Source organism: Salmo trutta, chromosome 14 (assembly GCF_901001165.1).
Source record: "Salmo trutta chromosome 14, fSalTru1.1, whole genome shotgun sequence".
Lineage (NCBI taxonomy): Eukaryota > Metazoa > Chordata > Actinopteri > Salmoniformes > Salmonidae > Salmo > Salmo trutta.
In genome coordinates this window covers 34,062,274-34,195,826 of record NC_042970.1, presented here as the reverse complement: position 1 = coordinate 34,195,826, position 133,553 = coordinate 34,062,274, and the positions used below count along the sequence as shown (strand labels likewise).

At 41.7% G+C, this 133,553-nt stretch overlaps 1 protein-coding gene across 3 annotated transcripts; it reads left to right on the top strand.

Annotated features, from left to right (window-relative positions):
- The first annotated feature begins 44,158 nt into the window (after positions 1 to 44,158).
- rad18 (RAD18 E3 ubiquitin protein ligase) lies at positions 44,159 to 127,294 on the top strand. Of its 3 annotated transcripts, XM_029775432.1 has the most exons (14): positions 44,159 to 44,405; positions 44,715 to 44,793; positions 44,946 to 45,007; positions 45,135 to 45,205; positions 50,571 to 50,947; positions 55,168 to 55,267; positions 56,689 to 56,876; positions 66,303 to 66,373; positions 66,568 to 66,628; positions 84,040 to 84,180; positions 89,795 to 89,963; positions 115,872 to 115,907; positions 119,280 to 119,341; positions 126,950 to 127,294. In XM_029775432.1, the coding sequence occupies exons 1-14, from the start codon at positions 44,355 to 44,357 to the stop codon at positions 127,087 to 127,089; spliced, it is 1,608 nt and encodes a 535-aa protein (XP_029631292.1). In that variant the 5' UTR covers positions 44,159 to 44,354; the 3' UTR covers positions 127,090 to 127,294. The 3 variants fall into 3 exon arrangements, with proteins under 3 accessions (XP_029631292.1, XP_029631294.1, XP_029631293.1); XM_029775433.1 differs by lacking the exon at positions 119,280 to 119,341 and having other exon boundaries at positions 44,161 to 44,405; XM_029775434.1 differs by lacking the exons at positions 115,872 to 115,907; positions 119,280 to 119,341 and having other exon boundaries at positions 44,160 to 44,405.
- The last annotated feature ends 6,259 nt before the right edge of the window (positions 127,295 to 133,553 follow it).

Sequence of the window (133,553 nt, the reverse complement as noted above, 5' to 3'; positions counted from 1 at the left end):
CAATCAGGAGCTCTCTCTGGGAAGACCCAGCAGTTGTCTTATATACGGCTATACACAGACAAGTTATATTTGCATGATTTAGCATAATTCATTAATCATTACCATTTTGTTTTATTCATGTGACTGACCAATACTGTTTCATAACATGTGACAGACCAACACCTCACGAGGCTTCTCCTCTCTAAGCTGAGACCTCAAAACTAAGATATCTTCAGTTTGTTCTCAAAACAAGGTCTGGGCTTACTGCCAAATTGCGTCTACTGTTAAGAGGAAGATTCATTCAGTCAACCACTTGCATGAACACGAAATTTGTTTATAGAACAGCACATGAATAGAACACGGAAAATAGTTATAAGAAAAGCACAAACATTAAAATTCCCATTACAGTATGTCTATAATGTTTTTTATCCCTTTCAGAGGAGCTCTAAATGGAACCTATTGGTTGTGTGGAAAAAAGGCTTACTATAGCATTCCCTCGAACTGGGGAGGTGCATGTACTGTAGGGTTTGTGGTGACAGCTATGAGAACCGTTCCGAATACTGAGAGGCATCTGAAGACTTTGTTTAAAGACTACATACCTCCTGGAATGAGTATAGATAAGAGATCACTGGCTGACATCACTCACACTCAGGCACCTGCCTCCAGGTTCCTTGGGGTGTTTTTTCTTGGGTATGGAGTTGCATGTGCGTTAGACCAAATTCGTGACATCTCTAGACACAGAGACAATTGGCAATGCTACTCGAAATGCCCTGGAACAATTGTATAGGGAAATGAAAGAATTGCGTAAGTTAGCGCTGCAAAACAGAGAGGCTCTTGACTATCTTTTGGCAGGTCATGGGGGCACTTGTGCAATCATGGGTGATGAATGTTGTACTTTTGTCCCAGATCACTCTTCTAATGTGACCTATCTTGCCTAATTCACTGCCACTGTTGATAAGAATAGTTATTGAAAACCAGATTGGATGCTTGCAAATTGGTTGGAATCCCTGTTTGGAAGTTGGGGATCCCAAATTGCCCAATGGGCTGCAGCATGTGTTTTTTTTGTTTAGTTTGCTTAATTGTGTTATTAACATGCTGTGAGGCGATCTGTGCCTCTCTGGCTGGTAAGATTTCAGCAGCTATCATATTTTCTGCTCCTCCAGAGGACGGTGAAACAAATGAGCTGCCAAATCTGGATGAGCTCCTATTTCCCCCTGTAGATATGGATGATGAGTAATGATTGAAGGTCACTTTCTCTCAACAAGTTGAGGGTAAGGTCACCTAAACCCTCAATCTGTTTTCTATGATGTGGAACAATGAGCTGATGAGCCAGCACCAAACTTTTGAAGGTCTTAGCAGAATTGTTAAACAACAGGGTTTTATGCACTTAAGTTTGACTGTGACGTCTCCAGCTTTCTGACAATAAAGAGTGATTTTTTTAAATATTGACTTTGAGTGTCCCGTGTAAGAATTTCCACAACATTCCATTGCTGGGTCTCGAGTTAAACTTCGGCATAAATCTCGCTTTTCTATCCCTGGAAAGGGGTCGGGGTTCCAGCTCTATTCCAGCACAGTAATTTCTAGCCAGTTCCTGTACCTACTTGGGATAATGGCTTCTATGATATTGGTCATTCCCCTCGGACTATTATTGATGTGGCCTTTCCAGCGCTGGGTGCTATTTCCTTTTCGCCTCCTCCTGTTGCTTCTGAAGAGAAAAAGAGGTTACTGTGTCCTCTGCCAGCTTTACACATGTATATTGAACAGACCCGGGATATCCAGTTATGTGACCATCTTTTTGTCTGTTTTGCTAATCCAGCTCACGGCAGGGCACTCTCTAAGCAGCATCTCTCCCACTGGATTGTGGAGTCTATCTCCCTGGCATATAGCAGCAAGGGTTACCTAGCGGTGTATGCACCCACTCCACCAGGGGTCTGACAGCGTCTTGAGCATTGTTTAAATGGTTGACTATAAGAGATATTTGTTCTGCAGCGAGTTGGGCATCACTATACACGTTTGTGAGGTTTTATCCCTTGGATGTCACTGCTCCCAGTGTAGCACACAGGTTGCGGGGCCTGTGCTTTGGCAAAGTGGGTGGGGTTATATCATGCCTGGTCGGCCCTGTCCAGGGGTATCGTCGGACGGGGACATAGTGTCCCACCCTCCTCCGTCTCAGCCTTCAGTATCTATGCTGCAATAGTCTATGTGCCGGGGGGCTAGGGTCAGTCTGTTATATCTGGTGTCCTGTGTGAATTTAAGTATGCTCACTCTAATTCTCTCTCTCTCTCCCCTCCCGGACGACATAAGACCTAACTGGACTGACCACCCCTCAGAGACTGGTTCCTCTCTAGGTTTCTTCCTAGGCTCCTGCCTTTCTAGGGTGTATTTCCTGGCCACCGTGCTTCTACAGCTACATTGGTTACTGTTTGGGGTTTTAGGCTAGGTTTACGTATATCACTTTGTGACATCTGCTGATTTAAAAAAGGCTTTATAAATAAATGTTATTTGATTTGTTCTCTGTTCTGCTGTGCGGTGTTGTGCCGTGGTGTGCTGTGTGGTGTCGTACCGTGCTGTTCTGTTCTGTTGTGCGATGCTGTGTCATGTTGTGTGTTGTTCTGTGTTGTGACAGTGGCAGATACAGCATGTGCAATCAGCCCACATAATCCAACCTGGCAGACGGTTGTCTGGGCAGTGCCCTTCACACACTCACTCTCCAGATCAATACAGACAGCTGATAAAGTCCCCTGAGGACAGCCACACACATCACAAATTAAAGATGTGTGTATTATCTCCTGCCTGGTTATTATAATGATGTTATTAACATTTAGAAAAATGTGGCCTAGCGGTTAACAAGATGGACCTTTGATGTAGAGTGGTTGAGTAGCAATGATGCCAAGCTTTAGTGAGAGGGCTGAGGGCATCCAGAGGGACCAGGAGACAGGTTCTCTCATCAAAACTGTTAAACAGGTTTGGACCTGAGAAGTGTTACTCTAGTTACGGATATACTAACATTTCTCCTTCCTCTATATGTCTTTAAGCTTGATTTCTTATTTAATGTCCCTACTAGGAAATTATGTTTGACGTTGGAAACAAACTCAATTCACTTCATCTTTAGTCTGGGGATTATTTGTTGATATGGACATTGCTGTATTTTCCCTCATGTTTATTGCTACTGCAGTAGTTTCTAGAAAGCAGATAACCCAAGTGTTGGTGTAATGAAGCAGTGCAGGTAAACGAGGTCCCATTTTTCTAATACAATAATCTCCTTACGTATGAGACCGTTTTCTGCCTGAGTGGACCCACCTAATATTGCAGAAATGTTCTCTATGTTTTTATTCAAGTAATGGATTGGGTTTGTGACGTGAAAAACAAACATATTAACACAGCCCTATCAGTTGTTTTGTCCAGGGTTAATTTAGGGTAAAGATAATATTGCTTGAAAATGAAAGAACGCTGAGCAATTATCTACAAATACACCATTTCCCCCACTGAAGTACTTGCAGTTTAATTCCACAGTAAATTACCTTCCCTGCTAAGTAGAGAAAGCGAGTCCTGCTTACGTAATACCCTTACAAATAATAACAAAGCATTTGGCTCCCTATTCTGATTATTCTTGGAAACACAAAGGGACAACTCCTTTGGAACATTAAGTTGTTTACTTGAGGGCAAGCGCTGGAATATTTTTGGAGTCTAGGAGATAGCATGCCTTTTAAGCTGTAAATACGATCTCAGCAAGCAGACAGCAGCTTCTGCAGGCTGGGGAAATGGCCAGCCGATGGCTGCTGGAGTGTTTCTGTGGAGGGTACCGTGCTCCAAGGCTAGCCAGGCAACTTTGGACCACACCCTACACACCCTACACCCTCCTCAATCAGTCTCTCAATCTGGGCCAGTGGGTAATGGACTGACTGAGAGTGAAATGCACTGGCAAGATGGCGCAGCAGGGGATAGCACCCACCTTATGGACTATTTACCAATTCTACTATTTAAAGTGTTTTTTACGCTGATCTTAATTTTTTTCCTATGACAATTAAAAAGGTTCTGGACATCAGAACAGTGATCACTAACCTTGATTTGGATGAAAATGTCTACTTCAATGAGTCAGCAGCTCTGGACGTTTTGTTTACTCCGGATCGTGCCTTAATTCCCAGCACTTGAAAGAGGTTAGGTTTTTTTGTTAGGTTACAGCCTTATTCTAACATGTATTAAGTCGTTTTTTTCCCTCATCAATCTACACACAATACTCCATAATGACAAAGCAAAAAGAGGATTTGAAGGTAGGCCTTGAAATACATCCACAGGTTTTTAATTTTTTTATTTCACCTTTATTTAACCAGGTAAGCTAGTTGAGAACAAGTTCTCATTTACAACTGCGACCTGGCCAAGATAAAGCAAAGCAGTGCGACAGAAACAACAACACAGAGTTACACATGGAATAAACAAACGTACAGTCAATAACACAATAGAAAAAAAGAAACTCTATATACAGTGTGTACAAATGGCATGAGGAGGTAAGGCAATAAACAGGCCATAGTAGCAAAGTAATTACAATTTAGCAGATTAACACTGGAGTGATAGATGAGCAGATGATGATGAGCAGATGATGGTGTGTAAGTAGTGATACTGGTGTGCAAAAGAGCAGCAAAGTAAATAAAAACAATATGGGGACGAGGTAGGTAGATTGGGTGGGCAATTTACGGATGGACTATGTACAGCTGCAGCGATCGGTTAGCTGCTCAGATAGCTGATGTTTAAAGTTAGTGAGGGAAATGTAAGTCTCCACCCACGGGTGGGTGTTGTTATCGTGACCAGTGAGCTGAGATAAGGCGGAGCTTTACCTAGCATAGACTTATAGATGACCTGGAGCCAGTGGGTCTGGCGACGAATATGTAGCGAGGGCCAGCCGACTAGAGCATACAGGTTGCAGTGGTGGGTGGTATAAGGCGCTTTGGTAATAAAACTGATGGCACTATGATAGACTGCATCCAATTTGCTGAGTAGAGTATTGGAAGCTATTTTGTAGATGACATCGCCGAAGTCGAGGATTGGTAGGATAGTCAGTTTTACTAAGGTAAGTTTGGCGGCGTGAGTGAAGGGGGCTTTGTTGAGAAATAGAAAGCCGATTCTAGATTTGATTTTGGATTGGAGATGTTTGATATGAGTCTGGAAGAAGAGTTTACAGTCTAGCCAGACACCTAGGTATTTGTAGTTGTCCACGTATTCTAGGTCAGAACCGTCCAGAGTAGTGATGTTAGTCGGGCGGGTGGGTGCAGGCAGCGAACGGTTGAAAGCATGCATTTGGTTTTACTAGCGTTTAAGAGCAGTTGGAGGCCACGGAAGGAGTGTTGTATGGCACTGAAGCTCTTTTGGAGGTTAGTTAACACAGTGTCCAAAGAAGGGCCAGATGTATACAGAATGGTGACGTCTGCATAAAGGTGGATCAGGGAATCACCCGCAGCAAGAGCGACATCGTTGATATATACACCTCCAATGGAGGTACACCTCCAATTGACTCTGATTATGTCAATTAGCCTATCAGAAGCTTCTAAAGCCATGACATCATTTTCTGGAATTTTACGAGCTGTGTACAGGCACAGTCAACTTAGTGTATGTAAACTTCTGACCCACTGCAATTGTGATACAGTGAATTATGAGTGAAATAATCTGTCTGTAAACAATTGTTGGAAAAATTACTTGTGTCATGCACAAAGTAAATGTCCTAACCAACTTGCCAAAAATATAGTTTGTTAACAAGAAATGTGTGTAGTGGTTGAAAAACAAGTTTTAATGACTCTAACCTAAGTGTATGTAAACTTCCGACTTCAACTGTAAGTATTCAGACCCTTTACTCAGTACTTTTTTGAAGCACCTTTTAAAGCAATTACAATCTTGGCACACCTGTATTTGGGGAGTATCTCCCATTCTTCTCTGCAGATCCTCTCAAGCTCTGTCAGGTTGGATGGGGATCGTTGCTGCACCGCTATTTTCAGGTCTCTCCAGAGATGTTTGATCGGGTTCAAGTCCGGGCTCTGACTGGAGCACACAAGGACATTCAGAGACTTGTCCCGAAGCCACTCCTGCGTTGTCTTGGTTGTGTGCTTAGGGTCATTGTCCTGTTGGAAGCTGAACCTTCGCCCCAGCCTGAGGTCCTGAGCACTCTGGAGCAGGTGTTCATCAAGGATCTCTCTGTACATTGCCCTGTTCATCTTTGCCTCGATCCTGACTAATTTCTCAATTCCTGCTGCTGAAAAACATACCCACAGCATGCTGAAACCACCATGCTTCACCGTAGGATTGGTGCCAGGTTTGCTCCAGAAGTGATGCTTGGCATTCAGGCCAAAGAGTTCAATCTTGCTTTCATCAGACCAGAGAATCTTGTTTAGGTGCTTTTTGGCAAACTCCAAACGGGCCTTCTTGTGCATTTTACTGAGGAGTGGCTTCCGTCTCTCCACTCCAACAAAAAGGCATGATTGGTGGAGTGCTGCAGAGATGGTTGTCCTTTTTTGAAGGTTCTCCCATCTCCACAGATGAACTCTTGAGCTCTGTCAGAGTGACCATCGGGTTCTTGGTCACCTCCCTGACCAAGGCCCTTCTCCTTCGATTGCTCAGTTTGGACAGGCGGCCAGCTCTAGGAGGTGTCTTGGTGGTTCCAATCTTCTTCCATTTAAGATTGATGGAGGCCACTGTGTTCTTGGGGACCTTCAATGCTGCAGAAATGTTTTGTCACCCTTCCCCAGATTTGTGCCTCGACACAATCCTGTCTCATTTTAAAGACAAGACTCTCCTTTATCTAACCACACTGTCCGATTTCAAAAAGGCTTTACAGTGAAAGCAAAACATTAGATTATGTCAGCAGAGTACCCAGCCAGAAATAATCAGACACCCATTTTTCAAGCTAGCATATAATGTCACAAAAAACAAAACCACAGCTAAATGCAGCACTAACCCTATTTTAAGAATTATAGATACAGAACTCCTTTATGCAATCGCTATGTCTGATTTTAAAATAGCTTTTCGGTGAAAGAACATTTTGCAATATTCTGAGTAGATAGCCTGGCCATCATGGCTAGCTATTTTAACACCCACCAAGTTTAGCCCTCACCAAACTCCGATTTACTATAATAAAAATTGGATTACCTTTGCTGTTCTTCGTCAGAATACACTCCCGGGACTTCTACTTCAATAACAAATGTTGGTTTGGTTCCAAATAATCCATAGTTATATCCAAATAGCGGCGTTTTGTTGTGCGTTCAAGACACTATCCGAAGGGTTACGCGCCCGACGCGTTTCGTGACAAAAAAATTCAAAATATTCCATTACCGTACTTCGAAGCATGTCAAACACTGTTTAAAATCAATTTTTATGCGATTTTTCTCGTAAAAAAAGCGATAATATTCCGACCGGGAGTCGTTGTTTTCGTTCAAAGACTGAAAATAAAAACATGGAATCTTCTCGTGCACGCGCCCCCAGTCTCATTGTTCTCTGATCGACCACTATCCAAATGCGCTACTGTTTTTCAGCCATGGCCTGCAAAGTCATCATTCAACATTCTGCCGCCTTCTGAGAGCCTATGGGAGCCGTAGGAAGTGTCACGTTACAGCAGAGATCCTCAGTTTTCAATAAAGAGAGTGTAGAATGCCAAGAAATGGTCAGAGAGGGCACTTCCTGTAAGGAATCTTCTCAGGTTTTGGCCTGCCAAATGAGTTCTGTTATACTCACAGACACCATTCAAACAGTTTTAGAAACTTTGGAGTGTTTTCTATATGCATATTCTAGTTTCTGGGCAGGAGTAATAATCAGATTAAATCGGGTACGTTTTTTATCCGGCCGTGAAAATACTGCCCCCTATCCATAACAGGTTAAACAGCGTTTGACATGCTTCTAAGTACGGTAATGGAACATTTTGACTTTTCGTCTCTTGTTCCGCGCTCGCGCGTTACCCTTTGGATAGTGACCTGAACGCACTAACAAAAGGGAGGTATTTGTACATAAATATGGATTATTTCGAACAAAAACAACATTTCTTGTGGAAGTAGCAGTCCTGGGAGTGCATTCTGATGAAGATCAGCAAAGGTAAGAGAATATTTCTAATACTAATTCTGAGTTTAGGTTGCCCGAACTTGGCGGGTGTCTGAATAGCTCACCGTGATGGCTGAGCTATGTACTCAGAATATTGAAAATTGTGCTTTCTCCGTAAAGCTATTTTAAAATCTGACACAGCGGTTGCATCCAGGGGTAGTCTATCTATAATTCTTTAAATAATTGTTACATATTTTGTCAACGTTTATGATGAGTATTTTTGTAAATTGATGTGCACATTCACCGGGAGTTTTGGTGGGAATTCATTTTCTGAACATCACGCGCCAATGTAAAATGCTGTTTTTGGATATAAATATGAACTTTATCGAACAAAACATACATGTATTGTGTAACATAATGTCCTAGGAGTGTCATCTGATGAAGCTCGTCAAAGGTTAGTGCTTCATTTAGCTGTGTTTTGGGTTTTATTGACACATGTCCTTGCTTGGAAAATGGCTGTTTGATTATTTTTGTCTATGTACTCTCCTAACATAATCTAATGTTTTGCTTTCGCTGTAAAGCCTTTTTGAAATCGGACAATGTGGTTAGATTAACGAGAAGTTTATCTTTAAAATGGTGTAAAAATAGTTGTATGTTTGAGAAAGTTGAATTATGACATTTTGTTGTTTTTGAATTTTCCGCCCTGATATTTCACTAGCTGTGTTCCGCAGGTGGGACGCTAGCATCCCACCTGGCCCATAGAAGTTAATTGACTACAGCTCAGCATTCAACAACATAGTCCCCTCCAAGCTCATCACCTGTAACGCCCTGGCCATAGAGAGGGTTTTTTTCTTCTCTATTTTGGTTAGGGCAGGGTGTTACATGGGTGGGCGTTCTATGTTTATTTTTCTATGTTGGTTTGTTTCTTTGGTTTGGCCGTGTGTGGCTCTCAATCAGGAACAGCTGTCGATCATTGTTGCTGATTGAGAGTCATACATAGGCAGCCTGTTTTTCCTTTGGGGTTTGTGGATGATTGTTTTCTGTTTAGTGTGTAACCGGACAGAACTGTTGCTGGTCGTTTTGTTTATTTTGTAGTGTTCATGCGTTCCATTAAATATCTTGAAAGATGAACACATCCTCCGCTGCACCTTGGTCTCATTTTAACGACGGCCGTTACATCACCAAGCTCAGGACCCTGGGAATGAACACATCCTTCTTCAACTGGATCCTGGACTTCCTGGCAGTCCGCCCCAGGCGGTGAGGGTACACTCTTAGAAAAAAAGCTGCTATTTAGAACCTTAAAGGGTTCTTCAGCTGTCCCTGTAGGAGAACCTTTGAAGAATCCTTTTTGGTTCCAGGTAGAACCCTTTTGGCTTCAGGTAGAACCCTTTTGAGTTCTATGTAGAACCCTTTACACAGATTGTTCTATATGGAACGCAAATGAGTTGTACCTGGAATCAAAAATGGTTCTACCTGTAACCAAAAAAGGGTTATCCTATGAGGACAGCTGAAGAACACTTTTGGAACCCTTTTTTCTAAGGATGTAGGCAACAACACATCTGCCACGCTGGCCATCAACACGGGGGCCCCTCAGGCGTGTGTGCCTAGTCCCCTTCTGTACTCCCTGTTCACCCACAACTGCATGGCTGCGCACGACTCCAGCACCACCATCAAGTTTGCTGGCCAAACGACGGTGGTAGGACTGATCACCGACGACAATGAGGCCGTGTCACGACTTCCGCCGAAGTCAGTCCCTCTCCTTGTTCGGGCGGCGTTCGGCGTCACCGGCCTTCTAGCCATCGCCGATCCACTTTTCATTTTCCATTTGTTTTGTCTTTGTCTTACACACTTGGCTTCAATTCCCCAATTACTTGTTAATTATTTAACCCTCTGTTCCCCCATGTTTGTTTGTGAGTAATTGTTCATTGTAAATCGGTCCGTTATTGTGAGCTCGCTATATTGCTTTGTATTTGTGTATTTTGAGTAAAATAGTTGATTACTCATATCTGCTGTCCTGCACCTGACTCTCTACACCAGCTACACACAGGACCTTTACAGGCAGCCTATAGGGAGAAGGTTAGAGACCTGGCAGTGTGGTGCCAGGACGACAACCTCTCCCTCAACGTCAGCAAGACAAAGGAGCTGATCAAGGACTACAGGAAACGGAGGGGAGAGCACACCTCTAACCACATCGATGGGGCTGTGGTGGGGTGGGTCGAGTGCCTCAGGTTCCTCGGTGTCCACATCACTAAGGATTTAACATGGTCCAAACCAATGTTTCCTAAAAAAAATTCCGGCACTGAGCAAAATTCAAGTAGGCTACTGTGGCTATTTGATCCAAATGTAGAGATGTATACAAAGGTACATGATTTGTGCTGTTATAGGAAGCAATCACTCCCCCATTGCTGACTTCAAATGATATATAACTGGGCTAATAACTCACTAACTAGCAAAGGATATGAACAAATGTGCACACGTGGCTTCATGCAGCTCTTGCTCTGACCTCTAATGCTGTAAACACATTCCAGTTCAAGGTGAATGGCACAGATCCATATATGGCAATTGTTTATTTGCATATAGACTTACTACAGCTCTGATTGGTTATGACGCACCAGTCTCTGTAGAGTACAGGATAAGTCATGCTTGTCAATGCAATAGAATCCTACTCTGATGTCCTCTGCCTACAACAAAATCTCTTGCATAGTTAAAAAATAAAAATAGTTATCATCTCTTTTTCAACAGTGTCCTTGCCAAGATAGGCAGCACCAAGTCATTACACAATTACAGACAGACAACATGAAAAACTATAGGTAATCAAGTAAAAAAAATCATAGAATTTACAAGAGTATAACAAAATCATAAAACAGCTAATTAAAAACATTAACAGGTCAGGGAATCAGCCTCAAAATTCTTCATCAATGATTTAAAAACACCAATCGGGATAAGTTCTTTCAGTTTAAAAGTATTTTGTTAGGTGTTCCAAGCCAATGGTGCAGAGTACATAAAAGCCCTTTTACCAAATACATTTTGGACATTTGGAACAGTTAGCAAGATTAAATCCTGCGAACGAAGGGAGTACCCACCACATTTCTGAACAATAGAAATGCTCAAATAAAATGGTAGTAAACCCAAAATGGCATTGTAAATAAAAGTATACCAGTGACTGAGCCTACGATTGACTAGAGAAGGCCAGCCAACCCTTATATACAAAGTGCAAGGTGCGTAAGGGTTTTGCGGTTTAAAATAAATCTCAACTCTCCATAGAAAGGGTGTCAATTGATCTCAAACACTGAGCGGAAGCATTCATATATCCCCATAGTCTAGTAAAGACATAAATGTATCTGATGCTAGCCTCCTTCTGGCTTCAAAAGAAAAACAGGCCTTATTCCTAAAATAAAATCAACTTCAGCTTAAATTTTTTTGTAAGTTGTTGAATAAGCAATTTAAAAGAGAGTCCGTCATCAATTAAAATTCCAAGATATTTATATGAGGTTTCAGTCTCAATCTCATTGCCCTGACAGGTAGTAATAGGTGAAAGGTTCAGAGGTCTATTTCTTGCTTTAGAAAACATTAGTTTAGTTTTGTCAGTATTGAGGATAAGCTTCAATTGACACAAGGTATGTTGAACAGTATAAAAAGCAGTTTGCAAGTTCTGGAAAGCTTTTGTGAGAGCCTAGGCACAACAATAAATAACAGCATAAAAGTGATGTTGCGCATTTTGCACATTTTTGTCTTAATTATTTATATAAATAGTGAATAAGAGGGGACCAAGTACAGAGCCCTGGGCACACCATTACAGACAGACAATTTAACAGACATGAGCCCATCAAATTGAGTGCACTGAGTTCTATCAGACAGATAGTTAGCAAACCATGCAACTAACTGCATGCTCCAAAAGACCTATGCTCGACAATCTCTGCCTCAGTATAGCATGATCAACTGTATCAAAAGCCTTTAAAAAAATTACAAAAATGTAAAAAAAAGGGAGACACAGTGCTGTTTTTTGTCAAGGGCTTCAGTGATATCATTTAAAACCTTCATGGCTGCTGTAATTGTGCAATGCTTCTTCCTGAAGCCCAATTGGTACATTGATAAAATAGAGTTCGTTTTTATATACTATTTTAGCTGTTCACTTACAAGGGTTTCAAGTATTTTCGCCAGGGGTGACAGCTTTGAGATTGGCCTATAATAATTTCAAAGAGTTGGATCCCCCCTTTTAAAAGTGGTAGGACAAATGCTGATTTCCAGATCTTTGGAATTTCATTACATTCCAGGGTTATATTGAACAGATATGTAAGTGGTTCAGCTATGAAATCAACTGCCAGTTTTAAAAAGCAGGGATCAAGAAGATCAGGACCTGCAGGCTTTCTCTGATCTAAGGATTTCAGGGCTTTATGTACCTCCTGCACTGAGAATGGCAAAAAGTTAAACGTTTGACCAGCTCTCACTGGTTCATCAACACAAGGTTGTACAGAGCCAGAGGATACTGAATCAAACAGCCTACCAGATGATACAAAGTGCTCATTGAAACAATTCAGCATTTCAGTTTTGTCATATACAGCAACAGAGTCCTTCAATACACATGATGGTAATTCTTTAACATTACTGTTACCAGACAGATTTAATAGCCTTCCAAAACGTTCTAGGGTCATTCAGGTTATCAGTGGTAACAGACATAAAATATTCTGACATGGCCTTCCTGAGAAGAAAATAACACTTGTTTCGTAGCTGCCTAAGAAGATGCCAATCAGCATCAGAACAGGATTTCCTTGCTTTAGCCCAGGCTAGACTACGTTTGTGAATAATACAAGACAGCTCAGAAGAAAACCATTGATTATCCCGCCCTTTAACTCCGAACCTGCGGAATGGGGCATGTTTGTTTACTATTTGGCAGTTTCCACATCAGGAATGAGCTTAATGTTGCTCCGGTCAAAATAAAACAAATCATGAAAGGAAGCTTGCTCTTTAAAACTTTCTCTTACGAATAAGGCGTGGGTTTGTTTTAGGAACCTTAGTATTTCTAACAGCAACAACTGCACAATGGTCACTTAAATCATAACAAAAAACACCAACTGCATAATATTCATGTGGAACATTTGTCAATTTCAAATCAATCAGGGTAGATTTCTCTGGACATTTGAGATTTGGGCAGGTGGGTGAGTTAATCAACTGGGTAAGATTCATAGAATTACAAAACATTTTAAAATGATCAGACACTGGCTTTAACCAACACCAGTTGATTAACTCATAGTTAGTTTTGCATACTAAGTCTTGCATAGTTTGTTTTGTTTTGGTATGTTGCATTGAAAATGACTAGTATTGCGTTGATTCAATCACAATTCCCATAGTAAAGGGAAACGTTGATAGTGTTAACTAATGGGGAAAACTCGAGAATATTGAGTGAAGTTCAACCTCGTGTTTCTCTACGCAGGCTGACATTTCTTCTGCGCGGCAGTCCTGGGGGAGCTGCTTGCCCGAGCACAGCTCTCTGGTAACAGCTGTGGTGGACATTCCTGCAGTCAGCATGCCAATTGCAACTCTCCCTCAAAACATGAGACATCTGTATCATTGTGTTGTGTGACAAAACTGCACATTTTAGAGTGGCCTTTTATTGTCCCCAGCACAAGGTGCTCCTGTGTGATGAACATGCTGTTCAATCAGCTTCTTGATATGCCACACCTGTCAGGTGGGTGGATTTTCTTGGCAAAGGAGAATTGCTCACTAACAGGAATGTAAACATTTTATTTCAGCTCATGAAACATGGGACCAACACTGTAAATGTTTATATTTTTATTCAGTGTAGTAAGAAAGTAGTAACAATATTTTTTTATTATTAATAAATAAGAAGGTAGTAACTATCCCAACTTTGGGATTTGCATAGGCTCTTAGTCAACTCATACACATCCGTTAGACTCATTGAAGCTACAAAACTTATCAACATGAAATCTTATTAAAATATGTTCACATACACCCCCAGGAAGAATATCACACCTTAAAAAAACAAAAAACAATTGAGCACTGGAGACTTTCAAGTTTTCATACATTCATAGACTTTTTGGGAAGGACGTAGAGTAAGGCATTTGCGAAAGTTCCATAGCAATATAGAATGAGAACGTGGCCGTGAGTTTGGACAAATAATAGACACTGCAGTAAATAAAACCTAATAAAAACATCTGTCTTGTCCAGGACCAGACTCTACACAGACATATATCCATTCAGAGCTACAGTAGGCCTATATGCAAATAAGCCATTTGCCACACAGGGCCTGCCATTATTCACTTTGAACTGGACTGTGTGTTTACAGACAGTAGCAAATGATAAAGGAATTTATATGTTTAAAGTAATGACTAAAGAATTCCACCCTGAAACGTAATTAACAATGTGAACTGTATTAGAATTATACGACTATGTGAAATGTATTCGAATTATAAGACTATGTGAAATGTATTAGAATTATAAGACTATAATCCAATAATGTATGTGTGAGACAGGTTAAGGGTGAGAAATGTATGACTGAGAAAACAAAGGACAATTGACACATGACCTGGTTGGAACTCTGAAAAACTTATGACATGAAAGTCAAGGCCCCTCTAATCTAGGAAGGAGAGGAACGGCCAGAAAACTGCCAGGCGGGCAGAAAACTGATAAACGGTGTGTGTGTGTGTGTGTGTATGTGTGTGTGTGTGTGTGTGTGTGTGTGTGTGTGTGTGTGTGTGTGTGTGTGTGTGCGTAGGTGGGGGTGGGGGTGAGAGTTATAAAATGTGAATAAACTACTACAAACCTTTTGCAGAATCTGAGACTTTGCCTAATTATTATCAAACCCAGGGTCTTACAAATCTCGGGGAATTAGTCAAAGCTTAAATGATTGTTTAGTTATCATCATTGGGATTGAAAATTCTCGTGAAAGCAATAGAGCGACTTTAGATCATTAGAAAGCATTCACCAAAAGCCACAAAATACAACTGAATGGATTTCTGCAAATATGTAAATACCACTGGAGTCCTTTTAGATTTTGGAACTTTACAGTCCTATTGATCAAACAACCATGAACAGGCAGGCTATATCTCTGTTTCCGATGCACATCAACAACAAGATCAACAACTAAAGTTAACAAAAGCGAGATGAGCTAAAATCTAACGAGAGAACAGTAGATAAACCCTCTCAAACCTTTTCAGCTTACAGTTGACCATAAAAAATGCATTGATAAACGATGGAAACTTGCCTGCCTGCCCACCCATTTGATTGATGTCAAATACATTTGATTGACAACTAAGAAATATGCTAACCGTGGATAACAGTCATTCAACTTCAGCATTGCTACCTAGCTAGCGAAGTGATTCTCATTTCTTGCCAGCTAACAAAATGACACCTGCATCTCTAGCTGTAGCCACAAAAAAATAAGGTGGAAAAAATCGTCCACTCACCCATTCTTCCAATGACATGACATCCTCCCAGCAGCATCCTGCCTGTAAACACACAGCTAACGTTATGCTACATGTTTCTTGGGGATAGAGGTTAACCTAATCCCTGTGACGGGATTGCTAGCATGGCGGGAAATTCAAAACATCAAAAATCTAATAATTTAAATTTCTCAAACAATCAACTATTTTACACCATTTAAAAGATAGACATCTCCTTAACTTGTTATGGATAGGGGGCAGTATTTTCACGGCCGGATAGAAAACGTACCCGATTTAATCTGATTATTACTCCTGCCCAGAAACTAGAATATGCATCTAATTATTAGCTTTGGATAGAAAACACTCCAAAGTTTCTAAAACTGTTTGAATGGTGTCTGTGAGTATAACAGAACTCATTTGGCAGGCCAAAACCTGAGAAGATTCCTTACAGGAAGTGCCCTCTCTGACCATTTCTTGGCCTTCTACACTCTCTTTATTGAAAACTGAGGATCTCTGCTGTAACGTGAATGATGACTTTGCAGGCCATGGCTGAAAAACAGTAGCGCATTTGGATAGTGGTCGATCAGAGAACAATGAGACTGGGGGCGCGTGCACGAGAAGACTCCATATTTTTATTTTCAGTCTTTGAACGAAAACAACGACTCCCGGTCGGAATATTATTGCTTTTTTACGAGAAAAATCGCATAAAAATAGATTTTAAACAGCGTTTGACATGCTTCGAAGTACGGTAATGGAATATTTTGATATTTTTTTCACGAAACGCGCCACCCTTCGTCACCCTTTTGATAGTGTCTTGAACGCACAACAAAACGCCACTATTTGGATATAACTATGGATTATTTGGAACCAAACCAACATTTGTTATTGAAGTAGAAGTCCTGGGAGTGCATTCTGACGAAAAACAGCAAAGGTAATCCAATTTTTATTATAGTAAATCTGACTTTGGTGAGGGCCAAACTTGGTGGGTGTCAAAATAGCTAGCCTGGCGAGCTATCTACTCAGAATATTGCAAAATGTGCTTTCACCGAAAAGCTATTTTAAAATCGGACATAGCGATTGCATAAAGGAGTTCTGTATCTATAATTCTTAAAATAATTGTTATGTTGTTTGTGAACGTTTATCGTGAGTAATTTAGTAAATTCACCGGAAGTTTCGGTGGGTATGCTAGTTCTGAACGTCACATGCTAATGTAAAAAGCGTTTTTTTGATATAAATATGAACTTGATTGAACAAAACATGCATATATTGTATAACATAATGTCCTAGGAGTGTCATCTGATGAAGATCATCAAAGGTTAGTGCTGCATTTAGCTGTGGTTTTGTTTTTTGTGACATTATATGCTAGCGTGAAAAATGGGTGTCTGATTATTTCTGGCTGGGTACTCTGCTGACATAATCTAATGTTTTGCTTTCGCCGTAAAGCCTTTTTGAAATCGGACAGTGTGGTTAGATAAAGGAGAGTCTTGTCTTTAAAATGGTGTAAAATAGTCATATGTTTGAAAAATTGAAGTTTTCGGATTTTCGAGGACTTTGTATTTCGCGCCACGCCCATCATTGGATATTGGAGCAGGTGTTCCACTAGCGGAACGTCTAGATGTAAGAGGTTATTAATCGAACCACATTGTCCGATTTCAAAGAGGCTTTAGGGCGAAAGCATAAAGTTAGATTATGTTAGGAGAGTACATAGCCAAAAAAGAACACACATCCATTTTCAATTCAAGGACAGGCGTCAGCAAAAGCAGAAAACCAGCTAAAATTATGCACTACCCTTTGACAATCTTCATCAGATGACACTCCTAGGACATTATGTTAGACAATACATGCATTTTTGTTCTATCAAGTTCATATTTATATCCAAAAACAGCTTTTTACATCAGCGCGTGTCGTTGAGAAAATGTGTCTCCCCCAAAACTGCCAGTGAATTTACAAAAAATACTAATTATAAAACGTGGTTAAAGTATTAAACTGTTATTCAAAGAATTATAGATTAACATCTCCTGAATGCAACCGCATTGACAGATTTCAAAATAACTTTACTGAGAAAGCATACTTTGCAATAATCTGAGTACTCTGGTCAGAAAAATACACTACGCAATACAGATAGCCGCCATGTTGGAATCATCTAAAATCATAAATAACATTCAAAATATTCCCTTACCTTTAATAATCTTCATCAGAAGGCACTTCCAGGAATCTCAGGTCCACAACAAATGTTGTTTTTTTTCGATGAAGTTCATAATTTATGTCCAAATAACTCCATGTTGTTCCGTGTTGTTAGCGTGTTTGGTAGGCTACTCAAAATGTAGGGCGCGGGAAGGAAAAGTCACGACGAAAACAAAAACAAAAAATCTATTTACGTTCGTTCAAACATGTCAAACGTTGTTTAGCATCAATCTTTTGGGCCATTTTTAACGTGAAACATCAGTAATATTTCAACCGGACCTCTCCTGTGTCTTGAAAGACGTTTTGAAAAAGGTCTCACCTCACATGAACGCGCATGTGCGTGCAATAATGAAGTGACGGCATCCCAGGGACATCAACTTCCCTTCCTTCTCATCCGGTCTCTGTTCATCATAGACGCTTCAAACAACTTTATAAAGATTGTTGACATCTAGTGGAAGCCATAGGAAGTGCAAAATGAATCATTTGTCACTGTGTGTTTTATTGGCAATGACTTGAAAACAGTACAGCCACAAAATTTTCATTTCCTGCTTGTATTTTTTCAGGTTTTTGCCTGCCATATGAGTTCTGTTATACTTAGAGACACCATTCAAACAGTTTTAGAAACTTCAGAGTGTTTTCTATCCAGATCTACTAATAATATGCATATTCTATTTTCTGGGCCGGAGTAGTAACCTGTTTAAATTGGGTACGTTTTTCATCCGGCCGAGAAAATACTGCCCCCTAGCCCCAACAGGATTTATTAACTTGCTAAATATATAGTTACATAAATAGATTAGCTAGCCCATTAGCCCCATTATGACTGACGTGATCATTGCCCTTGCTAGTTTGATTCGGTTGACATTCCCAGCCTTTGTTAAATTTTGTCAGTTTTTGTTCAAAATATTGAGCAATTGAAACTGAAACGGTGCATCCTGAATGTCTGGAGAAAGCAAACAATGTACCAGGTCAGCTGTGACTTACGACCTGATAGCAATATTTGTTGGACTACTAACAAATGTATTGGTGAATTATATTAATCATGCATTGAACTGCATCCATCTATTCTGCCAACAATGCCTTACTCTACGCCATGGAATTTTGAGTCAAATATAACCTATTTTATAGATTTTATATATACAATTTTATATTTTAGACTGATATTATAATTGTCTGGTTGTTGTATATCTGCAAAGTAATTAAAATGCTGTCAGTTTCACTTTAAAATGCCAATACAACAGAACAGATTAACAGGAATGTACTCTAACAGTAGGCCATGCCTCTGCTAAACCATGCCTCGAGTCCAGGGTTCCGCCCTTTGCCACATTGAAACATTAAATGTTACTCCAGGAAACCCACAACTAACCAAATGTACAAATATGAACCATTGACTAGCAATGGTTCCAATGGTTCCTTGAGGAATTCTTCAATATTAATCAGGGTAACTTCACTCAGGAGACCCTGGCAGGAACAGTACAGGACATTGGACTTGATTTGACTTTTTTTACTTTGTTCATATAGTGGGATTCAAATTACGGGTTTGTCTGTGGGGGTAAACACTCTCCATCTGTCCTGTCAGGAAGGGGAGCTTCTCTGTGCTGCTCCAGAACAGGCAGAGGATGTATGTATCCCTTGGCTGGCCTTTGTGTGTGTGTGTGTGTGTGTGTGTGTGTGTGTGTGTGTGTGTGTGTGTCTGTCTGTCTGTCTGTCTGTCTGTCTGTCTGTCTGTCTGTCTGTCTGTCTGTCTGTCTGTCTGTCTGTCTGTCTGTCTGTCTGTCTGTCTGTCTGTCTGTCTGTCTGTCTGTCTGTGTAAAAGAGTGAGTGTGTGTAAGGGTGAATGCATGTGCTTGCGTGGGTTTGTGTGTGAAAAGAATATTGAAGAGGGAGCTGCACTATACGAAAAAGATCTCCACCGTGCCGCAGAGGACAAGCGGCAGCTACGCAAGAAGAGACAACACCAGGAAGGCCCAACCACCAACCAACCCCACCACTCACCCCTGTCCAGACAGCACCAAACTATGTGGCTCCCACCTCCGGCCTCTACAGCCATCTGAAGACCCACAACTAGAAGACCGAATGGAGGACAATCATACTTGACTCAGGTGATCGCTGATGGTGTGTGTGTGTGTGTGATGGTAATATGATTTCCCTCTACCCTGAGGAAGAACAACTCCTACATGTGATTATTATTGCTGGGTCATGCCAATTACATAGCAGTGTTGGAAAACACTGATCACTCACATACTGCACATACGGTACACATAGTCCAATAGAGCTACTTTATTCATTATACAGCACAGAAGCGGCTATATGCTGACTACCATAGTCTATTACCACCTAGGTTTATCACCCTAAGCACATGTAATACAGTGCACTGGTGCAATGCTGCATATAAAAGGTGCAGAGAGTCTTTCCACTCCGTCATTGGGTGTGCAGTGTTGTTGTCCTTAGAGAACCTACAGTATGGTATTTGATATAAATCTATATTGGATTATTATTTTATTTGTTTAATCACAGTAGGCAAATGTTCATTATTTATGGATGTGGGTTTGAATCCCCTCTTCAAACTGAAAGGAGATGAGTCATCTTGCTGTAAGGTACAAATGTCTCTATGAATGATTAAAACGGCATTCTATTCTGCATTGAAAACTGAACACTGACACGGGCATCTTTCCTGTTAAAGCCTTTTGTTTCACAGCAGACCAAACACTGACTCTAATGATATGACTGTGTTTGCACCTTGCCTCAGCGACTAGGCAGAGATCAGCGGAAAATCTCTGGCAGTGAGAGCAGACAGACCGACCGACCGACCGACCGACTGACCGACAGACAGAGATGACTCACCTGCTGAGGGCCTCATTAAGATCAGGCACAGACAAGAGGCAGAGATGAGACAAACCAGAGTGGCTCCTCCGATATAATAGAAACACTAGCTGCTCTCTCTCAGCCTGTACTGTGGCTGGCTGCTGATAAGCTCCATCACAGATCACAGTGTGACGCATACACAGCCATTTCATCATACAAACAGGCAGAATGTCAAAAGACTAAGCTTCCCTTTATAAACGTCCCTTCTTGCAGAGGATCAGAAATGCTGATACAGTGAGGGAAAAAAGTATTTGATCCCCTGCTGATTTTGTACGTTTGCCCACTGACAAAGAAATGATCAGTCTATAATTTTAATTGCAGGTTTATTTGAACAGTGAGAGACAAAATAACAACAACAAAAAAATCCAGAAAAACACATGTCAAAAATTTTATAAAATGATTTGCATTTTAATGAGGGAAATAAGTATTTGACCCCTCTGCAAAACATGACTTAGTACTTGGTGGCAAAACCCTTGTTGGCAATCACAGAGGTCAGACGTTTCTTGTAGTTGGCCACCAGGTTTGCACACATCTCAGGAGGGATTTTGTCCCACTCCTCTTTGCAGATCTTCTCCAAGTCATTAAGGTTTCGAGGCTGACGTTTGGCAACTCGAACGTTCAGCTCCCTCCACAGATTTTCTATGGGATTAAGGTCTGAAGACTGGCTAGGCCACTCCAGGACCTTAATGTGCTTCTTCTTGAGCCACTCCTTTGTTGCCTTGGCTGTGTGTTTTGGGTCATTGTCATGCTGGAATACCCACGACCCATTTTTAATGCCCTGGTTGGGGGTAGGAGGTTCTCACCCAAGATTTGACGGCACATGGCCTCGTCCATCGTCCTTTTGATGCGGTGAAGTTGTCCTGTCCCCTTAGCAGAAAAACACCCCCAAAGCATAATGTTTCCACCTCCATGTTTGACGGTGGGGATGGTGTTCTTGGGGTCATAGGCAGCATTCCTCCTCCTGCAAACACGGCGAGTTAAGTTGATGCCAAAGAGCTCAATTTTGGTCTCATCTGACCACAACACTTTCACCCAGTTGTCCTCTGAATCATTCAGATATTCATTGGTAAACTTCAGACGGGCATGTATATGTGCTTTCTAGAGCAGGGGGACCTTGCGGGCGCTGCAGGATTTCAGTCCTTCACGGCGTAGTGTGTTACCAATTGTTTTCTTAGTGACTATGGTCCCAGCTGCCTTGAGATCATTGACAACATCCTCTCGTGTAGTTCTGGGCTGATTCCTCACCGTTCTCATGATCATTGCAACTCCACGAGGTGAGATCTTGCATGGAGCCCCAGGCAGAGGGAGATTGACAGTTCTTTTGTGTTTCTTCCATTTGCGAATAATCGCACCAACTGTTGTCACCTTCTCACCAAGCTGCTTGGCGATGGTCTTGTAGCCCATTCCAGCCTTGTGTAGGTCTACAATCTTGTCCCTGACATCCTTGGAGAGCTCTTTGGTCTTGGCCATGGTGGAGAGTTTGGAATCTGATTGATTGATTGCTTCTGTGGACATGTGTCTTTTATACAGGTAACAAACTGAGATTAGGAGCACTCCCTTTAAGAGTGTGCTCCTAATCTCAGCTCGTTACCTGTATAAAAGACACCTGGGAGCCAGAAATCTTTCTGATTGAGAGGGGGTCAAATACTTTTTTCCCTCATTAAAATGCAAATCAATTTCTAACATTTTTTACATGCGTTTTTCTGGATTTTTGTTGTTGTTATTCTGTCTCTCACTGTTCAAATAAACCTGCAATTAAAATTATAGACTGATCATTTCTTTGTCAGTAAGCAAACGTACAAAATCAACAGGGGATCAAATACTTTTTTCCCTCACTGTATTACCAACTGTATGTTGTAAAAAAAGATTGTCAACAAATACACTATTGAAGATGATGGAGTGTGTGTGCGTTCATGAATGAGTAGAATGTAGCAGATTGCATACCAACTACTTGAACCAAACGACAGTGCCACAGTATGCCACCTATTAAAAATGTAACTTATTCAAAGAGAGATCTTGAATCTGACAGGCCTCTCCTCAGCTGGCACTCCCTCAACACACTCCCACTTGAAAACACAGCATAACAAGAACCCAATAACAACATCCCGTCCTAACCCCTGCTCTTAGATCACTGCTGAGATTTCTCAGACTTGGGCAGGAATAAGCCTGAATCCAATTGGCACGTAGTAATGTTGTTGTGCCACAACGCTTACACCAATTTCAATACAATTCAATCCAGGACAGTTCAGGCTGTGAATACAGCTCAGGTTTAAAATGAATTGAGTTTTTATCTATCCTCCTCTCTTATATCCACTGCAATACAGTTGGTTACAGTGGTGTTTAACCACTTTGGCATTCCTTACAGTTCACCTGAAACTAGCGTTAGTCATTGTTCATGATGTCTTCTGAATGTTCCATATTTTGTGAATGTAAATGCTTTCTGTTTCCTGAATTCTCTGTGTGTGTGTGTTTGTGTGCAGCCATGTGCAATATGCATCAACTCCAAAATGGTTCAGACAGGGTTTATGTGAATGTGGTTTTATTTTGTACCGTGTGTCTCCTGAGCTTAACTCTATAATAGTGATGGGCGAGAGTGAGAGGGAAAATAACATTCACTGATTTCATGGCTATCATTTGTCATTATGTTGCATATTAGACACAACTGAGAAATGAGTTTCCCATGATTGTTAGTTCTTGTCCTACATGTGGGTTGAAGAGAAGATGTTGGTTTGTTTGCTCGGTCCACATTAACATGCCTCTCTTGACTATTTGGTGAATATAGATTTGAGTTATGCAACGATACCATAAAGCACATTTTATCATGCATTCAATCTGAATAAAGTTGGTGGTGTCCTGTAAGATAATAGTAAGAACAGTATGTAGTCTAGGAGGAGAGAGGGTTGCAAATGAATGGTTAGAGAGTATAAGGGGGGGGGGGGAGAAGTAGATATGTCCTCTAAGGAGAAGTAAGGTGTGACGGTCGTTGTATGGAGTAGACCAAGGCGCAGCGGGTTGAGTGCTCATATTTACTTTTATTGAACACTTAAACAACAAAACAAACAGTCTTGCAGGCTACACACAGCAATGCAAAAACAACTTCCCACAAAAGACAGGTGAAAAAAGGGCTACCTAAGTATGACTCCCAATCAGCAACAACGATGTACAGCTGTTCCTGATTGAGAGCCATACCAGGCCAACAAAGAAATACACAACATAGAAAAACCATAGAAATACCAAACATAGAACAATACCCAAAAACCCCGGAACACATAAAACCAACACCCCTCTTACATAAAACCAACACCCCTCTTACATAAATACATATCCCAACAAACCCCGAACCACATAAAACAAATACTCCCTGCCACGTCCTGACCAAACTACAATAACAAATAACCCCTTTACTGGTCAGGACGTGACAGAAGGGGAAGGTGGCGCAGGAGGAGGGTGAGGTGAATGGGATGAAAATGAGGATGTGACAGTTTTAGAATAATCCAGCTGGTCTCTTATTTGATTTAAATTCTTTATTGTGATGAAGTGTGTCTATTGAGAGAGAAAATAAAAAAAGCAATCACCTGCGTGTGTTTTAGGGCAGTATTCTGCTGGCAATAAGAACATATGGATCATGTGTTTTTGACATGCTAAGGTGTGGTAGAGAGAAAGAGCCCAGCAGAATTAACCATCACTGTTTGTAAAGTCATTTGACAAGATGCATTTTGTTAAGACTTTAGAGACACATTATGGAGACACGATGCATCTTAACAACATAGTGTGTCTCGCTCAGACAATGAACTCAAAATGGGATTAACAATGCGCTGAACTTGATTCTTCATAAATGTTCTAACTTTCATACCCAAGGTGGCCCACTATGCTGTATGCAGAAAAGAAACAGACACATATCAACCTCACTGACATCATCTCTCCTTATATACTACACATCCATCCACATCTTTATGGACTATTACATGTGCAAATCAGAAATCCTCTGAACTTTAAGGTACATTTCTAGCAATAGTGGCTGTGGTAACCACCATTGTATATAATCTGTATGCATGAGTTATTTCAGTATTTGAAGTGTGGATGACAACAGAAAATAAATGACCTGTGCTAATTGAAAAGATTGTTATGCAAAAGAAAGAAAACAACAAAGTCAAACAGCGTCCAACCAAAGTCGTTTGTGTCACATTTCATAATTTGAATTGTTTTCTTTCTCTGCTCTCCTAGTGGCCAGGCATGTGTTGGTCAACTCACATTGCACACATGTTAGGGAAAACTCTAATGGGTTCTTCAGGATGGGTGGAAATCCAGATCCCAGTCCCTAAGCGTTCATTAGTTTGACATAGAATGAGTCGTGACAATGCTGTCTTCCATCTAGGTGAGTTCTGGGGCGGGGAGAGTTTGATGGTAAAAAAGGCACACGGATGCAATGTCTACTCTTTTTCTAGGCCATTATATTTCCCACAACACTGGGGGATGGGGCACCGTGTCCTTTACTAATGCCCATAAATAATTTTACCATCTTGTCCCCCATGCTGGGAACAGTGACACATCACCTAGTCCTCCTAGGTGTATGTTTTCCTCAACAGCAATGTTGACTGAGGCTTCCTCCTGATAACTTTCAATGACATTCCAAGTCTGAATAATCCACAGAACGGAGTTAACCAATTTGTTCCCACATTTTTCTCAGACATCCCACAATGCAAATCTTATGCCATTAGTAACCCTAACATGTAATCCATATGTTTCAATCTATCTGACTGATGGGAACATACAGTGCTCTGCCTATAATAAAATTAAGAGACATTTACCCCTATTCCCCAGCCCCTAAACGCAATTACCCACCCACCCTACCTGTTACCTCCATGCCTAACCCTAACAACCACATGCCAATATCATAATATTGATACAATCAAGTACTGATACACCCATATCCTAGCCCTAAATGCCCTATTTGTTACTCATAGACCCCAGTTCCTTTGCCAATACATCTCACCCCTGTTACCCACTTTCCTTAACCAACAGTAACCTATATCCAGCTATTCACTGCACACCCCAACATTGTTATTTGCATATCTTAGTCCTGTGACCGCTGACCTTTATACGCTAATAATTTCATAGATAAACTCATAGTACAGTGGTATAATATGAGCCCCAGCCCCATTCACTTTTTTTCTACCACAAACTTGTGCCAGAAAGAATTTACTGTAAACGGACAATAGACGTCCATCCAGACCCATTACGTGTAGGAGTCTTGTGTATCCCTAATATTACTCATATACTGTAAACCATGTAAGTCTATGGGCATACACATATAAAACTGGTCTACCCTAATGCCCAAGCCTCAACATTCATACAAACCATGTCTAAACTTTTACTTCAGCACCAATATTCTTACAACCAAGTGTACACCTGATTTCCATAGGGGAGCACGTTTTTTCACAGGATCTCCGATGTGTGCAAGTGCTACTGCTACACATACTGTCTCAAAAACATTTTATATTTTGAATACCCTCAAACACCAAGTTATGTATACCTAATTTCAAAATAGGCCGTCATCACTATCAATTGCACAATTAAACATCAGACATACATCATTTTTATAACATTTTTGAGATGCCTTTTTCTGGATTGTTTTGTTGTTATTCTGTCTCTCACTGTTCAAATAAACCTACCATTAAAATTATAGACTGATCATTTCTTTGTCAGTGGGCAAACGTACAAAATCAGCAGGGGATCAAATACTTTTTTCCCTCACTGTAAAGTCGGGGCCAAAAGTTTTGAGAATTTCACAAATATTAATTTCCACAAAGTTTGCTGCTTCAGAGTCTTTAGATATTTTTGTCAGATGTTACTGTGGAATACTGAAGTATAATTACAAGCATTTCATAAGTGTCAAAGGCTTTTATTGACAATTACATGAAGTTGATGCAAAGAGTCAATATTTGCATTGTTGACCCTTCTTTTTCAAGACCTCTGCAATCTGCCCTAGCATGCTGTCAATTAACTTCTGGGCCACATCCTGACTGATGGCAGCCCATTCTTGCATAATTAATGCTTGTAGTTTGTCAGAATTTGTGGGTTTTCGTTTGTCTACCCGCCTCTTGAGGATTGACCACAAGTTCTCAGTGGGATTAAGGTCTGGGGAGTTTCCTGGCCATGGACCCAAAATATCAATGTTTTGTTCCCCGAGCCACTTAGTTATCACTTTTGCCTTATGGCAAGGTGCTCCATCATGCTGGAAAAGGCATTGTTTGTCACCAAACTGTCCCTGGATGGTTGGGAGAAGTTGCTCCCGGAGGATGTGTTGGTACCATTCTTTATTCATGGCTGTGTTCTTAGGCAAAATTGTGAGTGAGCCCACTCCCCTGGCTGAGAAGCAACCCCACACATGAATGGTCTCAGGATGCTTTACTGTTGGCATGACACAGGACTGATGGTAGCGCTCACCTTGTCTTCTCCGGACAAGCTTTTTCCGGATGCCCCAAACAATCAGAAACGGGATTCATCAGAGAAAATGACTATACCCCAGTCCTCAGCAGTCCAATCCCTGTAATTTTTGCAGAATATCAGTCTGTCCCTGATGTTTTTCCTGGAGAGAAGTGGCTTCTTTGCTGCCCTTCTTGACACCAGGCCAACCTCCTAAAGTCTTCGCCTCACTATGCGTGCAGATGCACTCACACCTGCCTGCTGCCATTCCTGAGCAAGCGCTGTACTGGTGGTGCCCCGATCCCGCAGCTGAATCAACTTTAGGAGACGGTCCTGGTGCTTGCTGGACTTTCTTGGGTGCCCTGAAGCCTTCTTCACAACAATTGAACCGCTCTCCTTGAAGTTCTTGATGATCCAATAAATGGTTGATTTAGGTGCAATCTTACTGGCAGCAATATCCTTTTTGCTTTTTGGGCAAAGCAATGATGACGGCACATGTTTCCTTGCAGGTAACCATGGTTGGCAAAGGAAGAACAATGATTCCAAGCACCACCCTCCTTTTGAAACTTCCAGTCTGTTATTCGAACTCAATCAGCATGACAGAGTGATCTCCAGCCTTGTCCTCGTCAACACTCACACCTGTGTTAACGAGAGAATCACTGACATGATGTCAGCTGGTCCTTTTGTGGCAGGGCTGAAATGCAGTGGAAATGTGTTTTGGGGATTCAATTCATTTGCATGGCAAAGAGGGACTTTGCAATTAATTGCAATTCATCTGATCACTCTTCATAACATTCTGGAGTATATGCAAATTGCCATCATACAAACTGAGGCAGCAGACTTTGTGAAAATTAATATTTGTGTCATTCTCAAAACTTTTGGCCACGACTGTAGAATCAGCTGACTGAAGCTGGCTATTTTAACAGTGAGTGAATTAAAGCAGATGGGGTTAACAAACTATTAGTCTTTCTTGTATGCCTATTTGGTTTCAATCAAAGCATATACACTGCCTAGTGGTACGCAATGTTGAGTTTTGGCCGCATGAATAAAATAATGTAACTATTCAGTTTCCAGTAAGAAATGACTGAGGATGTCTTGTGTTATAGAATGTTATAGGCCTACTATGCTACAGTATATGCTATTATATTTGGTTCTGTTATCTAAAATACTAATTAATCATGTGATCTTGTGAGACATTGATTCAGCTATGATTTAACTTTTCTAAATGAGCACCATTGTGAGAAGTGATAATCTTCTATTTGTAATAATAATAATAATAATAATTATAATGTGATTAGTAAGACTATAAGGCGTAGGCAACAGAACTTGATGAAGGTTATTTTAAGCGATTTGAGCGCTCTTCGAATCATGGTGTTGAAAGGACAGCACTGTAACCAAGCAGTCACATATTATTCTGGGTTCCACTGCGCAAGAGGGGTTCTGTGGAGATTCATGAACATCAAGGCAGACGCGGTGAATTTGGATCCTTGATCACATTGGTGTGATGATAAGGTTCATGCAGTGGATCATTTTGTCTGCATAAGCAATAGAAGTGGTACGTTTCTGTATTAAGCTAAGCACTTGAACAGTAGAGCGAGTTCAAGTGCGTCGTACATGAGCCCCAATTCCATAACAAACTGTTTTGAAGACATTTTTTGCAACCCCTGGTAGAGTTGTGTGAAGGATCGGGAGACAGGCGCAGGAATTAATGCGTAATAGGGGTTTTTATTGACCAAAATTACAGCGTGTCATGTAAAGGCACGGGGAAAGACCAAACAAACATGTATACAAAACACAGGGTTGAACCCAAACAAAAGAGCGTACCTCGAATAAATACACAGGGCCAAAACACAGCACAGGCGTAATGGACATTGGAACAATAATCGACAGCAGCAGCAGCGGGACGACACCGGCCTCGAAGACGATCACAGGAACGCAGTGCGAGTCGATCAGGACCCGTTGCAGCTGCCGAAGTTGTGTCGTCGTTGGACGGGCCAGTTGTGACGGCGCCAGACAGGCCAGTGGCAGCTGCTGAAGTTGCGGCGACATCGGACGGACCAGTTGTGGCGGCGTAGGACGGGCCAATTACAGCGTCGTCGGACGGGCCATTCCCGCTGTCTCCCTTGGGCGGTTGATTATTCTGTCACGTTGTGTGAAGGATCGGGAGACAGGCACGTGATAGGAGTTTTTATTGACCCAAATTACAGCGTGTCATGTAAAGGCACTGGGACGAAGACCAAACAAACACGTATACAAAACACAGGGTTGAACCCAAACAAAAGAGCGAGGAGTACCTCGAATAAATACACGGGGTGAGGCCCGTAATACATACACGGGACGAGACCCGAAAACACAAGGGCACAATAATACACCACGGGACGAGACCCGTAATCATATATGCACATCCAAATGGCACGAAAGCTAAAACAACACAGCACAGGTACTCACAGGCACGTACTCACAGGCACAACGAACATTGTAACAATAATCAACAGCCCAATGGTCAAACAAAGGGCACATTTATACAAATACAATAAGTTCGGAATTGGAACCAGGTGTGCGTAATGACAGTTCAGTGCCTAGAGGCCGGTGACGTAGACCTCTGAATGAGCAACAGTACCGGAGGGATCCGTGATACATTCCTTCAACCTACGGGCCTCTGCACACACGCCTACAGTATGCAACAACAACAAAAAATATGCAAAGAAATGTATATTGTACGCAAAAGAAATGTGCTATATTATTTTATACTAATACTAAGAACATTAGCATTTATTTTTTCTCATAAAGGTGAGGGTCAAAATAATTTACCCCATAAAGATTCTTAGAAATAAAGTAGTCAAAGTTTAGTATTAGGTCCCATGTTCCTAGCATGCAATGACTACATCAAGCTTGTGACTCCACATTTGCAGATTATTTTGTGCCCATAGAAATGAACTGTAAATAATGTATTGTGTCATTTTGGAGTCACTTTTATTGTAAAGAAGAGTATAATATGTTTCTAAACACTTCTACATGAATGTGATGCTACCATAATAAAGGATAATCCTGAATGAATTATGAATAATGATGAGAGAGAAAGTTACAGTGGGTCAAAGATCATGTCCCTAAGACATGCTAACCTTTCACCATTACCAATAACAGGGGAGGTTAGCATGTCTTGGGGGTATGATCGTTGACCCTCTGTAACTTTCTCACTCAACATTGTTCACGATTCATTCAGGATAATCCATAATCATGGTAGCATCCACATTAACCTCTGAAGGATCAAGGATATGTATATTCTTGATACCATTTGAAAGGAAACACTTTGAAGTTTGTGGAAATGTGAAATTAATGTAGGAGAATATAACACATTAGATCTGGTAAAAGATAATACAAACAAAAAAACATGTGTTTTCTATTTTTTTGTTCAATCATCTTTGAGACAGCAGGGGTTCAAACTGTAGAACTCAGTTCCTACATTTGAATATAAAAATTGATTTTATTAAACAAAACTATGCTACATTTTATCTCTGGGACCCTCAGGATGACAAATCAGAGGAAGATTACTGAATGTAAGTACATTATTTACCTTCAGAGGTGAATGTATCAAACCAGTTGCCGTGATAAAAGTGTTTTGTTGTTGTGCACTCTCCTCATACAATAGCATGGTATTTTTTCACTGTAATAGCTACTATAAATTGGACACTGCAGCTTTCTGCCCATATAAGACCTGTCTATATCCTGGAAAGTTGCCTGTTACTTACAACTTATTACTTGTTAAACAATTGTATTAGTATGAAATAATATAATTTCAGCATACAATATAGCTCAGTATTTTAATGCTTTATTTTAAACACTCATTATTGCTCATTTTTTCAAGGGTATCAATATATTTGAACCCCACTGTAAGTTAGCCTTTGTTTTGAATCGATGGGCACCACAGAGACAGGCAATCGACAGACATAAAAAAAAGCCTTTTCAGTATCATTTAACACACTTGAATTCTCATGGGACATGCATGGCATCCGTGGAAACACTATTACCCAAGACCGAAATTGTATGTTAAAAACAAACAATGCAAAGGAATGAAAGACATACAGGCCCTCTAATGTAGAACCTTCAATCAGGGCAATGTGCCAAAGTAAATTTAGCCAGATGATATGTTGTCTCTGGCTCCAGGTATTTAATCAGACAAACCTAACCAGTTAAATTCAGCAACGGAAGGTTGATTGCCTTTGACATTTTCGATTCCCTTGAAACCCAGTGGTTTTCCATCTTCCTATTTTATCTGCCTGAGACTGGTGATAAAAGCAAGAGATATGTCATTTTAATCATCTGCATTGAAAATGAATGTATATTGTCAAGGCCCCCTGCCAATTAAGATATTAGCCCTGGCCCCCTTGTATCCTTTGGGAGGAACATGTTTGATCCAGTCTATGTGCTGAGGGCAGGAACATCTATCTATCCCTCTGAGGATGAATCATCACATAGGCATAGCATGTTTGACCCCCCTCTGCTCTGGTGTGTGTTTAGGAAGGTGTCCTTGTCTCCATATGTCCTTGTATGCAGCCTAGGACACCAAACTGCTGTCCTAATGACTGACAAAGAAAGAAAGAGCACCCCATCCTTCCACCTCGATCACACCTACAGGGTCATTGTGCAAAATGTTACGCAGCATCATCTGGATATGTGTGCAACAAAAGTTAAACATTCACCTTCTGCTACCATTTCTGTCAAGCTGTCTATGCATACAATTTGAAGCATACGTTTGATAAATCCAACATATGCACCACACAGAATGCACGGCAACTGCCTCTGCAACAATGCTGCAAGGCAAATGGAAATGAATGTACAGTACCAGTCAAAAGTTTAGACACACCTACGTATTCCAGGGTTTTTCTTTATTTTTACTATTTTCTACATTGTAGAATAATAGTGAAGACATCAAAACTATGAAATAACACATATGGAATCATGTAGTAACCAAAAAAGTGTTAAACCAAAATATATTTTATATTTGAGATTCTTCAAACTAGCCACCCTTTGCCTTGATGACAGCTTTGCACACTCTTGGCATTCTCTCAACCAGCTTCATGAGGTAGTCACCTGGAATGCATTTCAATTAACAGGTGTGCATTCTTAAAAGTTAATTTGTGGAATCTCTTTCCTTCTTAATGCGTTTGAGCTAATCAGTTGTGTTGCGACAAGTTAGGGGGGGTGGTATACAGAAGATTTTGTATTTATTTAATAAACATTTATTTAACTAGGCTAGTCAGTTAAGAACAAATTCTTAATTACAATGACGGCCTACCGGGGAAGAGTGGGTTAACTGCATCGTTCAGGGGCAGAAATTCGATCCAGCAACCTTTCGGTCACCGGCCCAACGCTCTAACCACTAGGCTACCTGCCGCCCTATTTGGTAAAAGACCAAGTCCATGTTATGGCAAGAATAGCTCAAATAAGCAAATACAAACGACAGTCCATCATTACTTTCAGACACGAAGGTCAGTCAATCCAGAAAATTTCAAGAACTTTGAAAGTGTAGTCACAAAAACCATCAAGCGCTATGGTGAAACTGGCTCTCCTGAGGACCGTCACAGGAAAGGAAGATCCAGAGTTACCTCTGCTGCAGAGGATAAGTTCATTAAAGTTACCAGCCTCAGAAATTGTAGCCCAAATAAATTCTTCCCAACGTCAACTCTTCAGAGGAGACTGTGTGAATCAGGCCTTCATGGTCGAATTGCTGCAAAGAAACCACTACTAAATACACAAATAACAGGAAGAGACTTGCTTGGGCCAAGAAACACAAGCAATAGACATTAGACGAGTGGAAATCTGTCTTTGTGAGACGCAGAGTAGGTGAGTGGATGATCTCCGCATGTGTGGTTCCCACCATGAAGCATGGAGGAGGAGGTGTGATGGTGTGGAGGTGCTTTGTTGGTGACACTGTTGGTGACTTATTTAGAATTCAAGGCACACTTAATCAGCATGGCTACCAAAACATTCTGCAGCGATACGCCATCCCATCTGGTTTGTGCTTAGTGGGACTGTCATTTGTTTTTCAACAGGACAATGACACAACACACCTCCAGGCTGTGTAAGGGCTATTTGACCAAGAAGAAGAGTGATGGAGTGCTGCATCAGATGACCTGGCCTCCACAATCCCCTGACCTCAACCCAATTGAGATGGTTTGGGATGAGTTGGACCACAGAGTGAAGGAAAAGCAGCCAACAAGTGCTCAGCATATGTGCGAACTCCTTCAAAACTGTTGGAAAAGCATTCCAGGTGAAGCTGGTTGAGAGAATGCCAAGAGTGTGAAAAGTTGTCATCAAGGCAAAAGGTGGCTACTTTGAATAATATAAAATCTAAAATATATTTATTGATTTGTTTAACACTTTTTTTGATGTCTTCACTATTATTCTACAATGTAGAAAATAATAAAAAAAATAAAGAAACACCCTTGAATGAGTAGGTGTGTCCAAACTTTTGACTGGTACTGTACTTCTGGTGTACCAAAATGCAATGACGCTGTCGGTGTGATTGAAGCGTTCCTTTAAGACAGAGTGGTGCTTCCAAACTGACAGCAATAATGGAGATTTGGAGACAATCTGGGGAAACGTCATTAAGAGGCTGGCCAGCTTTTAGCTCCATCTCTGTTTATAGAGTCTGGCCAAAGGCTAGGAGGGCTGCATCATTCAAACGGCCTCGCTAAATCTAATCACTGTACTTTACTGCCTTTGTATATTCAGAATTATAAATAAACTGGAAAAAGCACAGCAATTAGTCATGGTCAATCATAAACAGACATATATCTGCAGTTGTTGTTATTCATTTGACAATAATTTGGGGACTGTTCACATATAATATAATTTTGGGACTGTTTTGTATAGCTATTCATATCCTTTTCCCATGAGCCAGAGAGACAGTGCTGGGTGGTTGTGGTAAAATGGATCTGTGACTGTGGCCTATACAGAATCAAGTGTCCTTGGAAAATGATAGTCCTCGGAAAATGACATTTCTGTTCTGTTATCTTGAAATTCAACGCTCCATCACTATGCTACTACTGCACTTTAATAGACCAGCACATCTCTCATCTATAGACAGAAAATAGAATTCACATTTTTCATACAGTAGTTTGAGGTGTCATCTACTGTACGAATAACTGAGGAAAAAAGGATGATAGCCAGTTTTTCAGTTGTTTACTGTGGAGGGCCTTGTAGCAGTTTAAAGAGATTATTAATGTTCCAGTTAGAGTGTACGGAAGTGTGTACTTTTAGAGTTAATTTGTCTCCATACGTTTTCAATAATATACGCTACGCTCTAGCAAAGAATCCTTTTCCATTAGTACATGTCAAATATAATTTCTGGCAACAATCTCCTTTGAACATGACTGTTGATCGTGTTTGTAAAAAAATGTCACCTGGCAAGACATCTGGAACATGGAAGCTGCTTTTCCTTTCTCCATTACATTCATATAATAGGATATAATACAAACACTCAGTAACTGCCCTCAAGTTGTATTAACAGCAGGTAAGCTGTTTATCTATGTTAAATACGTCCAGTTCAATTGCCATTTGCTTTAACAATACATTACTCACAGCCTCCTTATCAGTCAAATACAAAGCGTATAATAAGACCAGAACTGTTGACATAACCTCTTCATTGTTGATTGCTGATCTGCTATAAAGAGTTAAAGTCATGAACTAGATATCGCGTGAGGCCAAATATAGTACTGTCTGTACTTTTCTGCACACAGGTTGCAAGGAAAGAGAGAAGTTTGGTGAGGATGGCAGAATATTTTTAAGCTGTGAAAACACATTTGGCCGGCACAGTATGACTTGTTTTGGAGTGAAAGTCGACTTTCATCAGCTGTCTCATCAGAATGTGTTGCTGGGATGTGAAGCTGACAACAAGTGTGATAGCTATCATCAGCACTATCAGAGTACCTCCAGTACCTCTAGTACACTGAAAAATGAGAGGAGTGTAATATCAACATAAACTGTTATTCCTTTCCACACTGAACAGTAGGGTTGCTTGGTGGGACATTGCATTAAAGTGAAGGTTTATTGGGGAAAATGTGTGCTCACAGTCTAGACCTGCATGGCCTCTCCAAATTGCCTGTGTCTTAGAGAGCTCAATGATTTAGTAGTAGCCATCTGGGGAAAAGACAAAATTGGGTTATTATTTCATGATGAAGGCATTTCACTCAGGCAGCACCCTGGCAGTGGGAAAGGGTACTGTAAAACATTCTCATCCATTACAAATCTTTTACAAAGTGAAAAAAGTGATACTGTACACTCACCACGGCCACCATACTGAATCTAATTTCAATGGCAGGGTTGCTGGTAAAGCTACTTTGACCATGTCCATTTGTACTTCATCCAAGATTGCTTGTCTCTTTATCAATTTAAATAGGCCTGTTGGATAGTAGCAGTGCTGTCAAGGTCGAGCCTTGAGTAAGTGTGTTTGTATGGAATACCCATTTTCCATCCTCATATTTCTTGACTGGAATCATGGTTAGGATTAAGGGGGATGAATTGTTTGGGTCTGATGTTGTTAATCAGTGACATATGTATGTGAGGTCTACACTCTTGGGTTTTGGTTACAAAATCATTGTACCTCAGAGACATACTGTATATGGTTTCCAGATTATTTTGTTTATTTGTGTTTACTGTATGTTTATCTTAGTTCCCCTCTAGAAGCAAAAATTTTTGATATAGTGACATATTTTTAAAAATCTTTTTGGTGTTAATTTAATTAAATTAATAATAAATTAATTTGTTGGAAAACTAGATTAACCCAAGTCAGTTTGCTGCCATGCAAAAGTTCAGTGAAAAAGCTAAACCACAAAGCTAATGAGGACGAGCAAATAAACAAGTACACAAATGGAATGATTAATACTTTTAAACTGTGAAAACACACTCCATAAATCACGATGGTGCCGGGGGGGGGGGGGAGGAGTCTTATCGGCTCTCAACCAACCATGCTATTTTGTTTGTTTTTTTCGCGTTGTTCGCAAGTTGTTTTGTAAATAATGTTGCTGCTACCGTCTCTTACGACCGAAAAGAGCTTCTGGACATCAGAACTGCAATTGCTCACCTCAAACTGGACGAAGAGTTCTTCTTCAATGAGTCGGACGGGAGGGAAATACTACTACAGACACCCAACCAGGCCAAGATTCCCGTGATTCGTGGAGAAGGAAACTGAGATTTAGTGGAAAAAGATCAGGGTGCCTTGCGAGGATCAGGCAACGAGTGGAAAATCTGCCCTTGCCTTCCGTCCTGCTAGCTAATGTTCAATCGCTGGAAAATAAATGGGACGAGCTGAAAGCACGTATATCCTACAAACAGGACATTAAAAACTGTAATATCTTATGTTTCACCGAGTCGTGGCTGAACGACGACATTAAGAACATACAGCTGGCGGGTTATTCACTCCATCGGCAGGACAGAACAGCAGTCTCTGATAAGACAGAGCGGGCGCCTATGCATATATGTGAACAACAGCGGGTGCAAGATATCTAAGGAAGTCTCGAGGTTTTGCTCCCCTGAGGTAGAATATTTAATGATAAGCTGTAGACCACACTATCTACCTAGAGAGTTTTCATCTGTATTTTTTGTAGCTGTCAACATACCACCACAGACTGATGCTTGCACTAAAACCGCACTCAATGAGCTGTATACCGCCATAAGCAAACAGGAAAACGCTCATTCAGAGGCGGCGTTCCTAGTGAACGGGGACTTTAATGTAGGGAAACTTAAATCAGGTAAACCTAATTTCTATGTTAAATGTGCAACCAGAGGAAAAATAATTCTAGACCACCTTTACTCCACACACAGAGACACGTACAAAGCTCTCCCTCGCACTCCATTTGGCAAATCTGACAATAATTAAATCCTCCTGATTCCTGCTTACAAGAAAAATTAAAGCAGGAAGCACCAGTGACTTGGTCTATAAAAAAGTGGTCAGATGAAGCAGATGCTAAACTACAGGACTCCTTTGCTAGCACAGACTGGAATATGTTCAGAGATTCTTCCTATGGCATTGAGGAGTACACAACATCAGTCACTGGCTTTATCAATAAGTGCATCGAGAACGTCGTCCCCACAGTGGCTGTACATACATACCCCAACCAGAAGCCATGGATTACAGGCAACATTCGCACTGAGCTAAAGGATAGAGCTGCAGCTTTCAAGGAGCGGGACACTAACCCGGGAGCTTATAAGAAATCCCACTATGCCATCCGACAAACCATGAAACAGGCAAAGCATCAATACAGGACTAAGATCGAATCGTATTACACTGGCTCCGACGCTTGTCGGATGTGGCAGGGCATGCAAAATATTACAGACTACAAAGGGAAGCACAGCTGAGAGCTGCGCAGTGACACGAGTCTACCAGACGAGCTAAATAACTTCTATACTCACTTCGAGGCAAGTAACACTGAAGCAAGAGCACCAGCTGTTCCAGATGACTGTGGGATCACGCTCTCTGCAGCCGATGTGAGTAAGACTTTCAAACAGGTCAACATTCACAAGGCCGCAGGGCCAAACGGACTACCAGGACGTGTACTCCGAGCATGCGCTGACCAACTGACATTTTCAACCTCTCCCTGTCTGAGTATGTAATACCAACATGTTTCAAGCAGACCACCATAGTCCCTGTGCCCAAGAACACTAAGGTAACCTGCCTAAATGACTACTGACTTCTAGCACTCACATCTGTAGCCATGAAATGCTTTGAAAGGCTGGTCATGGCTCACATCAACACCATTATCCCAGAAACCCTAGACCCACTCCAATTTGCATACGGCACCAACAGATCCACAGATGATGCAATCTCTATTGCATTCCACACTGCCCTCTCACACCTGGACAAAAGGAACACCTATGTGAAAATGCTATTCATTGACTACAGCTCAGCGTTCAACACCTCAAAGCTCATCACTAAGCTAAGGAGCCTGGGACTAAACACCTCCCTCTGCAACTGGATCCTGGACTTCCTGACGGGCCGCCCCCAGGTGGTATGGGTAGGTAACAACATATCCTCCACTCTGATCCTTAACACGGGGACCGCTCAGGGTGCATGCTCAGCCCCCTCCTGTACTCCCTGTTCACTCATGACTGCATGGCCAGGCAAGACTCCAACACCATCATTACGTTTTATGATGACACAATAGTGGTAGGCTTGATCACCGACAATGACGAGACAGCCTATAGAGAGGAGGTCAGATACCTGACCGTGTAGTGCAATGACAACAACCTCTCCCTCAATGTGATCAAGACAAAGGAGATGATTGTGGATTACAGGAAAAGGAGGACAGAGCACGCCCCCATTCTCATCGACGGGGCTGTAGTGGAGCAGGTTTGAGAGCTTCAAGTTCCTTGGCGTCCACATCACAAACAAATTAACATGGTCCAAGCACACCAAGACAGTCGTGAAGAGGGCACGATAAAACCTATTATACTTAAGAGACTGAAAAGATTTGGCATGAGTCCTCAGATCCTCAAAAGGTTTTACAGCTGCACCATCGAGAGCATCCTGACGGGTTGCAACACTGCCTGGTTTGGCCATCTGCTCGGCATCCGACCGCAAGGCACTACAGAGGGTAGTGTGTACGGCCCAGTACATCACCGGGACCAAGCTTCCTGCCATCCAGGATCTCTATACCAGGCGGTGTCAGAGGAAGGCCCTAAAAATTGTCAAAGACTCCAGCCACCCTAGTCATAGACTGTTCTCTCTGCTACCGCACGGCAAGCGGTACCGGAGTGCCAAGTCTAGGTCCAAGAGGCTCCTAAATAGCTTCTACCCCCAAGCCATAAAACTCCTGAACAGCTAATCAAATAGCTCCCCAGACTATTTGCATTTTTTGTTGTTGTATTTTCTTAAAACTGCATTGTTGGTTAAGGGCTTGTAAGTAAGCGTTTCACTGTAAGGACTACATCTGTTGTATTTGACGCATGTTACAAATAAAATTTGATTTGAATTGTGAACTTCATCGTGGTTTATGGGCATTCTTAAATGCCTTGGCAGCTTCCACATGCTGTATAGTGGAGATACTGTGAGGGACTTTACAGAATTAATGCAATTATGCTTTGGGCATAAGAAATGGATTGAACTCAATGAACTGGCAATCCCATGCAGAGACAGCTGAAGAGTTACCTAAATGTTATGCTTCTCACCAGCAAACAGTCAACAACAAAAAAATCCCAGGGAAATACCCAGCGGTACGATGCACACTGTCACCCAAAATGAATCCAAAGCCATTGCCAGTTATTATTTTAGTACAGCTGCTTTGGAATCTAAAGAATGAATGGATGATGTGCTGATGAATGACAATGAATTAATGATGAACTAGGACTGAGGCAGGTTATCTACTCCACTATTCTGTTTAAGTGTATTAAACTGTGAATCTAATTACGCACAGAGTTTTTGGATTGAGCATGAATGACATTGGCTCTCGTTTCTCTTTGTGACAGCTTGTGTTTGTTCTGGTTAAACTCACATCTGGTGTCCGAAGACCATACATGCAAATGTGTTATTATCATCATACCATGGCCTGTAATTACAAATGGGATCCTGCCACATGCTAGCTCCTAATAATCAGACCATTCTCTCCAGCACATAGCGATTCATGTGCCAAAATTAAAGCTAGTAGACTAACACACAATAAACCATGGGGAGGCTGCATGTTAGGAGCATTAGAATAGAATTATGAATTAGAATACTAGAATGGACATGAACCTTCTTATGATGGGATAAAGGTCAACCACTTAGGCCATGGAGTTGGTCAACCAGGGTTTGCCAGTGCTATGATAAGATATTGTGTAAATAAATGCATTTGAAGAATTGATCTGCACTGTATGTTTGTTAGCTAGCTAGCCAGACAGTTTTAGAGGAATGATTCCAATAAAGAAAATGATTAATTAAGTGATAATGCCCGAGAAGCCAGTGTTTGGAGGATATATTGGCATGCATGTTGTTACCGTGCCAATATATCCTTCAAACCACGGCTTCGAGAGCATTATCACTTTTATACAACGGGTTACCAACATCTTCAAATAATGATTGACATATTTTCATTAAAAAAAGTTATTTTGAGGAATTTACTCATACTACACTGCTCAAAACAATAAAGGGAACACTAAAATAACACATCCTAGATCTGAATGAATGAAATAATCTTATTAAATACTTTTTTTTTTACATAGTTGAATGTGCTGACAACAAAATCCCACAAAAATAATCAATGGAAATCCAATTTATCAACCCATGGAGGTCTGGACTTGGAGTCACACTCAAAATTAAAGTGGAAAACCACACTACAGGCTGATCCAACTTTGATGTAATGTCCTTAAAACAAGTCAAAATGAGGCTCAGTAGTGTGTGTGGCCTCCACGTGCCCTACAACGACTGGGCATGCTCTGATGAGGTGGCGGATAGTCTCCTGAGGGATCTCCTCCCAGACCTGGACTAAAGCATCCGCCAACTCCTGGACAGTCTGTGGTGCAACGTGGCGTTGGTGGATGGAGTGAGACATGATGTCCCAGATGTGCTCAATTAGATTCAGGTCTGGGGAGTCCATAGCATCAATGCCTTCCTCTTGCAGGAACTGCTGACACACTCCAGCCACATGAGGTCTAGCATTGTCTTGCATTAGGAGGAACCCAGGGCCAACCGCACCAGCATATGGTCTCACAAGGGGTCTGAGGATCTCATCTCGGTACCTAATGGCAGTCAGGCTACCTCTGGCGAGCACATGGAGGGCTGTGCGGCCCCCCAAAGAAATGCCACCCCACACCATGACTGACCCACCGCCAAACCGGTCATGCTGGAGGATGTTGCAGGCAGCAGAACGTTCTCCACAGCATCTCCAGACTCTGTCACGTCTGTCACATGTGCTCAGTGTGAACCTGCTTTCATCTGTGAAGAGCACATGGCGCCAGTGGCGAATTTGCCAATCTTGGTGTTCTCTGGCAAATGCCAAACGTCCTGCACAGTGTTGGGCTGTAAGCACAACCCCCACCTGTGGACGTCGGGCCCTCATACCACCCTCATTGAGTCTGTTTCTGACTGTTTGAGCAGACACATGCACATTTTTGGCCTGCTGGAGGTCATTTTGCAGGGCTCTGGCAGTGCTCCTCCTGCTCCTCCTTGCACAAAGGCGGAGGTAGCGGTCCTGCTGCTGGGTTGTTGCCCTCCTACGGCCTCTTCCACGTCTCCTGATGTACTGGCCTGTCTCCTGGTAGCGCCTCCATGCTCTGGACACTACGCTGACAGACAGCAAACCTTCTTGCCACAGCTCGCATTGATGTGCCATCCTGGATGAGCTGCACTACCTGAGCCACTTGTGTGGGTTGTAGACTCCGTCTAATGCTACCACTACAGTGAAAGCACCGCCAGCTTTCAAAAGTGACCAAAACATCAGCCAGGAAGCATAGGAACTGAGAAGTGGTCTGTGGTCACCACCTGCAGAACCACTCCTTTATTGGGGGTGTCTTGCTAATTGCCTATAATTTCCACCTGTTGTCTATTCCATTTGCACAACAGCATGTGAAATGTATTGTCAATCGGTGTTGCTTCCTAAGTGGACAGTTTGATTTCACAGAAGTGTGATTGACTTGGAGTTACATTGTGTTGTTTAAGTGTTCCCTTTATTTTTTTGAGCAGTGTATTTCATCCTTCCACAAGATATAGTACCGACACTAATCTAAGGTTCCTATCCAAGCTGTCTGGTCATTTGTTCTATTGGTTCGGTTGACCCAGTCATTCAGTCGTTTTGTTCTGCATCTATGGACGCGACCTAGTCGTTCGTTCTATATGTTCCATTGCCATACAGGCTGGCAACGTTCTTATCCCTTGCTTGCTAGCTAGTCAACTACAGCTAATTTACAGTCACATCAAACAGTGCAGCCAGAATAACAGCAAAGTAGCCGCATTTGCATTTGTTTAAGCTGTTTGCTTGTGACATTTATTTGGATACATCCATAACAATGAGCTAATGATGCGCCATTTCGCCTGGCGTAGAAAATGTGCTCTCTCGTCAGGACACTTGTTCAGAGGAGCTAGCCAACAACACAGCCACATCCATTCAAACTGAAGCTGGAAAGACAGCAAACTAGTTGCACTTCGTTTCGCTTGACCTGTTCTCTATTGATAGTTCTTTGTATATATCCATAAAAATTCATTATTTCGACTGGCTGAGAAAAGCTGCCTGCTTGTCTGTCTCATCCCGACACGATCATTACTATGGACATCTAGAGATCGAATTTGAATATTGAAAAAATGCAAGGTTTATACAATCACTGCTGTTTCAATATTCAAATTAGTCTAAAAGAAATGTGAGATAATGTCTAGATGCTTTTTATAGTGGAGATCAAATTTACAAAGTGCCTGGCTGGGCTGATGAGACAGTGGATTATGCAGTCAGATGGAACAGAGTAAAGAGGCATTTTAACATCATAGATTTAGCCGGTGGTCATTTGTGGAATATACACTGGCTGGAATGTGGTTTTAACCAATCAGCATTCAGGGTTAGACCCACCCATTGTATAACTGCCAATATGCCAACATTCCATTCAAACAATGCAGTGAATCCACAGCCATACACTGGCTGAAATCATTTGATGATAGGATTTAGACAAGTTGTAAATGCAACAAGTACTGATATTGTATAACATAATTGCATATTTTAGAGGATATTTATACAGAAAATGTGTATATAACCTGTATAAATTGTATTTAAAATGATGACAATATTTTAGGCTGACAATAATTATATTACACAATTTCTGATATATCGCTTCACTTTTATTTTCCTGCATAAGTAAAATCGGGGGCTGAATTCCAAATCACCCACTGTCCCTTCCCCTCGCAAGCTGTGGGAGTGAAAATTATTGAGGGTGTAGGGGCTAATTAGACCTTCAGACAGCCACTTCGACCGAGCCAGCAAGGCTGCAGGCTTCAGAGCGAAGTGATATCCAGACATGCACTACAATATGAGTTTGTGCAATTTCAGAGACGTGAGTAGTTACAGTGGCAAGAAATAATCTTAATCTGATCTTCATCACAACAATAGACAAACACAGTCTGCCTAAACTAATAACACACAAACAATTATATGTTTCCATGTCTTTATTGAACACACCATGTAAACATTCACAGTGCAGGGTGGGAAAAGTATGTGAACCCTTGGATTTAATAACTGGTTCACCCTCCTTTGGCAACAAAGGCACTTCAGAGGGTAGTGCGTACGACCCAGTACATCACTGGGGCAAAGCTGCCTGCCATCCAGGACCTCTACACCAGGCGGTGTCAGAGGAAGGCCCTGAAAATTGTCAAAGACCCCAGCCACCCCAGTCATAAACTGTTCTCTCTACTACCGCATGGCAAGCGGTACTGGAGTGCCAAGTCTAGGACAAAAAGGCTTGTCAACAGTTTTTACCCCCAAGCCATAAGACTCCTGAACAGGTAACCAAATGGTTACCCGGACTATTTGCATTGTGTGCCCACCCCCAACCCCTCTTTTACGCTGCTGCTACTCTCTGTTTATCTTATATGCATAGTCAGTTTAACTATACATTCATGTACATACTACCTCAATTGGCCCGACCAACCAGTGCTCCCGCACATTGGCTAACTGGGCTATCTGCATTGTGTCCCACCACCCGCCAACCCCTCTTTTTACGCTACTGCTACTCTCTGTTCATCATATATGCATAGTCACTTTAACAATACCCACATGTACATACTACCTCAATAAGCCTGACTAACCGGTGTCTGTATATAGCCTTGCTACTGTTATTTTCAAATGTCTTTTTACTGTTGTTTCATTTCTTTACTTACCTACCCACACACACACACACACACACACACACACACACACATCTTCTTTTTTTCCCCTGCACTATTGGTTAGAGCCTGTAAGTAAGCATTTCACTGTAAGGTCTACACCTGCTGTATTCGGCGCACGTGACAAATAAACTTTGATTTGATCAGACCAGAGAATGGCTGCCATTTCTATTCTGAATCTTTTAAGGCTTGTATGAATTAGCCCCTTTAGTCATTTAATAGGATCTCTATGGGACAGAGGAGGCTTATCTTCCATTCTAGTGATATGGAATTTCTGAAGTAAACCATAGGAACATAAACCTTCTGTATATCAAGTATTTGGATGACAAGCACTTTACAGATAAGTAACCATGCATGAAGTCAAGACAAGTACAGGCAGGAGCAGTGGTCAAACCAATAGCACATTTTCTCTGTCTAATGACTGTGGTATAAAATAACGGGCCAAACGTTTGTGAGCTCCCCCGCCCAACCGGTACATTTATGTGTGCCCATTGGTCACGAAGAGCAAACCGAGACAGGAATTGACATGATCCTCCCGGAAGGGTGCATTTGGGATGAAGATAAATCTGTGCGGAATTATACAATGAAACATAGCCCCAGTTTCTTTCTAAATTCGTTCTTCTAACCATTGTTTATAGAGAACTATCATCATCATGGCCAATTGTAATGAAGCGGATTTACCACCAAATCTGACTTGCCTGAAAGTAAGTGCTTCTTCAAAACTCCCACATTGACAAGCTAACGTCGACGTCAGCTAGCTACAGTCTAGCTACTTCTTACAATAACTATTTTCGCAAAATAGCTCAAACTCCATGATAGCAAGCTAACGTTAGTTAGCACAGAATATTTGTCAGACAGTTAGCTAACTAACTTGCTTTTATTGTTTTTCCTTTTTAAACATGATGCATAATAGCCAGCTAGCTAACCCAGTAGTGTGAACAACAATGTAAATGTGATGCACACCATGTATCATACTAGTCTACAGTACCTGACACTATTCTTTCTGTATGCAGAATGTTGATACCCTTCTCCGATGTCCCATTTGTTTTGAGTTCCTGAGTACCGCAGTGATGACAAAATGCTCTCACAACTGTAAGTTAACCGGATATTGTCCCCAGACAAACTATCCAGCATTAGTTTTCAAGACCATGTTATAGCTATAGCCTGGTGTGTAGAAGATGTCACCACTTGTCTCATAACAATACTGTATAATCACACCTGATTATGTACATTTCTATTTACAGTCTGCTCTTTGTGCATAAGAAAATGTATGTCCTACAAGTTGCAATGTCCGGTGTGTAATTCAGTAAGTATGATCCCTGGTGGTACTGAATGCATTGCGTCGTTGTGACAATGAAGCTGTCTTTTTAGTTTAATCTGTTTAGCTTTCCATATGTCAAAATCAGGCAGGCATGTATTTTTCTCTATTTTAGCCTACAACAGAACAGGACATAAGAAACAACCGGATACTGGATGACCTGGTCACAAACTTTCAAACTGCAAGGTACCTATATTGTGTATGAAATAATTACATGATATGCTGGTAGAAAAATGTAAACATACTGTATCTAGCCTATTTCTCTTTCTTAGATTATATAGAGGCATCTCCTCAGGCAACTAGACACCGTGCAGCACAACTGTGCCTACCTATACGATAGATGAACTGCCAATTCATGATAGAGAAACTGCAAAAATGTATATTTTGAAAAAGCCACCAAGCTCAGTGTTTGAAGGCTGAGGGTATGCCTGATACCATAAGCCCAGCTGTCAGGTTCCTTTCTCTGTAGAAAAATGTTAAGCTAAGGTTTGAAAGTGCATATTATTTGCAAATACATGTGTATACTTATATATACTGAGTGCACAAAACATTAGGAACTTTCCATGACAAACTGACCTGGTGAATCCAGGTGGAAGCTATGATCCTTATTGATGTCACCTGTTAAATCCACTTAAATCAATGTAGATGAAGGGGAGGAGACAGGTTAAAGGATTTTTAAGCCTTGAGATAATTGAGACATGGATTGTGTATGTGTGCCATTCAGAGGGTGAATGGGCAAGACAAAATATTTAAGTGCCTTTGAAGAGGGGGTATGGTAGGAGGTGCCAGGTGCATCGGTTTGTCTGTCAAGAACTGCACCGCTGCTGGGTTTTTTGTGCTCGACAGTTTCCCGTGTGTGTCAACGACGTTCCACCAACCAAAGGACATCCAGCCAACTTGACACAACTATGGGAAGCATTGGAGACAACATGGGCCAGCATCCCTGTGGAATGCTTTCGACACCTTGTAGAGTCCATGCCCTGACAAATTGAGGCTGTTCTGAGGGCAAAAGGGGGTGCAACTCAATATTTAGGTGTTCCTAATGATTTATACAGTCAGTATACAAAACCATTCAAAAGTGCTGTTTTGAGCAGGGTTTCCCAAACTTGGTCCTGGGGCCCCCGTGGGTGCACGTTTTGGTTTTTGCCCTAGCAGTACACAGCTGATTAAAAATAAAGCTTAATGATGAGTTTGTTATTTTATTCAGCTATGTAGTACTAGGGCTTAAACCAAAAAGTGCACCCAGGGGAGCCCCAGGACCAACTTTGGGGGCCCCAGGACCAACTTAAATGCACTTTTTGGGCCAATGTTTGGGGATGCCATTTTAAATGTTGTCATTTCAGAATGATAATCCTGAGGATAAAATGGAAGGAATGATAACAATGTTGTGTATACTTTGGCCTTGGGAATGGCGCTAATGGAGTAATGAAAACGACAGAAGGGATATTTACTACAGTACACCAAAAACATATCCTCAACCACAAACACAGGAGAGGATGTAAACATAAAAAAGTCAAGGTTGTTTTGAGCTTACATCATAAAAATACCAGGAAACAACAATGAATGTGAAAGATTAGGAATGCATGTCAGGGGATGCTACTGTTATTGACTAGATTATAATTTGCCCTCTGGTGAACAACATTTAAACCATTTTTATTTAACATCTTACTAGTTACCTGCTACTAATACACCTTTAAATTGTGGATTTCCCTTTATAATCAAATGGGGATTAATATTTAATGTACCTGAGCTACATTCTTTTTTGCATTGCATTATTTCCTATTTACTACAATGCAATGCTGTTGTCAACAAGACTATGACCATGGCATGATATTGAGTGAATCACATAAAAGATATTTGCACTTCTGTAGCAATTCCACAAATGGATGTTCCCAGTAAATAAGTCCACTGTTTTATGTGTATTTTATGAGTGAGCATAATTTTTTACATTTTTGCCCAGGCAGGATTTGAGGCTGCAGGCAGCAGACTTGATCTCGTGGTGCTGCTGTTATCAATGTTTAAACCATGCTGCTCACTCACGTCAATCACCTGAATGGCGTCATCCCTCAGAAAGCTCTAATTTACAACTGAGGAATTTCAGATGGCCATCGGGGTTTGGAGAGAGTGACTTATGTGGCTGCCCTCTCCTCTGTCCTTTAATTTCCTGTTTGTCTAGCAGGGAGCATGTGAAAGAGCGATACACCACCATGGGGGATTGGACCCTCAGAAAGCAGGATGTTTACAGAGTGCACATTTGTTCATTTCCCTGCTGTCTGAGATGCAATCAAATAGCATAGTCCTTGCTTTGTACTGTATGTCTTGACTCTCATCTACTTTTTGTTCTTTCTGAAATGTGTTCATTTTGCTGAGTAGCCTACCTAACTGATCATGTAGTTATTTAATAAGTTGTTACTAGGCTAGATACTTGATAGCAGGCCATAAGTATCTGACCCTAAAAGCAAACTATGAGCTATTCTGATACTTTGGGCTTAAGATGCTATTTGTCGTAGGTAACATTTTCTCCTCTGTGTGCAGGAAGCTGCCTGGCAACTTTAGAATCAATATCCTGGGACAGTTGAAATGCAATTAGACTCTCAGCTTTAAGGAGGCTGTATTGACTCTATCCGGTCCTCTGGTGACTTCAGGTCTGCTCATCCATGATCAATGAGCTCCCAAAACCCTGGCCTCTCTCCCCGGCCTGCCGCCACCCCCCGCTCACCTCTGGGGGGGCTTCTGGCCTGCTATTTATTATCAGCTCTTTAATCTAACGCCCGCTGTTATGACCATTTCTCTACCACTTTGTGTTTGGACAGTTGCATAGCGTTGTGTCAACAAAATGACAACAAGAAACCAAGCAGCATCGAATACTTTCCTTTGGCCTTTAGAGTAATGTATTTCCCTCCCTATATGGATGTTGTTTTTAATGTAAATTGACGCTGTGTGTGGCTGGTGACAGCCTGTTTAGGGAGCAGATCTCCTGGATTCTTAGTAACTATCAGGATGCCCTTTCCTCTGGGAAACTGGTTATTCCTGCCTCAAACCATGGGTCTCCTCTCTTTGTTGTTATTCACAATGGAACTGCGCTCTGTGCCTCTGAATAGTAAATCAGGCAGGCAATCAGATCAAACTGTCATGTAGGCTTAGATTATCTCCAAGTCACCCCTTCCTCTGTGTCCTGGACTCAACACATGCCAAATCAGACCTCGTGTGGGGGTGGAAGCAGTACATTGACAATCTTCCCTAAAGGCCGTGGAGGTACATAGATGTGTGTGTGTCTGTGCAACTGTGTGTGCTTGTGGCGCGCATCACTGCTGCCCACTGTGCCAATAACACAGATAACTCATTGGTTCTCTCATCTAATTACAGATATAGTTAACTCCAATCTGTTCCATTTCCTGTCTTAATTTAGAATCTATGAATAGTCATCAAGCACAAAGAGAATAGATTATTTAATGTTTTATTAACTACACTATTCTCTATGGCAGTTTAACCTCAGCATTTTTCAACCTCTGAAAATTGTAGCTAATGATTTTCTAAAGTATTACAATGTTCCTACTGGGTGATGTATGGAATAGTGGAGGAAAGGTCTTTGATGTAACTCCCGATTAGAAGACAATAGGCAGTCAGTCAATGGCCTGTCCCTCTGAGGTGCGCTGTTTATTATGACAAAGCCCAGACTCTTCCAGGGTTTTGTCCAGCAGATGCAGGATGAGTGTAACTCAGTGGATCTGAGTGAGGCAGCCCAGGGGAGATTCAGGTTGGTCATATGCCGTATTTACAAAGTTTGACTCCTGACTCCGTGCCAATGCTGTAATGAGAGAAGCCATAAAAGAATGACAAAGGCACCCATTTAGTCTCTATGCTTATTACTTGTGTTGCGGCTTGCTGTTTTATCGACTCCCATAACCCCAGTATTGGCATTTTGATGATCTCCATAAAGATTGCTTGCAATGAGGTTAGGTGGAGCATGCAGTGTGTGGAGTCTATTTGTGTAGAGGCATTTCTACTATTCTACTATTGAATAAGGGTGGGACTTCTTCCAATTCTGACTTTGATCTGCTACCTACCAAGTCATGGTGGGCTTAGTATTAGTGAAACTTACATGGTAATCTAATCTATGTTTGTGTGTGTATTTATACTTAGCCTTATTGTCAGCCTCTATTTAACCTGTTGCATTAGCCTAGGCTAAATGTTGGAATTTTTCCATGAAACCGAAGAAACGTCAGTGTTATTGGTGGATTGCGTGACATGTCCAGTCGGGGTCTTAATTTACTGTTAGAATAGTAGTATACACAATGTGCAATTTCGAAATTTGGTTGTGCATCAGCAGTTTTTCTCTTGTTATGTCAGTCATTGCCAGTCACTTAATTAGCCATGTCAACTAATACTTTTTAGATTGCTAAGTTAGTCTAGCCAGTTATCTAAACTTGTAGCAATCATGGCTGAATACAGACCGGGGCATGCAGGGCACGTGCCCATGGGCCCTGATCTTCACAGAGCCTCCATTGATTTTGTTAGTCACTCTCACTCCGGTATCATATTAACATGGCATAAGTCATTGCAAAATGTGTAGAATTGCAGGAAATTAGCTTAAAACGTTTTTATTAATTACAATTCCATAGAGGGTAAACACTGAGAGTGGAGCCTTCGGTTCCTCAAAGCACAAGATGCCCTCCTGATACCCTGGCTGCTTTACCTGATAGTGTTACTGGTGCCACTAGATGTGTTTTTTAGATGGCATGAGATCATTTGAAGGAGTGAGCATATACAGTATACTGTATATACATGTCAAATATTACTGCCCACCACACCGCCACCTCTTCATTAAGTGCATTTCATTTAGACTGGATGTGCATAATATTACCTGTGGCTTTATATTTACTAATAGAGGCAGGGGGTAAGGTACTGGGAGCAGCTGAGCAGTTTTATAGCCTTTCCTACACATGGTGTGTGCTGTGAAGGTGCTGGCTGCCTTGCGTGTGCTGTAACCTGCTCTAATGATCAGAGCGAAGACAAATAAAAGGGTTTCAATATGGAAAGCAGAGCATTGCACACCTCATTGATTCCACTTTATGGCCCAGTAATGGCTCTGCAGCTACCAGCTCTATTTGTTTGCTTTCCACATTTCCAAGATTGTGGCCAACTGGCTGACTCGTTCTCGATCCGCAAGAAAGTGCGAGATAATTGGACATGTGCAGTTTACGTCAAGGGGCTCACATTACTGTCAGCAGCATTTATTGGCAGATAACCCTCTCCTCTTTCCAGTGGGCCCCAAACCTTTCCTTCTCTAGAGAGTCTGCATGCGCCTCAATAGATACAACTGTTTTTGTTTAGTAATTTAGTGAGCGTTTGTTTCACTGTCACTGTGTGTATGTCATTTTTGGTTGGTGTGCATATCTGTGTGGAATAGTCAATGCATTTTATCAGACTACTTACACCTGGAGAATTTGTCAGCTCTGTCCTCTTGTTCCTCTGTTGAGACCAACTTATTGTATTTCTTCAGTCTCACACTAAAGTTCTGATGTTCTTTTCTCCCGCCTGCTTATCCCAGGCAGCAGTTGTCAAAAGCTAATTTCGATTCGCCTCCATTGTCCCCGAAGACCCCGGCCTCTGCTGTCAAGTGTAAAACACACAGACAGACCAGGGGCCCCAAGAAGGATGGCTCCATCCTCAGTCACTTTTTCCAGAAGGGGCCAATCACTTCCACAACATCTCTCACTACAGAGGCCCCGCCAGCACGTCATATACAAACTGTGAAAGTAGACCCTGGTCATCAGGTCTCTGTGAACGAGGAGCCCATGGAGGAGGAGATACCGGCCCAGGTGCTGGTGGCTGTGAAGATTGAGAAGATGGACATCTCCGTGACAGGGCTGGCGTCTCTGGCTGACTCACCATCCACATCACAGGACGTGAAGCCTGTAGTTAAAGGTGAGGCTTGTCTGCAGGAAGGAATAATGATATTTTCCACTTGAACATTTAGAATTTGAGGAAGACTTGGCTGCCAAAACACAGTATTTCTAATGCATATGGGCCTATGCTTAAAATGGGAAAGCAATGTTAGTTGTACTTTTTTTCATTGTACTAGTTGCATAGAATATTCATGTCTATTTAAAATTATGGATGATTTCAATGTTACATGGAACAGTGGCCATTTCACAATGACCACGTTTACATGCGTACAGTATTCCGAATAATAGCTCATATCCTGGTTAAGGTCTTATTCAGGATAAACTGTTTACATGCATTAGGGCCCTATAAAATCTGCGATGCGGAGAACACGGACAGAATCACGGAATCCAGACATTAAAACGAATTCAACAATATTTTAAGATGTATTGTATTTAGTAGGGAATCAACGAAAAGTATTGAACATTTATTAATTTGTCCAAGTTTATCATGAGACCTGAACAGAATGCATCAGTGATTTGTATTTCCTGCATCTTTCTGAAGAGGTAATGAGAAATCCCCATCTGTATGTGCGGTGCGCATACACTTTGTGTAGCCATTAGTGAGGATGCTAATGAAAAGTCTTCTGGTAGATGGAAAGGTTTTCCCAAAAACCTTCTCGATTTAAATGTTAACTACTGTACAAAGTACCATCACATTTCACATTTAACTCTACCATCACATGTGCGCTATAAAAACACAGTCAAACAATAGTCTCTTGCTACGTAAGCACTGGAATTAAAGGGTAACTACACTCAAAATAAATATATATTTTTTTACCAGACCTCAAGTGGTCTCCAGTTTAACCATTGTTGTGGACTTGGAACATCCAATTTAGTGGTTTTTCTATTAAAAAAAGTGATTTTTGAGAGCGAAAAAACAGGAAAACAGATACCTGGAAAACTAAACAGAGAGAATTACATTTTAAGGAAAAAGAAAATGTAATCAAGTAAAAAAAGAAAACAACATATTTTATAGGTCCCTACATGCACCTTTGATATCCCACTCCTGACTATCTCAGTGGAAGCTCCTCAGGAGGGAGGGGAGGACCATCCTTTTCAGTGAATTTCATAAAATGTCTAATAATAAAACATTCAAGTTATCCCTTTTAGATAAACTATACTAAATATATTCACTTCACCAAATAATTAAAACAGTAGCTTCAACAGTACTCTGTAGGGTAACACAGTGGAAAGCTAGTTTGAAGAAGCGAGAGCTAGCTATATTTCATAGTATTTTTTTCCACGTTCATTTAGTTTGCAAATGCAGCTAGCTAGTTTAGCGTACTCAAACACCTGGCTCAAACCGAGAGGGATGCTATGTTAGCTAGCTGGTTAAGTGAAAGTGGAAAAAATACAACTCTGGTAGCTTTTGGTTTTATTAAATTATCGCCACCGGGGCCTGACGGTGTAACTGCTAAACTGCTTGCTGACTGTACACTGTATTGCATGATTGTAGCGGGTTTACTAATGATTTAGTTCTAGTAGCTATGTTGGGTATGACCTCTGCTAATATGGTGACAACAATGTAGGCTGTGTGTGTAGCGGTTATGATGTGAAGGTTTGGCTTGGAAAGGTTTTTTCACCTGGTCACAGATAGCTGATGTATTTGTTGTGCACTGAAGTCCACAAGTAAATGGAAGAGGTGAGAGTAGGAGAGCGCGTAGATGCGAGAAGGAATTATGCAACGGAACAGAGATAAACATACCTGAATTTGTTCAATATAAATTCTTGTTTGCAACTGTTGGACTAATGAATACACCCTAAATCAGCTAGATGCAGGCACGTGTGCAAGGCGGTATTGAATGTGTCACTGTCTGTCACCTTGATTACTCAATTCTCTTGACCTACGTTGTAAACTTTCATTCATAAGCTTGGTTGTAGCAACCTCATGATGGGTATAGGGAAAATTAGAGTATCATGTAGTAGCCTAAACCTATCGATGTTACATTAAGCTGGGTAAATGGAATATGAATGACAGTCATCCAATATGCTGTAATAGAATTAAGGCCATGCTCATAAAAAATAAAAATAAATGCTGAACAAAAATATAAACGCAACATGTAAAGTCTTGGTCTGGTCCCATGTTTCATGAGCTGAAATAAAAGATCCCTGAAATTTTCCATATGGACAAAAAGCTTATTTCTCTAAAATATTGTGCGAAAATGTGTTGACATCCCTGTTAGTGAGCAATTCTCCTTTGCCAAGATAATCTGTCTACCTGACAGGTGTGGGATATTAAGAAGCCTATTAAACAGCATGATCATTACACAGGTACACCTTGTGCTGCGGACAATAAAAGGCCACTCTAAAATGTGCAGTTTTGTCACACAACACAATGAAACAGAGGTCTCAAGTTTTGAGGGAGAGTACAATTGGCATGCTGACTGCAGGAATGTCCACCAGAGCTGTTGCCAGATAATTGAATGTTAATTTCTCTACCAGAAGCCGCCTCCAACGTTGTTTTAGAGAATTTGGTAGTACGTCCAACCGGCCTCACAACCGCAGACCCTGTGTAACCATGCCAGCCCAGGACATCCAAATAAGTTTTGCACAAGCTGTCAGAAACCGTCTCAGGGAAGCTCATCTGCGTGCTCGTTGTCCTCACCAGGGTCTTGACATGACTGCAGTTTGGCGTTGTGGGCAAATTTTCACCTTCGATGGCCACTCGCACGCTGGTTTAAGTGTGCTCTTTACAGATTAATCCCGGTTTCAACTGTACCCGGAAGATGGCAGATGTGTGGGCGAGCGGTTTGCTGATGTCAATGTTGTGAACAGAGTTCCTTTTCCCTGTGGTGGTGGGGTTATGGTATGGGCAGGCATAAGCTATGGACAACAAACACAATTTTATTGATGGCAATTTGACGAGATGCTGGGGCCCATTGTCGTGCCATTCATTTGCCGCCATCACCTCATGTTTCAGCATGATAATGCACGGCCCCATGCCGCAAGGATCCGTAAACCATTCTTGGAAGCTAAACATTTCCAGTTCTTCCATGGCCTGCATACTCACCAGAAATGAGCATGTTTAGGATGCTCTGGATTTACATGTACGACAGCATGTTCCAGTTCCTGCCAATATCCAGGGACTTTGCACAGCCATTGAAGAAGAGTGGGACAGCATTCCACAATCAACAGCCTGATCAACTCTATGCGAAGAAGACGTGCTGCATGACGTAATTGGTGGTCACACCAGACACTGACTGGTTTTCTGAGCCCCTACCTTTTTTTTTAAGGTATCTGTGACCAACCGATGCATATCTGTATTCCCATTCATGTGAAGTCCATAGATTAGGGCCTATTGAATCTATTTAAATTGACTGATTTCCTTATAAGAACTGTAACTAAGTAAAATCTTTGAAATTGTTGCATTTATATTTTTGTTCAGTATAGATACATGCCTTGCTCACCAGAATGTTATAAATCGATAGAATGAATGCATCAACAACCTAGTTGACATTGATAAAGTTATCTCTTTTGTTTCTCCTTCACTCATGGAGTGAAGACGTTTTTCAATTTCCGCGCAACATTTTCAAATGACATAACTTTGTTGACCGGTTTCAAGCAAATGAAAGCTGTGAAACGATCCAACATGTTTCTGACAGTATTTCAGTTCGTCTTGGATGCGTATTTCATAGGGTTGAAAGTGAAATACTGTCAGCTTTTATGTCACTGAAAAAAATTGTGTGCATTCACATTTTCTCAAAAAAGAAAGAAATTATATTTTTCCATTCCTGTTCCTGAGACAAACATTTGGTCTGTCATTTTACTGCAAGAAACACTTAATTCTGCAGGAGATAATATTATAAGGTTACATGGGAGCCTACAGTCTGTGTCCAGACTTCAGATACTATTTTAACTATTAATGTTCCCATCTGAACTTCAACGGTGATACTATGTGAAACTGAGCCTACGCAGACCGAGAAAAACAGTAAACTGGGTAAGATGTTTACATGCCACAGTGTCCCGTCTAAGATTAGCATATCCCAGGCATCTTATTCAGGTTTCTCAAAACAGGGAATCGAGCTTATTTGGGTTATTGTAAACGGGATATGATGTTTATATGCGCCAACTTAAAAATAGAATACTTGAGCATCCCATATAATAACGGGATATTTTGTAGTGCATGTAAACATGGTCAATGTCTCGTCTTTTCTATGTTTGTATTTGTCTCTAAGTCCTATGTCTGTGTGTGTTTTGCAGTGGAGTGTCCTGTGTGTTCTGTGGGCATCTCTGAACAGCTCATCAACAAGCACCTGGACACCTGTCTGACCCGAGGGGAGAAGAAGGAGAGCCTTAGGAGGTACTAGTGGACACACATCTCACAGGGGTTCAAGAGGTGGATAACTTTTTGGAAGTTTCAACTTATTTTCTACTTCCCTGAAGCAACAACACTAATGAAGTCAGAGAATAAGCTGAAACTTAAAAAAAGGGAACTGTACCTTTAAAGAATTCTCATAACATTTTGTATTATTTATTTATTTTATTTAACCTTTATTTAACTAGGCAAGTCAGTTAAGAACAAATTCTTATTTACAATGATGGCCTACCCCGGCCAAACTCTCCCCTAACCCGGACTACGCTGGGCCAATTGTGCGCCGCCTTATGGGACTCCCGATCACGGCCGGTTGTGATACAGCCTGGGATCGAACCCGGGTCTGTGGTGACGCCTCTAGCACTGTGATGCAGTGCCTTAGACTGCTGCGCCACTCAAGATTAACCCTGATGTAAAGCTAGCTCTAGGGAGGGTATATTACTTATATTTGGATGTGTCTCTGTCTGTGTTGTATATCATGTTTAGATTTATGTTTGGGGAGAGAATATCCCTTCCTCTAAGGAAATTGATGTCCACAACCTGAAAATGTTCCTTTCTGCTTAAATCTAATGCAAGGTTCCGTGGTATGATTAATGTAGGCTTGTGACATCTGAGGCTCCGTCAGAAACAGGCGAAGTGTGCGTGACAGCATGGAACCCTTGATGTGTGGCGGACCTTGATGTCAGAGTGATGGATTACAGAAGTTCCTATACTCTTCAACACATTTGACTTGCCACACAGCTCTGCATAGGAGCTGGAGAGTTTTCAATGCTACTGTACTCCTATAAATACAGGCATCACGGCTTGGTGATGAAAAGATGCCATGTGGGCAGAACCATATCCGGCCCTGAATCAGTCATGGACATTCTATCTGAAAAGCAGCTTATTTGAAAGTCTAGTCTTCATTATGCTTACGTGGTAGGAGAGGGGACAGAACAGAGTGAACCGAAAAATAATTACTTGGAAAGCCCAGCTAAAACCCCAATTGATTTATTAGCCTTACAGGGAGGTCAGCGATAGGAAAGAGCTTTATACTGTACACTGCTGCCAAGTCGCCTGGCTCTAATTATATGCATCTGATCTGACAAGTGGTAGCTGAGTGACTCCCGGCTTTTAATATATCTTTTTTTACAGAGCCCCCCTCCCTCCCTGTATATCAGGCCTTAGGTTAACTATAACATTCATGTTGTCTTCCTCTGTGGTGCCCTCCCTATGATGGACTCTTATTTGGCCAGCCAGAGGTCTGAGAGCTGCAATAACAACACTTCTGCACTGTAGTTCATCATGGAATAATAATAACACTGAATATCTGTCTCACTACAGAGCTCATAACTGTGTAGGCTTAATATCTAATGACCATGTTATAGTAGGTTATAAACTGATCTTCCGTATGGCTTCATGTTCCACAGCTCCCTAGGTGCTAAGAGGAGGCCGATGGGGAAGCTGGTGTACACGCTGCTGTCCATGCAGGAGCTGAAGAGGAGGCTGAAGGAGTGCCACCTCTCTGTCCACGGTAACAAAGATCAGCTGGTCAGGAGGCACCAGGACTTTGTACACTTCTACAACTCCCAGTGTGACGCCCTGGAACCGAAATCAGGTGAGAGTGCCATTTTCACTGTAGTGGAGTAATGAAGATGGCAGGGAGTCAACCATGGATGATGGTAAAATTGTGACAGTAAATGCCAGAGCAGTTTTCTGACCACCATAAATTGACTTTCCATCATTCAAAGCCATCATCGTATAACTGCTAGAAAGCTTTAGACATTTCTGGCCATTGTCGATTCATGAAGCTGTCATTCATGATTGACATCCATTACAAAAAAAAAATAAAGAACAGATTTAGAGCCTTAGACTGACTGAATTAATTAAATGTTATTTTCGTGTCAAATCGGCAGTTGACAACCCATCCCTTACGGGAGTAATTGACACATATAAACATTACAATGATTCACTGTGATGATTCAGAAAATTATTTTGGCTTTTTGTGCAGTGCGCACCGCATAAAGAAGGAAAAATAAATCAATACATAATAGTAGATAAGGTTATCCAAGCAATAATAATAACCTTAATGCATTAAATAAATAAATAAGTGTGCGGACGTTTCTATCTCAGGTTGATACAGAGAGATTCTGCTTTTATTACAAGCAGGCTTGACTACTGTAATGCTCTCCTGTCTGGCCTACCCAAGAAAGCCATTGGTCAACTGTAAAACATTCAGAATACTGCAGCACAGGAACTGACCAAGACCAGACAGAGAGCACACAATTCACCATATTTTAAAAGTCTCTTCACTGGGTGCCAGTGAGTTTTAGAATACATTTTAAGATTGTTCTATTGGTTTTTAAATCAATCCACAATTGTACATCCCAATATAAGTCAGACATGCTTTTGAGTTATGTACCCAATAGGTCCCTCGGGTCCTCTGGCACTGGCCTTTTAACTATCCCAAAGCCTAGGACCAAGAGGCATGGAGAGGTAGCCTTTACTTACTATGCCCCCAGCCTCTGGAATAGCCTGCCAGAAAACCTAAGGGGGGGCCGAAACTGTGGACATATTTAAAGAGATCTTAAAACACGTCTTTTTATCTTTTATTTTCCTTAGGTTGCCTTTTTAGTCTTTTGTTTTTTATCTTCTTATGTTTGTAGTAAATATTCTGTTTTTTTATTAGTTTTTTTCCTGTGAAACAGATTGCGTTGCATTCATGTCTGAAATGTGCTATATAAATAACAATTGATTTTGATTTGAAAAATACATTCAGATAAATAAATACAGACAAATTAATTGGAAGGTGTTTAAACCCCGTCTGTCACAAAGAGAAGATACAAGTTTGAGTCCGGCCTACACAAAATCTAAATACATACAGTGCATTCAGAAAATGTTCAGACCCCTTGACTTTTTCCACATTTTGTTACGTTACAGCCTTATTCTAAAATTGGTTAAATTGTTTTCCCCCTCATCAATCTGCACACAATACCCTATAATGACAAAGCAAAAATAAGTTTTTAGCAAATTTTGCAAATGTATTAAAAATAAACTGAAATATCGAATTTACTTAAGTATTCAGACCATTTACTCGGTACTTTGTTGAAGCACCTTTTGGCAGCGATTACAGCCTCAAGTCTTCTTGGGTATGACGCTACAAGCTTAGCATACCTGTGTTTGGGGAGTTTGTCCCATTCTTCTCTGCAGATCCTCTCAAGCTCTGTCAGGTTAGATGGGGAACGTCGCTGCACAGCTACTCCAGAGATGGAGAGGTTCAAGTCCGGGCTCTTGCTGGGTCACTCAAGAACATTCAGAGACTTGTCCCAAAGCCACTCCTGCATTGTCTTGGCTGTGTGCTTAGGGTTGTTGTCCTGATGGAAGGTGAACCTTCGCCTCAGTCTGAGGTCCTGAGCACTTTGGAACAGGTTTTCATCAAGGATGTCTCTGTACTTTGCTCCGTTCATCTTTCCCTCAATCCTGACTAGTCTCCCAGTCCCTGCCACTGAAAAACATCCCCACAGCAGGATGCTGCCACCACGTCAAGGGGTTTGAGTACTTTCCGAATGCACTTTATATGTAAATACGTGTGTGTATATCTGGATAATCATGATATTATTTTAATAATTTCAAATGCCCATCCCTACAGTGCAGTACGGTAGAGTTCAGTATAGTTAATTACTCTAGTGTACTCCACTGTACTATAGGCTTGGGCGGTATACCATATACCGGGGTATTTGGAAATAGCTACGGGATGATTAATCAATATCGTCAATACCATTTATTTGACGTTTTTAAATAAAATTATATATTTGTAGCTACATTTTATGTAAATACCTGCAGTCAACTTGTGCAATACGTTAGGAGATAACCACATCATTTTTCATTATGAAGCTTACCGGTAGTTCCGAGTCACGTGGTGTTTGTTAACAAGCACACAATGACGAGAGACCAGAGCCTTGTGAGTCACTCACTGTTGTGCAGCATGTGCCACAGGAGCGTGCTAGTTGAAGTATGGAATTCACAACTAAATGTTTGCCAGGTAGATATCTTATAACTATTACATTAACTGTCTAAAATGTGCTAAATGCTCTGCAGTTGTACGTTTGGTTTGTTAATTTAGTAGCTAGTTAGGTATCTAGCTAAGTGGGTAGCTTCTTCCAAAATCAAGCTTCGCTTGGTAGCCTAACACCAGAGGATCCCCTCCTGGAGCAAGAGCCATGCTGTCTAATATTTGTTTTTCAGTTCTGCCCACAAATTTTCTATAAGATTGAGGTCAGGTCTTTGTGATGGCCACTCCAATACCTTGACTTTGTTGTTCTTAAGCCATTTTGGCACAACTTTGGAAGTATGCTTGGGGTCATTGTCCATTTGGAAAACCCATTTGTGACCAAGCTTTAACTTCCTTACTGATGTCTTGAGATGTTGCTTCAATATATCCATATAATTTTCCGCCCTCATGATGCCATCTATTTTGTGAAGTGCACCAGTCCCTCCTGCAGAAAAGCACCCCCACAACATGATCCTGCCACCCCCGTGCTTCATGGTTGGGATGGTGTTCTTCGGCTTACAAGACTCCCCCTTTTTCCTCCAAACATAATGATGTTCATTATGGCCAAACAGTTTTATTTTTGTTTCATCAGACCAGAGGACATTTCTCCAAAAAGTATGATCTTGTCCCCATGTGCAGTTGCAAACCATAGTCTGTCTTTTTTATGGTGGTTTTGGAGCAGTGGCTTCTTCCTTGCTGAGCGACCTTTCAGGTTATGTCGATATAGGACTCGTTTTACTGTGGATATAGATACTTTTGTACCTGTTTCCTCCAGCATCTTCACAAGGTCCTTTGTTGTTGTTCTGGGATTGAGTTGCACTTTTCGCACCAAAGTACAATCCATTCTAGGAGACAGAACGTGTCTCCTTCCTGAGAGGTATGACGGCTGCGTGGTCCCATGGTGTTTATTCTTGCGTACTATTGTTTGTACAGATGAATGTGGTACCTTCAGGCGTTTGGAAATTGCTCCCAAGGATGAACCAAACTTGTGGAGGTCTACAATTGTTTTCTGAGGTATTTGGCTGATTTCTTTTTGATTTTCCCATGATGTCAAGCAAAGAGGCACTGAGTTTAAGGTAGGCCTTGAAATACATCCACAGGTACACCTCCAATTGACTCAAATTATGTCAATTGGCCCATCAGAAGCTTCTAAAGCATGACATAACTTTCTGGAATTTTCCAAGCTGTTTAAAGGCACAGTCAACTTAATGTATGTAAACTTCTGACCCACTGGAATTGTGATACAGTGAATTAAAAGTGAAATAATCTGTCTGTAAACAATTGTTCGAAAAATTACTTGTCATGCACAAAGTAGATGTCCTAACCGACTTGCCAAAACTATTGTTTGTTAACAAGAAATTTGTGGAGTGGTTGAAAAACGAGTTTTAATGACTCCAATCTAAGTGTATGAAAACTTCCGACTTCAACTGTATGTGACCATTAAAATTTTGTTTGATTTAATCTCTACTCTATAGTACTGTACTGTATTGTACTGACTAGGGATTTACACCGGTAACCGGGATCCCGGCACATAAAATGACAAGACCCGGAAAATTACAAAAATATTCCCCAATGTTGCACTAGTGCAATTCCACAAAATACACATGCACAGCAGCTGATTGGAAAAAATTAAATAGCACATTATTCAAACAGATTGTCACATGGAAATCTTTAGCCTAGTGTATTTACATCACACAGTCGGTATAAATTCAAAGCACATAATTGATACTGCCGGACTGCACACAAGGCCCAAATGCAGTTTAGAGTTCTCATCAGAACTGGAAATGTGATCCTGATCAGACCCAACTCCGGTGAGCTGAAGCCCGATTCCATGCCTGGTTTGACATCACAAAAATTAAATGAGCCGAACTTGAAAAAAAGCTGGATTTCTAGAATCAGTGCGCTATATTTATTTAAACTGGTGTTGAGAAAAACGCGGCGGAGGTGGGCGGAAGTGGAGTGAGGAAACAAGGAAACAGCCATTGGGCCTAGACACCTTAGTTATGATCAACTGAATTATGAAAATATTTAAATAATGTAGGCTAATGCAATTTAAGGCATGTATCAAATTCTTGCTTATACTGAAACCCCCATCCAACTGTTATGCTAATTTGAAGCAATGTTGTGTGTGTGCTTACCTAGATTATCATTTCAGCACTGTTTTGACTGGGACAGCGAGACAAGAGTGGGGGAATCGTCTAGATAAATCAATGTCAGCTTTTTGTTTTCACTGAATCTCTGTTTGGATATGTGGTAACAATTAGGCATGGGAATTGTTAGCTAAGTTGAGGTCAGTGGTAATGATTTTTATTCTAGTTTGCTCATATATTAGCTGATTACAGTGATTGATTTTGCTAGCATGTTATACAAGTCTGCTTGCACTTAACTCACGTAGTAGCCTGTCCTACTCCCGACCAAAAGCCTGTGACTTTTCAGATAATCAATCACTGTAATTTTGTTTCACTGAATCTCAATCATGGTTTTCAATTGGTAGTTACAGTCTTGTCCCATGACTGCTACTCCCGTACAGCCACGGGAGAGGCGAAGGTCGAGAGCCGTGCGTCCTTCGAAACACAACCCAGCCGAGCCGCACTGCTTCTTGACACAATGCCCGCTTAACCCGGAAGCCAGCCGCACCAATGTGTCGGAGGAAACACCGTACACCTGGCGACTGTGTCAGGGTGCACTGCGCCCGGCCAGCCACAGAAGTCGCTAGAGTGCGATGGGTCAAGAATATCCCTGCCGGCCAAACCCTCCCCTAACCTGGATGACGGGCCAATTGTGTGCAGCCCCATGGGTCTCCCGGTCGCGGCCGGCTGCGACAGAGCTTGGAGTCGAACCAGGATCCCTAGTGGTAGCACTGCGATGCAGTTTCTTAGACCACTGTGCCACTCGGGAGGCCTGTAGTAGCCTTTATATAGCCTTATTTATAGCCTAGGCTATTGTCCTAATGTCCCAATCCTGACTCGTGTCTTGGATTGCTGCCCTTATGAGAGCTTCGGTAGAGAATGTGTTATGATTAAATAATATGAGAGTAGATATTGTAGCAGGTTCAAGGGTGTGGGGTTTCTTCGTCACCAAGTTTAATAACCAAACACGCACAAGGAGCACAACTAGAATGCAAATGGGAAGTTTATTAGGGAGTTTTGCACACTTGGGAAAAGTGGGGAATTCACCAACCATTTCACAGTCCACAATCCGGTCTCGTTGTCTGTTCCGTTCTCTAGGAGTAACCCTAAAACTTGGGTCCTCAGCCAAACCGGTTCAGTACACAGTGGGGGTAATCAGACAGATATTTCTCTTTCTTCTCACACTCTTCATAACACATGCTTCCCTCTCCATTCTCTGCCCCTTTGTGCAGGCCGCTTCCTCTTTTATCCCCAAGCACTCCCGGGTTTAACTTGTTGCGGATTAGTGGGACGCTAGCAATTTCCGGTGAAATTGCAGAGCGCCAAATTCAAATGAAATTACTATAAATATTAAACTTTCATGAAATCACAAGTGCAATACATCAAAATAAAGCTTAACTTGTTGTTAATCCAGCCGCCGTGTCAGATTTCAAAAAGGCTTTACGGCGAAAGCAAACCATGCGATTATCTGAGGACAGTGCCCAGCACACAAATGCATAACAAATCATTTTCAACCAGGGAGTTGCGACACGAAAGTCAGAAATAGCGATATAATATATGCCTTACCTTTGAAGATCTTCTTCTGTTGGCACTCCAAAAGGTCCCAGTTACATTACAAATGGTCCTTTTGTTCGATAAAGTCCTGCTTTATATCCATAAAAACTCAGTTTAGCTGGCGCACTTCAGTCAATAATCCACTCAGTTTCCCTCCTTCAAAATGCATACAAAATGAATCCCAAACGTTACCAATAAACTTATCCAAACAAGTCAATCAACGTTTATAATCAAACAATAGGTACTCTAATACGCAAATAAACAATAAAATTTAAGACGGAGAATCGTTATTGTCTTTACCGGAGAAAATACCAAAGAACACGCTCTCATTCACGCGCTTGGAAACACTATAGCCAAAATGGGAGCCACCTAGAAAAACTACAGTTTCTGGCTCATTTTTCCAAAAACCAGCCTGAAACTCTTTCTAAAGACTGTTGACATCTAGTGGAAGCCCTAGGAACGGCAATCAGCAAGATTTCGCCCTATTATAAAAGTGCCAGCCATTGAAATCAGTGGTAGGATGAATTTGTTTGGGGGGGATGGTTTGTCCTCGGGGTTTCGCCTGCCATTTCAGTTCTGTTATACTCACAGACATTATTTTAACAGTTTTAGAAACTTTAGAGTGTTTTCTATCCAAATCAATTATATGTATATCCTAGATTCTGGGCCTGAGTAGCAGGCAGTTTACTTTGGGCACGCTTTTCATCCGGACGTCAAAATACCGCCCCCTATCCCAAAGAAGTTAATGACCCACAGGCTCACCTTGTTGGGGCATGAAGTCCATATAAGGCTCAGGGGTGGAGCCAGTGGGCTGCCAGGTATCTCCCTTCAATCACCACTCCCCTCACCTCTCCCTGCCGTCTGCCACTATGGTAATTTTTTAAACAGAGTTGGTCTCCGTTAAGATACCTTCATATTTGAAAAATTTCCTCTCTTCATCTGACTGTTATTCATGAGCTGATCTGCTATCTGTATAATCATCAACTCGATTTTGACAAATAGGAGATATTCTGTCATTAGTTGGAGGTTATCTAGCAAGCTTACAACTTTGGTAATTTGACTTTTGTTTGACTGCCGTTACAAAGTTTGTATATATCGACAATGCTATAGCCTACTGAGGGTGTCGTCTGTGTGTCCTGAACGCACGCTTTTACGAGAGAGCCTTTGCCTACCGCTGAAATGCTCTGAATTAATTGAGGATAACTCTCAGAATATATGAACCACCTGTTTCGCAATTCACAACAGTCATTGGCGATCGAAGTTACTCTATCATTACTTAACATCAGTTTCACTTGCTGTGAAATCTTTACATAGTGGTGCAGCCAAGCCGGCAAGTAGCCTAGTGGTTAGAATGTTGGACTAGTAACCGAAAGGTTGCAAGATCGAATCTCCGAGCTGACAAGGTAAAAATCTGTCGTTCTGCCCCTGAACAAGGCAGTCATTGAAAATAAGAATTTGTTCTTAACTGACTTGCCTAGTTAAATAAAGAAAAAAAATATGACAGTCTTATTTCGGGAGAACTCTGGCACAGTGACCATATCTTGGTTTTAAATGGGCACTTCAGATTTTTGAGGTATTTCCTGGGAATTATCCCCTATATTGAAACTTGTTCTATTTCGGCAAAATATTAATCCCTAGTACTGATCTATACTCTTCTTTATTGTACTGTACGTTACAGTACAATACCGTATAGCACTACAGTACAGTAAAAAGTAGAGTAGAGTTTAGGTCAGTACTGTTCTCGGATGCACCCCTGGATGCACGTTTTGTTTTTTGCCGTAGCACTACACAGCTGATTCAAATAATTCAAGCTTGATGATGAGTTGATTATTTGAATCAGCTGTGTAGTATTTGTATTTATTATGGATCCCCATTAGCTTCTGCCAAGGCAGCATGTACTCTTCCTGGGGTCCAGCAAAATAGTGGTAGTTATACATATTAAAAACATTACAATACATTCATAACAGATTGCTCAACATATTAAGTGTATGCCCTTAGGCCTCTACTCTACTACCACTTATCTATAACACAAAATCCATGTGTGTGTATGTTATCGTTTGTTTGTATGCATGTGTCAATGTTTCTGTTGCTTCAAGGTCCCCGCTGTTCCATAAGGTGTATTTTTATCATTTTTTTTTAAATCTAATTTTACTGCTGGCATGAGTTACTTCATGTGGAATAGAGGTCCATGTGGTCATGGCTCTATGTAGTACTGTGCGCCTCCCATAGTCTGTTCTGGACTTGGGTGCTAGGGCAAAAACCAAAACATGCTCTCAGGGGGGGCCCCAAGACCGAGTTTGGGAAACCCTGCAGTAGAGCACACTAGAGTACAGTGTAATTTACTGTATTGTACTGAACTGAACTCTACTCTTCTGTACTGTACTGTACTGAACTGTACTCTACTGTACTGAACTGTACTCTACTGTACTGAACTGTGCTGGACTGTACTGCACTCTATTGCGCCCTACTGTGCTATACTGTGATGTCAACTTGTAAAACATAGACATTTGTGATTGTTGCACGTCATGAAGAAATACATTCAAACATTTGGTTTTATTCATTTATGAATTTGACATGTCATGGTATATCCTTGTATGTAACAATGTCACATGGATATTTGAATTTCATTTAGAAATAATTCAAGAATATTATAACCATGCCCATCCCTAGAACACACCCCATCTCTGATGAGATGTAGTGTTTCAATCAAACACCAAGGCCTGTTCTGAGCCTAGCACATGATTTGAGAATCTACTGTTATCAACACTTAAATCATTTCAGCTCTAGCGAGTATTTTTTTCTTGCCTTGGCATTTGTCATGCTTCTGTGATAACTTTAGGGTGTATATTACTTGTACATGCTATAAGAATGTCAGTAAGTGACCTTGATACATGATCATGCTAGATGTATTATGGTGTCCTCCTACCTCTTAGCTCTTTTCAGTTAGTAGTTGGGCATAAGATGTCGGAGGATAAAGGCTGTAAACGACACACTACTTTATCTCTTTAAACTCGGCGGACAGAGCATCCAGTCCAACAGCACTTGCTGAGACTATTAGATATGAAGTGGTGCTCTGAGCTATGCCTACTTCTTTCTTTGTGTGTGTTTGTTTGCAAATCACAAACAAAAGTTTGAACCACTTGATCGTTTCCTGTTTTTTGCTTTGTTTCTCTGGGTGTGCTTCATTTTCTCAGCAGTGGTCTCAGGGGCAGAGACCTTTTTAATGTGTTGAAAACAACAGTTCACATATCAAGCCATGTTTGTGATCCGGAGGGTCATAAAGGTCTCTTTTTTCATTTTCTGTCAACAGCCAAAGACATTGCCAATGAAGTGGAGGCCAACGAGAAGGCCAGGAACCAACTTCGGGGGAAAACCAAACGTGTACGTACCAATACCTGATCAAAGCATCTCTGACTTGTGCCACAGGACCCCCGGATACTTTTTGTTGTTTCCAACATGACAATATGTTCAATAAAAGGCGTTGTCCTTGTAAATAACCTTGTCTAGTGTGTTCTTGAAACGCAAATGATCACTCTACAGTACATGTTTTTCTTGTTTGTCCAACTGTGTTGCAGGCCATGGACTTCTCAAAGAATCAAAGTGTGGGGAAAATTGACGAGATGCATTCAACTTACAGTAAGTCATCTCTGTGGTGCACTTCCACCATTGATCTGTTGTCAGTGGGAGTTCAGAATTGTTTTCTGAAAGCCTTTTCTCTATTGACTTCAGCACTGCGTTGTGTATTATTGTCTACATTCGACTCAGTTGACAGTGGATCCCTGTTTTGTTCCTCAGTGAATCTGAATGATTACTCCTGGTGAGGGATTGGCATGGAAATAGTTTAGTTTAGCAGCATCACTGGGCTCTGAGTGTATTCTCACTCTTGTGTTTTAATTTGCACTGGTGCAAAGTATTCATGAATTCATGAATAGTAAACCTGGCCCCTCAGTCTTAGATACTGAAACACTGCAGTGGGCGCTAATAGTTCAGAGTGCTTAGTCATTCCAGTCCATTCCACCAGAGTGGTGCACTCACTTTAGTCCTTGTAGCAGTTTAGCAGAAAAAGCTGAGAGCTGTGAAGTCAATCAGGCCATAACCCAAGAGAAGAGGAGTGGCTCTCACATTCACAGATTGGATCAAAACAGTGGGAGTGCAACAGGGGTGCATCGTTGATCCTGCTTCATTATGTGGAGAGGCCCTCATACGGCTAAGGACCAACTCGGGCGGAGAGAATTGCCAGGAAGACCATACGCTCCCCTGATAGCTGTGTTACTGAATATCTGAGAAGGCCTCTATCTGGAGGGGCTGTTTGAAAGTGCACCTGAGGGAGTGAAGATGTGCTGGAGATGTGCTGAAGTGATTAAGCATCAGGGACTGTCACTGCAGCAGACATTACACCATGAAGAGGAGGAAATGTTTAGGTTTGCTGGGGTATTTCAGTGTCTCTTTGGGGAATAACTCTGAGGTGTAATAGACTTTACCCAGCAGGAGGAATCTGAGCCAGATTGTGTTTGCTTTACCGGACAGAGGGAGAGAGAGAGTTTGTTAGTTAAAGTGCTGTGATAGCAAGCGGAGGATGAAAGGTGGGAGGAACTAGAAATAGCTTGGTGGAGCTAACTTTGAGAAAGGGGGATATTGAAATATTGATGTGACTCACAGAGGGGTGTTCTTTAAATAGCTGGAGTGCTGTGATAACTGTGATCAGTCAGGCCAGGGCCGGCCCGCCCAAGTAGTATCGTGATACCACAGGGAAAACATTTGGAGTGTCCTAGAGTTCTGTTCGCCCCGTCCCCCGACTCTTGTTCCCGTTTTCATAATGTACGTGCTACACAAAACGTTTTCTACTCAACACAACACCTTGAGATGTTTCTACAACTTCATTGGAGTCCACCTGTGGTAAATTCAATTGATTGGACATGATTTGGAAAGGCACATACCTGTCTATATATGGTCCCACAGTTGACAGTGCATGTCAAAGCAAAAACCAAGCCATGAGGTTGAAGGAATTGTCCGTAGAGCACCGAGACAGGATTGTGTCGAGGCACAGATCTGTGGAAGGGTACGAAAACATGTTTGCAGCATTGAAGGTCCCCGAGAACACAGTAACCTCTATCATTCTTAAATGGAAGAAGTTTGGAACCAGCAAGACTCTTCCTAGAGCTGGCAGCCTGACCGAACTGAGCAATTGAGGGAGAAGGGCCTTGGTCAGGGAGGTGACCAAGAACCCAATGGTCACTCTGAGAGAGCTCCAGAGTTCATCTGTGGAGACGGGAGAACCTTCCAGAAGGACAACCATCTCTGCAGTGCTCCACCAATCATGCCTTTATGGTTGAGTGGCCAGACGGAAGCCACTTCTCAGTAAAAGGCACATGGCAGCCCGCTTGGTGTTTGCCAAAAGGCACCTAAAGTACTCAGACCACGAGAAAACAACAATATTCTCTGTTCTGATGAAACCAAGATTGAACTCTTTGGCCTGAATACCAAGCGTCATGTCTGAAGGAAACCTGGCACCATCCCTACGGTGAAGCATGGTGGTGGCAGCATCATGATGTGGGAGACTAGTCAGGATCAATGGAAAAATGAACGGAGCAAAGGAATCCTTGATGAAAACCTGCTGCAGAGCGCTCAGACTGGGGCGAAGGTTCACCTTCCAACAGGACAACGACCCTAAGCACACAGCCAAGACAACGCAGGAGTGGCTTCGGGACAAGTCTCGGAATGTCCTTGTGTGCTCCAGTCAGAGCCCGGGCTTGAACCCGATCAAACATCTCTGGAGAGACCTGAAAATAGCTGTGCAGTGATGCTCCTCATCCAACCTGACAGAGCTTGAGAGGATCTGCAGAGAAGAATGGGATAAACTCCCCAAATGCAGGTGTGCCAAGCTTGTGGCGTCATACCCAAGAACACTCAAGGCTGTAATCACTGCCAAATGTGCTTCAACTAAGTACTGAGTAAAGGGTCTGAATACTTTGCTTTGTCATTGTGGGGTATTGTGTGTAGATTGATGAGGGGAAAAAAACTATTTAATCCATTTTAGAATAAGGCTGTAACACAAAAAAAAATGGAAAAATTCAAGGGGTCTGAATACTTTCCGAATGCACTGTATATTCATAATGATCTGAATGTCATTGTGGCAGGAAGGGAAAAAAGACTGCAAGAAACCTTTACTCTTCAGTAAACAGAACCACACAGACTGTCCCTCCCTCACACAATCTGTCTCCCTCTCTCATCAACACACACACCATTCTCTCTCCCACAAACGCATACACACGCTGCTCCCAACTTTAAAAACGTTAGGCACCAAATAGAATTTAAGGAGCACCAAAAAGAGAGATTTTTGATATAGTTTAGGCATCCATTCAGCCTATATGAAACCTACAGTACCTTTTGAAGCCCATTACATTTTAGTCATTTAGCAGACACTCTTATCCAGAGCGACTTACAGTAGTGAATGCATACATTTCATACATTTTTTCCCCCCCGTACTGGTCCCCCGTGGGAATCGAACCCACAACCCTGGCGTTGCAAACACCATGCTCTACCAACTGAGCCACACGGGACCATGTCATGAGTAGTGAAGCAGACACATTTCCTTTCTTCTTGTGCCAATCAAATTTGCCTAGACCTACTGTCACGTTAGCAGGTTATTAGCTAGGTAACATGACAGAACAATGTTGTTTATCAAACCAATACTTAGTGAGCCATAATTCGTTTAAAATGGCCCATGACATGGTTTGTGAAATTGTATAAAATGCGGGCAAAAAATGTAGCTCCAGTAATATGGGTCATATTTTTTTTACTGTTTGAGCTTGAGACAAGATGTTTTCTTTGCTGTGAAGCTGCAAGCATACCTGTTGCGCAGCGGTACTCTATTTGACCTCCCTGGCACTTGGAGGCTGCATGACAGCGAACTTGCAATGCCTACTCCGACTGGCCTGTGCCAATGGTTATATCAGCTCTGCATGCTACTCCAGTGTATCAAATGTACAAATGTAACAACAGTAGACTAATCAGGGAATACATCCCCGTGTGCTGTCACGGACCAATTATATTTTTAAAACTGATTGAGCAATAGATGTGCAGGAAGAGCAGATGGAGAAAAGCAGGTGAGTAATGGCTGGAAAGGGAGGCAGCTGCCTGCTGGCTTTTCAACTCTTACACGTTATATATGCACATGAAAGTGAAGTGGACATTATTGGACCGACACTTACAAGAGACTAGTTTGCTTAAAAATATTCAACAGAATTTATAAACAAAACTGTATTAACATTTTATAAGAAGCACCAGTGGGATCTTTAGTTTGGTTGAGCCGAAATACATTTGTTAGTATCATGTGAAACGGTACTACGGTATTCTAAAATGTTGGTATCATAAGTATCATGAAGTTTTAGTACCGTGATATTACCTTGGTACCGGTTTACCGTGCAACACACAGTGACAGACAGACAGATATAGGCACACACATACACAGGAACACAGTGCTGGCCACATGCAGTAGGTTGTAGCAGTTTCGCTATCACTTCCAAACGTGAGAAAGATTGCCACTCTTAATAAATGTACCTTCCACCCTCAGTGTGTTATTGTTGTATTACTGAATAGCAGGACCATCGAACAATGCCAAACCAAACAGATATCTGTCAATGGAGACCAGTGTTATTATTTCCCCTCAAAAGTAAGCTGCAGCTTGCTCCTGTGCCCTTGGCAGGGTATGGTAGTAATCTGTCAGCCCTGGGCCTTCCCAGGGGCACACTGAATTATTCTGGCTCCACACTGCTTAACATATACACTATACAGTGTATAACACCATATGTACCTCATACACTATTTTCCTCTGCATATGTTTCTCATTCATCAAACATCTGAGATACATAACAAGCCACTTATTTGTACTGAGGCAATCAAATCTAAATAAAATTGTATTTGTCACATGCGTTGTAAACAACCGGTGTAGACTAACAGTGAAATGCTTACTTGTTGGCTCTTTCCAATAATGCAGAGAGAAAGAAAATAGAGAAATAATAGAAAAGTAAAACACGCTATAATAAATACACAACGATAACTTTGACTCTGTACACTGTGTATATAGCAATGTCCCAGGGGTAAGAAGTAATTGAGGTAGATATGTACATATAACTAGGAATAAATGGACAGATAATAAACAGTAGCAGCAGTGCATTTTATCAGTCGAAAATGTTAGTGCAAAAAGTGTCAATGCAGATAGTCCGAGTAGCTATTTGGTTAACTATTTAAATAACTATTAAGCAGTCTTATGGCTTGGGGGTAGAGGCTGTTCAGGGTCCTGTTGGTTCCAGACTTGATGCATCGGTACTGCTTACCGTGCGGAAGCAGAGAGAACAGTCTATGAATTGGGTGGCTGGAGTATTTGACCATTTTTAGGGCCTTGCTCTGACACCGCCTGGTCTATACCAGGCGGTGTCAGGTCCTGGATGGCAGGGAACTCGACCCCAGTGATGTACTGGGCAATACGCACTACCCACTAGTGCCTTGCGGTCGTAGGCCAAGCAGTTGCCATACCAAGCGGTGTTGCAGCCAGTCAAGATGCTCTCAATGGTGAAGCTGTAGAACTCTTTCAGCCCCCCTAAGGGGAAGAGCCATTGTCGTGCCCTCTTCATGACTATGTTGGTGTGTGTGGACCGTGATAGATCCTTAGTGAAGTGGACACCGAAGAACTTGAAGCTCTCGACCCACTCCACTACAGTTTCATCAATATGAATGGGGCCGTGCTCGGTCCTCCGTTTCCTGTAGTCCTCAATCAGCTCATGTCAGTGAAGTGTATTTCTTGCAAACTCAAAACCCAACAATGCATAAATCAATAATCAGTTCCAATACCATATTTACAGTGTGCAGGGATACTGGAGTGTTGGAGGCGGATACTGTGTATATATAGGCGTAATGTGAATAGGCAAAATGATTTAAGATAAACAAGCAGAGTAGCAGCAGCTTGTATGTGAGTGGGTGTGCATGTGTGTAGAGTCAGTATAAATGTATTGTGAGATTGAGCAGATGGTGGATGGAGTGAGTGTGTAGGACCCTGTGAGTGTGGATAGATACAGTGCAAAAATAAAAGGTCAATAAAGATACAAGGTTAACTCAGTCCATGTAGCTATTTTGTTATATTGTGTATAGGTCAGTTACAAAAACAAATCTGTTTAATCAATTTAATTCCATTTTTAACACAACAATATTTGGAAAAAGTCAAGGGGTGTGAATACTTTCTGAAGGCAGTGTGTGTGTGTGTGTGTGTGTGTGTGTGTGTGTGTGTGTGTGTGTGTGTGTGTGTGTGTGTGTGTGTAACTTTTTCTAATTTGGAATACAAACTAGAGGCCATCAGTAACTTGTTCAAGAGGAATGACAGTTATTGGCCTACTGTATATGTGGCACTGTTATAACCAGTCTCACTTTAACCCACATATCCATTGCCCTGTTTGACCTAGACACTTGAAATGTTGTATATCGGTGTCTTTTCTCATGCTAAACAAATTTGCCTCAAGGACACAAGGTCCTCCAGACTAGATTTTCCTCCATCTTGGACATTTTGGAAAACCTTTGAAATACCAAATTCGGTATGTAGGCCCATGGTTTTAGAAAAGCTAAGGGATTGGTAAGAGATGGCTGAGTTATTGATTAATTAGGAAATCAGTTGGTTTTTAGAAAAAATGGCTGCTGCGTTCAAATATGGCCGCACCGTGCCTATAGATGCACGTTAGCACGTATGCTAATGGTACATATCCTCTTACATCTAGACGTTCCGCTAGCGGAAGACCTGCTCCAATATCCAATGATAGGCGTGGCGCGAATTACAAATTCCTCAAAAATACAAAAACTTCCATTTTTCAAACATATGACTATTTTACACCATTTTAAAGACAAGACTCTCGTTAATCTAACCACACTGTCCGATTTCAAAAAGGCTTTACAACGAAAGCAAAACATTAGATTATGTCAGCAGAGTACCCAGCCAGAAATAATCAGACACCCATTTTTCAAGATAGCATATAATGTCACAAAAAACAAAACCACAGCTAAATGCAGCGCTAACCTTTTGATGATCTTCATCAGATGACACGCCTAGGACATTATGTTATACAATACATGCATGTTTTGTTCAATCAAGTTCATATTTATATCAAAAACCAGCTTTTTACATTAGCATGTGACGTTCAGAACTAGCATACCCACCGAAAACTTCCGGTGAATTTACTAAATTACTCACGATAAACGTTCACAAAAAACATAACAATTATTTTAAGAATTATAGATACAGAACTCCTTTATGCACTCGCTATGTCCGATTTTAAAATAGCTTTTCGGTGAAAGCACATTTTGCAATATTCTGAGTAGATAGCACGCCATCACAGGCTAGCTATTTTGACACCCACCAAGTTTGACCCTCACCAAACTCCGATTTACTATTAGAAAAGTTTGATTACCTTTCCTGTTCTTCGTCAGAATGCACTCCCAGGACTTTTACTTCAATAACAAATGTTGGTTTGGTTCAAAATAATCCATAGTTATATCCAAATAGCGCCGTTTTGTTCGTGCGTTCAAGACACTATCCAAGGGTGACGAAGAGTTACGCGCCCGACGCGTTTCGTGACAAAAAAATTCTAAATATTTCATTACCGTACTTCCAAGCATGTCAACCGCTGTTTAAAATCAATTTTTATGCTATTTTTCTCGTAAAAAAACGATAATATTCCGACCGGGAGTCGTTGTTTACGTTCAAAGACGAAAGAATAAAAACATGGGGTCGTCCTGTGCACGCGCCTCAGTCTCATAGTACTCTGACCGACAACTATCCAAACGCGCTAAAGTTTTTCAGCCAGGGCCTTCAAAGCCACGATTCAGCTTTTTGCCGCCTTCTGAGAGCCTATGGGAGCCGTAGGAAGTGTAACGTAACAGCAGAGATCCCTTGTTTTGGATAGAGATGGCCAAGAAATGGTCAGACAGGGTACTTCCTGTAAGGAATCTTCTCAGGTTTTGGCCTGCCAAATGAGTTCTGTTATACTCACAGACACCATTCAAACAGTTTTAGAAACTTTGGAGTGTTTTCTATCCAAAGCTAATAATTATATGCATATTCTAGTTTCTGGGCAGGAGTAATAATCAGATTAAATCGGGTACGTTTTTTATCCGGCCGTGAAAATACTGCCCCCTATCCATAACAAGTTAAACTTTAAAAATCTTTTCATTAACAATAAGTCAGGTTAACTCCAGATTTGGTATATAGACTCAGTGAATTAGTCTCTAATGAATTTGAGAATGATTCGTTTCTAGGTTTGGACAATATACCGTATATACAGTGCATTTGGAAAGTATTCAGACCCCTTTACTTTTTCCACCTTTTGTTATGTTACAGTATTATTCTAAAATTGATTAAACAAAATGAGTTCCTCATGAATCTACACACAATGCCCCATAATGACAAAGCGAAAACAAGTTTTTGAAATATTTGCAAATGTATTAAAAATAAAAATCTGAATACATAACGATTCAGACCCTTTCCTATGAGACTCGAAATTGAGTTTAATGTCATCCTATTTCCATTGATCATCCTTGAGATGTTTCTACAACTTGATTGGAGTCCACCTGTGGTAAATTCAATTGATTGGACATGATTTGGAAATTCACACACATGTCTATATAAGGTCCCACAGTTGACAGTGCATGTCAGATCAAAAACTAACCCATGAGGTTGAAGGAATTGTCCGTAGAGCTCTGAGACAGGATTGTGTCGAGGCACAGATCTGGGGAAGGGTACGAAATAATGTCTGTGGCATTAAATGTCCCCAAGAACACAGTGGCCTCCATTCTTAAATGGAAGAAGTTTGGAACCAACAAGACACTTCCTAGAGCTGGCCACCCGCCAAACTGAGAAATTGGGGGGGGGGGGGGGGGGGGGCTTGGTCAGGGAGGTGACCAAGAACCCGATGGTTCGATGGCCAAGATTGAACTCTTTGGCCTGAAGGCCAAACGTCATTTCTGGAGGAAACCTAGTACCATTCCTACGTTGAAGCATGGTGGTAGCAGCATCATGCTGTGGGGATATTTTTCAACGGCAGGGACTGGGAGACTAGTCAGGATCGAGGTAAAGATGAATGGAGCAAAGTACAGAGAGATCCTTGATGATAAAAAAAACTCCAGAGCCACTCCAGAGCATTCAGGACCTCAGACTGGGGTGAAGGTTCACCTAACAACAGGACAACGACCCTAAGCACACAGCCAGGACAACACTGGAGTGGCTTCGGGACAAGTCTCTGAATGTCTTTCGGGTACAAGCCCGGACTTGACCCCGACCAAACTTCTCTGGAGAGACTTGAAAATAGCTGTTGAGCGACGCTCCCCATCCAACCTGACAGAGCTTGAGAGGATCTGCAGAGAAGAATGGGACAAACTCCCCAAATACAGATGTGCCAAGCTTATAGCATTATACCGAAAAAGATTTGAGGCTGTAATCGCTGCCAAAGGTGCTTCAACAATGTACTGAGTAAAGGGTCTGAATACCTATGTAAGGCATAATTTCAGTTTTTTATTTGTAATAAATTTGCAAAAGTTTCAATAATCCTGTTTCATTATGGGGTTTTGTGTATAGACTGAGTGCGAAAAATCTGTAATGCAGTTTTCTTTTGATAAATTCAAGCGGTCTGAATACTTTCCGAATGCATTGTACCATATATCGGGTATTTGGAAATAGCCACGGGATGGTTTTTCAATACCATCAATACCGTTTAAACTTTTTATTTTGAATTTTTCTATACATTTTAATATTTGTAGCCTCTTTAAATAAATACCTGCAGTCAACTTGTACATTATGTTAGAAGATAAAGCAGATTGCGTTCTTCATTTCACCTGTCACATTATTTTAAAATGTATATTTCTTATGCGAATTCTGCGTTAACGAGATCCCTAAGTTAAACTTGCTAGTTATTTAGCTCAGTAAGTGGCTGAATTAATAAGGCAACGGGGAATCATATTGTGTTGGTTTTCTGCCATGTTTGAGAAGTCAATGCCCTTTGGATGAGTTATCTGTACAGCTGCCATCTTCTGATTTCCTTGCGTTTTTTTTCTCTTCTCCACTCTTGGCCTGTCTGCTCCTCCCCATCTACTACAAGCGGAGCAAGCAGGCCCGTTGCCCTGGCGACTCCAGATTCCACACAGACACAGTGTGTACACACTCTGCTCCAGAGCCAGTACTGTTCATTTGCAAGATGTCTCATTAATATTCACTTGTAAATGTCCTAACTCACCAAAAATGACATTCGGTAGCTCCATCCTATATATGAATGACTTTGAGATGGAATGCCTGTCTTTGCAAAAAAATTAGCAAATTTAGCTAGCAACCTCCATGAAAATTCGCTATTATTTTGAGGGGCTCCCGAGTGGCGCAGTGTTCTAAGGCATTGCATCTCAGTGCTAGAGGCATCACTACAGACCCTGTATCACAACTGGCCGTGATCGGGAGTCCCATAGGGCGGCGCACAATTGGCTCAGTGCTGTCCAGGGTAGGCCGCCGTTGTAAAATAAGAATTTGTTCTTCACTCACTTGCCTAGTTAAATAAAAAAACTATTACTTGTACTAATTTTGTTGGAATGTTAGGTGCCGCAAGCCTGGCCTAAGCGGCTACAGCCAGGGTCCAGTACTTTCATAAAATGAGGATTTCCAGTATCTACTACAGTGAGGGGAAATAAGTATTGCTGATTTTATACGTTTGCCCACTGACAAAGAAATGATCAGTCTATAATTGTATTTATTTCCCTCATTAAAATGCAAATCATTTTATAACATTTTTGACATGTGTTTTTCTGGATTCTTTTGTTGTTATTCTGTCTCTCACTGTTCAAATAAACCTACCATTAAAATTATAGACTGATCATTTCTTTGTCAGTGGGCAAATGTACAAAATCAGCAGGGGATTAAATACTTTTTTTCTCTCACTGTATGTTCTTTGATGGGAGAATGAGAACTAATTTCTGGTCTGGTCTTAGGGATTTATTTGATTGTAGATACTGGTTTTCTTTACAAGATATGATAGGGATCAGAATTAGATTCTTCTGAGCAGATTTCAGAGGATCTATCCAGATCATCTGATGTAGTCACATATTCAGATCACCAGAGGTGAGTGGAGGTTAGTTGTGGTCAGGCTGAGAGAACACAATGTCCTGCAGAACACGGCTATAACAGGCATGTCAGAGGAAAGGAATCTCATAATGAAATCACTTACCTACAGGCGGTTGTAATTGAGTTCTGGCCCGGGTGAGTGTGTTCTGTGTGTAATCTGGACTACTTTGGGCCTAAATTGTATTGACAGGACACATGATATGAGGAGTTTAATTTGCACAATAATAAAATAGGGCTGTACAGTTTACCTTATTTTACTATGTACCGGTATTTGACGCACAGACCGGTTTGGGTTTTTACTTTGCCTTCTATAATGGCATTTCAATGTTTGGTTTGTTAAATGTGATGCGCAACTCCAGTGCGTGTAATGTCCGTTTTATAGTTTACTCCGTTTGCTACATGTAGTCTTTCTCCCTCTCCTGCTGCATGCCACTTCCCACACCATGCCCTGACCCCTGTCACTCAAGGAAAGACCAGTTGCTCATCTTTCATGCAGTTCACTCTGCGGTCTGGTCTGCATGGTCAGATAGATGCAGAAAGATGTTGGTGACAGCGATGCTGCTTTCTACAAGCGTTCTATAACTACATTATTAGTTTGTGTATCTTACTGTCTGCAAACTACTGTCTTAGGTCCAAAAGGCTTCTTAACAGCTTCTACCCCCAAGCCATAAGACTCCTGAACAGCTAATCAAATGTCTACTCAGACTATTTGCATTGCCCCTTCCCCCCTCTTTATGGTGCTGCTACTCTCTGTTTATTATCTATGCATAGTCACTTTAACTCTACCTACATGTTCATATTACCTCAATTACCTCGACTAACCGGTGCCCCCGCACATTGACTCTGTACCGGTACCCCCTGTATATAGCCTTGCTATTGTTATTTTACTCCTGCTGTTTAATTATTTGTTACTTTTTATGAAACATCTATTTTTCACTTTACACTTATTTTTCTTAACTGCATTGTTGGTTAAGGGCTTGCAAATAAGCATTTCACTGTAAGGCCTACACCTGTTGTATTCGGCGCATGTGACAAATAACATTTTATTTGATTTGCTAGTTTGTCTAATGCTAATCACTAGAATTGAGTGGGCAACGTCGATCAATGTTATCAAAACCATAGAAACTCTGTGGCAAAACTTCCCAATAAAAGTAGCTGGAGGCATCTGAAAACTCTGAAAAATGTGTAACAAAGTCGCTAAATTGGCAACACTGGGAATAGGCGAAACATGAATATGTCAGCTAGCTAGCTATTTTCATTTGATGTTGGATTGAACAGTATAAACAATCAGAATGGATAAAGCCCCATTGAAATCACTTATTTGTGTTGCCACCTTAGGGTCATGAACTACTCATAAAGCATATTTAGAACTTTTATTATTCAGAAACAAATAATACTGCCAAAAAACAAATAAAGTGATATTTTGGCCACATCACCCAACCCTAGAATGAAACATCTTTTCAGTCAAATCTGTAACCAGGTATAAGGTCTGAGTATAAATATTTTTAGGAAAGCATGTGCTTTTTGTTTCTCTCAGATCCATTGTTTTGCAATAAAAGCCCTGAAATTGCGATTTCATACTCTTTGTTTTACATTCTCTGAACTTTCTGAACTCCAAGATGGCATAGCAGTCAGATGTCCTTTGTCCTCGTCTTGTTGTGTCCCGTGTATACATATATTTACATCTTTTCTTCACATATCTTTTTAGATATTTTTTTTTCTAAAAACTCTAAATAAAGTATTATTTACCTCAAATCTGAAATCCACAACAGAAGTTAGCCAGTTCACTAGCTAACGTTAGAACTCAGTTAACCACAGTTGACGGTCATCAGCTATCCCTTAGCTCGAAAAGCTATCGGCAGTTTTGTACAATGCGACTCAGACCAGAGCATACCGGACCTATTTTCTCTCCATATCCCTGGATTTCTACCGCAAGCTCCGGACATTTACACCTGGATCTTGCAGCTAGCTAGCTGTTAGCCAATAGTCGCTCGGATAACGTCGGTCCCGGAGCTAAGATCAATTATTCCGGAGCTAGCCAGCTGACGAGTTCCATCAGCCATTCCTGGGCTACAATCACCTATCCGGACCCGTTTTACTGCCGATGCGGAGCCCCATCGGGCCTTCACGACTGGACTACCGACGTTATCTGCCCGAGAGAGTTATCCAACTGGCCCCTCTGTCGCGACGTAACCTGAACGCCCATCTGCGGCCAGCTAATCGTTAGCTGTCTTATCGGCTGCTATCTGAATAGGTCTATCGGCCAATTTTCTTGGGCCACTATGACTATAACTATTTTTAACAATTGGATTGGTCCCCTCTACCACACAGAACCCCACTAATCTACCGACGGAAACACACGAGGTGGCTAAAAACGGACCATCTTCTGCAAACTTGCTACCCATGGCCCGGCTAGCTGTCTGAATCGCCGTGACCGCAACCGACCTCACTACTCACTGGACCCTTTTGATCTCTTGGCTAAGCATGCCTCTCCTTAATGTCAATATGCCTTGTCCATTGCTGTTCTGGTTAGTGTTTTTTGGCTTATTTCACTGTAGAGCCTCTAGCCCTGCTCATTATACCTTATCCAACCTCTCAGTTCCACCACCCACACATGCGATGACATCCCCATAGTTTCAATGATGTTTCTAGAAACAATATCTTCCTCATCATCACTCAATGCCTAGGTTTACCTCCACTGTATTCGCATCCTACCATACCTTTGTCTGTACATTAAACCTTGAAGCTATTTTATCGCCCCCAGAAACCTGCTCCTTTTACTCTCTGTTCCGGACGTCCTAGACGACCAATTCTCATAGCTTTTAGCCGTACCCTTATCCTACTCCTGCTCTGTTCATCTGGCGATGTAGAGGTGAATCCAGGCCCTGCAGTGCCTAGCTCCACTCCTATTCCCCAGGCGCTCTCTTTTTATTACTTCTGTAACCGTAATAGCCTTTGGTTTCATGCATATTAACATTAGAAGCCTCCTCCCTAAGTTTGTTTTATTCACTGCTTTAGCACACTCTGCCAACCCGGATGTCCTAGCCGTGTCTGAATCCTGGCTTAGGAAGACCACCAAAAACTCTGAAATCTCCATCCCTAACTACAACATTTTCCGCCAAGATAGAACAGCCAAAGGGGGCGGTGTTGCAATCTACTGCAGAGACAGCCTGCAGAGTTCTGTCCTACTGTCCAGGTCTGTACCCAAACAATTTGAACTTCTACTTTTAAAAATCCACCTCTCTAAAAACAAGTCTCTCACCGTTGCTGCCTGCTGTAGACCACCCTCTGCCCCCAACTGTGCTCTGGACACCATATGTGAACTGATTGCCCCCCATCTATCTTCAGAGCTTGTGCTGCTAGGTGACCTAAACTGGGACATGCTTAACACCCCAGCCATCCTACAATCTAAGCTTGATGCACTCAATTTCACACAAATGATCAATGAACCTACCAGGTACAACCCCAAAGCCGTAAACACGGGCACCCTCATAGATATCATCCTAACCAACTTGCCCTCTAAATACACCTGTGCTGTTTTCAACCAAGCTCTCAGCGATTACTGCCTCATAGCCTGCGTCCATAATGGGTCTGCGGTCAAACGACCTCCACTCATCACTGTCAAAAGCTCCCTGAAACACTTCAGCGAGCAGGCCTTTCTAATCGACCCGGCCCGGGTATCCTGGAAGGATATTGACCTCATCCCTTCAGTAGAGGATGCCTGGTTATTCTTTTTAAATGCCTTCCTCATCATCTTAAATAAGCATGCCCCATTCAAGAAATTTAGAATCAGGAACAGATATAGCCCTTGGTTCTCTCCAGACCTGACTGCCCTGAACCAACACAAAAACATCCTGTTGCATTCTGCATTAGCATCGAACAGCCCCCGTGATATGCAACTTTTCAGGGAAGTTAGAAACCAATATACACAGGCAGTTAGAAAAGCCAAGGCTAGCTTTTTCAAACAGAAATTAGCTTCCTACAACACAAACTCAAAAAGGTTCTGGGACACTGTAAAGTCCTTGGAGAATAAGAGCACCTCCTCCCAGCTGCCCACTGCACTGAGGATAGGAAACTGTCTCCACCGATAAATCCACTATAATTGAGAATTTCAATAAGCATTTTTCTACGGCTGGCCATGCTTTGCACCTGGCTACCCCTACTCCAGGCAACAGCACTGCACCCCCCACAGCAACTCGCCCAAGCCTTCCCCATTTCTCCTTCTCCCAAATCCAGTCAGCTGATGTTCTGTAAGAGCTGCAAAATCTGGACCCCTACAAATCAGCCGGGCTAGACAATCTGGACCCTTTCTAAAATTATCTCCCGAAATTGTTGCAACCCCTATTTTCTAGCCTGTTCAACCTCTCTTTCGTGTCGTCTGAGATTCCCAAAGATTGGAAAGCAGCTGCGGTCATCCCCCTCTTCAAAGGGGGGGACACTCTTGACTCAAACTGCTACAGACCTATATCTATCCTACCCTGCCTTTCTAAAGTCTTCGAAAGCCAAGTCAACAAACAGATTACCGACCATTTCGAATCCCACCGCACCTTCTCCGCTATGCAATCTGGTTTCAGAGCTGGACATGGGTGCACCTCAGCCACACTCAAGGTCCTAAACGATATCTTTACCGCCATCGATAAGAAACAATACTGTGCTGCCGTATTCATTGACCTGGCCAAGGCTTTCGACTCTGTCAATCACCACATCCTCATCGGCAGACTCAATAGCCTTGGTGTCTCAAATGATTGCCTCGCCTGGTTCACCAACTACTTCTCTGATAGAGTTCAGTGTGTCAAATCGGAGGGCCTGTTGTCCGGGCCTCTGGCAGTCTCTATGGGGGTGCCACAGGGTTCAATTCTTGGGCCGACTCTTTTCTCGGTGTACAACAATGATGTCGCTCTTGCTGCTGGTGAGTCTCTGATCCACCTCTACGCAGACGACACCATTCTGTATCCTTCTGGCCCTTCTTTAGACACTGTGTTAACTACCCTTCAGACGAGCTTCAATGCCATACAACTCTCCTTCTGTGGCCTCCAACTGCTCTTAAATACAAGTAAAACTAAATGCATGCTCTTCAACCGATCGCTACCTGCCTGCCCGTCCAGCATCACTACTCTGGACGGTTCTGACTTAGAATATGTGGAAAACTACAAATACCTAGGTGTCTGGTTAGACTGTAAACTCTCCTTCCAGACTCACATCGAACATCTCCAATCTAAAGTTAAATCTAGAATTGGCTTCCTATTTCGCAACAAAGCATCCTTCACTCATGCTGCCAAACATACCCTCGTAAAACTGACCATCCTACCGATTCCCGACTTCGGCGATGTCATTTACAAAATAGCCTCCAATTCCCTACTCAATAAATTGGATGCAGTCTATCACAGTGCCATCCGTTTTGTCACCAAAGCTCCATATACTACCCACCATTGCGACCTGTACTCTCTCGTTGGCTGGCCCTCGCTTCATACTCGTCGCCAAACCCACTGGCTCCAGGTCATCTACAAGACCCTGCTAGGTAAAGTTCCCCCTTATCTCAGCTCGCTGGTCACCATAGCAGCACCCACCTGTAGCACGCGCTCCAGCAGGTATATCTCTCTGGTCACCCCCAAAGCCAATTCCTCCTTCAGCCGCCTCTCCTTCCAGTTCTCTGCTGCCAATGATTGGAACGAACTACAAAAATCTCTAAAACTGGAAACACTTATCTCCCTCACTAGCTTTAAGCACCAGCTGTCAGAGCAGCTCACAGATTACTGCACCTGTACATAGCCCATCTATAATTTAGCCCAAACAACTACCTCTTCCCCTACTGTATTTATTTATTTATTTATTTTGCTCCTTTGCATCCCATTATTTATATTTCTACTTTGCACTTTCTTCCACTGCAAATCTACCATTCCAGTGTTTTACTTGCTATTTGTATTTACTTCACCACCATGTCCTTTTTTGCCTTTACCTCCCTTATCTTACCTCATTTGCTCACTTTGTGTGTAGACTTATTTTTCTACTATATTATTGACTGTATGTTTGTTTTACTCCATGTGTAACTCTGTTGTTGTATGTGTCGAACTGCTTGCTTTATCTTGGCCAGGTCACAATTGTAAATGAGAACTTGTTCTCAACTGCCTACCTGGTTAAATAAAGGTGAAAAAAAAAAATTCTCTGGAGTTTGTGCTAAGTTCTATTATTGTAATATTTCATGTGTTTTTGGTGTTTTTTTGGCTGAATTGAACCCATCTGTTTTTGCACTCAACTTGAATGCCTTCTGCTGACTTGATCCAATAGCTTTGTCTGCCTTAATCGTGTAGTTTTCATTTTTGGTTTGACTCATGTCTTAATGAGTTTGTTTTTCCAGCAGAAACTTGTGGTTTAATTTGATTTGCTATCATGTAACTGTTTCTGTGTAGGCTGATAAGCTCTCGGAGGGGCCTTTTTATGGAGCTCACCCTCGTTTGTCTATCATATTCGTAAAACCCTTGTCTTTTTTCTTCTGCTATTTAAAACCAAAAAATCCCCACAAACCTCCCATGACACACTGTCCTTTACCATCACTGCAACTGAATATAGCGCTGTTCTCAACAATGTACTCAGAGAGGGGTCCTGTATTCTAACACACCAGGCCTTACATTAACATTGGTTATCTTCCAGAGCGCGTGCCTCTAGTTATGATATAATAAGCAGGAGGCAGTTTGTATGATAGGTGCCTTGATGTATCTGGGTCTTAAACCACGCTTGTTTCTCTGCGTTTGGATGTGGGTTTTTGTATAAAAGGGAATCGAACTGCAGTTCTCCCTCTATGCAACATTCAGAAACAGGATCTGTCTGCTTAGGTGTGTTTCTGTGTATGTGCATGTCTGATCTCTGCATGCCTCACCTGGCTTCTTACCTCTAATCATCTGTATTGCAGGGAAGCAGCATAACAGTGAGTTCTCCCGCCTTATCGCCCAGGTCCGGGGTCGCCTGGAAAAGACCAGGAAGAGGGAGATGAAACAGAAAGTGAGGGATGAGGGAGTAGAGGAGGACCGGAGAGCAGGCTCCAGCTCTGCAGGTACCACCGTAACCCTCATTAACATGTTGAGGGGATTAAACGGGGGTTAGCACCGTCACCACAAAATATCTTACAGCCCCCAGCCTCCCCAGCAGAGCTCACAGTCCATAAGCAATTTGCAAAAGGAGAGAAATGCAGGGACGGTTTCTGTATGAAGAACTCTCTCTGTATTCCTGTTCAGGGTGGATTTGCTATCACAACCTTCACATCGTCACTCAGCCCCAGACCTCTGATGGCTCCTCTTCAGGTGGTCACGGTTGATCAGGGTTCAGCTATATACCCAGCAGCATGGCCACAAGGCTGTTTTCTCCCCAAAATGTTTTTAATCCATTGCATTTTATGTGAATTTCCAAGATGTGCTCGTCTTTGTCTTATCCCGTGTAAATAGTCGTTTTTTTCCCGTATATACTTTAATCTCACTTTCTATCTACGAACTAAATATACTTTCCTGCAACCTGCCTCACCCAATGTGGTACAGATCTGCTATTTTTATTCCGTATAACTGGAACCTCCATCAGGAGCTAGCCAGCTAACTAGCTACTAGCTATCAGTCTTCGTTAGCCACGGCTAGCGGTCTTCACCTTTAGCTCGGACACCAGCCAGCTTTACCTCGGACAATACCTGCCAGTCTGCACAGCGCGATATCAACCCAGAGCATATCGGACTGCTTCTCTCTACCACATCACCGGATTCCTGCCGCAAGCTCTGGACCATTACCCCGGATCATCGCAGCTAGCTAGCTACGATCGAGTGGCTACTGTTAGCTAACGCCTCTGTCCAGAAGCAAGCACCAGTTAACCTTGGGCTAGCCTCGAGCTAGGCCCATATACCAGCTAACTTATTGGGCTACAATACCTCTTTTGCCAATTGGCCTGGACCCTTTATTGTCGACACAGAGCCCCGCCGATCCATCACGACTGGTCTGCCGACGTAATCGTCCAATGTGGTTTCAACAGGCGTTTCCATTGCGATGTCGCTGAAGCCCCATCCGCTAGCTTTCTGAACGCCATGTCTCCCGCTCGCCTAGTGTAGTAGCGACTACCGAACGGCTTCCTGACTCACCTATTGCTGCTCATTGGACAAATATGATCACTCGGCCACACAGCGGATGCCTGCTGACTATTCACTAACACTGTACCTCTTTTTGTTTATCTGTCGGCCCCAGCCTCGAATTCAGGTCCTGTGCATACCTAACTGACCCTCTCTGTCCATTCATCGCCATTTACCCATTGCTGTCTTATCTCTCCCGATCAACACCCGTGATTGCTTTATGCCTCTCTCTAATGTCAATATGCCTTGTCTACTGCTGTCTCGGTTAGTACTTTTTGTTTTATTTCATGTAGAGCCCCCAGTCCCGCTCAACATGCCTTAGATAGCGCTTTTGTCCCACCCTCCATACATGCGGAGACCTCGCCTGGCTTAACTGGTGCCCCCAGAGATGCAATCTCTCTCATCGTCACTCAACTCCAAGGTTTACCTCCACTGTACATACACACCCTACCATACCCTTGTCTGTACATTATGCCCTGAATCTATTCTACCACTCCCAGAAATCTGCTCCTTTTATTCTCTGTTCCCAGCGCACTAGACGACCAGTTCTTATAGCCTTTAGCCATACCCTTATCCAACTCCTCCTCTATTCCTCTGGTGATGTAGAGGTTAACCCAGGCCCTGTAGCCCCCAGTACCACACCTGTTCCCCAAGTGCTCTCATTTGTTGACTTCTATAACCGTCAAAGCCTTGGTTTCATGCATGTTAACATCAGAAGCCTCCTCCCTAAGTTTGTTTTATTCACTGCTTCAGCACACTCCACCAACCCTGATGTCCTAGCCGTGTCTGAATCCTGGCTTAGGAAGGCCACCAAAAATTCTGAAATTTCCATCCCCAACTACAAAATTTTCCGCCAAGATAGAACTGCCAAAGGGGGCGGAGTTGCATTCTACTGCAGAGATAGCCTGCAGAGTTCTGTCATACTATCCAGGTCTGTGCACAAACAGTTTGAGCTTCTTCCGCTTGTTATAGACCCCCCCTCAGCCCCCAGCTGTGCCCTGGACACCATATGTGAATTGATTGCCCCCCATTTGTCTTCTGAGTTCGTACTGATAGGTGACCTAAACTGGGATATGCTTAACACCCCGGCCGTCCTACAATCTAAGCTAGATGCCCTCAATCTCACACAAATTATCAAGAAACCTACCAGGTACAACTCTAAATCCGTAAACACGGCACTCTCATAGATATCATCCTTACCAACTTGCCCTCTAAATACACCTCTGCAGTCTTCAACCAGGATCTCAGCGATCACTGCCTCATTGCCTGCATCCGTAATGGGTCCGTGGTCAAATGACCACCCCTCATCACTGTCAAACGCTCCCGAAAACACTTCAGCGAGCAGGCCTTTCTAATCGACCTAGCCTGGCTATCCTGGAAGGATATTGACCTCAACCTGTCAGTAGAGGATGTCTGGTTGCTCTTCAAAAGTGCTTTCCTCTCCATCTTAAATAAGCATTCCCCATTAAAAAAAAAATTGAACTAAGAACAGATATAGCCCTTGGTTTACTCCAGACTTGACTGCCCTTGACCAGCACAAAAACATCCTGTGGCGTACAGCATTAGCATTGAATAGCCCCCGCAATATGCAACTTTTCAAGGAAGTTAGGAACCAATATACACAGTCAGTTAGGAAAGCAAAAGCTAGCTTTTTCAAACAGAAATTTGCATCCTGTAGCACAAATTTCAAAAAATTTTGGGACACTGTAAAGTCCATGGAGAATAAGAGCACCTCCTCCCAGCTGCACCCTACACTGAGGCTAGGAAACTCTGTCACCACCGATAAATCTACGGAAATCTAGAATTTCAATAAGCATTTTTCTACGGCTGTCCATGCTTTCCACCTGGCTACCCCTACCTCAGCCAACAGCTCTGCACCCCCCGCAGCAACTTGCCCAAGCCCCCCCGCTTCTCCTTCACCCAAATCCAGATAGCTGATGTTCTGAAAGAGCTGCAAAATCTGGACCCCTACAAATCAGCTGGGCTAGACAATCTGGACCCTCTCTTTCTAAAATGATCTGCCGCAATTATTGCAACCCCTATTAGTAGCCTTTTCAAACTCTCTTTCGTTTTGTCTGAGATCCCAAAAGATTGGAAAGCTGCCGTGGTCATCCCCCTCTTCAAAGGGGGAGACACTCTAGATCCAAACTGTTACAGACCCATATCTATCCTGCCTTGCCTTTTTAAAGTCTTCGAAAGCCAAGTTAACAAACAGATCACAGACCATTTCAAATCCCACCGTACCTTCTCCGCAGTCTGGTTTCCGAGCTTGTCATGGGTGCACCTCAGCCACGCTCAAGGTCCTAAACGATATCATAACCGCCATCAATAAAAGACAGTGCTGTGCAGCCGTCTTCATCGACCTGGCCAATGCTTTCCACTCTGTCAATCACCACATTCTTATCGGCAGACCCAATAGCCTTGGTTTCTCAAATGACTGCCTCGCCTGGTTCACCAACTACTTCTCAGACAGAGTTCAGTGTGTCAAATTGGAGGGCCTGTTGTCCGGACCTCTGGCACTCTCTATGGGGGTGCCACAGGGTTCAATTCTCAGGCTGATTCTTTTCTCTGTATATATCAATGATGTTGCTCTTGCTGCTGGTGAGTCTCTGATCCACCTCTACGCAGACGACACCATTCTGTATACTTCTGGCCCTTCTTTGGACACTGTGTTAACAAACCTCCAAACGAGCTTCAGTGCCATACAACACTCCTTCCGTGGCCTCCAACTGCTCTTAAATGCTAGTAAAACTACATGCATGCTCTTCAACCGATCGCTGCCCACACCCGCCCTACAAATACCTAGGTGTCTGGTTAGACTGTAAACTCTCCTTCCAGACTCACATTAAGCATCTCCAATCCAAAATTAAATCTAGAATCGGCTTCCTATTTCGCAACCGCCTCCTTCACTCATGCTGCTAAACATACCCTCGTAAAACTGACTATCCTACCGATCCTCGACTTCGGCAATGTCATTTACAAAATAGCCTCCAACACTCTACTCAGCAAATTGCATGTAGTCTATCACAGTGCCATTCTATAGTGTTTGTGCATATATTTTGTGGTGTTTTTGTTCGTTTTGGACTTCAGTGAGTTTTTTTTTTTCAGTTGTTCTTCCACACAACATTTTTCCTGGAGGGAAGCCGAAGTTCGGAGCCGAAGTCTTCGCCCCTTCGTCGGTGGTTGGTCAACAGTAGGGCTCCTTCAAAATCTTTGTCATTTTATTGAAAAATAGTGCACCAAACATCCTTTAAAATTGCGCATCTAAGATCTCTTTGGCAAAAACGTCAATATTAATGACAGATTTCTTGAGTTAGCTTAAATTAATTCCGTCTTTTGAGAAAGTATATAGTTGTTACGGCGACTCAAAAAGGACAAATAGTACTATTGCCGCTTTTTTTCTTGTTTTTCAAACGAAGGTATTAAGGGAGTATACAAGTACACTCGTTCGGTTCGGCTTGCTGAGTTCGGCTAGGCGCCAGCTGAACTGAAGCATGCTGACGTCTTTAGTCCTACCCCTTTAAAGATGCTTGTTAACATGCACACCACCATACCCGTGCTGTCTCATGTAGTGCAGGGAATTAATTACAGCCCCAGAGTACAATTCATTTTGAAAGTCAATACACACACTATTACCTCTGCATGTGTGGTTCGTCTTTGGCACGTCAGCCAAAAAAGATACACATGTATTGCATAAAACGTCGAAGCATACTGCCATAACTTGTCGCGTAAGTTATTATGTATATATTTTTTGGCTGACATGCAACACACCCACAAGAGCTCTTTTGGGATTCAGTGTGTTGAATGTCTTGAAAAAGGTCACACTTGTAGTCCTCTGAAAGCAGTGGCTGCCAACAAAATGATGGAGCTTATTCATTTTCGATAAAAGGAAAGATCTAGTGTCAAAGTGAGTGAAGCTAGAGGAGCTCGGTGATCAGTGCGTGAACATTAAGTTGGGGAAGCTTAACAGTATGCTAATTATTGGGGATATTGCAGCACGATTGACCAATTGATGCTTGCTATAGCTTCCAGCCCGTGCTGTATTGGCTGTTAGTACCTAGCACTACCTAGCATTCTGTTTGCTTTCATCTTGAAAAAAAAAACAACCACATGGTGTTTTAACTGTCGACAAATCAAGCGTTTCATTGCTTTACATGGAATTCCCCCATCACAGAACGAAACGTCAGGTAATCATATTTATAATGCATAGAATACCATTAACTGCTGGTCATATATTTTGCCCACCGCCTAGAAGACACAGTGGTTTGTTTGTGGTTAAAGTCATTTTGTGGTTAAAGTCATTTTGAACATTACATTGGGGAAATATCTATGATATAAGATAGAAATTGACATGGATGACTTTAGCATCTATCATGCAGCCTGCTCACACATCATGTGTACAACGTTAAAACAGGACAGATCCAGATTTGAAAGACATGGTTGTCAAGAACAGTTTCCCAACATAGATTCCTGACAGCTCATTTTCACCAATGATGGATTTTCTACCAGTTTTTTATGACATGATCATTAGTACTGTCCATGTTCTTTCCCCTCCTTTCTGTAGATAAAGCAGCAGAACAGGAACAGAGGGATCCCAGTCCCAGTGACTCAGAGGCCTTCTGCATATTGATGACATCACCAGTACAGGAGCCCTCTGAGGAGCAGCAGCAGCCTTCTGTTGTAGCGGTAATTTCCAGGTCACCCAGCTGTCTCAGTGACGTTTCCATCAGCAGGTGAGCAAGCCCAGGAGACGGCAGAATTGATTAGGGTGAAGTTGCCCCTAGACACTGATCTTGGGTCCGTTGTGCATTTTACCAACTAATGGTTAAGGTTAGGATTGGGGAAGGGTATTCTTGATCTGATTCAAGATCTGTACCTTGGGGAAACTTCACAAGCCAGCTGAATAGCTTATTCTCCACTCCTCAACAAGCAGACATTTGACTTGTCTTCTCGGGGTTTCTCTGTTTCAATGCTTCACAGCTCTCAAAACAGGAGAGCTGTTGTGTGTGTGTGTGTGTGTGTGTGTGTGTGTGTGTGTGTGGTATTACTGAGGAACTCTGTGTGAAACTAAAGTCGGACTCTCAGCGGGAGTATTGAGTTGGTTCTGACTCACACAGCTCGTTGCTGGCCTCTGGAAATAGTTTTATCAGCATTCATACCCCCACAGCCTGCCTGCACTTCAGCCCAGAATACTTTAAATTGCCTTTAATTTAGAAAGACACCGCAAGGTTGGCTAGTTGAAGACTAAAGTTACGTGTTGAACATAACACTCCAAATCAGTCACAGATACCTAACAGTACCTAGCTCTTATCAAAACAGGGTTGGGACAAGTTACTAACGTCAACTGATCAAAGAAAAAAAACCTCTATAGTAGATTTATATTTTTAGAGATTGATATATTAAACATTTTGATATATATAGTATTGGAACAATATACATTATTGTTTTGAAAATATATTTTTTCAAGGAAGCTGGTCGTGAGCCAGGAAGCTGTTAATTGAACACGTGCTGCTTTTGTCTGGAATATCGACCTGGACCCCAAAGGATGCAGATTCGTAGAGCCATCAGCTACAGAATGTAATTAATAGTGTGTTCCCTTGTTCAGAGTGTCAGACCTGTGTATGCTGTGTGCCAGAGGGCCTTATCAAATAAGCACTATGAGATGTCCAGACTCCCACCACAATTTAGAGCTCTATACAGCAAGTTTTTTTTTTTTGGCAGAGGCTAATGTTCCATTGACCTGCTCCTATTCATATGAGGCCCTAGAGCTTCACGCAAATATGCTTTTCTGTCGCCCCACATTCTGCCTGTATGGAGCTGGAAGTGTGTCTGTGTGAAATCTGGCAGGTGTGATGATTAATTATAACCCTGTGTGTGTGTGTGCACATCACCTGCCTCTGATAAAGCCACCGCCTGCCTGCCTGCCTGGCTCGGCTTCCAGCTGGGGACTCGGACACCTGACAATGCTCTGAACCACACCAGTTAAATTGCCTCTTAGCCGGCGCAATCATCAGAGCAGCACTTGGTCAGACCTCTCTCTCCCACTCCCCCCAGTAATGAGCCAGTTAGTCAGTCAGACGGAGAGCTGCTCCACGCTCCAGCAGCCTGCTCTAATAGCTAACAGCCAGGCATTAGCCCTACCAGTTGCTACGGCCCACCTACCTACTTGACTTTTTATGCAGATAGACATTTCATTAGTCTTCCCCTGGAGGGGCACCAAGAGGCGTGCTCTCACCTTCCAGAGCCAATTTACTCTCTGTTTGTCCGCATTAAGGCATGTAAATGTCTTGTAAAGGTGTTTTATTAGGACTTCCAGGGAGATATTAACAAATATTGGCTTCCTCTTTCAGAAAAGGCTCGCTAAAAATCGATTGCATATATCCTTCTCATCATTTATCCATCCCATCCAGGGTTTACATGGTCTACCTGGCGAGAGTCAGCCATTACTGAATATTCCTCACAGCTGCTGGAGCAGATGAATTTTTTGGTCATCAAATAGAAATCTTCTCACCAGGTGTCACTCTGTTTCGAATGTATTCCTTTTTCCATTCAAATGATTATAATGCTACAGTTTTTCAGTCCTGCTTCCGGAGGTCACCTTGTGATCCTGTGTGAGTGTGAACCCCAGGCTGAGCAGAGGGAGATGAGGCCTCCAGGTTTGTGCCGTCTCTTCTGTCTGTACACTCATTACTCACCTGTCAGCGCCTATTAGAGCTCTCTTTATGTGGTAGGCTGTCATGTTACTGTTAGGAGATAACACAAAAATGCATCAGCTTTTTTACCCAATGGTGTAACAATTAGGCTATTCTGTTTGCTCCCTGTTCCACAGTCGAGAACTTCAAAGGGACAATACAGCCCTCAAAGACCATCTTTGGGAGAAGAGCTCTTCACAAAAGTATTTTTTTTATTCCCCACACAGTGATAAAAAATGTATCTTTGTCCAGGCAAAGGGATGAAAAGCTCTTTAATTAATTCAACTTGCATAGAGGGGTGTTGTTTAAGAATCCTGAGAAGTTTTGCTGCACTCTCCACAGGTGTTGGGTTAGAGCATCTCTGAAGAGAACATTTAATGCTGTCTTCTAATCTTACATAAGTGAAAGGCCAGCCGTATGGAGGTACATACTATAAGCAGGTCCTTGTTTGGTTTTGATTTAATATTTAGGAGAGAAACATTACTTTGAGCTTTCTGCTCATTATGGGATAAATCCGGGCTGCTCAACGCAGGTGTTTGGGATAGATTGACCCAATGTGTTTGCTTTTTTGTGGTTATCTCCGGTTGTTCTTTCTGGTGAATCTCATTCCTTCTGCACACTATGGCAGTTTCTTCAGCCTCCATTTGCTTTATTGATTCTATTTTTAAGTCCCCCTGACATGAATTGATTTACTTTCAAGAGAAGAGAGTAATATAAAGGAAAATGTTGCAAAAATAACACTGAAATAGTGAGTAGGCTACATACATTATATTTATATTGTGATAAGGCTATATGAAGAACTTACAAACTTCACTTTCAAAAAGGTCGACTTAGGGCTGAAATCATTTTTACTTAAATAGCCATCTTAAGCTTGAACAAAGTACTACAAAGTACTAGTAAATATGTTTTTTTTCCTGATTTAATACATTTGCTAACATTTCTAAAAAACGGTTTTCGCTTTGTCATTATGGGGTATTGTGTGTAGATAGATTATTTTATCCATTTTAGAATAAGGCTGTAACGTAACAACATGTACAAAAAGTCAAGGGGTCTGAATGCTTTCCGGAAGCACTGTAGATTAAGCCAAGGAGTGTAGCATGGGCAACACAATGTATGACAAGGATTTACTTTTCTGATCAATTTCTCTTCAGTATAAAGATGAAACTGAACAAGTGAGTAAAAGTTCTGCAACGTCAAATAACCTAGTCGTTTTTGAGTTAGGCTATTAAAAGGTGTTAACCCATCCCAGTATATCGACTCATTCATTTAATGGACTCAGAGGGGCTGTGTAGTTTTTACAAAGCGAGAGTTAATCCCCTGATAAAGTGTTTTATTAGCAGTCAGAAGTTCGCTAGAGGTTCCTCTCCGTTAGTTTATAATTTTTTGTTCATTTTCCCCTGGCCAGGAAGTATTCACGCTGGGCTTTTCATTATTAATATTAATAGCCTTCCAATGAAAAGAACCAGCTTCAAAGAGGCCTGGTTTAATCCATGTAGATGGGCTCCTTGTCCTGGGTTGTCCTTACCTGCCTCCCAGGCCCTCCGTGGCCCCAAGACACTGATCTCAGGGGATTCAAGACAAATCGGGTCATATTTGATTATGCCTGGCACCACACACACTTACCATTCCTCTGTTCCACAGCCAAGTTTGAACCATCCTTTCAGCTACTATTTTTGGATAAAGGACTCAGTAAACCTCACATCATCACGGCTTTTGTATTTCATCCAGGCCAAAATTAGCTGCTTGATATGATGACCATGGGATATGCCAAGTAAGGGATTTATTTAAAAACCCCATGCAATGCGATGGCACAGTTAGGGCTGGCACAATTACCGTATAACCGTGTAACCAACACTTCCTGCGTTTATTTCCTGCAATGCTTCTCACAATTTGTCACCAGCAGAGAGAAAGAGGCTAAGCGGGAGGGTGGTTTACTCTGAATTTTGGTTTGTTGGTCAACGAGTATGGTTACATGCACACAATAATACAATTGTTGTGAATAGTCAGATAAATATAGTGGCTTGTGAAAGTATTCACCCCCTTGGCATTTTTCCTGTTATGTTGCTTTACAACCTGGAATTAAAATATATTTTTGGGGGGTTTATATCATTTGATTTACACAACATGCCTATCACTTTGAAGATGCAAAATATTTTTTATTGAGAAATAAACAAGAAATAAGACAAAAAACTGAACTTGAGCGTAACGATTCACCCCCCCAAAAGTCCATACTTTTTTGAGCCACCTTTTGCAGCAATTACAGCTGCAAGTCTCTGTAAGCTTGGCACGTCTAGCCACTGGGATTTTTGCCCATTCTTCAAGGCAAAACTTCTCTAGCTTCTTCAAGTTGGATGGGTTTCGCTGGTGTACAGCAATCTTTTAGTCATACCATAGATTCTCAATTGGATTGAGGTCTGGGCTTTGACTAGGCTATTCCAAGACATTTAAATGTTTCCCCTTAAACCACTCGAGTGTCGCTTTAGCAGTATGCTTAGGGTCATTGTCCTGCTGGAAGGTGAACCTCTGTCCCAGTCTCAAATCTGTGGAAAACTGATACAAGTTTCCCTCAAGAATTTCCCTGTATTTAGCGCCATCATTCCTTCAATTCTGACCAGTTTCTCAGTCCCTTCCGATGAAAAACATTCCCACAGCATAATGCTGCCACCACCATGCTTCACTTTAGGGATGATGTTCTCGGGGTGATGGGAAGTATTGGATTTGTACCAGACATGGCGTTTTCCTTGTTGGCCAAAAAACTTTCATTTTGTCTCATCTGACCAGATTACCTTCTTCCATATGTTTGGGGAGTTTCCCACATGCCTTTTGGCGAACACCAAATGTGTTTGCTTATTTTTTTCTTTAAGCAATGGCTTTTTTCTGCCCACTCTTCTGTAAAGCCCAGCTCCGTGGAGTGTACGGCTTAAAGTGGTCCTATGGACAGATATTCCAATCTCCACTGTGGAGCTTTGCAGCTCCTTCAGGGTTATCATTTGTCTCTTTGTTGCCTCTCTGATTAATGCCCTCCTTGCCTGGTCCGTGAGTTTTGGTGGGCGGCCCTCTCTTGGCAGGTTTGTTGTGGTGCCATATTCTTTCCATTTTTTAATAATGGATTTAATGGTGCTCCGTGGGATGTTCAAAGTTTCTGATATTTTTTTAGAACCCAACCCTGATCTGTACTTCTCCACAACTTTGACCCTGACCTGTTTTAAGAGCTCTTTGGTCTTCATGGTGCCGCTTGCTTGGTGGTGCCCCTTGCTTTGTGGTGTTGCAGACTCTGGGGCCTTTCAGAACCGGTGTATATACAGTTGAAGTTGGAAGTTACACCTTAGCCAAATACATTTAAACTCAGTTTATCACAATTCCTGACATTTAATCCTAGTAAATATTCCCTGTCTTAGGTCAGTTAGGATCACCACTTTATTTTAAGAATGTGAAATGAATAATAGTACAGAGAATGATTTATTTCAGCTTTTATTTCTTTCATCACATTCCCAGTGGTCAGAAGTTTACATACACTCAATTAGTGTTTGGTAGCATTGCCTTTAAATTGTTTAACTTGGGTCAAACGTTTTGGGTAGCCTTCTACAAGCTTCCCATAATATGTTGGGTGAATTTTGGCCCATTCCTCCTGAAAGAGCTGGTGTAACTGGGTCAGGTTTGTAGACCTCCTTGCTCGCACACGCTTTTTCAGTTCTGCCCACATACCTTCTGTAGGCTGGAGGTCAGGGCTTTGTGAAGGCCACTCCAATACCTTGACTTTGTTGTCCTTAAGCCGTTTTTTCCACAACTTTGGAAGTATGCGTGGGGTCATTGTCCATTTGGAAGACTCATTTGCGACCAAGCATTAACTTCCTGACTGATATCTTGATGTTGCTTCAATATATCTACATAATTTTCCTCCCTCATGATGCCATCTATTTTGTGAAGTGCACCAGTCCCTCCTGCAGCAAAGCACCCCCACAACATGATGCTGCCACCCCCGTGCTTCACGGTTGGGATGGTGTTCTTCGGCTTGCAAGCTTCCCCCTTTTTCCTCCAAACATAACGATGGTCATTATGGCCAAACAGTTCTATTTTTGTTTCATCAGACCAGAGGACATTTCTCCAAAAAGTACGGTCTTTGTCCCCATGTGCAGTTGCAAATGGTGGTTTTGGAGCAGTGGCTTCTTCCTTGCTGAGCAGCCTTTCTGGTTATGACGATATAGGACTTGTTTTAATGTGGATATAGATACTTTGTACCTGTTTCCTCCAGCATCTTCACAAGGTCCTTTGCTGTTGTTCTGGGATTCATTTGCACTCTTCGCACCAAAGTACATTCATCTCTGAGACAGAATGCGTCTCTTTCCTGAGCGGTATGATGGCTGCGTTGTTCCATGCTGTTTTTACTTGTGTACTATTGTTTGTACAGATGAACATGGTACCTTCGGGCATTTGGAAATTGCTCCCAAGGATGAACCAGACTTGTGGAGGTCTCCAACTTTTTTTCCTGAGGTCTTGGCTGATTTCTTTTGATTTTCCCATGATATCAAGCAAAGAATCACTGAGTTTGAAGGTAGGCCTTGAAATACATCCACAGGTACACCTCCAATTGACTCAAATTATGTCAATTAGCCTATCAGAAGCTTCTAAAGCCATGACAAAATGTTCTTGAATTTTCCAAGCTGTTTAAAGGCACAGTCAACTTAGTGTATGTGAACTTCTGACCCACTGGAATTGTGATACAGTGAATTTTTTGTGAATTAATCTGTTTGTAAACAAATGTTGGAAAAGTATCTGTGTCATGCACAAAGTAGATGTCCTAACCAACTTGCCAAAGCTATAGTTTGTTAACAAGAAGTTTGTGGAGTGGTTGAAAAACAAATTTTAATGACTCCAACCTAAGTGTATGTAAACTTCCGACTTCAACTGTATACTGAGATCATGTGACACTTAGATTGCACACAGGTGGACTTTATTTAACTAATTATTTGACTTCTGAAGGTAATTGGTTTCACCAGATCTTATTTAGAGGCCTCAAAGCAAAGGTGGGTGAATACATATGCACGCACCACTTTTCTTATTAATTTTTTTAATTTCACTTTACCAATTTGGAATATTTTGTGTATGTCCATTACATGAAATCCAAATAAAAATCAATTTAAATTACATTCTGTAATGCAACAAAATAGGAAAAACATCAAGGGGGATGAATACGTTTGCAAAGCACTGTATAATAGTTTGATTTTAAACGTTTACATACATTGCAAGAAGAACGATTTCCCTAATAATAGTTTTTACATATACTGCATTTATCAAATGTGTCTATTACCAATCGAAATAAACGTTCTACCACAGCGGCCATGTTATTTTTTGTGAACCCTATTTGATTTGGAGTTGGGATATTTAAACTATTTCAAAATAAAATTTGAACTCAGAACAATGCTAGCACATGTGCAGATCAAATACACCACTGTAACTCTGATTAAGGTGTTTGTTTACATGTCCTAATAATTTTAATTATTGCTCAGATAACCAGGCGTTTTAATTGGTGTATACTTACCTCGATTATGACCTTAAGATTAGCAGAGTAAGGTGTTTACATGACTGATGCCATACTTGGCCTTCTTCCATAATCAGTTTAATATTGAATTATTAGTGAGCATGTAAACGTACTTAATTAAATTGTCGAATTTGGTCAGCAAAATGTTGTATTGCTAATTTGCTATGTAATCTTTGCCGCCAGTCCACCTATTTTGCCATCATTGACTTGAATGGGGAAGACCATTCTATTTCTATGACAGCACATGCAGTCAGGAGCTGATAATGTGCAGGAAAAATAAATAAAAGGTTTTCCTACGGTTATTAGGGTGACCACGGTCATTTGGCTGCCCAATTGCCATCCATCTAAAATCCCATGACCGTCACAGCTCTACACTGTGCTTTGCATGTTTTCTATTCAGCTACCTATTGTGCCAAATTTGATTCGCTCATATATATATTCTGATCATAGTAGTCCGTCATTTGGCGCGTGTCCTTGAAAGATCTCAAACTCTTTTGCATGCGTACCATAAAAAAATAATATCACACCTCTATCACTCACCCCTTCCACACACAGACTGTCATACTGCTGGAGGTCATTTCATTCCAGAAACACATTTTTTTGGTAATTTTTTGTTGTTGCAGCATTTTAATTTAAATGACATTTGAGAATTTTATCGGACGCATATGCATTGGATGCATAACCTGATTATGGCATCCAACTACGGTACTCAGAATGACATAAATATAATTTAGATTATGATTATTCATCGTAACAGAACATGCAGCTAGAGGATGCAACAGTGTGCCTCCTTACCGAATTCCGATGCGCACTTGGAATATGTTAGAGTAACTGCCACATTTACTTTTCCTCAGCCAACAAGACGAGTAACGAACAGCAAAATCACTAGCCTTTGTCAATCTAATATGCCCCATAGTAGAAAAGTTGTCCTATTCTATTGGTCAACCAGTCATTCAGTGCGAGAAAGAAATAGCCTATTCCAAACATGCCTAGGCTACATCCCCCAAAAATCTATAAAAAGCATTGAGGCTGATGCAGCGGATCAGAACGTTTAGCTTAAAATGTTGATAAACTATTATTTCTTCAGATTATCAATGTGTACAAGGCAGGAGGCTACACTCGAATGTTCGTTCCGTAATGCAAATAGTAGGGTAACTCCATGGTCAAAAGTGCACAGTACATGAGAGCGGTTTCATGCGACAAATGTAAATATCAGTTAGATAAATTACATTTAGAAAGAGGGGAGCTCTAAACTTGCAACAGCTAGCATGGGTTGCTAATATGACAAGGAATGTGCCTTTGACTACTGAAGGATGAAAGAAACTTGATTTGAAAACCAATAGAACATGAGAGAAATGGGCTACTCGTTTCAATGGCATATGGAAGTCTTTATAAAATAATTGCCTCTTCGTTTTTATGGTCGTATTTTACTTTGGAGACATACCTCATAATATGAATTCAAACAATTAAGTATATGTTTTCAAAATGCATACGGCTTCCAGCTCATTGCAAAGTGGTGTGTAATGTGCTCAAGCCTGCCTACCGTTTCCTGAATAGCAATTTTTTATTGTGGCCATGAACAGTTTTTAACACGCAGTTGCATTTAGAATTGTTACACAATGACTGGGCTTATTATAGCACGTTTCACTCCAGCAGCAACGAATGAGCTGTTTGAAGAGCTGTAGCAGCAGCTGTCGCACTTTCTGACAGATTTTCTGCTCATAGGCTCTGTATCTGATTGCTGTACTAAATTATGCAAATTAACCTATAGACCGATAAGCATGACCGGTCAAATGTATTTACACCTACTGGTATTTCAGTCGGTGTAATGAGAAATAAGTGCACTCAGGCTATCCGGAAGGCCAAAGTTAGTTACTTTAAGGAGCAGTTCTCTCTGCGGGTCTAACCCCAAGAAGTTCTGGAAAACGGTTAAAGACCTGGAGAATTAACAAACCCTCCTCCTCATAGCTGCCCATGTTCCTTAATGTAGATGATGGGGTTGTTATTGACAAGAAGCACATGGCTGAGCTCTTTAATCAGAACTTCATTGAGTCTGGATTCCTATTTGACTCAGCCATGCCTCTTGTCCGTCCAACATTTCCTCATCTCCCACCCCTTCTAATGCGACTATCCCCGATGCTTCTCCCTCTTTTTCCTCTGCCTCGCTACAAAGTTTCTCCCTGCAGGCAGTCACTGAGTCCGAGGTGCTAAAGGAGCTCCTGAAACTTGACCCCCCCCCAAAAAACATTTGGTTAGATGGTTTTGACCCTTTTTTCTTTAAGGTTGCTGCCCCTATCATTGCCAGGCCTATCTCCAACTTTTTTAATCTGTCTCTCCTTTCTGGGGAGGTTCCCATTGCTTGGAAGGCAGCCACTATTCCTCCTTTATTTAAAGGGGGAGATCAAGCAGATCCTAACTGTTATAGGCCTATTTCTATTTTGCCCTGTTTATCAAAAGTGTTGAAAAACTTGTCAATAATCAACTGACTGCCTTTATTGATGTCTATAGTATTCTCTCGGGTATGCAATCTGTTTTCCGCTCAGGTTATGGATGTTTCACCACAACCTTAAAGGTCATCAATGATGTGACCATTGCCTTTGATTCTAAGCAATGTTGTGCTGCTATTTTTATTGACTTGGCCATAGCTCTTGATACGGTAGACCATTCCATTCTTGTGGGCCGGCTAAGGAGTATTGCTGTCTCTGAGGGTCTTTGGCCTGGTTTGCAAACTACGTCTCTCAAAGAGTGCCGTGTATAAAGTCAGAAAATCTGCTGCCTCAGCCAATGCCTGTCACCAAGGGAGTACCCCAAGGCTCAACCCTAGGCCCCATGCTCTTCTCAATTTACATCAACAACATAGCTCAGGCAGTAGGAAGCGCTGTCATCAATGTATATGCAGATGATAGTCTCATACTCAGCTGGCCCCTCCCGGGATTTTGTGTTAAATGCTCTACAACAAAGCTTTCTTAGTGTCCAACAAGCTTTTTCTACCCTTAACCTTGTTCTGAACACCTCCAAAACAAAGGTAATGTTGTTTGGTAAGAAGAATGCACCTCTCCCCACAGGTGTGATTACTACCTCTGAGGGTTTAGAGCTTGAGAAGTCACCTCATACAAGTACTTGAGAGTATGGCTAGATGATACTGTCCTTCTCTCAGCACATATCAAAGCAGCAGGCTAAAGTTACATCTAGACTTCGTTTCGTCTATCGTAATCACTCCTCTTTCACCCCAGCTGCCAAACTAACCCTGATACAGATGACCATCCTACCCATGCTAGATTATGGAGACATAATTTATAGATCGGCAGGTAAGGGTGCTCTCGAGCAACTAGATGTTCTTTACCATTCGGCCATCAGATTTACCATCAATGCTCCTTATAGGACACATCACTGAACTCTATACTCCTTTGTAAACTGGTCATCTCTGTAAACCCATTGATGCTTATTTATAAAATCCTCTTAGGCCTCACTCCCCCCTATCTGAGAAATCTACTGCAGCCTTCATCCTCCACATACAACACCCATTATGCCAGTCACATTCTGTTAAAAGTTCCCAAAGCGCTCACATCCCAGGGTCGCTCCTCTTTTCAGTTCACTGCAGCTAGCGGCTGGAAGGAGCTGCAACAAACACTCAAACTGGACAGTTTTATCTTAATCTCTTAATTCAAAGACTCAATCATGGACACTCTTACTGACAGTTGTGGCTGCTTTGCGTGATGTATTGTTGTCTCTACCTTCTTGCCCTTTGTGCTGTTGTCTGTGCCCAATAATGTTTGTACCATGTTTTGTGCTGCTACCATGCTGTGTTGCTACCATGTTGTTGTCATGTTGTGCTGCTACCATGCTGTGTTGTCATGTGTTGCTGCCTTGTTATGTTGTTGTCTTAGGTCTCTCTTTATGTAGTGTTGTCTCTCTTATTGTGATGTGTGTTTTGTCCTATATTTATTAGGGATGCAACGGTACACAGTATGTTATCGAACCGGTCGGTACGCCCCCTACAGTTCAATATGCACACTTGAACCGCGAAATTACGGTATGCCTGTCATTTTCTTATAATTTCCAAAACTTGCTTATTGCGCTGCAGACTACACACACTTTATACATTCAGATCCACAGAACCAAACGTGCAGCTTGTGGCCGTTAGGGGGCTCCTGTGGGCTGACAAACTTTACTCCACAGCAATGTCTCAAAATGTAGTGACTGCAACCCCCTCCCCCTTAAACAACTAATGGATGATTTGCAATGACATCTCAGTAGAAAACCTCCCTAAAGGGGCCCCATGAAGAGAGGGGAAACTAAAAACAAATATTCTCTCAGCTCCAATGTGACAATGGCGAGCACTAGCGAGACAGAGAGATGCAAATTTGAAGAGGCTTTCAAATCTGCTGTGTGGGAACATTTTGGATTCAGCGTTCAATACGACGACAAGGGTAAGAAGACCATAAACAAACAAGGTACAGTCTGCAAGCATTGCTTTGCCACTGTCGGCTACTCGAGTGGAAACACTTATACCATGATGTGTCATTTACGTCGCCATCACCCGGCCGTATCCCTTGCAGGTGGAGCTGGAGCAAGGAAAGTCCACTTGTTAGCGAAAACACAACAATCTCTCGCTGCTGCCTTCCAACAACTATTCGCGACAAATTCAGAAAAACATAAAGAAATAACGAAAGCAGTGGGAGTATTCATAGCCAACGGTTTGCAGCCCTATTCGGTGGTTACTGACTCGGGATTTTGTCACCTGATGAAAAAAATTTAACCGCGTTACAATGTCCCCTCCCGCACACATTTCAGCAGCAAAGTAATTCCCAAACTCTATGAAACATCACGGAGAGAAATTGAAAAGGAATTGACGCGGACACCCTATCTAGCTCTCTCCACTGATAGTTGGACCTCCAGAGCAACTCAAAGCTACCTCACTGTGACGGTTCACTATGTACTGGATTGGGAGATGAAGAGCTACAGGTTGTCAAAGCTAAGAAGCACTTTTAAGTTTATATTTTTTTTCTCCCCTTGATTTCATACAGTTGTGACAGAAACCAGGCCTAGTCAGTCATGCTGCCATTTTTCTGAATGGAAAGTTGTATTTGTCTATAGGCAAAATAAAGGGTTCATTGTTTAAAGGGTGATGTGTTTTTTTTCTTAAATATAAAGATATCGAAACTGTACCGTTACCGTTGCCCACAAACCGTGGTACATACCAAACCGTGGGCCCACTGTACCGTTGCATCCTTAATATTTATATTTTTAATCCCAGGCCCCGTCCCCGCATGAGGCCTTTTTCCTTTTGGTAGGCCGTCATTGTAAATAAGAATCTGTTCTTAACTGACTTGCCTAGTTAAATAAAGGTAAATATATATATATATATATATATATATATATATATATATATATATATATATATATATATATTTATTATTATTATAAAAAAAATTTTTCATCAATGAATAGGCTAAAAAGCGTTATTTTTCAATTCGATTTTTTTTCTTCTTCCGGACAATTTGCGGCGGCAGTTTTATATACAACCCTGTGCTGGATATCACTTTTCTCCCGGCACGGTCCCCACACACCATCGCAATTTGCTGTTTGTTTCTGAGGCCACTGGCATTTTCAAACTGGTTGTTTGGGTGTCAGTGGTGATTAATGGCCCAGAGATATTATTTCACGGGGGTTTCAGTAAGATTCCACGGCACTGAGAGAGCCCAAACAGTAGGCTCAGACCTGCTATTTCCAGTTAGAAATCTAATCTGTAGTTGGTCTCTGTTTGTTTGAAGTAGAGAGTGTTCAGTATGTAGCAGTCACCACTAGGGTTGCACATTTTGGGGTATATTCAGAGGTGGAAACTTCCCATGGGAATTAACAGGAATATATGGGAATTAATGGAAATATATGCAAATTAATATTAATACCATTTAAATGTAGACGTTTTTTGCATTGGATATATTTACCATATCATATGGAGACATAAACATAAACCTTTTTTTACCTTATCATAAGTAGACATAATTTACAAATGTTTAAATCCTTCCAATAAAAATAAAATAAACTATTTAGTTACGAATTGTACTTTAATAAAATGAGTTGACTCTTCACATGGGATGATTTCACTGAACAACAAAAGAAAGGGAATTTGATGTCGAATGATCAATCGCATCTCCCAGAAAGTCTAGAAACTAAAGATTTGGTTGTCTTCCTCTCAGGCTTCCATGTCTTCTCCCTGGACCTCCTCAATGTCCACCTCTTGAACATCAGACTCTGAGGCCTCATCTTCACTGTCACTTTCCAACCTTGTTGAGGATGGCTCGTTGTCAGGCTCAAAAAGCCTCAAATTTGCCCGGATGGCCACCAAGTTTTCAACCCTTGTATTGGTCAGCCTGTTGCGTGCTTTGGTGTGTGTGTGTTCCCAAAGAAGGACCAGTTGCACTCTGAGGCAGCTGATGTTGGTGGGATTTGCAGGATGATGGAGGCAACAGAGGAAAAAGCCTCAGATCCACAAAGTCCCTTCCACCAGGTGGCTGATGAGATCTGTTGGCACGACTGCCATATTACATCTCCATGCCAAAGCCCTTGCTTGGAAGTGTATTTCGCCAGACTGCCAAGAACCTTGCCCTCATCCAGGCCAAGGTGGCGAGACACGATAGTGATTATACCATAGGCCTTGTTGATCTCTGCACCAGACAGGATGCTCTTGCCAGCATACTTTGGGTCCAACATGTGCACTGCGGCGTGTATGGGCTTCAGGCAGAAGTCGTCATGCTTTTTGATGTATTTCAGAACTGCAGTTTTCTCTGCTTGGAGCAACAGTGAAGTGGGCAGGGCAGTACGGATTTCTTCTCTTACATCTGCAAGCTGAGTCTGAACATCAGACAGGATGGCATTGTCTCCCTCAGTCCGTGCAATGGCTACTGCTATAGGTTTCAGGAGTTTCATGCTGCTTACCACTCTCTCCCAAAATACATCATCCAGGAGGATCCTCTTGATGGGGCTGTCCATATCAGCAGACTGTGATATGGCCATTTCTTGGAGAGACTCCTTCCCCTCCAGGAGACTGTCAAACATGTTGACAACACCACCCCAACAGGTGGTGCTCTTATTCTTCTCACTTTGCTTGGTGAGGTAGATTTCTGATATAAGGTGATGACCCTTCACATACCTAACCATTTCCTTGGCTCTCTTGTAGAGTGTATCCATTGTTTTCAGTGCCATGATGTCCTTAAGGAGCCGATTCAATGCATGAGCATCATAGCCAATGGGTGTGATGTGAGGGTAGGACTCCTCCTCTTTAGACCAAGCAGCCTTCATGTTCGCAGCATTGTCTGTCACCAGTCCAAATACCTTCTGTGGTCCAAGGTCATTGATGACTGCCTTCAGCTCATCTGCAATGTAGAGACCGGTGTGTCTGTTGTCCTTTGTCTGTACTCTTTTAGAATACTGGTTGAGGGGTGGAGACGATGTAGTTCATTATTCCTTGCCCACGAACATTCTACCACCCATCAGAGATGATTGCAATACAGTCTGCTTTCTCTATAATTTGCTTGATTTTCACTTCAACTCTGTTGAACTCTGCATCCAGAAAATGAGTTGATAAATCATGTCTGGTTGGAGGGATGTGTGCTGAACCAGTTGCATACACAGCTCGAGCAAGACATTCATCAGCGTTTCTCTGACTCCGTTTCTCCGTTGAGTAAAACAAACTGCTTCCAGGAGGACCATGAGCTGTTGCTATCGATAAGGTGTCTGATTCATAATTTTCACCTCAAATAGAAGTAGAGGGTTTTTTGTCAGAGGTTGCTTGTTGTGAGTGCTGAGGGAACTTTGTGCACTTGGCCAGATGAATCTGCATCTTTGTTGCATTCTTCACATATGATTTGGCACAGTATTTGCAAATGTACACAACTTTTCCTGCTACATTAGCTGCAGTGAAATGTCTCCACACATCATATAGTGCCCGTGGCATTTTCTTGTAAAGATTGTAAAAAAATTGTTAAAAAACCCCAGATACAATTCCATGTGCAGATAAATAGTTAAGCAGTTAGATTAAACAACTCCTTTGTAAGATCAACAGGTGAATTAACACTCCTCAGTTAGCAGGCTCAAGCAAGCTAAAACCCACATGGTAGCAAAAACTAACTAGCAGAAATTGTTAAGTTAAAAATGATTTAAACACACTTTGCTGTAGGCTACTATTTACTACTTAACAAAAAACCATGTATGTCATATAAAATATATTCACCCCACCCAGTATTGTAATAAAAACTTACCAGAAAGCATGTAATCCTTGGCTCAGACAGTGTAGCAGTGTAGGCTCAATTGCATCTCATTAGTGTGCAAGATCTTGAGAATCAGCTGTACATGTGATGGAAGAGTACACTGCACATGTGGTGGAAGAATTAACTGTGCATGGTTACAATTCCATTGAATTGGGGATAGTTTAACCAAAATATGCCACAAAACCTAGAATTGCCTCGTGTATCCAACAAAAAAGGTTCACTGTTATAAGCTAGCTTTTTGATGAACTTAAGCAAAATTCCCCAAATTCCAGGGCTTAACTTCCATGGAAAAATTCCGGAAAAATTCCGGAAATTTACCGGAAAGTTTCCGACCCTTTGCAACCCTAGTCACCACAGAGACACAGTGCCATGTTTTAGAATATAAAACATTTCAAATCTACATACATTTAGATGTACTCTGGAACAAATTGCATTACTTTGTTGGTTTGTTCTAGCCTTGATGACTAGTTTAATTTAGGTTAACTTTTAATTTGATTGTCCCACACAATTGCAGGAGACACACACATGCTCCCACATACTGTACCTTCCGGTCTGTCTCAAAGTGGAGAAGGTTACTATAAGTGGCAATCGTTGAGATGTCTGTGAAGAGTAATGAGTAAAGCAGACCACCGAAACAGACAGCTTTTTGGATTTGGCAGAAACTTGCTAGCGTGATTATTCTCCCTTTAATCTTGCTTGTGCAGACAAAATAATCATCCTCTTGTCTGAGTTGAAGCCCACTGCAGAAGGTCTGCGGTGCTGAGGTTAAGTCTCCTGCATCCTGTAATGTCTGTATGTACATACGTATGTATGTATGCATGTATGTACGTACATACGGTTGAAGTCAGAAGTGTACATACAACTTAGCCAAATACATTTGAACTCAGTTTTTCACAGTTCCTGACATTTAATCCTAATAAAAATTCCCTGTTTTAGGTCAGTTAGGATCACCACTTTATTTTAAAAATGTGAAATGTCAGAATAATAGTAGAGAATGATTTATTTCAACTTTTATTTATTTCATCACTTTCAGGGCTTTGTGATGGCCACTCCAATACCTTAACTTTGATGTCCTTAAGCCATTTTGCCACAACTTTGGAAGTGTGCTTGGGGTCATTGTCCATTTGGAAGACCCATTTGCGACCAAGCTTTAACTTCCTGAATGATGTCTTGAGATGTTGCTTCAATATATCCACATACATTTTCTTCCTCATGATGCCATCTATTTTGTGAAGTGCACCAGTCCCTCCTGCAGCAAAGCACCCCCACAACATGATGCTGCCACCCCCGTGCTTCACGGTTGGGATGGTGTTCTTTGGCTTGCAAGCCACCCCCTTTTTCCTGGAAACATAACAATGGTCATTATGGCCAAACAGTTCTATTTTTGTTTCATCAGACCAGAGGACATTTCTCCAAAAAGTACGATCTTTGTCCCCATGTGCAGTTGCAAACCGTAGTCTGGCTTTTTTATGGCGGTTTTGGAGCAGTGGCTTCTTCCTTGCTGAGTGGCCTTTCAGGTTATGTCGATATAGGACTCGTTTTACTGTGGATATAGATACTTTTGTACCTGTTTCCTACAGCTTCTTCACAAGGTCCTTTGCTGTTGTTCTGGGATTCATTTGCACTTTTCACACCAAAGTACATTCATCTCTAGGAGACAGAACGCGTTTCCTTCCTGAGCGGTATTACGGCTACGTGGTCTCATGGTGTTTATACTTGCGTACTATTGTTTGTACAGTTGAACGTGGTAGCTTCAGGTGTTTAGAAACATCTCCCAAGGATGAACCAGACTTGTGGAGGTCTACATTTACATCTACATTGGTCTTGGCTGATTTCTTTTGATTTTCCCATGATGTCAAGCAAAAAGGCACTGATTTTGAAGGTAGGCCTTGAAATACATCCACAGGTACACCTCCAATTGACTCAAATGATGTCAATTAGCCTATCAGAAGCTGTTAAAATGCACAGTCAATTTAGTGTAACTTTAGTGTAAACTTCTGACCCACTGGAATTGTGATACAGTGAATTATAAGTGAAATAATCTGTCTGTAAACAATTGTTGGAAAGATTACTTGTCATGCACAAAGTAGATGTCCTAACCGACTTGCCAAAACTATAGTTTGTTTCACAAGAAATTTGTGGAGTGGTTGAAAATGAGCTTTAATGAGTGTATGTAAACTTCCGACTACAACTGTGTGTGTGTGTGTGTGTGTGTGTGTGTGTGTGTGTGTGTGTGTGTGTGTGTGTGTGTGTGTGTGTCCATGTATGTATGTATGTATGTATGTATGTATGTATGTACAGTCGTGGCTAAAAGTTTTGAGGATGACACAAATATTAATTTCCACAAAGTTTGCTGCTTCAGTGTCTTTAGATATTTTAGTCAGATGTTACTATGGAATACTGAGGTATAATTACAAGCATTTCATAAGTGTCAAAGGCTTTTATTGACAATTACATGAAGTTGATGCAAAGAGTCAATATTTGCAGTGTTGACGCTTCTTTTTCAAGACCTCTGCAATCCGTCCTGGCATGCTGTCAATTAACTTCTGGGCCACATCCTGACTGATGGCAGGCCATTCTTGCATAATCAATGCTTGGAATTTGTCAGAATTTGTGGGTTTTTGTTCGTTCACCCGTTCAATCTTGAGGATTGACCACAAGTTCTCAATGGGATTAAGTTCTGGGGAGTTTCCTGGCCATGGACCCAAAATATCGATGTTTTGTTCCCCGAGCCACTTAGTTATCACTTTTGCCTTATGGCAAGGTGCACCATCATGCTGGAAAAGGCATTGTTTGTCACCAAACTGTTCCTGGATGGTTGGGAGAAGTTGCTCTTGGAGGATGTGTTGGTACCATTCTTTATTCATGGCTCTGTTCTTAGGCAAAATTGTGAGTGAGCCCACTCCCTTGGATGAGAAGCAACCCCATGAATGGTCTCACGATGCTTTACTGTTGGTATGACACAGGACTGATGGTAGCTCTCACCTTGTCTTCTCCGGACAAGCTTTTTTCCGGATGCCCCAAACAATCGGAAAGGGGATTCATCCTAGAAAATGACTTTACCCCAGTCCTCAGCAGTCCAATCCCTGTACCTTTTGCAGAATATCAATCTGTCCCTGATGTTTTTCTTGGAGAGAAGTGGCTTCTTTGCTGCCCTTCTTGACACCAGGCCATCCTCCAGAAGTCTTCGCCTCAATGTGTGTGCAGATGCACTCACACCTGCCTGCTGCCATTCCTGAGCTAGCTCTGTACTGGTGGTGTCCCGATCCCGCAGCTAAATCAACTTCAGGAGATGGTCCTGGCGCTTGCTGGACTTTCTTGGGCGCCCTGAAGCCTTCTTCACAACAATTGAACCGCTCTCCTTGAAGTTCTTGATGATCCGATAAATGGTTGATTTAGGTGCAATCTTACTGGCCGCAATATCCTTGCGTGTGAAGCCCTTTTTGTGCAAAGCAATGATGATGGCACGTGTTTCCTTGCAGATAACCATGGTTGACAGAGGAAGAACAATGATTCCAAGCACCACCCTCCTTTTGAAGCTTCCAGTCTATTATTCAAACTCAATCAGCATGACATAGTGATCTCCAGCCTTGTCCTCGTCAACACTCACACCTGTGTTAACGAGAGAATCACTGACATGATGTCAGCTGGTCCTTTTGTGGCAGGGCTGAAATGCAGTGGAAATGTTTTGGGGGATTCAGTTCATTTCATGGCAAAGAGGGGCTTTGCAATTAATTGCAATTCATCTGATCACTCTTCATTACATTCTGGAGTATATGCAAATTGCCATCATGCAAACTGAGGCAGCAGACTTTGTGAAAATTAATATTTTGTGTAATTCTCTATTGGCCACGTATGTATGTATGTATGTACCCCTCTTGTATGTATGTACCCCTCTTGTTTGTATGTATATATGTATGTATGTATGTTTTTTTTGTACGTACGTACAGTACCAGTCAAAAGATTGGACACACCTACTCATTCCAGGGTTTTTATTTATTTTTACTATTTTCTACATTGTAGAATAATAATGAAGACATCAAAACTATGAAATAACACATATGGAATCATGTAGTAACCTAAAAAGTGTTAAGCTAATCAAAATATATTTTGTATTTGAGATTCTTCAAAGTAGCCATCCTTTGCCTTCATAACATCTTTGCACACTCTTGGCATCCTCTCAACCAGCTTCATGAGGTAGTCATTTGCAATGCATTTCAATTAACAGGTGTGCCTTGTTAGAATAACATTTGTGGAATTTCTTTCCTTCTGAATGTGTTTGAGCCAATCACTTGTGTTGTGACAAGGAAGGGTTGGTACACAGAAGATAACCCTATTTGGTAAAAGACCATGTCCATATTTACAGCTCAAATTAGCTGAGAAACAACAGTCCATCATTACTTTAGACATGAAGGTCAGTCAATCCGGGAACATTTCAAGTACTTTGGACATTTCTTTAAGTGCAGTCGCAAAACCCATCAAGCGCTATGATGAAACTGGCTCTCATGAGGACCGCCAAATGAAAGCAGGACCCATAGTTACATCTACTGCAGAGGATCAGTTCATTAGAGTTACTAGGCTCAGAAATCAGCAATTAACCGCACCTCACATTGCAGCCCAAATAAATGCTTCACAGAGTAACAGACACATCTCAACATCAACTGTTCAGAGGAGACTGCGTGAATGAGGCCTTCATGGTCGATTTGCTGAAGAAAAAAAACACATCTATAGGATACCAATAATAAGAAGAGACTAGCTTGGGCCAAGAAACACAAGCAATGGAAATGAGACCAGTGGAAACCTGTACTTTGGTCTGATGAGTCCAAATTTGAGATTTTTGGTTCCAACCGCTGTGTCTTTGTGAGACGCAGAGTAGGTGAGCGGATGATCTCCGCATGTGTGGTTCCCACCGTGAAGCATGGAGGAGGAGGTATGATGGTGTGGGGGTGCTTCGCTGGTGACACCGTCTGTGATTTATTTAGAATTCAAGGAAGCAGCATGGCTACAACAGCATTCTGCAGCGATACACCATCCCATCTGTTTTGTGCTTAGTGGAACTATCATTTGTTTTCCAACAGGACAATGACCCAACACACCTCCAGGCTGTGTAAGGGCTATTTGACCAAGAAGGAGAGTGATAGGGTGCTGCATCAGATGACCTGTCATCCACAATCACGACCTCAACCCAATTGAGATGGTTTGGAATGAGTTGGACCGCAGAGCGATGGAATAGCATCCAACAATTGTTCAGCATATGTGGGAACTCCTTCTAGACTGTTGGAAAAGCATTCCAGATGAAGCTGAATGAGAGAATGCCAAGAGTGTGCAAAGCTGTCATCAAGGCAAAGGGTGGCTACTTTGAAGAATCTAAAATCTTTAATATATTTAACACTTTTTTGGTTACTTCATGATTCCATATTTGTAGTTTCATAGTTTTGATGTCTTTACTATTATTCTACAATGTAGAAACTATTAAAAATAAAGAAAAACCCTTGATTGAGTAGGTGTGTCCAAAATTTGGACTGGTACTGTATATATATATTTCTATAGATTCATTTTTGTCATATTGGTCCCGTATTAGTGTTTTCTATCCCTGGGCTAGGCCATAGTCCAAACGACTCAGCTGGACAGTATCACGGGGACAGTGTTCTCTCTCTTTCTTTGTGTCTGTCTCCCCCATTTCTCTTCCCCTCTGTCCAAAAGGCAAAGAAACCACCCAGGGAGAAAATTACTCAGTGAAGTGCTTTCCTTTTCCTAATCTTTGATACCACTTTGACAATCACAATAGTTTTTTTTGTCATTGACCCCCCCACGCTCATAAGCAGAGCCCGAGAGTGGTTCTTAGAAAGACTGCAAAGTGCTAACTCTCCTGAAATATGCATTTCTTGGGTTGACCTTTTCTTTTGTTTGTGTGTTGTGTGCCCCATGCTTTTTTCTGAATCCCATATCATCCCCCAGAGTCACAATGGCCTTCAGAAGCTCGACTAATTTTGCGACTTGTTACAGAGGTCTTCCCTGTGGCAGGACTCCTGAGTGGCTGGCTGTGCCTCGTTAGGATCCAGCATCCAGCTTGTGAATTTTCACCGCTTTCTCCACAGAGCTGCTGCTCATTGCTCCTGTAGGCTTTTCATTAGAGAGACAAAGCTCAGCAATCATCTTACAGGCTGACCCAACCTTGAGCCTTGATCCCCCTGCCCAGCCCAGCCCAACACACCTCCAGGCTGTTTAAGGGCTATTTGACCAAGAAGGAGAGTGATAGGGTGCTGTATCAGATGACCTAGCCTCCACAATAACCCGACCTCAACCCAATTGAAATGGTTTGGGATGAGTTAGACCGCAGAGTGAACGAAAAGCAGCCAACAAGTGCTCAGCATATGCGGGAACTTATTCAAGACTGTTGGAAAAGCATTCCAGGTGAAGCTGGTTGAGAGAATGCCAAGAGTGTGCAAAGCTGTCATCAAGGCAAAGGGTGGCTACTTTGAAGAATATAAAATATATTTATTTTTTGGTTACTACATAATTCCATATGTGTTGTTTCATAATTTTGATGTCTTCTCTCTTATTTTACAATGTAGAAAATAGTACAAATAAAGAAAAACCCTTGAATGAGTAGGTGTGTCCAAACTTTTGACTGGTACTGTATATATAAACTCAAAAAAAGAAACATCCCTTTTTCAGGACCCTGTCTTTCAAAGATAATTTGTAAAAATCCAAATAACTTCACAGATCTACATTGTGAAGGGTTTAAACACTGTTTCCCCTGCTTGTTCAATGAACCTTAAACAATTAATGAACATGCACCTGTGGAACGGTCGTTAAGACACTAACAGCTTACAGACGGTAGAAAATTAAGGTCACAGTTATGAAAACTTAGGACTCTAAAGAGGCCTTTCTACTGACTCTGAAAAACAACAGAAGAAAGATGCCCAGGGTCCCTGCTCATCTGCGTGAACGTGCCTTAGGCATGCTGCAAGGAGGCATGAGGACTGCAGATGTGGCCAGGGCAATCAATTGCAATGTCCATACTGTGAGACACCTAAGACAGCGCTACAGGGAGACAGGACGGACAGCTGATCGTCCTCGCAGTGGCAGACCACGTGTAACAACACCTGCACAGGATCGGTACATCCGAACATCACACCTGCGTTACAGGTACAGGATGGCAACAACAACTGCCCTAGTTACACCAGGAACACACAATCCCTCCATCAGTGCTCAGACTGTCCGCAATAGTCTGAGAGAGGCTGGACTGAGGGCTTGTAGGCCTGTTGTAAGGCAGGTCTTCACCAGACATCACCGGCAACAACGTCGCCTATGGGCACAAACCCACCGTCACTGGACCAGACAGGACTGGCAACAAGTGCTCTTCACTGACGAGTCGCGGTTTTGTCTCTCCAGGGGTCCTGGTCGGATTCGCGTTTATCGTCGAAGGAATGAGCGTTACACCAAAGCCTGTACTCTGGAGCGGGATCAATTTGGAGGTGGAGGGTCCGTCATGGTCTGGGGTGGTGTGTCACAGCATCATCGGACTGATCTTGTCATTTCAGGCAATCTCAACGCTGTGTGTTACAGGGAAGACATCCCCCTCCCTCATGTGGTACCCTTCCTGCAGGCTCATCCTGACATGACCCTCCAGCATGACAATGCCACCAGCCATACTGCTCGTTCTGTGCGTGATTTCCTGCAAGACAGGAATGTCAGTGTTAGACCATGGCTAGCGAAGAACCCAGATCTCATTCCCATTGAGCACGTCTGGGACCTGTTGGATTGGAGGATGATGGCTAGGGCCATTCCCCCCAGAAATGTCCAGGATCTTGCAGTTGCCTTGGTGGAAGAGTGGGGTAACATCTCACAGCAAGAACTGGCAAATCTGGTGCAGTCCATGAGGAGGAGATGCACTGCAGTACTTAATGTTGCTGGTGGCCACATCAGATACTGACTGTTACTTTTGATTTTGACCCCCCCCCCCCCCCTTTGTTCAGGGATACATTATTCCATTTCTGTTAGTCACATGTCTGTGGAATTTGTTCAGTTTATGTCTCAGTTGTTGAATCTTGTTATGTTCATACAAATATTTACACATGTTAAGTTTGCTGAAAATAAACGCAGTTGACAGTGCGAGGACGATTCTTTTTTTGCTGAGTTTATTTCTATAGATTCATTTTTGTCAAATTGGTCCCGTATTAGTGTTTTCCTTCCCTGTGCTAGGCCATAGTCCAAACGACTCAGCTGGACAGTATCACAGGGGGACAGTATTCTCTCTGTCTCTCTGTCTTTGTCTCTGTGTCTGTCTCCCCTCTTTCTCTTCCCCCCTGTCCAAAAGGCAAAGAAACCACCCAGGGAGGAAATTACTCTGTGAAGTGCTTTCCTTTTCCTGATCTTTGATACCACTTTGACAATCACAATTGTGTTTTTTTTGTCATTGACCCCCCCCCCATGCCCATAAGCAGAGCCCGAGAGTGGTTCTTAGTAAGACTGCAAAGTGCTAACTCTCCTGAAATATGCATTTTTTTTGGGTTGACCTTTTCTTTTGTTTGTGTGTTGTGTGCCCCATGCTTTTTTCTGAATCCCATATCATCCCCCAGAGTCACTATGGCCTTCAGAAGCACAACTAATTTTGCGACTTGTTACAGAGGTCTTCCCTGTGGCAGGACTCCTGAGTGGCTGGCTGTGCCTCGTTAGGATGCAGCCTCCAGCTTGCGAATTTCCTCCGCTTTCTCCACAGAGCTGCTGCTCATTGCTCCCGTAGGCTTTTCATTAGAGAGACAAAGCTCAGCAATCATCTTACAGGCTGACCCAGCCTCGAGCCTTGATCCCCCAGCCCAGCCCACTGGGTCGCAGAGCTCAGCCTCTGCCCCAGCACCTCTTCACCCCAATCCAGTCCTAAGTCCTTATTGCACAGACCAGCTGGCTGCAATGGGGAGCTGCAGACCCAGGTTCGTCCTCATACTCTAGGACCCTGCAGACCAGGAACAGGAACGTGCTGTCCGGGGCCCTCTTTTGGCTGAACCTACAGTATATGAATTGATTTCAATTCAGGCATACACACATTGATATCGACATGGATGTCTGTATGTATCGATAAGTATATTTCACTGGTCACCCCCAAAGCCAATTCCTCCTTTGGCCACCTTTCCTTCCAGTTCTCTGCTGCCAATGACTGGAACGAATTGCAAAAATCACTGAAGCTGGCGACTCATATCTCCCTCTCTAACTTTAAGCACCAGCTGTCAGAGCAGCTCACAGATCACTGCGCCTGTACATAGCCCATCTGTAAATAGCCCATCCAACTACCTCATCCCCATACTGTTATTTATTTATTTTTATTCTTTGCACCCCATTATCTCTACTTGCACATTCATCTTCTGCACATCTATCACTCCAGTGTTTAATTGCTAAATTGTAATTATTTCGCCAATATGGCCTATTTATTGCCTTACCTCCCTTATCTTACCTCATTTGCACACACTGTATATAGACTTTTCTATTGTGTTATTGACTGTATGTTTGTTTATCCCATGTGTAACTCTGTGTTGTTGTTTTTGTCGAGCTGCTTTGCTTTATCTTGGCCAGGTCGCAGTTGTAAATGAGAAATTGTTCTCAACTGGCCTACCTGGTTAAATAAAGGTGGGGGAAAAAGTCTCAGTCCAAATAAGTTATTTCAGGTGTTGCTTTTCGAAAACTCTTCTCTCAGTGTGATGTATTGCATTGTAATATATAATCTGTCAGAAACTTGCATCCTGTTTGTTACACATGTTCTTCCCACCATTTAGCTGGATGCCAGCAGCAGCATGCAAATGTGCTTTCGAGGTAGGAGAGTTGGATGTGAGAGATATGCTCTGTCAACATAAGTTATGAGGCAAGGGAGGGCTGCTGATGAGATGTGTGATACATGCTGAGCTAAGAGAGTTGATAGCCTGTCTACAGGATGGACATCATTGACAGACTCTGGAGTGTTATGGCCCTATTTATAGCCTGATGGTGTTGGTGTCAATGACTGGTGGCAATTATGCAGCCAGGCTTAACTCTCTATCTCTTTCTCTCTCTTCTCTGTTCCACTTAAGTGCTGCTCCGTTGTGATGACTGGTTGACGCTCTGAACACTATTAATAGCAAGTTTCTCCTCTCTCTGTTTTCTCAGTTCCGTCTCCGACGTCTTCGCTGACAGATGCAATGAGTAAGTTATTCTGCTCTTCAGACAAATTTAATAACAAAACCTTCACACACAACACTGATGTTTGGAAACATGCAGCCTCATCATCATGTTAGCTACTGCCATGTTGCCACATCAGGACATCTGTTGGAGACGGGCAGTCTTCAGCTCAATTCTGCTAGCTGGGTTTTTGTCATTTGGAGTTAGCTGATGCGAGGAAATTGCCAATAGCGGGTAATTGTAGGCCTCACTGATGGGCAGATTGGATCTGAAATTGCTGACGCAACTGCTAGGACAGCTGCCTTGCTTGACTTGACACGGATTAATGCTTTTTCAACTAACAATCTGCTAATGTTAGGTTTGGTTTTAGCCAGGCATAATGGGAGCCATGTCATCCAAAAAGTTATACTTTTGACTCATCTGTCCATAGAACATTATTAAAAGAGTCTTTATGTGCTTCCGGGTGCTTTTTGGCGAACTTGAGTCAACGTTTTGGACAACATGGGTTCCATTATGCCTGGAGAACACCAAACAATGCATTCCACAGTAAGAACCTCATACCAAGGGTCAAGCATGGTGGTGGTAGTGTGATGGTTTGGTGATGCTTTGCTGCCTCAGGACCTGGATGACTTGCTTTAATAGAAGGAACCGTGAATTATGCTCTGTATCAGATAATTCTACAGGAGAATGTCAGGACAACTGTCTGTGAGCTGAAACTGAAGCGCAGCTGGGTCATGCAGCAAGACACTGATCCAAAACGCACAATGTTTGCGTGTGTCTACATGAAAAAGATGAAAAGGCAACTCATTTGAAGTTTTGGAATTGCCTAGTCAAAGTCAAGACCTAATCCCAATTGAGATGCTGTGGCAGGTCTTGAAACACATAGTTCATGCTTGAAAACCCACAAATGTTGCTTAGTTAAAGTAGTTCCGCATGCAAGAGTGGGCCAAAGGTCCTCCACAGCGATGTGAGAGACTGATCAATAACTACAGGAAGCATTTGGTTGCAGTCATTGCAGCTAAAGATGGCACAACCAGTTATTGAGTGTAATGGGGCAATTGCTTTTTCAAAATTAATTGTTATTGTAAACTCATTCCTTATCTAATAATGGGTTTTGGTTGAAGATCTGATAACATTCAGTATCATAAAGGGAGCAAATACTTTTTCACAGCACTGTATCATAAACCTACTCCCAAGGTTTTGGTCCCTCCAGTCTCGTCGTGAGGCCCCCTACAGCCTATGACTGTTTGAAGTGTAGTCAGGCAAGGTGCAGCTCAGGCTCACCCTCCACCTCAGAGTAATGATCAGTCCTGTTGCACAGCTGGTTCCCATGTCATGGCTGGTGTTTATATTCGTTATGCATCTTATTTATCACATGCGCATATCATACAGATACAGAGCCTTTGAGCAGTAAATCTGTCAGACAGCGCTTTAATAAACCCAATCATTGCATACAATTCTAAATGCTAATTAGTTTATTAAAAATAGTTTTTGGGCCACGATTAAAAAAACTATCTTTATTTCTCAACTGGTAATTGAGGCGTGCTTCCCATTCCCCATTAAAATGCAACGGAAGGCAGGCTTCATCAGTGTGTCACACACCACTTTGCAATGAGCTGGAGGCAGTATGCATTTAACAACTTAATTGAACATTTTACTGAGGCATGTTTTCCTTGCTTCAAAGTAGCCTAAGCAAAATTGGACCATATCCATGGAGGCAATTGTATTTTATAAAGACTTCCAAATACCATTGAAACCAGTACCCTATTTTTCTCAACTTCCTTTCGTTGTCCGTTAGCCAAATGTACATTGGCACGTAGCCTACTGCCTTGAGCGCATTGCTGCGATAATAACGTTAATAAGTAATATCTTATCAACATTTTAAGCTAAACTTTCTGATCTGTTGCATCAGATTCATTGCTTTAAAACAAATGTTTTATGTAGGCCTACTGGTTGTATGAATTTGGGATATATATCAGGTTACGCACCCAATCTATTTGGATCCGATAAATTTAAGTGCTGCTGGTTGGATGTCCGGCGCCATATTTTCATAACGGAAATCCTGACACTTTGTCACATCACATGAGATTTGACAGGAGCTCGGCCGTGACGATGCCTGCCAAGGATCCTCCCATTCATAATGCACGTCTGTTGCCACATAACCAATTGGCTATTTATTTTGCAGACGTTACATAGTGGAGTTTCCGTGAGCTGCGGTCACATCTCCCTCTAAACCTCATGATGCCCATTCTTTCCACCATCAGGAGAACTGAAGTGTGTCTTCCTGACATTTTACTTTCTGTACATACCTGCTTGTCTCCCAAATGTGACACTGCTTTTAAATTAATACCCTACAAGAGTGGGAGGAAAGTTATTTAAGAAAACAGCACCTAACTGACAATGGAGCATCTATTGAAGAATGACTTTTCCCAGTTGGTGCCCGTGCTAATGTGGTGATTTCCCATGAATGGACTTGGGAAAATTAGAAATTTACGTTGAGTCCCAGATATATAGCGCTGGGCATTCCCTTGTCCTCAAAACAGCTATGGAACCTGGTCCATGTCACGTGAATGCCTGTTGTCTAATCAGTGTGCAGAAGCGCTCTAGTAATTTTTGGGCAGCCCATTGCCAGGTGTTCATGGTGCTGCTGTTTGTCAACGCTCAAGTCAAGGATGGCAAGTACAAGGCTGAGAGTTGACTCTGAAGGGAACAACTCTCATATGGAGAACCAATTATAGCATGTTAATAATTAATTGGATTTACATAGTGCTTTTCTGCTAGCTGAGGTACTCCAAAGCGCTTTACATAGAAGGGCAAGGTTTTCTAAACTCTGTCCCCAGCTGAATCGTGTTAGGGGAAAAAAAACATGCACCCCTTGGGAAACTTACCTCATCCAATGTGTAGCACCCACCTGGGTGATGCACAGCAATGATTTTCATGCCAGAATTCTTACCATACATCAGCTAGAGAAGTGATATATGCCAAGTGTGTGGCCATTTAGCCATTACACCAGGGTTAATAATCTTATGATAAGTTCCAAGCGTTTTTTAATGACCACAGAGAGTCAGGACACCCATCTAGCACCCATCCGAAAGATGGCACCCTATGCAGGGCAATGTCCCCTTCACTGCCCTCGGATCTCCTTAGACCAGAGTGAAGAGTGCCCTCTACTGGCCCCCCAACACCACTACCAGAAGCATCTGGTCTCCCATCTATGGACTGACCAGGACCAAACCTGCTTAGCTTCAGAGGCAAGCCAGCAGTGGGATGCAGGATGGTATGCTGCTGGCATGTAAAGCCTGTGCCTTACTTGGTGTGTGCATTGTGCATGCTAGTTAGGATGTCATAATTTGAAGCTTTTCTGTTTGTGTTCTTCCGCTTGCCTCTTTAATGTAGGAGAACAAAGGGTCGTTCGCATACAGTCACCTTGATGAGAGCCAGTTGGAATATCAAACATGGTAGGGCAATAAATTGGACTCCCCTCTTGTTGTGTCTCTGTCATTGTGTTTGGGGATAATCAAGGTCACACTCTTCATCTCTGTCTCGATGACCTTTCAGTGATGTCTATGGCTGCCACCGTACGTTCCTGATGTCATTCCTCCTCTGCTGGGCTGAATACACAGCCTCACATCTCTGCTCTATATACAGCCATTCACAACTCCCCCTGAGAGCTGGAGCTGGGAACAACTGGTGAACTCATGAGCAGGAAGCCATGATTTAGTTCTTAATTTTAAAGTAATGATTGCAAGACAGGGAGAGTTTCCCTCTGAAAGCATGTAAAAGTCTTATCTGTAACCTTTGGTTTTGTAAGAAATGTCTGGCCCAGATGGTATCGGTTATACAGTAAGTCAAGGAATTTTGACAAGTACTGTATATGTGTGGGGGATGGCTCTTAACAAACCAATAGTATACTGCTCTAAGTTACCTCCCCATACCCATCCCTCTCTACCCCCACAAATGCGGATCCATGAACCAAATGTTGTTTTCCCTCTCTTCTCTGTCCGTCCAGTAGTCATATCCTTCCACCCCCACCTTGCACCCAGGTTAGTATCCCTCCCCCCAACCGCCCATTGGGCCCTGTTGTGGACTATAATATTGTGAACATGGTCTTTATTTATTTACTTTTCCATGTCCGCTGATTACGTTCCAGAAAGACCTGATTTATGTACATGAATAGGCCCCCGGTGAGTCCTAAGGAATTCCAAGAACAAATTTGGTTGGTGGCCAAAGTAATGGTTGCAGAGGGGCTTCCAGACAGACAACAGCCTTACCTTCTCCTCTGACTGGCATAAGACCTGGTCTTGATTAGATACCTACAGTATGTACCTAAGGTAAATGTGTTCACTGCTGAATATCCAGGTAGAGATGGAAATAACCGAGTCTGTCAAATAGGTCTTACTGAAATCTTTACCCAAGCAACACGACTTACTGAAAGGTTTTTCTGACACCTGGTGAGAATTACCCTCACAGAGTCACTTAAAAAGTTACTGTGCATTTCACAGGAACTTCATGGAAGTTAGTTGTCTAGAAGTTGCTGTGAATTTTGGGTTACCTAATTGGCAACCAGCTGTCACTAAGTTATTGTAAAATTCACAGTAACTTAATAGCCAGTAACTGGCAACTAACTGCCATTAACTTACTGGCAGCTTAACTCGCCCAGATGTTAGTAAGTTATTGTAAAATGCACGGTAACTTAGTGGCAACCAGATGTCAGTAAGCTGTTGTAAAATGCACAGTAACTTACTTGCAACTAGCTGCCAGAAGGTTTTCTAATTACAAGAAAGCTTATAACGTTTGTTGACAACTCCTAACCATCCTTTGTGGTGCGCACACTTGGGCTGGTTAGCATCAAACTGACCTTCCTGACACACCATCAGGTCAGTGAGCGTGATAGCGATGAGCCACCGTAAGTTACTGTGAATTTTACAATAACTACTTGCAGCAAGCTGGCAGTAAGTTATTGAAAATTAAACAAACTTCCCAGTGACCAACTGCCATTAACTTACTGGAAAATTCACAGTAACCTCTTTTTAAAGTGTGGCTCTTGATTGTCACACGCTATTACAAATATTGTAGAACTGGGTGCTCAACCTTAATCAACATAGCGATAAAACCACTTAAACTACAACACTTCCACTAACAGTTGGCACAAATACAACATATTTTAGACCATGCCCCCAAATATGCTAATGAGCCCCCACCAACATTTCAAAGTGCAGTGAAAGTAAGTTAAACAACAAGTCATTTTACACATTTTGGGAGGAAAAAACAAATGCGCTCTAAAGTATTGTTCACATTGGAAGTTTAATGCGACTCAAATCCAATTTTTTGGCATATTCGATTCTAATCGGTTCTTTTTCCTGCAATATAAACAGCCAAAAAGCACATGGAATCGGGGATTTCAAGCCACATTTGAAACCACCTAGCTAGCTAGTTGACTACTGTGGCTAGCCAAAAAGGACTTGATTTGAAAGTTGGATCATCTTATCCTTTTGAGGTTTTAACCCGTGGGTGGTGTTTTTGTTATTCATCACGGGTCTGATGGACCAACAACATTATTGGGTTTTTAAAAACAATACAGCCATAACAATTTATGTAAAAATACTTAATTCTTAGATGTTGACCTATATTAGTTGACTACACTATAGACACCATAAATGGTTAATAGTTGCCATTTACCTCTGCTGGATCACATTTATCAATAAAAACGCTATTTTTGTTTGGTGAACAGAAATATATTATAATCAAGACATGGATGGAATAAATCTTGTTTATCTTGATCAAAAATAAATGAAACAAGGTTTTCATCACTATTGATATTTATTGCTTTGAACTGAACGAATTGGAAGGACAGGTTTTACATACAGAATTTTACGGAAATGATAAATGATTGATCACAAATGAAGGCAGTTCTACACACCACATAAGGGACAGCGTTTTACTGTGTGTGTTCCGAATGTATTTCTTGCACTTGATGAATGTGGTCTGTGTCTTCCTGTCCTTCTTGGGTCCACACACATCACAACGCTTCTTTTTTCTCTCTCTCTTAGGGGGTGGATCATCTTTAATATTGCATCAACGTAATTGTCTGCATCATTTCCAATCCCCCATATATTTTTGGCGTAAATATACACTAACATTCAAAAGTTTGGGTCACTTAGAAATGTCCTTGTTTTTTAAAGAAAAGCACATTTTTGTCCCTTAAAATAACAAAATTGATCAGAAATACAGTGTAGACATTGTTAATGTTGTAAATGACTATTGTAGCTGGAAATGGCTGATCTTTAATGGAATATCTACATAGGCGTACAGAGGCCCATTATCAGCAACCATCACTCCTGTGTTACAATGGCATGTTGTGTTAGCTAATCCAAGTTTATGATTTTAAAAGGCTAATTGATCATTAGAAAACCCTTTTGCAATTATGTTAGCACAGCTGAAAACTGTTGTCCTGATTTAAAAAAAGCAATATAACTGGCCTTCTTTAGACTAGTTGAGTATCTGGAGCATCAGCATTTGTGGGTTCGATTACAGGATTAAAATGGCCAGAAACAAAGACCTTTCTTCTGAAACTCGTCAGTCTATTCTTGTTCTGAGAAATGAAAAATTGCCAAGAAACTGAATATCTCGTACAACGCTGTGTACTACTCCCTTCACAGAACAGCGCAAACTGGCTCTAACCAGAATAGAAAGAGGAGTGGAAGGCCCCGTTGCACAACTGAGCAAGAGGGCAAGTACATTAGAGTGTCTAGTTGGAGAAACAGACACCTCACAAGTCTTCAACTGGCAGCTTTATCAAATAGTACCCGCAAAACACCAGTCTCAACGTCAACGGTGAAGAGGCGACTCCTGGATGCTGGCCTTCTTGTAATTTACCACAGGTGGACTCCGATTAAGTTGTAGAAACATCTCAGGCATGATCAGTGGAAAATGGATGCACCTGAGCTCAATTTTGATTCTCATAACAAAAGGTCTGAATACTTCTGTAAATAAGGTATTTCAGATTTTTGGAAACATTTCTAGAAACCTGTTTTCGCTTTGTCATTATGGGTTATTGTGTGTAGATTGATGAGGAAAAATGTGTATTTAATACATTTTAGAATAAGGCTGTAACGTAACAAAATGTGGAAAAAGGGAAGGGGTCTAAATACTTTCCAAATGCACTGTAGATTTGAGTGTGTGCATCTGTGTAGACATTTTTTCCACCAAACAAAAGTGTGCGGTTGCTGTGACCTAAATGGCATAGCAGATTCAATTTCAGCAGGGCTTTTTATGGATTGTGAGTTAAGAATCCTTGGCAGACGTCAACTAAAATGTCTATGTGGTATACGAGGGCAACTCTGAACACATGTAGAACTGTGCCACCCCTTTATATTTATCTGAGCCAAATTGTGACATTTTTTAAAACTAATTGGAAATAGAGCTGACCAATTAGTGGAAAAAAGATCAGAATTGGGTTGCAACTGATTTTTCTCTATTACGCTCATAAGCTATACAAGTTGTTAGAACGGGTTGTTCTACATAGAAAATCATAGGAAATCCCAGGACATAGTGTCTATAGTACTATAATAGGTCACATAGTTGCTGTCCCAAACTCCACACAGTTGTCACTGGATATTCATTTCCCAGTGAGCAAGCAATATATTTACAGTCATATAAATTCATTTTGATCTGGTTTTTGCATTGGCGGACCTTCTTTTTTTAAACTCAAGAATGCAACAATTTACACTAACGGTCAAAAGTTTTATAACACATACTCATTCAAGGGTTTTTCTTTATTTTTACTATTATCTACATTGTAGAATAATAGTGAAGACCTAAACTATGAAATAACACATGGAATCATGTACGAACCAAAAAAGTGTAAACAAATCCAAATATATTTTATATTTCAGATTCTTTAAATATCCACCCTTTGCCTTGATGACAGCTTTGCACATGCTTGGCATTCTCTCAACCAGCTTCACCTGGAATGCCTTTCCAACAGTCTTGAAGGAGTTCCCACATATGCTGAGCACTTGTTGGCTGCTTTTCCTTCACTCTGCGGTCCGACTCATCCCAAACCATCTCAATTTGGTTGAGGTCGTGGGATTGTGGAGGCCAGGTCATCTGATGCAGCACTCAATCACTTTCCTTCTTGGTAAAATAGCCCTTACACAGCCTGGAGGTGTGTTGAGTCATTGTCCTGTTGAAAAACAAATGATATCCCCACTAAGCCTAAACCAGATGGGATAGTGTATGGCTGCAGAATGCTGTTGTGGCCATGCTGATTAAGTGTGCCTTGAATTCTAAATAAATCACAGTGTCACCAGCAAAGGACCCCCACACCATAACACCACCTCCTCCGTGCTTTACAGTGGGAAATACACATGTGGAGAACATCCGTTCACCCACACCACGTCTCACAAAGACACAGCGGTTGGAACCGAAAATCTCAAATTTGGACTCCAGACCAATGGACAAATTTCCACCGGTCGAATGTTCATTGCTCGTGTTTCTTGGCCCAAGTAAGTCTCTTCTTATTGGTGTCCTTTAGTAATGGAATGTTGACCATGAAGGCCTGATTCACGCAGTCTCTTCTGAACAGTTGATATTGAGATGTGTCTGTTACTTGAACTCTGTGAAGCATTTATTTGGGCTGCAATCTGAGGTGCAGTTAACGCTAATGAACGTATCCTCTTCAGCAGAGGTAACTCTGGGTCTTCCTTTCCTGTGGCGGTCCTCATGAGAGCCAGTTTCATCATAGCGCTTGATGGCTTTTGCAACTGTACTTGAAGAAACTTTCAAAGTTCTTGAAATTTTCCGCAGACTGACCTTCATGTCTTAAAGTAATGATGGGCTGTCGTTTCTCTTTGCTTATTTGAGGTGTTCTTGCCATAATATGGACTTGGTCTTTTACCAAATAGGGCTATCTTCTGTATGCCCCCCTACCTTGTCACAACACAACTGATTGGCTCAAGCGCATTAAGAAGGAAAGAAAATCCACACATTTACTTTGAAGAAGGCACACCTGTTAATTGAAGTGCATTCCAGGTGACTACCTTATGAAGATGGTTGAGAGAATGCCAAGAGTGTGCAAAGCTGTCATCAAGGCAAAGGGTGGCTATTTAAAGAATCTGAAATGTAAAATATATTTGGATTTGTTTAATACTTTTTTGGTTCGTACATGATTCCATATGTGTTATTTCATAGTTTTGATGTCTTCACTATTATTCTACAATGTAGAAAACAGTAAAAATAAAGAAAACCCTTGAATGAGTATGTGTTCTAAAAATTACTTTGTGTAATTGGTGTATGATGTTCAAAAGGACCTATTGCTTAGTTCAAAAGGACCTATTGGATTTTTCCCTGACAAGTGTCCTCTCTCCAATCATAACAAAGTTTCTGTGAGAAAGAGGGGAGCACATAACTTCTGAGGCGACAGTCTGCAGTCTGTTGAAGTTGGTCCTATCTATAGCCAGTGCCATTGCAATAGAAGGGCACATTCATTCTGCTGTCCAGCGAGGAAGCCAAACACAGCTCTGGGTGATAATTGTCTGTGTGACTTGTTGGCCATGCGCTAACCGAGGTAGAGTGAACCGCAGGTCACAGAGCATTCTTCTATTCTACTCCACTCATTTCCCCATGTCTCAGGGCTATTCTGATGTTTCTTCATTTCTTTTTATTTGCAGGGATTTGTGTGTATTGTTTTGTATTAAGTATTACTGCACTGTTTGAGCTGGAAACATCTGCAAAATATGTGTACGTGACCACTGCAATTTGATTTAATTTGACTTATCCAGTCTTCAGGTTATTCCAAATGAAACATAGATGGGTGGAAAATGATTTGGGCAGATTAACAACCCGAAAACCTGTTTACCCCTTGGTGTTAGTTAATTGTGGAAAAAATAAATCGGGGAGAAGAACATATGACTACTTCTCAGGATTCTGTGCGTCGCACTGGCGATAAGCAGCAGAGGGAACGGAGAGGGAGAGAGGTGGGAAAGTTCAGGAGAAAGCAATCTCTGGGATTTTATCATTTCGGAGAGGAAATCAGCAGACCGTGGAAGGTCAGGTGGGGCATTTCATTCAGAGCTAGAGCACAGATAAGTCTTTCAAAATGGCGATTAAGGCAGCCCCCTGCACCTCTCTGATTCAGAGGGGTTAAATGCGGAAGACAGATTTCAGTTGAAGGCATTCAGTTGTACAACTGACTAGGTATCCCCCTTTCCCCAAAAGCCTTTTGTTTTAGACTACTATTTCCTTTTTGATGTCATGGAGAAAGTCGTTTCCTTGTGTCAGCATTTCCAAAATAACACTTCAGTCACCCCACTGGGGATCACTGGCCTAGATACTAGGAGAACGACCTGAAGGGCCACCATAGCTCTTCTTGAGACTATGCCCTTTGGCCTGCAGCACCCTGCCAGGCCAATGCTCTAGATGTTGTGATCGCTTACATGTACCCCACAGTGCAGAGCGGTCTGTGACCTGCTGCCCCCTGCAGAGACCTGACCTCCACATGTTGACCTTCTGTCTGTGTTAGTGGGTATGTGGCCACAGAGGAATGTGAGCGGAGAACAGAGCAGGGAGAAATCCTTTATGTTATAAGCCTTATGCTGTGACAGTGGACAGTAGATTAGGACCTGTACTGCATCCAGACCACCATGCCTCACACTTCAACATACCTGTACCATTTCCCTGGAAACACATTGTTGTCAAGAAGTGTTTTAATCTAACTATATCATTAGTGGTGATACCACTTAGGGATGGGAGACATAACCTAAATGTTCTACTATTATCCCCCCCCCCTATGCATGCAGAGATGGCTATGCTGTAACTATCTGTGGCAGAGCAGCCCTGAGTGTGATTTGGTCAGGGCTGTATAGGGAACAGCCACATGAGACAGGACTCATCAGGGCAAATAAAGACACCTTTTGCTGCCCATTTGTCTGTGAAAGAATTGTTCCATAGAAGTCATGAATTGTAATTTTTTCTAATAATGTCATTTGGTCTTTCTGCTCCATTAATCTGGGGCTTGATACATGACCAAAAACCCCAGACTCACTTATGAGAATTTCTCTCTCCAGAGTTTCAGAGAACGCCTCGAGTGGGAAGCGGGTTTTCTGCTCCAGGGAGGAAGACTCTGCTCTGCCCTTTGTCATGGGAAAACGAGCACGGAAAACCTGAGGAGGAATGCTGGGAAGAGGACAGGAAAGATCTGAGCTGAACTCTGTTAAACGCCTTTACCTTTCTTACTTTAAGCACATTTTCAGGATATGGCAAAGTTATGCAATACATACGTGTCATTTTGTTAGTATTGATATCTTTATAGGAAATTACATTTTTTTCATGGACTAGTCACTAATTGTTCTTTACATGTACTGTCAAGTGTACATATTAACTTTGTAATAAATATTTCACAGTACTTTTTAGTTTTTGTGTCCCAAGTGTATATTGACCAACTGGTCATCAAATTCTTGACAATTTTTTAATTCCCATATGTCAGTTTAGCATATTAAACGCATATAAATTATATAATTGGATCTCTATGATTCCTTATGATTCAACATGTCTATTATTCCATAATCCAAGACCAACCTGCCAATCCTCCCATAGTTCTCCCCACACATAGCAGTCACCTCTTTAGAATGAAGTAGATAATGGCATCTACAGCTGAAACAGATTCACCTAATGCAGAAGAATTCACATATAGTAAAAACCAAATAGAGGAGGCTTTGCATGCTAAGACCCTGTGAGAGATGCTGTGCTCTCATTGTGTGCTTCATTATAAAGCCATAGGCTGAGCGGGATGGCAGGCGGTCTGCTTATCAGTCTGCTTATCGTGGACATATTTTCGTGTCGCCTCTTCCTCGGTCTCTATACAGTACATATGATCTTGGCACCTAGAACCAAATCTTGTGTGCGCACAGGCCAGCTAATATTAAGTCTGTCATGAGAGACTACTATACATGCACTCAGTGTTAAGTGTTAAGTCTTTGGGTTAAGGGGCTTAGAAGTTCTATATGGAGTGATTTCATTGCCAACAGATTGTATTTTAATTATATAATTTTGGATTTGTATTAGGATATTGAATTCGAATTTAATATTTTTGAATGTCTAATGCACAAATTGAATCATTGAACTTGTATTTCATGATTTGAAATTGAATGAATATTGTGTTCAGTTTTTAAATAATATTTTTATTTAATTGAATATTCAATTTCTATATTTATATATTACATTTCAATAGGGTAGATATTGGACTATATTGTCTGTGTATCAAATTTACAAACCATAATTTCAAGTTAATCAAAGTTGAATATATTGAACTTCTCAGATGCATTCATATTTCATTTTCAGTTCTCTAAATTCAGATTAAAAACCAGAGACAACATCCTGGTTCTTTGCCAGACAGGAAAGGTAGAGGGGAACAGATTGAAGCCAACGCTCTCTGTGGTAAAACGGAAGCTTCTGGCGATTAGTTTCTGGTGGTTTCTGAGGCCAATGTTGAATGTATTTTCTTCCTATGAATTTGTCTCTAGTGTTTGAACCACTTTGGCTGTAAGCTATTATGAACCCATTCCTGAAAGCTGAGACTCTGGAGCATAGATGTGCTTTCTTTTCCCCTCTGATGATCACATAAACAATTTGGCTCCCATAAGAATATACAGTGCCTTCAGAAAGTATTCACACTCCTTGACCTTTTCCAAATGCTGTTGTGTTACAGCCTGGATTTAAAATTGATGAAATGTTGGTTTTGTGTCACTGATCTACACACAATAGACCATAATGTCAAAGTGGAATTTTGTTTGTTAAAACATTTTCCAAATTAATAAAAAGTTAAAAGCTGAAATGTCAAGAGTCAAAAAGTATTCAACCCCTTTGTTATGGCAAGCCCAAATAAGTTCAGGAGTAAAGATTTGCTTAACAAATCACATAAATTGCATGGACTCATTCTGTGTTCAATAATAGTAGTTAACATGATTTTTGAATGACTACCCCATCTCTGTACCACACACATACAATTATCTGCAAGGTCCCTCAGTCAAGCAGTGAATTTCACACACAGATTCAACCACAAAGACCAAGGAGGTTTTCCAATGCCTATCAAAGAAGGGCACCTATTGGTATATGGGTAAAAATAAACAAAAGCAGACACTGAACATCCCTTTGAGCATGGTGAAGTTATGCAATACACCAAGTCACTACAAAGATACAAGCATCCTTCCTAACTCAGTGGCCGGAGAGGAAGGAAACCTCTCAGGGATTTCACCATGAGGCCAATGGTGATTTTAAAGCAGTTACAGAGTTTAATGGCTGTGATAGGAGAAAACTGAAGATGGATCAACAACATTGTAGTTACTCCACAATAATAATTTAATTGACAGAGTGAAAAGAAGGAAGCCTGTACAGAATAAAAATATTCAAAAACATGTTTGCAACAAGGCACAAAGTGATAAAGTGATACTGCAAACCATTTTGCGAATCAATTCACTTTTTGTCCTGACTACAAAGTGTTATGTTTGGTGCAAATCCAATACAACACATTATTGAGTACCACTCTTCATATTTTCAAGCATAGTGGTGACTGCATCATGTAATGGGTATGCTTGTAATTGTTAAGAACTGGGGAGTTTTTCAGGATAAAGAAAACAGAATGGAGCTCAGCACAGGCAAAATCCTAAAGGAAAAGCTGGTTCAGTCTGCTTTCCAGCAGACAATGGAAGATTAATTCACCTTTCATCAAGACAATAACCTAAAACACAAGGCCAAATCTACACTGGAGTTCCTTACCAAGAAGACAGTGAATATTCCTGAGTGGCCGAATTACAGTTTTGACTTAAATCTGCTTGAAAATCTATGGCAGGACTTGAAAATGGTTGTCTAGCAATGATCGACTTCATACTTGACAGAGCTTGAAGAATTTTGAAAAGAATAATGGCAAACATTGTATAATCCAGGTGTGAGAAGCTCTTAGAGAATTACCCAGAAGACTCACAGCTGTAATCGCTGCCAAAGGGGATTCTAATATGTATTGACTCAGGGGTGTGAATTCTTACTGTGATGGAAAATGTTATGTTGGTGCTTTTCTATTTACCAATTTCTATGTTCTCTGCTTGTGCTTTTCTAAAACCAATTTCTGTGTTCATGCAAGTGACTGATTGAACAAATCCTACCTATCAGTATCTGCAACTTGGCATTACACCCAGAACCTTGTTTAGAGAAAGGGATATCTCAGTTTCAAGGTCTCAGCTTAGAGAGAAGAAGCCTCTTGAGGTATTGGTCTGTCATGTGCATGACCCAGTATTGGTCGTCACATGAATGAAGCAAACATCAATTATAAATTAAGAATATAGAGAATTTACTATGTGAGGTGCGGCAGTGGGAAGGATGAAGGTTATCGCAGTATCTTGTTTTATATAGATGGATTTCAGAATTAACCTGGAAGAATCCATTGAAGGTTTTTGGTAAACTGTCAGGTAGGTATGAGTATTTGTAAATGAAAGTGCATAATTGGCGTACATTAATGTCGTAAATAGACAAGATATTGAGTTTCTTAAACAAAGGTGCAGATGGAGCCAGGAGGTGGCTAGTCTTACAAACGTATTTTGTATGATGAGTAATTTGTGTAGGTAGGAGGTATATCTGTACTGGCCCAGACAATATTACAGTAAATGAGATATTGGTAAATTAAGCTATAGTGTCTTTCTTATACCAACAGATTTGTATCACTTTGCTGCATACAAATTGAATATGATCTTTTCAGGATAACTTTTCATCAATTAAAACTCATATGAATATAGTGGATTTGACTTTTCATTCCCAACCATTGAGATTCTGGCTCTTTTTCTTTCAATATTTTTTATTGTGAATACAATAAAGTTTAATTTTTTTCATAATCAAAGATAATTTGTTTATCTGGAACCATTCAGAAAATTTGGTCATGCCTGAGTTGGCTTCATTAATTACTGAATAAAAATGATTGTGTTATAAAATCAAATTAGTATCATCAGCAAAGACAATGGGAAGTACGGTAGAAGACACAGCAGCAAGGTCATTGATATAGATTAGGAATAACAAAGGTACAATTATCGAACCCAGTGGAATGCCACAGAATATCTTGGCCCTGGTAGATGCACAGCTGTTTGCATGAACAAATTGTTCTCTATCATAAACAGAACTATATAATCATGAAAACCGTAATAATGCAATTTAGAAAGTAATATTTCATGATCAAACGTTTTGGTTAAATCTAAAAACATGCCAAGAGCGTATTCATTGTTGTTCAGGGCTGTAAAGATTTTATCCACAAGTTGTAAAAGAGCAATATTCGTGGAGTAGTTTTTCCCGAAAACCATTTTGGTGCTCATTACACCAATTTTTCTAGGATTTTTGAAAAACATGGTAGCAAAGATGTTGGGCAATAATTTGTCAAATATCTTGGATCCCCAGATGTAGAGAGCGGGATAACTTTGGCAATTTTCAAATCTTTAGGAACAAGACCAGTTTGCATAGTTTTCGTGAAGATATACATTAGAGGCTCAGTAATTGAGGAAGACATTGATTTCACCAAAGAGGCACCAATCTCATCATGACCTGCTGCTGATATCTTTAAGTTACCAATTACCTCCACCACCTCCATTATATCAGGAGGATCAAACTGAAGTAGAGAAGGGAAATGTCCCTTAATGTTTTTTAAACATTTTTATTTCACCTTTATTTAACCAGGTAGGCAAGTTGAGACAAGTTCTCATTTACAATTGCGACCTGGCCAAGATAAAGCAAAGCAGTTCGACACATAAACAACACAGGGTTGCACATGGAGTAAAACAAACATACAGTCAATAATACAGTAGAAAAATAAGTCTATATACAATGTGAGCAAATGAGGTGAGATAAGGGAGGTAAAGGCAAAAAAGGCCATGGTGGCAAAGTAAATACAATATAGCAAGTGGAATGGTAGATGAAATTGGTGAAATACAGAATTGAAAGATGTGAGAAAAGCCTGGTAAGCAGACTCCACAATGGCTTGATTCTAAACATTTTCCAATGAAATATCATCAATCAACATCTTAAAGGACAATTCATTTTGTTAATTATTCTACCCTTAATGCTACTAATCATTCCCATCTGTTCATTTCCAGCTGCCAAAGAGAAGTGCAATTTTGGAAAGTGGTCAAAAATGTCATTATAAAGTATACCTGTATTAGCCACAATATTCAAAAGATTTGTTAAAATATTATCAAAAAGGGTGGCAGATGAACTGATAAGTCTTGTGGGCTTATAGATGAGGGGATACAGACAGCTGGAGTATAAAATATTCAAAAAGTCAGATGTCATTGAGTGGTTCTCACTTTTAAATAAGTTTGTTGTAATAACCCAATAGATTCTTTACATTTTCATTATTAATCAAATCCAAGGTTGATGCAAGGATATCAATGAAACGACCAATGACAGAATCGGATGGCAGATACTGTAGATGCATCCAATTACCACTTTTTTACCACCAAACATTTACAGGAGAGAATTTCTATGAAAAGAGATTAAACATCAACGTTATCATATGTAAGTGGGAGGTCTTCTCTTTGTCACACACTGATCTGTTTACCTGTCCTTGTGCTTGTCTCCACCCCCTCCAGGTGTCGCTTATTATCCCTGGTGTATTTATCCCTGTGTTTCCTGTCTCTCTTTGCCAGTTCCTCTTGTTTGTCAAGTCAACCAGCATTTTTGTGACTCAGCTCCTGCTTTTCCCAGTCTCTCTTTTCTCGCCCTCCTGGTTTTGACCCTTGCCTGTCCTGACTCTGAGCCCACCTGCCTGACCCTGACCTCGAACCTGCCTATCGTCTGGTACCGTTTGGACTCTGACCTGGTTACTGAACCCCTGCCTGTCCTGACTCTGAGTCTGCCTGCCTGACCACTCTGCCTGCCCCTGACCTCGAGCCTGCCTATCGCCTGGTACTGTTTGAACTCTGACCTGCCTTTTGCCTACCCCTTTTGTTATAATAAATATCGGAGCTCAACCATCTGCCTCCTGTGTCTACATTTGGGTATTGCCTTGTGCCCTTATACTCGTACAAAAATGTGAAAAATGTTTATGAACAAGAATGGACACCCCTCCTCCCACTCTTGATGTTCTACAGTGGTGAACAGCATTATAAGGAGACATGTCATGAAGCATGGTTGTCTCTTCAGTCAACCATGTTTCTGAAAGGGCAACAATGGAAAATTAATGACTGAGAGAAGACAGATAATGAACATTTTATAGAACTTTCTCTGTTGATCAAGTAGTTTATGGAGTGTAGTGCTTGATATGTAGTCCTCTTCCGCATTGAGCTTTGCAGCGTTTTTCTGTATAATATTAGCCGTGCTTCAAGCTTGTTGTGAGTTAAAATGAGTTCGCTAACACCCCCCCTGAAAACAAGCTCCGCCAGTGAATGGCAAACACACACAAGCAACACACACTTGATCACACATGCACCTGTATGATCAACAGAGAGAAAGCGGAGAACTTGCGCTCTGTATGGATCGTAGCTGCACTATACTAAACGAGCGGGATATTACCAACTCGCAAGTTAGTGCTGTGGATACAAGAGGTATGCGGACAGTAAGCCAAAACACAGGTCAAAGATGCCTGGGCGAGACAGTGACAAGAGCATTTGCTTGCCCATGGAACGAGCAGCGTGAACAACT

Bases quoted from the DNA above. Each gene is read 5' to 3' on its own strand.
- rad18 (XM_029775432.1), top strand. From the start codon at position 44,355: ATGGCCAATTGTAATGAAGCGGATTTACCACCAAATCTGACTTGCCTG. The intron at 50,948-55,167 runs GTGAGGCTTGTC...TGTGTTTTGCAG, and splicing joins CGTGAAGCCTGTAGTTAAAG to TGGAGTGTCCTGTGTGTTCT. The intron at 66,629-84,039 runs GTAAGTCATCTC...TCTGTATTGCAG, and splicing joins CGAGATGCATTCAACTTACA to GGAAGCAGCATAACAGTGAG.